General features: G+C 40.7%; 3 protein-coding genes across 8 annotated transcripts; 1 reads left to right on the forward strand and 2 right to left on the reverse strand.

Annotated features, from left to right (window-relative positions):
* Nucleotides 1-459: 459 nt before the first annotated feature.
* LOC104925023 (alpha-(1,3)-fucosyltransferase 7) lies at nucleotides 460-2,888 on the reverse strand. Its single transcript, XM_010738543.3, has 2 exons — nucleotides 2,717-2,888; nucleotides 460-2,004 (listed from the first exon to the last, which is right to left on the reverse strand). Exon 2 carries the CDS (start codon nucleotides 1,949-1,951, stop codon nucleotides 905-907), a length of 1,047 nt encoding a protein of 348 aa, XP_010736845.1. The 5' UTR covers nucleotides 1,952-2,004; nucleotides 2,717-2,888; the 3' UTR covers nucleotides 460-904.
* Nucleotides 2,889-10,911: 8,023 nt separating this feature from the next.
* On the forward strand, nucleotides 10,912-96,156 carry abca2 (ATP-binding cassette, sub-family A (ABC1), member 2). Of its 5 annotated transcripts, XM_019273102.2 has the most exons (50): nucleotides 10,912-11,370; nucleotides 41,624-41,717; nucleotides 43,466-43,468; nucleotides 48,877-48,988; nucleotides 50,879-51,042; nucleotides 54,912-55,033; nucleotides 57,097-57,210; nucleotides 58,713-58,889; nucleotides 59,221-59,442; nucleotides 59,559-59,935; nucleotides 60,249-60,408; nucleotides 61,582-61,710; nucleotides 61,789-61,956; nucleotides 63,344-63,440; nucleotides 64,431-64,604; nucleotides 66,570-66,672; nucleotides 66,912-67,026; nucleotides 67,563-67,753; nucleotides 68,685-68,835; nucleotides 68,925-69,129; nucleotides 69,418-69,582; nucleotides 69,955-70,135; nucleotides 70,799-71,011; nucleotides 71,202-71,398; nucleotides 71,852-72,025; nucleotides 72,320-72,516; nucleotides 74,723-74,843; nucleotides 75,060-75,350; nucleotides 77,506-77,727; nucleotides 79,143-79,245; nucleotides 80,010-80,335; nucleotides 81,799-82,012; nucleotides 84,750-84,855; nucleotides 84,929-85,040; nucleotides 85,126-85,186; nucleotides 85,369-85,543; nucleotides 85,656-85,771; nucleotides 87,491-87,638; nucleotides 88,486-88,609; nucleotides 88,899-89,031; nucleotides 89,259-89,379; nucleotides 89,985-90,163; nucleotides 90,510-90,651; nucleotides 91,095-91,229; nucleotides 92,008-92,111; nucleotides 92,231-92,323; nucleotides 92,417-92,519; nucleotides 93,721-93,858; nucleotides 93,944-94,153; nucleotides 94,268-96,156. In XM_019273102.2, exons 1-50 carry the CDS (start codon nucleotides 11,305-11,307, stop codon nucleotides 94,301-94,303), a joined length of 7,584 nt encoding a protein of 2,527 aa, XP_019128647.1. In that variant the 5' UTR covers nucleotides 10,912-11,304; the 3' UTR covers nucleotides 94,304-96,156. The 5 variants fall into 5 exon arrangements, with proteins under 5 accessions (XP_019128647.1, XP_019128648.1, XP_019128645.1 ...); XM_019273103.2 differs by lacking the exon at nucleotides 43,466-43,468; XM_019273100.2 differs by lacking the exons at nucleotides 10,912-11,370; nucleotides 41,624-41,717; nucleotides 43,466-43,468 and having other exon boundaries at nucleotides 48,319-48,988; nucleotides 94,274-96,156.
* A 1,294-nt stretch (nucleotides 96,157-97,450) lies between these two features.
* Nucleotides 97,451-100,625, reverse strand: paxx (PAXX non-homologous end joining factor). 2 transcript variants are annotated; one of them, XM_027273764.1, is made up of 7 exons: nucleotides 100,435-100,625; nucleotides 99,659-99,719; nucleotides 99,533-99,582; nucleotides 99,322-99,398; nucleotides 99,059-99,109; nucleotides 97,775-97,877; nucleotides 97,451-97,694 (listed from the first exon to the last, which is right to left on the reverse strand). In XM_027273764.1, exons 1-7 carry the CDS (start codon nucleotides 100,620-100,622, stop codon nucleotides 97,646-97,648), a joined length of 579 nt encoding a protein of 192 aa, XP_027129565.1. In that variant the 5' UTR covers nucleotides 100,623-100,625; the 3' UTR covers nucleotides 97,451-97,645. The 2 variants fall into 2 exon arrangements, with proteins under 2 accessions (XP_027129565.1, XP_010736844.2); XM_010738542.3 differs by having other exon boundaries at nucleotides 99,214-99,398; nucleotides 100,435-100,623.
* Between the last annotated feature and the right edge of the window lie 7,932 nt (nucleotides 100,626-108,557).

Genomic DNA, 108,557 nt, shown 5'->3' on the forward strand with positions numbered 1-108,557 from the left:
TCACTTAAAACACGCTTGATAAGCACTTTGGTATCTTTAATAGATTTTAGTCTGTTTTTTTAATTATAAATTATAATATTAAAAAAAATTATAATTATTAATTAATATTAAAATAACAATAATTATTAATTAATATTAAAATAACAATAATTATTATATTAATTATTATAATTAAAAATAACATTTTGTTGAAGTTATCTGAAAATGAGTCTTTTGTATCTACAGATACTGCAGGTCTCAAGTCTGCCACGCTGAACCAACAGACACTGTTTCTACAGACACTGGCTCTACGTTGGGCGTTTCACATTTTTGTTTCATGTTTCACAGCAACTGTGTGAATGTGTATGAATGTCAGCTTCTTGTCAATGAAATATGTAGTGTAAAAGTGCTAGAACAGCGAAGTACAGTCCATTTACCATTACTGTAGTTTCTCCTTTACACTTGGAAGGAGAGGGTAAGGCAAGGTGGTTGCAATCTGCAACTAGACCCCTCAATTCCACTAAATCCCACACACTGGTCCTTTAAATTTGATCTTGCTTAACCATTTAGTTTCAGTTTTCTGAACTTAGATGCTGAACAGGTGACGATCTAAAAAGTATTTAGTTAGTTTAGTATTTAGTTTGAAGCCCTGAGCAGATAAAACTCCAGCAGCCTGTTTGAGGACTATATTTATTTATGTTTGCATACAAACTCCTACTTCCTTTTTTATACAGCGCACAGTCAAACCAACTTCCTGAGATTTGTTTCTGTGGTATGCACTTTATCAAAACTAACAGCTGAATGAAATGAAATGACATGAAATTGTTTCAGCATGGTATTCCACATTTGCATGTGCTAATCCAGCCGTATCAACTGTCCCAGTCAAAAAACCTCACAGACCTGAAAGCAGGAAGAGATAAAAATCTTAGCTGATGACCCAACTCTCAAGATCATGATAGACTCGATGAGCTGGCAAACCGGGATACTTAACACATATCTGGCACAGCCTTTCCCTCCAGTCAGTGTAGGTTTTAATTCTGTGCGTGCGATGCCACTGGAAATACTTCTCATAGGCCTGCTTGTCTGTGGCCACATGCTTCAGATAGGCAGCCAAATCTGCTGTGGTTTTGAAATCAGCCACATGGATAAAGGAACCAGGGGGAGCCAGGGCCTCGTATGTAGCCCGGCTTGGGCCGAGAACCACAGGTACAGCTCCTGCTTGGAAAGCGTTCCTCCAGAGCTTCTCACTGATGTAGTCTTTCACCTGAGAGTTTTCAAAAGACAGGTAAAAAAGACAGTTTGCAATGGTGGGCAACAGCTTTTTGTTTGACAGAGGTCTGTTGTTCCACTTGCCATATACGTCAATGGGAATATGCTCCTTTAGACTTTGGTAAACACTAGCCCGAGCCTGTTGAGGTTGGTATTTGCTGACTACCCAGCTGACAAAGCAGGATCGATTTGGAGCAGCCTGGAAGACAAGCCCATCACCTCCCAGCAAGGTCTTTCCATAAGGGATAGATATGTCTGCGTCTCGTCTGTAGCTCATCGTCCAGTTAAAGAGGCTGTTGAGCTGTGTGAGGTTTGCATTGTTGACAGGTGGCTCCAAGGACAGCCACACCCAGTGCTGGGATGCCGGGCGAACCTGATGCAGGGGCAGTGAGGACAGTCCCCTGCCTATCTCTTGGTGGTGGAAGACAACCACGTCAGCAGCAGAGAAGGTAGATTTATTATTAGTAAGGAAACAGCGGCTGATGTTGTACAGCTCGAAGCATTTGTCTCCGTTGAGCCTGAAGGAGCGCCCAAACGGCCAGTGCCACAGCAGGATGCTGATGTTTCTCTCTGGAACAGCTAGATGACGCTTCTGCTGATAAAGCTTCTGGTCCAAGAAGCTGTAATAAAGCAGTTGTGAGAGGAAGCTGACGGGGAGGAGGAGAAGGAGGAGGAGGAAGGCTCTGGATCCAGATGTTGTCATGGCTGTCGGGTGTATTCCAGGTCAAAAGGGCACAGATCACTGGTATGGAACCCCTTAAAAGGAAGGAAGGGAGGGTAGCTCAGAGATTTTATTTCACTCTCATATCTTCTCACCAGTTTCTCACCACAGGGCAAAATGTTAAAAACAAAAACATTATCTGCAGAAGTCATTTTATTTTAACTCCCAATGTTATGCTAATGTTGTTACAGGTAATTACAACTGAGCTTGCATTAGATACGTAACAGACACATAAAACACAGATGAAATACTAAATAAATAAAGTGCTGTTGTCATTGGGTTTCTTGATAATCTTGATAAAAGATTGTCAACAAAAAGAACGTGTTCATTTTTAGAAAAGGAGTAAATAGTGATGGAATCTACAAATCTGCTATCTGTATCGTCCTCTCAGTTTTCAGCATTTTCAGTAAAAACAAAAGGAAGTTCTGCTTCTGCGGCATGTTTGTCTCTGCAAATATTTCATCATCAGTATTGCACACTTGTAATTTCCCAACGATTGAATGTCCAATGTGAAATGACACTGGTAGATTTTGTAATGATGGCACAGCTCCACCTCATTAAAAAAAAGACTCTGAAAGAAAATTCAAAATCCAAAAAATCCAAATAAAGCCTGTTTTTCTTTTCTTTTTTTACACAGTTTCCATCAGCCTGAGAACTCATACAGTAGCATGCACACTGTGAATCTACAGTAAAAACTTTAATACCAGCTTAGTTAATAATAAAATAAAATGTGATTGGTAGACTTACCTGGTTGGGATGATCTGAATGTTTGCTGTGTAAAGAGCTTTCTCCTACCACATCCAAGAATGTAAAGGAAATCCTGCCCCTCTCTTTGCTCGACACTTCACACACACACGCACACAGCTTCTATGTGGCGGGGTGTGACAGTTCATCTACACCTCAGTCAGTGGTCAGTAAAAAGAAGTGTGCTAGAAAACGGAACAAACAGACACAAAAAGTCATTTATCACAAGTTCAGTTTATTTATTTTTCAAGTTTTATTTTCCACTCAAAGTGAACTTCAGATGCTGGGTACATCAAGTTTGGGTGTGTACTTTCATGTTTAACCAGGCTCACAGTTAGAGGCGATAAAGCCGTCACCCATCACCACAGACAACTGCCTTCATTCCACTGTTTCACACTCATTTAATTACTTGGTAAATGGCTCGTACATCTGCTGTTTGTACAATCAGCGTGGCAGTGGGTGGCAGTCAGAAAAACATGATCGCTGCTGATTTTAGATTAGTTAACCACAAGCTGGTCTTCCTGTTCCTGTTCTTGCAGCTCTGCAGAGAGAATGGGCACATGGTTACACAACCCCTGTAGGCACATCACAACCGTTTCAGCGTTCCGTTTTCCCCTCCCACTCCACTGCTTTAAGTTAAATCAAGTAAGCTATTATGGCCCTGCCATGCTGTCTGCTTAATCTAAATGACAAACCACTCTCATGGACCACTCTCAGTTGTCCAAACACAACACAAGAATGTTAGGGAACACAGCTCTGCTGTACTGAGACCTATGTTCTGCAGAAATTGTGGTGACAAATAAAATTGTAAAACTATACACATTATTACACACATACTATGAAACATGATGAACACCAACATTTCCAAAAATATTAATGAAATGGTACTTGCAGGCAACATGTTCCAACAAGTTTTCTCTGATGAAATATGACCCCCAAACTGTCAGCGAGTCATGATGTAGAGAAATCTGCTCCAAATCGCTCAATACATATAGAATATGTTATTGTTATACATGAGTGATCAATCAATCAATCGACTTTATTTGTACAATAATAATAATAATAATACATTTAATTTATAATGCACTTTACATTTGAAGAAAATCTCAAAGTGCTACAATACACTTTTCATACAAAACATGTAACACAGGGTGCTTCACATGAAAACACCCAACACCCACCACCCGCCCCCAACCCTCCGCCACAAAAGCCACCACCCATCTCCTGCCCTCTATGCCAACACCCACTGCCGAACCCCATTCTCCACCCCACCCCAAAACTAAATAAAATATAATCAAATTAAATAAAAACATTTAAAAAATATAATAGTAAAATAGTCAAACTAATTATGAAAAAATGTGTAAATAGTTATATAAAAAAAGAATAAAAGTTAAAGTAGTAAAAAATATATACATATAGCCAAAAATAAAGGTTAAGATATATAAATAAATAACAGTAGAAACTGCGTAACATTAAAAAATAAACAGGAAAATATTTTTAAATGGTTCAAGTAAAAGCCAAATCAAAAAGATAAGTCTTAAGTTTGCTCTTAACAATATGAACATTCTGTGATGCCCTCAGGTCTTCAGGTCGTTCCACAGATGTGGATCACAGTGAGAAAATGACGCCTCACCGCGGGTTGTCGTTCTGACTTTCGGTATTATTAAAAGGCAATTCCCAGAAGACCTGAGGGTCCTCGAGGGTTCATAGGGTAAAAGTAAATCAGATAAATGGGCTGGACTAAGACCATTAAGAGATTCATAAACCAGTAAAAGAATCTTAAAGTAAATTCTGAAGTGATATCTTATGTATTGTGTCATTAACATCATCCAAACAACCATCACACACATTTATTGGGTACTTCATGAGTACCCAATAACTTTTTTTTACTTTTATGAGAATTGCTTATAGACCTGCTTATAGTGACTACAGACCCGTCGCCATGGTCTTTTCAGTGCCTTATGCTGTCATACCACAAAACACCACTGACCCCAAGGACAAACTGTAGCACATCATTTGGTCTGCTAAGAAGGTGATTGAAACAAGACCTGGGCTCCTCTAAGAAACTGAGGCATGCAGACACAAACTTTTAGAGACACTCCTCTCTGGCATGACAAGAACAAGGCCTGAAGACTCTACAGGTTACATTAATGTAAGATCTGATAACTATATGTGTGACCCACACCCTTTGATAACATTTTGCTTTATTGCTACATTTGGGAAAAACATCTGCATCCCGTGAACATTAGCGTAGAAAAACTGAACAAAACATATTCATCTAACCTGACTTCATTTTTATCTTCCTTATATTTTTTACTTCATGATTCTTGTTCACCAAAACACCAAGGCAAATTCTTATTATGTCATATGTTTATGTGATAATAAACCTGATTCGCACACACTTGCATGCATGCATGCACACATATTTCCAAACTGAGAGTTATACTTCTGCGTGGTCAAACATAATTTACCTATCTTCTCTAGTCAGATAACAAAATAAATATTATCTTTACATCATACCAAATATTTTACTATTTTCATCTGGTATATGACAACATGGTATTGTGTGTTGTGTATTTTTTCATTACTTTTCTATTTACTGTTTTTTGATTTGATATGGCTGATTTTCTATTTTATCCTATATATTATTTTTTTTTATATTTTACATGTAACACTGACTTGTAATGCCACAAACAATGAGGACGTGAGCGTAACACCCACCTAATACAATAGCTTTAATTCCCTAAAAGCACTAGAGGGCAGCACAGGCTCTCCTTCAGTCCCCTTCAGTAGTGTGGTGTTGAGTGTTGAGTGTTGAATACTTTTAGTATTTGGTTTAAGGTTGCTAAAGTAGTATAAGTAGAAATTTATCTACAACACTTTTATCTTATGTTTGTAGCATAAATGTCTTAAGTCAAAACGCACAGACACATTCATTGGTACAAAGGATAAAGTAGAGTGTTTGCAACTTCAGGCTATCAGAAGTAATCAATGTACAGACTTTAACTTGCATTCATCTCACCTCAGGCTCTACCCATTGACCTATGCATTACACAATAAGCAAAACTACTTAGCTCTTTTAGCATCTACAATTCTGCCAGTAATTATTTATATATAGTTTTTGTATATTTGTATAACTTTTCTTTTTTTTATGATTCATATTTTTATTGAGTTTGACATTTTACCAATGATTAAACAAGAGAACAGTGGAAATAATATAATAATAATAATAATAATGGTAATAATAATAATGGTAATAATAATAAGGCAAAGTCAAGATGGATGGACAATCTTATTTTGACAATAAAACATGAAAATAACAAATAGAAAATAAAATAAAATAAATACACACAAGTCCCAGACAGATACATCAGTCCATGCTCAATATGTTAAGCAGTCCATTTACCAGGAAACAACCACTATATTGTTGTTGTCCCATGTGAAATTTACTGACCACAAGTAGACTTCCGGAAAACAGATTCCTGCATAACATCCAGTCCACCTCCACCTTCATTTCCATTCCACTCTCTAAAAACAGCCCATTATGATCAATGTATGCAGAAATGTTTTAGCTACCCTGTAAAAAAAAAACAGTCTTAAAAACATTCCCCATTTCTCATTATATTTATTATTAGTATCATTTGTTATACTATAGGATATTCTTTCAAAAGCGACTACTTTACCTAACTCTGTGAGCCAGTATTGAAATACCGGGCCCTCTGCATCTTTTCACTTTAACTTTCATGGTTTTCAAAGTTACGTTTGTTTTCTGGTGGGGTCACTCCAAAGCTGTCCACAAAGGAGGCAGTGGTCTGTTTGACCATCTTCATTGGCTCCTTCCCTTAAAGGACAAGGCATGGTTTGCCAGGAAGGTCTTGCAATGTGGCCTAGTAAACGACAGCACGGTTACAAAATGCTTGCACAATTAAAATGATACTATTACACTTATGAATGATGAAATAAACACAGAGGGGAGAGATGGAGGAACAGAGCAGTTATCTATGTGTTTTCTACTACACGTGTGCTCATTTTGTAAATCCTGCTTAACCTTTCTTTCCCTCTGCCACCACCAGCCTCGCACCATTCTGGATCTCCTTCATTCAAGATCTTATCCAGTCACCTTGCTCCTAAATTAGAACTATTAATTTGGTTTTAATAAATCCTTTAAACTTATTTCAGTCTGCAGTTGTTGTTTGCAGTTTGGGTCTGCTACTGTTCATTTTAACAATCTATGTATGTAGTATATTACTTTAACCAAAGCAAAGTAGAAATTAGCTGCTTGGCCTCTTTATTAATGCCTTGTCTGACATACACATAAAACATCTGTGCAATGTCTGCAGTATTTATGCATCATAAATCATGGAATAATGTGTCATTTGTCTCTTAATTCTGTGAGAAGAGATCCTAAAATTGTCACTGTCTATAGACAATGTAGGTCAATTTGACTCAAAACATAATGGATGTGATTTTTTTCAACACAATAGGAGGTTTAGACAATCACAGAGATGTGAGCTGTACCACCTTAACCAGAATGAGCCAAACAGCAGAGTGAGAAGGTATTCATAGAGCTCACTCACATCCACACAGTCCTGACAAGCCTAATTAGACAACAAGTGGACGGAGCTTTGTGGGTGAACCAGACTTCACTAAATAAACCAAAGACTGAAATATCAAACATATTAACAGACCTACAAGTTTGGCTTTTTAAAGCTCATCACGCCTACATTTGAGTGACAGACACAGCTTTAACCTGATGTATTTATTCTATACATCATCTTCACTGCTTCTTTCTCTTCATTCTTCTTCAGAAACCAGTTGTGTCACCCCCTGTACAGATTGTAAAGCCCTCAGAGGCAAAATGTGTTTTGTGAATTTGGGTTATACAAATAAAATTTGATTGTTGGAGATTGATTGATGATAGAGATGGGATTACAACCTTCTCTCCGTGCAAGGTAGTAAAAGTTTCCAAGAGCCTGATTCTAACTCTAATTAATTAATCGATTCTGTCTTCCTCACCATGCGTCTTAGCGCCATGCCCAAGGCGTTAGGTTTCTCTGATAAGACCAAGGGTTATATCCCTCACTGTTTAAGTTCAGAGAAGAATTTACGGTGCGTATTAAGTGTCTACCAGAGCCTTCTGGTAGTAACTAACGGCCCAATTAAGACAATTGGATTGGCACACATCATTGTGTGGTGTTTGCTGCTCTCTGTTGGGTTTAACATGCAACAACCACACACTCTGGACAACTGCAAATCACATTTAAAACATCTTCTGCCCAGTAAAGTGAATTCTGTGCAGTGTCTTATACTGTATGAATCGTAGTTTGGCCCTTTTAGTCATGAAGTTTTTACAGATCTGATGTCGACATCAGGAGTGGTGGATAGAGTGATCGTATCAATAGTGTTTTTTCAGATTGTAATATTATCCTGTATGTTTTAGAGAGCAGTGTTTTTGAGGGAAGAAATACGGTTACTCCTAATGCTCGGGAAATTGATAATGGAAGTATAAAAAGATTTGGATAAATATAAATACATAAATAATAAATATAACACTTCTTTGCCCGAAAGAGAAAGGGTCACTTCCAGAGTCACTTCCATTTTTGAGTGAAGTGACACTAAAGAGACTAAAGTTGGGCAATGACTGGATTAGGGTAACAATGAAAATATGGTCAGTGGTACGAAAGAAATGATAACTGTCACACTCCATTTGTAGAGCCACCAAAACTGCAACAAATCCAGATTTTTTTTACCATCTATGATAGACACAGGGTATAATAGTCGGACACACCAGGGTACAGATAGATAGATACAGTTACATGATACATATTCACGACACAGACAAGAGTACAGTAGACTAGAGTTATGACTTCCTAAAGGTGCTCATTTTTATTAACATATGAAGGAAGCAATAAAACCATCCAAGCTGTGACCGACGTCTTGTGCTTGAAATGTCGTTTTAAAAATATTTTCTCCAACCAAGTTCATTCTTTAACATTTAGATATTCTGTTATTCTCATTCACACCAATACCCTTAAAATGAATGTTGTCTTTTAAAAAACCTGGTTTACTGTATATGCAGCGTGACACTGACTGCTCCTCTCTTCCAGGTGGAGGTGCTCTAGGACAACCCTTAACCTAACACAACTGGTTTATGATGCTTTTTTTTCTTAGTTTGGATTTCCATCTCAGTATATTTTCTGTGTCATGAGTGTTGAAGCTTTTAAGCAGTGTCAGGAGCCGCTTTCAACTCTGAGCTTCAACTCTTGGATTGGATGACTTTACTTTGTGGCATTTGTGTTCTGTTAAAGGCACAACATCAACAAACATGATGAGGGCCTCCACATGGGTCTTGTTTGTCCTGCTCCTGAGAACATGTCTCATCAGGGTTCTTATGTGAAAAGTCTAGTTTTAAACTGATATTTACAGTGTGCTCAGATGATGTATGTTAAAGAATAATTATTGTGTTTAATCACATTATCATGCAGAAAATCTAAGGATGTATTCTAGCACAGGAATACTGCAAACACTACCCAGAGAGGATGAAGGACAAGGCAGCTGGAAAGACCCCCAACAGTACTATGTGGTACTGGGCATGTGACCCAAGGCTTTCTATGTCATGACCTGTTCTTGCTGGTGGCAACAACGATGAGTAGGACCCAATTCCAAACTGCACCTTTGGCTACACCAAGGACTCACATTCAACTCTGGCCCATCTCCTTTTGCACCCCCTAGTGCAGCGAACGTCAACTAGCGGCCCGTGGGCCAGAGCTTTCAATCCGGCCCCCAGAATATTACGGAATTCAGGAATAGCCTAGTGAAGAGGATAAAGTATGTTTCTACATTTTTCTTTAAGTTAAATGAAACGTGCCATAATATGCCATAACTCGCCTCCAATCGAAAATGACGATAAATGTGTTGCTCTTTTATTGTTTTACATGCTCATTCTGTCTGTCAAAATTGTATTTTCTTGGGCTTCATTTCCCCACACAATAGTGCACAACTGTGGAGTCTCAATAACAACTATCAACTTTAAAGAGAAGAGCATGGTAAGTGCAAGCTTTGCACATCAGCAAATAGGTACAAACCACAAATAAAAGCGTCAGGCCTCAGTTATGAGAAATGTTCCTATTTACATGCGATCCAACAAATCCAACAACTGCGTTTTTACAGCAGTCATTTTGAAAAATACAGATGTCACCAATGATAGTAATTCACGAACAGCATGTTTCAATATATCATACCTCTATCAAGTCTAAGAAGTGGTAGTGACCCATCTCTGCATGGTCTCTCTACAGTGCAACAGTACACTCGTAAATAGCTTCCTGTCCTCTCAGTGTTCATAATATCATGTAGGCCAAAGTCACACTAGAATGTCATAGAGCATTCTAGTGGCAATATTGGAGACTACCAGTGACAGAACACATTTGTTAATAACTGGAACAGAATATATAAGAATTTTTATGAGTGCATAAGAGAAATATGTTAATTTGGTTTATAAATGGTAGATACAACACTTTATCCCACTGGCCACAACTGTGGCCGACATAAAACATCATGGCTTGTACTGTACTTTTATCATATTTATAGTTGGTAATATTGTCTGTGTGTTTTGTATCTATTTTATCCAAATACATACTTCTGAACACTGCAAAAACAGAACCGTGTATGTGTGTAGTGTTTTGTACAGAATCCCTAGGTGGCCATGCGTTCATGCATTTTACTTCCTCCGTTTCTTCGTGATAATGAGTTTTTTATTTCATTATCCTGAAATATCACGTGTAGTCTAGTCTAATAATTATTGCAACTGCCATATTCTCCTCGTGCTCCTCTGATATTGCTACATGATGATTGCTGCAATGATGTGTGTGTGTGTGTGTATATATATATATATATATATATATATATATTGAGAAAATGATCCCGTTATCTATAACAACATTTGGTATTTCAAAATATATAAATATATTGAGATAAATAACTCAAGATCGTTATCACAAGAAAAATGAGAAAGTAAAACATATGAATGCAAGACTGCTTGTGTACTTTTCTTTAGTATTATATTTGTTTGCTCTGTTGTCTTCTCTTCCTTTTTTTCAAACTCTTCCCACAGCAGTGTGGACTGCACAGCTTCCTTTGTGCGCACTGTAAAGTGCGCCAATCACGTCAGGAGGGCTTTTATTTTGGAGTCCATGCCGGAAGTGGCCAGCTTCCATTACCGTGGCTGGCTTCACACCGGGTTGTCTCCTCCGGTTTCCTGCTCCTGCCCTGTACATTGCACTATAAAGCTGAACGGAGTCCGCGGCGCTCCACCGACACACGGAGGATGACACACGGAACACAAACTGTCCCGTTACGACTTTTACCGCCACTCACCGGCGAATAAAACATTTATTCGGTGCAACAAACTGAGCAAATAAGGTGGATATTAGTGATTACCAGCCGAGGCCGACACATTTCAGCACCGGGACAAGCTGGGACGGGATGCCTGGGGACGGGATAGAAATTCCCCGGTTAATGAAATCCGGTTCCAGGCCACCGCCGGTATGCTAATTTGTTACATTTAGGACACAGAGAAGCAGTGGAAGGCAAACATGGGATTCCTGCACCAGCTCCATCTCCTGCTGTGGAAGAACATCTCTCTGAAGAGGAGGGGACCGGTAAGACGAGCCATTTGTTCCCATGACAGCCTGTGAAATCATGCATATGTGCACAGAACGCTCGTGTTTGGTCGGTCGTGTCTATGGGAGGCAGACGGGCGTCGGTTCCGCCTGCTCCTGCTCCACTGCCCCGAAAATCATCCTCCTTCTCGTGCTAATACTAGCGGAACCTGTCTGTCTGCAAATGTTCCACAGACAGTAGAATAACAGCCGCATTGAGCTCCGTGAGATGCTGATGGAGACTGATGGAGAGCAGGAGGCGCTCCTCCATACTGTGGCCGTGCTGTCGAACAGGTTGTTGTTCGTGGGTGAACAACAGTTGTGTAATCCCAGTTTCAGTTGATTCTAAAGGCCCGTGTGCCGCACGGGAGCTCAGGATGTGCTGTCATTGGCTAATCAAGTTTTTATTCTGACATATTCATCAGCTGCAAAAGATGTGATGGGCCCGACTGGTGTTGATTGGTGATGACAGGATTAAGATAATATCAAATGTAACATGTGACAAGATATCACATATGAATACTCTCATGTATGCCAGTAATAATCTCACACAGATTTTGTCTAAAAAAATAGAAAAAAGTAGAATTCAGATGATTATCAGAAAGAACAACATATTGTTTATAGAAGTGACTGATCTTGTGTGTGCTAATTCAATATTTCATTGCCGTAAAGTTGTCAAAGACAATATGTTTTGATTAAATGGTCAAACCCGAAGCCGCGGAGGCCTGACTTTAAAACCCTAATATGTATAAAGCTCCAAAAACACTGCTTCCTACATATCCCATAATGCAATTTGATAGTGTCTTTCCACCATCAGAATCAGAATGGCTTTATTGGCCAGGTGTGTGTAAACACACAAGCAATTTGACTCTGGTTCACTTTGCTCTCAGTTGTACATACAGCTATAGACATAAGTACAGTTAAAAGACAACGGACATGACAGGTAGGCACAGACATAAACATAAAAACATAAACCTAAAAAATAAGTATATACATATGTGTATCTATCTATAAACATTTGACAGTAACATTTGTACACTGGATAAAGGACTGGTGATGCAATGGTGCAGATGATGGAATAAATATGGTTTCTAGAACCAGTTGTGTTATGTGCATGAGGTGGGTGGATATGACTGCACAGCAGACTAAATGAAAACAGCGAGGATAAATACTGTAAGTTATAATGTACAGGTATTTCACAGATTTACAGGTCATTACGCAGATATAACAGATAATATTACAGATATAACAAAATAATGCCATCTAGTATATGTCTATATACAATATTTTTAAAGCTGCAGTGGTCTGTTGATTAGAATACAATTATCTTTAGTTTTGTCCTCTGTGACAATAATGGAATAAATATTCACAGTAAACAGAATATGTGTGGCTTGCTGACAAAGACATTACGTCACCTGATCAACATTTGATCATTTGAAATGACGAACATTTGATAGACTACGCCAATAATGGAGAAAACAATCAACAAATGAATCAATTATGAAAACAATTGTTGTTGCAGTGCTTCACATAGTCAGTATAGGTTTATAACACAGGCCTCTGGGATACTAAGATACTTGTGTGATGTTAGCTGAGTAATTCAGTCATTGATTCATCTCCCTCTGGCTAGCAGAAGATATTATGTAACTGTAACACTCCCAGTGATAAGTAAATTGACTTGGACTTTCTAGTTTTGCCGCTCCGGTTGGTTTTTGGGCTGAAACTGGTCTGATTTTGTGCAAACTGACTTAAGCGGGATTTGTCATTATGATCCAGTCTGTCAGACTGAAAGAGAAGAAGCAGCTCTCAGCGATGTCGACCATTTAGTGAGCGGTCGCTACAATCCTCTCAGCACATGTAACCGTGTCCTCACATTAAGTTGCTAACTACTATTTAAAATGCTTCCTGTAATAACAGCCAAGATGTTGGGATTAACGGACTACAAAAGACTACTGTAACTTGCAAAATTTACAAGAAGGCCCAAAGAATTAGCTGTAAACAGAGCTACAGATAGCAGCTGTTCCAGAAAACCTCTCAGGAAATCAGGTGGACGTTTGGCTGCAACTGAAGTTGTTTTAGTTTCCTAATTGTATCCAAAGGTCAAAGCCTGTTGAATTGATCATTTGGCCGTTTGTGGTCAGCAAACCGAGCTGTCAGTGACATGTTAGCAAACAGTTTCCATAGACACAGAGCATCATAAGCATTCATTAAATGATGAAAATGTTCATTCAACAGGCGGCTCGCTTCAGGCTCATCTCAATGCAGTTTTGTATTTCCCTGTAATGTAGCACAAATGTTAATTTTAGCATTCTTTCTAAAACTCAAACCACTTTCTTCTGCCCCTAATGTTTAAATAATTCAATGAATATCAGAAATGTGCGATGACCAGTCGATTAATGGCTTCAACTAATGACTAGAATCATCTTTAAGGGCACTGTGGTGTTTTTGGACATGTGCAACAGAACCTGGTTTGACTTCAGATCATTGTGCTGACATCTTTTTTGTGTAGATCTGTCTAGTTTCCTGATGGACAGTGGAGTCCAGGAGAACAGGCACCAACTGCAGCTGCTGTTAGCTAATGTTAGCTCAGTATGTTAGCTGGGCTTCCCGGACTGTGAGCTCAGAGCACTGGAGGAAGTGTTAGTGTACCACAGGCATTCTAGACCACCGGGAAGAGGAGGAGGTTTACAGGATGGGGCATGGGGGAACACTGACATGGTAAAGAGCTGGTGTCATGCCAGAACTGGAGCTGGGCAAAAGCAGGTAATGTGCTCAACGGACTCTATAGACATAATGACAGAGGAGAAGAAAGTGAGGAAGCTAAGAAGGAGACGAGTAAATCTGGGACTCTCTTGCTGTTGGACTAGTAAGTAATATTAGCATGCTGCTATGTCTTCTGTTGTTGACTTTGATGTTTGGTTGTTAGCAAAGTCGCCAACTTGCTAGTTTTTGATCATAAGTAATGTATTCATAACAAATACATGTGTAAATATCCATACATATACATATATACCGCAGTGGGATTACACTGTGTAACAAATCATAACAAATACATTTCTATGTGATATTGCTTTAATAAAAAAAAAATCCTGAAACATAGGAAAAGCTGGAGAGATACATGAAAGGACAGACAGAGAGAGAGAGAAAGAGAGAGAGAGAGAGACAGGGGTGGGGTGACATGCAGCAGAGGGCCTGTGGGCTGGAATCAAACCCTCTGGTTGCTGCAGTAAGGACTCGGCCTCAGTTCATGGTGTGCATGCTCCACCAGGTGACTTACCAGGGTGCCTCAGGTATCTGGTATTATCTGACGTGGTGACCTCCACAAACCGTGCTGTCTGACTATGCATATTGAAGTGAAGCCTTTAATCCTTGCAGGGTCTATTATTAGCCATCAGAAGTCCTGATGCCTGTCAGCTGTTTTATTGTAGTTCTGTTTTTGCTGTTTTTAAAGCAGAGGCTGGATGTGTCCTTTTTTAACTCCACCTGATGCCTTTGCTGCTGTCTTGATAGAGGAGTTGGTGTGTGTGTGTGTCTGTGTGTAGGGTTTGTGATTATGTGTGGGGTGGAGGAAGCTATTTTTAGCCCAACTACCTTCAAACTCAGAGGAGTCAAGAGAGGCGCATTGGAGAGCCTCTGTAATAATAATAGTAACAGCTGCGTCATTTCTGTATATAGATTTGTGATAACATCGCCATGGTTTGGCCTCACCGAAGTTACCCATAGGATTGATGATCAGGCCAAAACGGCCTAGTCAGCACTCAACTGAGATAGCATCAGTCACATATGTGGCTCCCCACTGAAACATAGACAAGCTCATGCACAAATTAAAGGAGCATTGTGGCCCAGTTGTATAAAGAGTATAAGTTACTCTACTGTATGTACATATTTCCATTCTATGCTACGCAAATATTGTACTTTTTACTCAGATTTACAGATGACATGACATAATTAGAGGATAAAATATGGTGCATGGTTATAGATTCAACTACCTAACTGTATATGAAGTAGTTAAAATGAACTGCACTAGCTGGGGGGTGCATAAAGACTGGAAGCAGGGTGAAACCTTGCTTGCCTGGCTCTGTACTAAGGTCTGCTAACACCCTTTAAAGGGACAGTTGGGTTTTTTTGATGTGGGGTTGTTGAGGTGTAGTCAGTGTGTTACCTACAGTCGACAGCGGTCAGCATGACCTCATTGTGACCTCATTGTGGAGAAGCAGACAGAAGTCCTGTCAGGTAAGTAGAGCAAAGAACTGCTCTGGACAGGGTCAGCAGAAAAACGTGTTTTAGCCACATAAAAAATGGCCATATATATTCAAAAAATCAATATCTGTTTGAGTGTGCGCTATAGTGAGCATATTCTCACTGCTTTAACTCACCATTAGACAGCTCTTTCCTTTGGTGCTCATTGTCTCGACTCTATAATTTACATGGTCCTATGCTCAACCCTAACTGTGCTGCACATGACGTGTTATCTCACAGTGGACTGGAGTTTTAGTGGTTTGTAGAAGAGAAAACAAATACAATTAAAGTTGCAAGCAGCGATGGTCAGGCCCTCACACATGTGCGCACGTCAAAATGTGCGCATGTCGAAATGTGTGCATATCGAAATGTGCATAATATCGGTCTTGATAACCGCAAGAAGTTTCAGACAGCTCTGAGAAGGTGCTTCCTGACGATTTTTTCTTTGAATGATTTTTATGGATCGCCACACCCACACAGTTTCCCCAAAATTCATAATTTTGATAACTTTTACTCAGTACGTCTATATGAACACTCCTACTAAGTTTGAAGTAAATTGGATAGAATCCCTAGGTGTTCGTTCAAACATGACCCCTTCTTAACCAGCTTGACACCGAAAATGGTGATTTTCATCCTTAAATATCTCGCTTCGTGTTCATTGTAGCCCATTGTTGCAAGAGACTTTTTTGTAGGTCTTGTCATGTTCTACAATCCGGCTGAGGTTTCATAACTCTGTGCCCGAAACTGTGGCGGGGCTGCCTCAAAGAAAAGTTCAAGGGGGCGCTATGGAGCGTTTTTGCCCTGCCCCCTAAATGATATTATGTGGTCTTAACAACCACGTGAAGTTTCAGACAGCTCTGAGGAAGTATATGATAGCCCAAAAGTCAAAGGAGTCTCATTTTTTTCCGGAAAAATCGGCACCGTTGACTTTGACACGCCGTCCTCTGATGAAAAGTTGTGATTTTGATAACTTTTCATTGTCGAGGCCTTAAGAACACACATGCCAAGTTTCAAACACATCGGATGAAATCCCTAGGAGGAGGAGTTCAAATGCGACCCCTGAAAATGACCCAAAAACACGAAAAGTCCAAATTTGACAAAAATTGGACGCCGTACACCTCACTGTAGCCCGGGTCACCAAGAGACTTTTTGTGCGTCTCGGCATGTTACATACTCCCTCCAAATTTCGTACACGTGGATGAAACCTTGGTAAGGGGCACCGCCGAAAACACACATCTAGGTGGCGCTGTCGAGCCATATGCATACGTCCATGTGCGAGACCCCCAAACTGCAAAATTTTACACCCGACTTCGGGGGGTAGGCAAATTTTCGAGTACATATAGGCCGTCGAAAATGTGATTTACTTTTAAACGTTGTTAAACGTTAGAAATCCAATAGGGCCTCTCCCCAGTGTGCCGTGCTCGGGCCCTAATAAAACAAAGAGTGATTATGACAGGTGGAATACTGTGAAGGCAGGTGGATACCTTTTATGAATTTCAATATACAGAAGAAGAAGAAGTTGCAAATGGTTACTTAGAAATGGAACACCTAGAAAGAGCCCAAGCTACCTGCTGGTGCAGATGTGTAAACTGTAACGCTGAGTGAGACTTAGCTACAACATAACGACTCAGCCAGCAAGTCACATACAGTCTGCATCACCAGACATTGCAGACTTTCTTCAGTTTTCTGACGATAAATTAGAAATAAATGTCCCAGACCAGAAAGGCCTGATAACAGTTTGTCTGTGCATAATGACAACCAGTTTCTTCAGCTATGTTCACCTAGAGGTAGAGCAGGTTGTCCACTAATCAGATGATCAGCTGTTTGACTGCTGGATCGAAGTGTCCTTGGGCAAGATACTGAACTGGTCAGCCTACAAACTCTAATCTACAGTGTTTGATGGTATAAAAAGCAATAAAACAAATACACTGCACGTTTTTTGTCAAATAGTTGAGAAAGCAAACAATGCTGTGTTCTGCACCGGGTTTACATCTCATCATTTCTTTACACTAAATACACCTTTTCTGACGTTAGCTTCAAAACATTTTTCTATCACGTTACACTTTGATTGAGATCAGCTGACCTCCGTAAAATCACGGCATAATTGCTGTCCAAATAACAAAAGCTAAAAGCAACACATGGACACAGAGAGATATTAATCTTGGTGATTATGCTCTGGATAAAGCTTTCAAACAGTTTTCATTGTCACTTTTGCCTTTTTCTTTGCTTGGCAAAGTAGCGGCGAATCACTACTGTGCGACGCAAGATGGCGGCCTCCGTGTAGGGGGACCCGCAGCATATGTACATAAAAAGGCAAAATCTGAAATAATAAAAACAGAACAACTTGTTTCATAGGGTGACTATAAAGCACTAACAACACAGTCATATATATTATATTCCATTTCTGTTAAAAAATCACCATAAATATTACACATTGGACCTTTTTGTCCACTGCAACGCTAGAAGGATTTTATTTTGAAACAGATACAGGAAGTGTTGAGTTTGTATTAACAGCATAATGCCCCAGCATTAACAAGGCTTTTACTGTTGTCACGCACAGCAGTCAGACTATAGTCAGTTTGATGATATAATTCAGACATGGGTAACATTCCATCCATCTTGTAGACAGTGCCAAAGATCTGATAAAGGTCATGGACTACCTAGCCTGCCATATGTCTCTCACACCCTCCAGCTGGCATTAAAGAGGCTCATTTAGCTTGTTGCTAATAGCACCGGCAGACAGAACTACACCCGCCTAGAAGGCTAAGGTACATGTACAGATCAACCAACCAATAAAACCATCAAGATGTGCTGGAGCAGGGGCAGTGTTTAGCTCAGTTGGTAGAACAGCCCCCTGTACGAAGGCTCAGTCCTTGCTGTGGAAGCCCAGGGTTCAAAACCGACCTGTGGCTCTTTCCTGCATGTCATTCCCCATATCTCTCTCCCCGCATTCCTGTCACTCAAAAAGATGTGCTGGAACAGAAACTGGCTTTGAGAATATTTGGGTCTAAATATAAGTTCACTGACAATCTCAACACTCACCAGCGGACAATACTGGAAAAGATGCTACCTCTTCTGGCTACATTTAACAAGTTAACATGAAAAGTGAGCACCTTTAATGTGATGGTGTCAGGTGTGATTCCTGCTGTCACTATGCACTGTGCCCTGTGTATTCACTTATACTAAATCAAGAAAGCAACCTGCTAAGTGATCTGAACATCCATCGAGTGAGTTGAGCATCAGTGACTCTCTTCTCTACCACTGGAAGCACTTTTTCTCAGTTCCTTCTTATTTCATGCAGTCTTAACACACACTGCTCTGTAAAGTGCAGCTTATCTTGCTGTCAGTGACATAATGCAGTTTTCCCCCATGGGTCCATGTAGGGCCGATGATGATGATGACATCACCAAAACTGTCCAGTATTGATTTGCCTGTCATTCCATATGACTGCATGTTTACAGCTCTGACAGTAGCAGAGCTTCCAGATCTGTGAATTGAAGCTAACGTGGCAGTACCACAGTAAATAGTTTCCTGGTGTGTATGGTCTCTAGTTTCAAGTCTCCTTCCAAACACCATGATGTTCACTTTGTAACACATTCAAAATATTGTAACACATTTCTGTTGAGCAGATGCAAAATAAGAAAAGTCAATCAGAACTCTAAACCAAACACCTTGGCCAGCTGTACAGAACAGTGGCAGCAGCTAGCAGTGTGTTTGACCTAGATCTAGTGTGTCTTTGAATGATAGTCTTACAGTGGGCTGGGCAAAATCCACTGTCTGCGTATCTATGGAGACTGCAGAGAGCCAGGGACTCAGAGATTTAAAGTGAAGAGAGAAAGAGAAGAAAGAAAGACAACAGGAAAACAAGAAACCATTTGCAAAGGAAAGAAAGGCAGGGAGGGTGTGAAAGAAAGAGAGATACAGAAAGCTTTTAGAGATGGCGGGGTTGAAGGATGAAGCTGCTGACTGATAAGAGAGTGTGCAAATCTGCAACAGAAGGTTAACTGACATCTAAATGAATTATGAATGCTATCTGTAAAGTCTAATAGACTAGCAGCTGGTTCACTGAGGCCTGGCACTGGAGACAGGAGAGGTTATGTATAAATCCTGTGAGGTAACTGTGCTGCAGCTCTTCATCTAGAGGGCACTTAGATAGTTTTAAACCGTTCACTTCTCGTGGATCCTAACAGTGTGGAATGTCTGGATTCTGTGTGGAGTGATTGAATCTCCCTCACTGCTGATAAAAGAATTTGATCACTCGGTATCACACGTGTCAGCTTTATTTTTATTTGATTGGATGTATTATCACCTTATGAACTGTATATGATGGTCTCTTTAATATGAAAACTTATGTCCCATTCACTCAGAAATTGTATGTAAAGAATGATGCACCTGTTGCTGAGCACTAAAAATGAAATACTATGATAGCGGCAAAAGTGTTAGCAAACAGTTGCCTATTTACACAGTGCAAAGAGAGCAACATGAGCTTTTATTCATCTATGCCCATGTGATGGATGTCCAAAGTCCAATACTCTCTTGTAGCTTGTGTTTGGTCTCCACCAACTCCTGAGAAAAATATGTCTCTTCAGCTGCTAAATGCTCCACTATGCTCATCATCTAGTCTCTATGCATCTGTCTGTACAGTGGGTTTATCAGAGACTTTTTTGGCTGAAAACAGCTGTTGTTGCTGCTGGAAACCAGATTGATGACGGCAGAGTTTGTGGGCCATAAAAAATGAGAAGCAAAAAGGGAAACTGCAGGGACACGCAGAGTTGGTGAAAATTCTATTTACTGACTGTGAGTTCATCACACTGCATAACCTCACGTTAAATAGTCATTTGACATATTGTCCATGTAAAGTTATTGATCAGTGCAGCTTCAAATAAATAATAAGAAAACAAAATATTGGGAACAACAGGTATTCCTGATCAAATATGATGGCTGTGGCTCAGGTTGTAAAGTGGGTCATAGTTCAAGGGTTGCTGGTTCAATTCATGGCTCCCCAAAGTCCAGCTGAAGTGTCCTGAAGACGAAGATACTGGACCCTAAAGTCCATTTCTCATCTTCAGATACAGGAGTTTCCCAGTATAGCCATAATGGCCTACTGTTGGTCGCTGCTGCTGCTGCTGCTGCTGGAAGTAAATGCCTTGCTCAAGGGTCTTGATCTCCTCTTACATGGAGGCCGCCATGTTGAAACATTGTGCTTCTACAGTAACCCAGAACAGACAAACTAAATAGTGACTCTACACAGAGCCTTTCAAGTGTTGTTTCTCCTTTACACAAGGAAGGTGAGGGTGATGTGAGGAGATTGCAATGCAGCGATCACTCTACTGGATGCAACTGAATTCTAAACACTGTATCTTTAAACAAATGATGTCCTGAAACCTTCAAAGCCATATGACAGCCCAACAGTATCATAAACCTTTGACAAAAACATTCTGAGTAAAAAAAAAGTTCATTTCTTTTAGTTTAACAGCAATTAAGGATTAATGGATTATCTGTTTCTAGAGTGTGGCAGTGAATGTGATGAATTTCTGTTCTCCCTTTGTGTGTTTGTCTTGTTTATTGTGCCACAGTAATTCTTTAAGTGTATAAGTTTGTTTTGTTTTTCTGTGTTGAGATATTGTTGGATTGCTCATTTTGCTTGAACTGTTTTATGCTTGTATATGAATAAAGATCTGTACGAGCAATAAGAAAACACCACTGTCAACAGAAACCCTAATCTCTGTCTCTCTATAAGAAATCCTCACTTAAGAAGGCATCATTAGAACATTCGGCCTGTTTGATTATTTCTGGAAGTGCACCATGCATTTAGCAGTTAGTATTCTCATTGGAGTTAAAATGATAAAGAGGCTATAAAAAACAACTCTCCATCTGTTTAGCTCAAATAACACAGTGCAACATATTCTCATGAAAGTGGAGCCAGAAATTTGATTGGACTTAAAATAGCTGCTCCAGCTGGATTAGATGTGACTTTGATTTAAAGCAGAGGGCTTTTTCTGTTGTGTCCAGCTAAGATAAATCCTGCTCACAATCACCAAGTAGGCCATCCACACAGCAAAAAACACTATTCAGTAGAATACAACTGCTGGCAGAAAGTCCTTTAGTACCCTTGGCTGCCAGTTTATGCCAGTAGGCTTTAGCTGTGGCAGCAGCAGCAGCAGTGGTTGGTGCTGGAAAAAGAGGCTCAGACAGCCTATGAATTATGGAGAGCTTCTTCCCTCCTCCTGGGAAATGCACTAGAGACAGAAGAGAGATTCTTAGATTCAATCTACAGATGAGATGGAGAAGAAAGAAAACGAGAGATGAGAGGAAAAAGAGAGAGAGGCCCTCACTCAACATGGCATTAGGGAAACATGGCATTAGTTCACCTGTCAAGCAGATGAACAACAACAACATAGCAGGCTGGAGGAAGATAAAGAGGAAGTAGATATGGATGGCTTTCAAAATATAGACTTACAGTAGATCTGTTCAAGTACAGACACATCAGCAGTCTCTTTCAGATATGTCAAATTCAGCAAATACATATCCTGTTAAAGAGATATTTTGGGTATTTTGAGGTGGGGTTGTATGAGGTACTCATGCAAAGTCAGTGTGGTACCTACATTAGTCAGCAGTCAGTGTGCCTCAGTATAAAGAGTGAGAGAGAGTGATGTCACCAGTGAAAATATACAGTGCTTCTTCCACCTCCTGGCTAATCTAAATATCTACAAAGACGTGGCTCATCGGTGGACCTGAGGCGGGCCAAATGACGCCTGGGTGCTGGAGTAAGCCATATGTAACACCACCTGTCAATCAAAGTGGCCACACTGTTACTTCTGCATAACCTTGAGCCTTAATATAATGTGAACAGGTGAGTTGTATATAAATTCACCCTCAGTACAGTTGTCATGAACGGGGAAATTAGCTATAGAGACCAAAACTGTTACACCAGTCTCACATGGACCAGCAGTGATTTTGCCCACTTGCACACAATAATGGCCACTTGAAAATTTGCTCTGATGTAGTTAATGAGTTTCTGGTTCTGCTGATCCATGGTTCCTCTCATCCCGTTAGGCACTGCAGACAACAGAGCGCTTCTGATTGGTCTGTTCATTTACTGAATTCTCGTGTCACTGAGAGCATAAGCGAAGTTTGTTCACATTGATCTCAGCAAGAAGGCCATGTGGTCAACCTTCCTGAATCTGCTCTGTCGCTGGTTTTGAATGTTGTGAAGCAGTGATCAGGAGTGTTTGTTCCTCTTGTGGTTAGGGCTGCCACAAACGATTATTTTGATAGTCGACTAATCACCCATTATTTTTTTTGATTAGTCGACTAATCGGATCATATGTAAATTGGCTGTCCCAGAGAGGGGCGAGTGGGTGGGCGTTATAAAGCTCGCGGACAAAGCCGTGAGCCACCTTCGCCCCTGAGTCTTTCCATGCCGACCCAGAGCCGCCGCGGAGGAAATGTGTGGCCGTCCCTGCCCTGCCGAGTTGAATCCCCCGGGCAGACTGCGCGGAAGTTGCGAAAAAATCGCGGTGATTGGTTAAAATTGCAACACCGCCCTGAATTCACGGGGATTCACTGAAGTTGCGTTGAAGTTGCAAATCGCAACATCGTGAATTCCTGGAGGGTCTGTGATATGGTATCATTTACGGTACAGTCAGGCCTGACGCCGATTACCACTACTGTGCATGTGCCTAGGTGTGTGTGTGTGTGTGTGTGTGTGTGTGTGATAGAAAGGCAGACGTAGCAGTGGAAGCTGTTTCGAGAGAAAAGCAAAGTAAAAAAAAAAAAAAAGATGCCTCGACTACTAAATTAGTTGTTGACGATTTTGTTTATCGACATAATTGTGACTAATTGACTAATCGTGGCAGCCCTAGTTGTGGTGCAGTCTATGCGCTGATGGAAGTCAACCTCGAGGTTAGCCTGATTGAAGTCTCCAGCAACAATGAGAGCAGCATCAGGATTACTGGTCTGTGTGCAGACTTTCTACAGAGCAGCTTCTGTACTGACCTGAGGTGGGATGTAGACTGCTGTGATGATGACTGATATGAAAATTCCTTTGGTAGAAAGTGTGGCTGACATTTAACAGAGCAATAACGTTTGACACCTACATCATTAGCTCTACCAGCATGCTGCATGCTTTTCTTCTCACTGAGGCTGAAGAGATTTACTTTATTGGAATTGGAAAAAAACAATAATCACGGTTATTTTGATTGATATTGAAAATCATGATTAATAAACACGATTATTCATTGATTTAAAAAAAAAGTGTATATTGCACTACCAAAACTCAACTTTAAATATAACTTTTGGAAAAACAACCAGTAATAAATTAGTAATGAGTAAAAAAGTAAAATAATAATATGTATAAATAATAATAAAAATAATAGCAATAAATAAAAATAAATACCCAGTCTACGTACTCTTAAGGCCAACTCACACCGGACGCGGAACGGAAGCGGAACGGCACCGCCGCGGTCACCGTATCCAGTCTAGTCCAGTCTAGTCAATGAGAGCACTCACACCGGGCGCGGATCAGAAGCGGCTCTCCGCGCCACGGCGCGAGCTTTCCGCAAGATTTCTATTTCTTCTGCGAGCCGCGGCTAAACCTCGTAAATTTCAACAGAGCACTGCGCACCAGACAGGAAATCCGACAGAGAATCAACATAATAAACTTCCGCCCCCCTTCAAAATAAAACACAATACACAGTTCATGTAGCTTTTTACAACTTCACATCAACGTTACGTCATGACCGGTGGCATCAGGTGATCAAAGATCGATCAAAGGGTCTCAACGAGAGACTAATTGTTGACGTGGAACAACACACAATAATTTATGACACAACAGATGCTTTTTATAATCTCCTCCATGTCGGAGAAGCAAAGTCAGCTGTTTGTTGTTGTTGTTTTCTTTATACACTGTTTATCGCGGGGTCTCGGGTATGTCCAGGATTCTCGCGTGATCTCGCGTGAATACGGCCGGCTCGCTCCGCTGCCGTTCTGCGGCTGATCTGCGTCCGGTGTGAGTTGACGCCGGGCAAAGTACCGTTCCGCTTCCGTTCCGCTTCCGTTCCACGTTCGGTGTGAGTCCCGTGTTAGACTGTTCCGTTGTGGTGGAAAAATACTCGGCAGTGGAGATATCTTTTTGCGACTTTTATTATACAAAGCAGGCAGTGCAACTCTGCTAAAGTGTTTGCGGGATGACAACACGTATCACTTGTCCATAGTCTTCATCAGTGTTTTGAACCCTGGGATGGGACACCTTGGCTAGCATGAATGTCACCGCCTCCATAATCTCTCACTGATGCTGGGAGCCGGTGGGATATGGAGCAGCATTGTAAAGAGTGTGCTCAATGGAGCACTGTGTTGCGGTAGCGGTGGCTGAAGTTGACGCTCTTGCACTTTTTTGGGTCTTTTGCTCCGTCAATACTTTGTCATAGACCACTTTATGGCTGAACTTTAAATGGTTAAACAAATTTGTCGCGTTGCCCTGGGGCGCAGACACGACGGCGTGACACACTTTGCAAACAATCTCTTTCTGCTCTACGTCCGACGATTTGAACCTAAAATGTCTCCAAATGAAAGCAATACCTTTCTTTTCAGCTAAAGGCTCAGGCTGCTTTTCTGCCATGTTGTCAATTGCTCGTTCCACAATTGATCCACAAACTCGCAGCTGCAGGTGCGTTCACTGTGCTTTTACAGCGCAGTAATTTGCATGCACATTAATCGTTTTTCTTCGATTACAGTGTTATCATTATTGTGAGAAGCCAAAATCGAAATCGTGATCAAAATTTGATTAATCGTCCAGCCCTACTCTTTAGCGATGAATCAATTTGGTTGGTGACATAAAAGTATCAAAGTTGGGTACCCAGCCCAGTCCCATCCCTGTCTACTTAATATGTGTCCAGATAAATGGATAGAAAGTTGGAAAGTTAGTTAGATTGTGGACAGCGCTTGTTTGGTTTGTTTGTTTCTATGTGTCAGAGGAGACGCTGTTTGCAGATGTAAATGTAACCCTGACAGTGAGAGCAGAAGGTGGACTGAAACAAGTATTTCATATCTTGAATCAGACACAGAGGAGATGACTGTTTCTTATTGTAAACAGATGGCTTATGAGCAGGATAGCACCAACTGCTGACTGACTCACATACTTCACACACTTGTGCTGAAAGATGTTTTTTAATGGTCTTGATATTGCACTCATATTATAGCTGCTATAATCAATATATTTCATAATAATGACAATTGACAATAAGAATGGGGTTGCAGAGAATTATCACCTGAATACATAGCTCACCTCGGCTAGTGAGTTTAGCCAGCCCACAACTTTAATGTTTTGGTTCATTTCACCATAGGGTAGCAAAATTCTGGGAATTTTGAAAGTTGGAAACTTTTCATGGGAATTAACAGGAATTTATAGAAATAAACTGGGAATTTACAAAATTGAAAGTTGGCCCTTAACAGGAAACTTAAATATAGTTAGGGAAAATATACTTTACCATAACCCTGACTAAAACAACCAGATTTTATGCAAGTACACTTGCAAATATATCTGCTATCACATGCACATAGCACACTGCTTACTGCAGGGCTACCTGCACAGGTGATTTCATCTTTTCTTGATCTGGGTACAAAAAGAACTGATTGCAGGTATCATTTGACAGGCCCAGTTTTGATACTACTCAGTACTGGGTTGTTTCGGTCGATACCTGAAAGGTATCGAGTACCGATACCTAGCCCTGGTGTCGCGTGATGATGATTCACTGTTGCCATCACAGCTTGTTTCTATGCTATCCTTAAGTAGCTAAAAAAAAAACATTTATTTCAGGTTAAACCAAAATAATGTTCTCATCAGTAATGGTTTGAATCTTTGGGAATAAAGGATTTGAAAGTATGGACAATGTAAGCGTGACGTCTCAGAATATGCAGTTCAGGCCGCTGCAATCTTGGAAGTCCTGCCTCTTCCATCTCCTGGCTAATCTAAAAATCGTCAAAAATGTGGATCATCGACCAACCTGAAGCGGGCCAAATGACGCTCAAACAAGTCATCTGTAACGTGCACCCACATGTCAATTAAAGTGTCCACTGCACAACTTTAACAGCAAGTTGTATATAAATTCACCCTCAGTACAGTTGTCATAGTTGTCATGAATGGGGAAATTAGCTATAGAGACCAGAACAGTTTTTTGTTCCTGGCTGTAAACATGTTTTTTTCTGCTGTGAAGTTCATTTTAATATGTGCGCTAATGGAAGTTGAAATGTTCTGTAACCAATGTCAAGCGACTGTTCGAAGAAGTGCTGTATTTATCACTTCCACATTGGTTTTATTTCACAACCATGGATGTTGACGCTTGATTCTGAATCATATCTTGGTGACAGACAGCAGCTATAGTTAGCTAAATTTACTTTACTGTCCATCAGGAAACTGTGTAAATCACAGATAATTGAAATATGATCCAGTGACATAGTGTCATAAAATGCACTGACCTGGAGCACAAAGTTACAGTGTGAGAACAGACGTACAGGGCACAGGGTGGGAATGACAAAGCCACCATTCACTTGATTATGAGTCAGTGTAACATCAGAATGATAATGAAGCTGTCATTTTAGATACAACTGTTGCATAATGTCACTTTAAACTGGATTTACATTTGGGATGATACATAGTAATTACAAAAGACTATATATATATGTGTGTGTGTGTGGGTGGTACCTGTTGTGTCAATCTTTGGTTAGTTTGTGATCACTGGAAAGCCTCATTTAACGTCCTCACTGCTCTTTGATTTTGTCCTGTGCTCCTGTTAATCCATCCAACAAACTGAGTGTCCTCTACTTCCATTACTGGAGGACAAATTAATTCACATCAGCTCTAAACTCTTAAGCCAAATGAAATTGTGCAGTGTTGGTTATAATGTGAGGATTCATGATAAATCAGCGCTTCTTTTTTTTTTCTGGTTAAAGTGTCCCTTTAAAAGACAAGTGTGATTAGAGGGAGTGGCTGCAGTGAGTGGCAGCCAGACTGAAGATGACACATCCATTTAGACAGAGGGAGTGATTCCTCCTACCAAAGACATCTTTTGTTACAATACAGACAGAAACAGGAGTGCTCTTTATTGGTTGTTTTTTCACTTTACACTGACAAAGCAGATTCCAAGACTAAACACTTGATAGTAAAAAATAAAAAGAAAACCCCCAGACAATCAGTTGAGTGATAACTGGTGTGCGTGTGTGTGTGTGTGTGTGTGTGTGTGTGCGTGCGTGGGTGTGTAGAGATGAAATTGTTTCATGCACCTTAATAGATGCAACAAGGGGAGAGGACGTGGAGGAGTGCAAAGCCTTTCATCAGGGTTCAGACTGCAGCACGGATTACAACACAGTTGTGGATGTTGTCGAACCATGATGCGACCATGATGACTGACCTGACGTGTGGAAGGATGATGCCTGTTAGAAAGTGTTCATTTTGTCGTAAAAATGTCAGTGTTGGTTTTAGTCCTTAGATCAAAAGTCCATATTAGTTTTAGTCATATTTATTTAACCTCATCCTTTTTATTTTCAGATTTAGACAGTTTATTCATTGATGGAATAAGTGATTCAGAATATTTTAATCTAATTTTAGTCACAACTGCTTTTTAAGAAATTTAAATCCAAGTGAAGATAGGCAAAAAAATAAATAAATAAATACCACGCTAAAAGCTCCTGAAAATTTGCCACAAATTGTCCAGGTTTGATGATGAATGCAGCTTTGCAGAGATGGTGCCTGGTGTCTGGTCTGATGTTTTGGAATGTAAAATATAAAAAAAAAAGCACTGCTATTCCTGATCCGTGCACTTGTGGTTGTGCTGTCTTAATAAGAGTAGCAGACCCTATATTGAATACACAGATCTCATGTATTCACGTACTCTACAGGCAGGTGACACAACACTGTGAGTGTTCATGTGGGAGCAGCCATTGGGAACTGTCTTTGCCAAAAAGCAGAAAAGTGGACGCAGAGTGTCCAATGTGGAATACAGTAACTCACAGCTGAGAACAGAGGAGCTAAATGAACCCTCTGCATGCAGCTGTGAAAGCTAGCTACGTTATTGTTAACGAAATAGCTAAGTAGGTTCCTTCTTTTACTAACAGTGCCTAAAAAATAAATAAATACTGTACAAATGTTTTCTCATTTCATCAATTTTTCATGACAGTTGCTACAGCTAGCTCTCAGGCTAAAGCCAGCTTGACCTATGAGCTCTCTTTTGTGTGCTGTTTCTACACTGTGACAATGTGCAGATCTGCTTCTTTTCCACATCCAAAATTGATCAGGATAAATTAATATTATTATAATATTCTCTACATTTGAAGTAGTTATGAATAGAATCACTGGGTCACCCCAGCAGGAAAGTTCTGGCAGTGCCTCTGCTTACCTGACCTAAATCAGTTAGATTTTTTAAGAAGGCCCTTCAGTGAGTTTGAGTGTATGTGCCTGTATATGCCCATAACAGTGTGTGGGACAGTGAACTTGTGCCTCATAATCAGGCATACACATTGTCCAGTTTTTGTGTCACTTTGTGTCAAACAGACGGAAAATATATTCAGGACAAACAACTGATAGAACAGAGGATACAACTACAATATTATCAAATCTGTCAATAATTAATATTATTATTGTTTTACTAACTGAGTGAGTGTTCAGTCTATAGAAAGTATGAAATGTTTTTAAAGAAAGAAGTTTGTCAGTCCATCAGTCGTGATGTTCTTTCTACTCTTTCTCAGTGTGAAGCTCTCTCTGTCTTTCTATATGATACAAATATCTGTGATTTGAGTAAATGTTGTCATTATAGAATAAAAAATGATTAGCAAAATGTTCTACAGATAGACTAATCAATGAATTAAATGGTGTGACTGATAATAGTCCCCAACAGACAAATGCACCACTTCCTCCTGTTTGCTACAAACTACAGTACAGTGACCTCCTGTGTCATCGCTCACTTTAAAAAATTAATTCACAAGACACGGAACCAGGCTACTGCAGCTAACGCGGAACCTCTTACTCTTTGTAACTGTCCTGTTTCCTGTATAGACTCTGTCATTTTATGACTTTATTATCAGTCCACAGACTAAAACAAATGTTTATCCAGGTATATCAACAGAAGTGATCCTGGAGGGGCAGTGGAGGTTCAGAGTCCATGATCACAGTCAAGGTGTTTTCTACCCATCAGTGACACCTTTATGATACCTTGGAGTGCCTTTCATGAGGTTCAACCAAAGAATGGACAGTGTAGCGCTGGACACCGCCATGTTCGCAGTCCTGCCTCTTCCACCTGGATGCCAAACAAGCCATCTGTAATGGCGGGGTGGAAAATTTCCAGTAGATTTCCAGAAACTTTCCATGGGAAGTTAAGCTGGAGAATTTGGGAAATATTTCAAATTAGAAACTCCATGGGAATTAAGAAAATTTATGGGAAGTTTAATTATTTTATTGAACTATGTAGTTCACAAGCTCAAATGTGTGTCTTCAATAGTCTCTGTGTGGTCTGGGCTCTAAAGTGTGGTCCAGGTACAGAAATCACCTGCGCAGGTACGGGGCGTGGCCTCAATAGCCCTGCAGTAAGCAGTGTGCTATGTGCATGTGATTGAGGAATAGAAGATATTCATGGAAGTGTAATATATTTTCCCCAATTATATTTAGGTTTCCTGTTAATAGCCAGTCCAGTCTTCAAATTTGTATATTTCCGGTTTATTCCCTTTAATTCCCATAAATTCCCATGGAAAGTTTCTATCTTTGAAACTTCCCAGAATTTTGCAACCCTACTCACCTGTCAATCAAAGCATCTTTAATTCTGCAGAACTTTAAGCCTTAATATAATTTGAACAGGTGAGTTGTATATAAATTCACCCTCAGTACAGTTGTCATGAAAATTGTCAAGGAAATTAGCTACAGAGACCAAAACTGTTTTTTGTACCAGGCTGGAAACAAGTTGGACATTTGAACATGGGGACTTATGGAGACTGACTCACTCTGGAACCAGCCTCAAGTGGATGTTTGAGGAACTGCAGTTAGTATCTAGAGCTAGTATTGCAACACAGACAAAGGGTCATTATTCAGGTAATTTGTATCTTTAAAGATTCTTCTAGTGTTATTTTTGTAGTGTCTGCTGTTGATGTCTATTAGGCCAGTGATTCTCAACTGGTGGGTCGCGACCCAAAAGTGGGTCGCGGACCCGTTCTCAGTGGGTCGCGGGCCTTTGCCTGGGAAAAAAAATGTTAAGAACAAAATCCTGTGCTTTTATTTTGAAGTGGATTTTTTATGCCGCGGAGTGCCGTCTATTCACAGGCCTTGTAATGTTAATAGACACCCACCAAACTGCACCATCTTTTCATTAAATAAATTTGAGAAGTTGAAAATTTTCCTCAATTTGGGTCACGGCCAGGGACGGACTGGCATACCGTGCATTTGCCCGGTGGGCCGACGTGCTATTTGGGCCGATAAGTCCCGATATATATATTTAACGAGTAGATCACACACCCCAAACACACTCTGGGGCTTAGCGATGGGGGTTGTTGTGGGCTGCTCTGGTCCAAAATGCCAGGGCCGATTTTTTGTCCCAGTCCGCCCATGGTCACGGCTTGTCCTTTAGGGATGATGGTGGGTCCCGGAGCCAGACCAGTTGAGAACCACTGTATTAGGCAACTGCTCTGACACACTCCACAACTCACTGACTATGTTCTCATCACTTAACTGAAAAACTGACCAATAGAATGATTCACCAAAAACTTGCTGTGCTCCTTTAGATGACAAGAAAAATCTGTGTCCTGTCTCTGTAGTAGTAACAAGGACACGAGGACACCAACACCTGTACCGACACAGCCAATCTCCCTGTGGCCTGTACCTGTCTGCTGAGTGCTCAGTCTCTGGCACGGTGTGGGTGTGGGTGTGTGCACGTGCTCTTGTCACCCTGGGGAGATGACTTTGTCCTCACACAGCGGAAGTTTTAGACAGCGTGGTGACACAGCGGGAATGCAGATGGCGCTGTCTAAAAGAACTCCGCACACATACACATTCATTTGTGTTGAATCAAACCTGAATGTACGCCTGCTCCTGAATTCAAAGGTATTTGGAAAGCTGGTATTTTTTGCTCACTCACACACACACACACACACACACACACACCTACACACATGCGCAGTAGTGGTAATCGGCGTCAGGCCTGACTGTACCGTAAATGATACCATATCACAGACCCTCCAGGAATTCACGATGTTGTGATTTGCAACTTCAACGCAACTTCAGTGAATCCCCGTGAATTCAGGGCGGTGTTGCAATTTTAACCAATCACCACGATTTTTCCGCAACTTCCGCGCTGTCTGCTCGGGGGATTCAACTCGGCAGGGCAGGGACGGCCACACGGTGCGGGAGGATCCCCTCGTGGGACCTCTCCCCGGCGCTGGCTGGCCTCCGCCGGGGGCAAAGGTGGCTCACGGCTCCGTCCGCGAGCTTTATAACGCCCACCCACTTGCCCCTCTCCGGGACAGTCAATTTACATATGATCCGATTAGACGACTAATCGAAAAAATAATGGGTGATTAGTCGACTATCAAAATAATCGTTTGTGGCAGCCCTAATAGCAGGCCTTCCATCCATTGATGCCACATGTGGAATTAAAGATGAAACATGTATACTGAAAAAATTAATCCATTAAACAATGAGTCTATTGACATAAACATAATTGGCAACAACTTTAATAATTGATAAATTGTTTCATATATTTTCCAAGCCAAATATTCTCTGGGTCCAACCTCTGAAATGTGTGTTCTCTGTTTCATTTCATTTCAAATCTCTTCTGGTTTCAGTCTGTCAGCTGTGCTGAAACATTTCTACTGTTTTATTTAAAAAAACAATGACGGTAGAATGGATTTATACTGTTCCAGAAAAATAAGTAACATAAATGAGATATTACTGGGAGAGCTTTAGTACTATGACTCTCCTCTTTGTGCTCCTCCTCCAAATTTGCAAACATTCTGATAATGCAAATGTCTTTATTTGCATTGTTCTGTGTCTGTGGATGACAGCATGTCCAATGAACATGATCGAAAACCGTCCAACAGACTTTATCTACAGATCCTCATTGTACCTCTATAGACACCTACATTAAAGGTGCAGTGTTTTACTTTACTTTCAGAATAAAGCATACATGGAATATAATATTCATAACTATGTTTTCATGCATGCATAATCACCTGAATATATGTATTACTTTTGTTACTTTAAAATTATCCTTTTATATCTACAGTAGGAGCAGGTCCTCTTACATGGAGGCCACCATGTTGAACCACGCTGTGTTTCTACAGAACAAACTAAACAGTGATTCCAGACAGGGCCAAGTGTTGTTTCTCCTTTACACAAGAAAGGTGAGGGTGATGTGAGGAGAGTGTCTGGCTGACTGGTTCACTACAAGGGGCTGGGGTGTGTCCTTGCAGTGTGTGTTTGGATCTAGAACTATTTCACTCCAACAGAATTCTTCTCCAGGCGAGGAGAGTTGAAAAAGCAAGTACGTTTTTAATTTTATTTGTCATTGCTGAGCCCTCCCCTGGGACTCCAAATATAGCCATTTCAGCACTGGGTTGGATATCCCTGCTAAAAGCTTCAGATAAGGTTCGAAATATCGTAGACCAGAAATTATGCAGTTTACTATTTCATATCAATAATCTGATCTAACCTGGTCCTGATATAACATACGCTGCCAGAATGAACACTCCTGTCATGAACAGATAGACTTCATGTATTTTGGTATAGTGAGCACCACTCGGTACTTTACCTGCCATCAAAGTTGTGGTGTAATACTCCATGTCCAGCACAGTTGTGCTTAGGCATTAACTTAGGCTTAACTTAAACTGATGATTTTTTTTTGTTGTTGGACTAAAACATGTTTTTCTGCTGACCCCGTCCACAGCGCACTGACTGTTGTCTACTGTGGTATCACACTGACTATGCATAAGTACCTCATACAACCACACCCTCATACAATCTCCCTTTAAGAGTTTGGTACAGATAAACAGAAAGAGGTTCAGGTGAAGAGCCGTCCCCATTCTAAATTTTTAGCTCTGTGAGCTTTGTGACTTTGGAAATGGCGGACTGCAACATGTCAATTCACTGTTAAATGGACTGACACATTGGTACAGATAAACGGTGACCAAAGGGTGACTCCTCTTTTCCTCTAGCACTACAGACAGGTAAGACTTTTCACGTATCCAGTGGCATCCAGAGGATAAATGACTGTGGCAACCTCTTGACTTTTTCTTAGCAAGTGCACATCACAGCAGTGGGACAGACAGCCTGGTTACTTTGCAGAGTCTTTGCTGGTTTATTCTCAGAACCCATTGATTTAACCTATTGGGGCAACAGGCAGTGTTTCAGGGTTTCTGGTGCAGGAAGCGATATCCAGAAAATGGACAAGGACATCAGGGCCAGGACTTCCTATGCAGGCAACTCCATACACAAGACACAACAATCCCTATAAACCGATGTCTGCATATGAATACAGGTACTGTTACGCGGGACTAATGAACCCAGACACAAAAAACTGTTAGCAGGAGTAACAAAGCTTCATTCAGGATCTCACAAATTCACGCATAATCGCGCGATATTGCCGGCTGTAGTCTCTTTGGCTCCTTCCATCTTTTTTCTGGTGTCTTTATAAAAAGGATATGAGGTGTCATAAATGATAGGTTGATTTTGGACCTCCAGAATCAACTTCTCCTCATCCATGTAGAGTTGTCACGATACCAAAATGAGTAACCACGATACTATACCAGACAAAGTATCGCGGTTCCGGGTATTATCGCGATACTGCGGCCTTTTTTTATTATTATTATTTTTATAAACTGCAATGTATTTGTACAAGTTAGTTTGAAACAACGACGTTTGTTTTTTAAGCAAAATTAGTGTTGCCACTGACGAAGACGCCACGGCAGACTCGCTGCTCGGGCCCGGTGCTTCTGCCATGGTGAGTGTGTTGTCTCGTGTCTGGTCGAGACAGAACTTTAGCTTGTTGTTTGTTTTGAAGCGAGTTTCTATCGAAGCGGAGCTGTCTTCATGGAGTTCGTTCTTGCCGGCAGAAACACACGAACAGCCAATCAGCCAACAGACGGGCAGACCCAGCGTGTGGAAACAGCCTATCATATCCCTGGACGTCACCAGTAACAGGCAAACAGCCAATCATTCAGCAGCTGTGTAGTTCGGTTGCGGTTCCACGTTGGTTTGTTTACAAAGGAGTAGCATGCAGTGAGAAGCCGGGAGGAGAGTAGAGCCGGCCGCTATGTAGCGGAGACTGGCACCGGTAGTATAGTAATCCACGGTAGTACCGTCGTGTAAAATTTGTAGTATAGTAGCGACGGTTATGATTTGGCACCGCGGGGTACCGGGTATACCGTGGATATCGTGCAACTCTACATCCATGGTGTCGACAGGGTGAAAAGACACCTAAAAACCCCTCACCTGTTGACTTCAGGTCGGCCCCGCCCATTATGATGTGTTCTTGTAATGAAACTTGAACGGTGAACACGGAGTATTTTATTTTGAATATCAATCGGGTTTATTTTGTATTTTATAGCCGATTTCCTTCCCTGCACAATCTCCGCTGTGCGTCCGTGAAAAATAGAAGCTCTGCATATGTGTTGTGGAAGGCTGCTGGTCGCCGCAGTCGTTCTGGAGCCAAGACTGTGTGAGCTGACACATTGACTAAAATTGAAACGTGCAACGGTGCCGTTCTGGAGCCGTTCTGTATTTTAGGCGTCAGTGATCCAGGGAGAATAAGTTCAGGTTCCAAGAAAGTCTTTAGGTGGAACAGTTCTATAGAGGCAGGTCAAGACGGCTACACGCATGAGAGACAAAAGGCCAGTGGCAAAGCTGGACAAACAGTCGACACTCAAAAAAAAGGCTGAAAGAGACTGAGGAGAGTCTGCGATGTGGCAGCATGCTGGAGTCGAACCTAAGTATATGATGCCGAGTTAATTAACCATGATCACAGCTTGCCACCTGACACCCACACACCTGACTCCAGTCCTGTAATCAAGACACACACACACAGACAGAACCAAGGGGTGTGACAGATAGATTTTTTAAGAAGCTAATAAAAGCTGAATCCTAACCAGACATAGCTGATTGCATTGCGTGTTTCCTGTCTGTTACGCCTCTTTAGCTCTCCACATGGACTGTTTACCTGAATGCAATCAAAGCCTACTCAAACATCAATACTACTCGAGACGCATTCATATGCAGATTTGAGATTACACACACGACCCACTGTGATCACCTACACCATATTTCAGCACAACCGAATTCACAATTTATTTGCTCAGTTACGTGTTTTTTCTGTTTGAAACAGAGATTTCATTGTGGGTTCCATCCATCCATTTATGGATGGAGCCTATCCCAGATGACTTTGGGCGGGAGGTGGGGTAGATCCTGGACAAGTCGCCGGTTCATCACAGGGCACATACAACCATTCACACTCACATTCACACCTACAGGCACCTTAGAGTCACCAATTAACATGTTAAGGTTCATGTCTTTGGACTGACATGGGGAGAACATGCATACTCCACCCAGGAACCTTGTTGCTGTGAGGCGACAGTGCTAACCACTGCACCACCTTGCCAGTGAGAAGGTTAGAGGAGACAGAAGGTTGTCTTTCAGTTGTTGTGTAGTTGTACACTAATGCAAACCTGCTTCACTCATACGTCAGATATGAAGTCATGATCAGGCCTTGGTTTTGAATTTAAAGGATAAAAGAATCTTTTGCACTGAAAGGTAGCTGTCAGTTACTGTCGATAAAGCACAACTACCTTATGCCAAAATATTTGAAAGCAGTTTGCATTCTCCATAGTTTGGACATTTGTTCCCACAGAGATAGTTTGAAAACATCCTTTTCCCCTCTGGCTCTTTTCCAGCCTGACATCTCCCCTTATTTTCTCTTCCGTTCTCTCAGTGAAAAGATAATTTGTTTGTCGTTTCCCAATCTATTGGAAAGAGCCGTGAAAGGCCGAGTGTGCAGTCAGACTGAGTATGGCAGTGAACTGTAGGAGGTGTGTGTGTGAGAGAGAGAGTGTGTGTGGGGGTGGGTGGATAACTCCACAAAACATTTCTTCATACATGAATTTCCTCTGAGATGTAAGTCTTTGTGTAAATCAATATCTACAAATGGAGCTTTGTCTGTCTTTCTGTGTCTGTGTGTGCTGTCCACCCTCCCACCCACCTCTGACTGTGTACGTCTCAAACATTGGCTTCATTGTGATTCCAAATGTTTTGAATGGCACTGGTGTGCAGCACAGACGTCTGCAGAGGATGAATAATAATGATTCTACAATCAGCAGGCTTTTGTGTGTGTATGTGCCAGGGTGTGGCGTGTGAATATGTTTATTATTTTTAATATGCCCTTATCTGTATAGTGTTACTTGTGGATAGACAGGAAACTGGGAGCAGGCAGCAGCAGAGGGTATTGGGTTAGAATGGACAAAGGTCAGAACATTTGTTGTCTTGCCAATCGGAATCAAGAATTCTTAGTGGCCATTGGTTATCCAAACACAGATGACAATTAAAACTACATGCAAATGATCTGAAATGCTCTGTCAGAGCTGAAGAGGGGAACAACCATAGCAACAGAGTTGCTACAGCAGCAGAGAGTATGGCAGAGCCTACGGCCTCTACATGTAGACATACGTTGTTGTACATGATGACAATGCTTGTATAATTAACATGTGTCTAGTTAATGTGCTTTCTGCAGGCCATGATACACACACACCAACACTCACTAAACAAGCGTGGACTGCGTGATTTTTTAGTTCAAGAGGATCAACAGAGTGGTGACTCTTTTCTCAACCTCAGGAGAATCTCCCAGTTACATCAACATTATTATTTATTTATTCATTTATTAATTAGTTACTTACTTAAGTTACTTGCAGATGTTGAAAGCTGAACTTGATTATATGGACTGAGCGATACGGGGAGATTTTAATTTGATAGTCTGCTCTAGGGACGTATCAATTGCAACATTTTACCACTTCTTTTTCTACTTCACTGGATTTCAACCAGGCACAGCCTTAACAACAACATTTGACTGCCAAAACATAAATATCAAACATATGTACAGCTTACATTTGTATCGTGGTATGTACAGTGTGCTGAAAAGACTAAAGCACTAAATGAAACCCTGTCTGAGGATGTCCTCTTTGCCACAGAGCTGTATCACACTGTTCTGATGACTCATAAAGAGTGTGTAGGCACAGTGTGAAAATGCATGAGCAAATCTTTATGGCATATTCTCTTTTAGAAACACCACTTTGTGTGTGATGTAGTTCTTTGTGTGAATGCATTATTTGTAGGTTGGGTGTCCTTTGTTATTGAGATTGTTCATCACAAAGGAACCAGGTTATCACAATGTTGTGGTCTTATTTTTGTAGTTTTGTCCAACAACAACAGTTCCTTTGTGAGATCTGGGAATGCTCCTGAGTAAGAATGCTCTGCTGTTTGATGCTGTGCGGGTAGTTTACAGTGTGTTCATCAGTAACACCAGTAAGTAATATTCCAATCTGACTTTGTATATATGCTGACGATACCAGAGTTTAATTAATAAACTGACTGTGCCTCATTAGTTTATGTGTGAGGCAACATCAGGACTTTAAAGAAATATGATGAAGGATTTGCTAGTTTCAGAGTGTGATCCCACTGTGGTAAATATGTATACGCTGATACACTGATTACATTACTTATGTTCAAAAACTAGCGAGTCGACAACTTTGCTAACAGCCAAACATCAGCATTTTTTATTTTTATTTAACAAACAGCAACAATACAACAAAGCATTACATAAAACAAAAAGGCACTAAGGATCAAAAGAAGTAGCTGCAGACATGAATCTTAGTAGATCACAGTACAACATTCACACACTGATGGCACAGCCTTTAATTCAGGGGTTCAGTATCTTGTCCAAGGACACTTCGACATGTAGACTGAAGGAGACGGGGATCGAACCACCAATCATCTGATTAGTCGACGACCCGCTCTACCGCTCTACTCTACAGAATGAGAGTATCTGCGGACTTTCCCGCATACAATGAAACAACTTTTGATCTTTACTAGCTAATATTACTTACTGGTCCAACAGCAGTCAGCCCAGCCGGCTTGCAGAAAATGTGACCTCTGACAGGGAAAGTGACACTCTCACAGAGCACTCTGCTGCTTCAAATCTAATGTTTGCTTTTGTTCTTCCAAGGCTTGAAAATGAATACAAAAATTTTAACAAGAGGCCAACCTTCCCTTCAGTCGCTGTTTTCTGCTGAGTATGAATATTCAGTTCTATAACTTTGTTGTAACTTTTAGTCAAGTAACAGTAGTTGTTAATGTGTAATTTGTTTTTGTGTTTACATGTACAGTATGTAACTTTTTATTCTTTTGCAGTACAGTGTGTGTGTGTGTGTCTGTGTGTGTGTGTGTGTGTGCGCGCGTGCATATGTGCAGTTAAGTCAGAGGTTATCTCATGACACTTTCTATATAAAGCAGCTGTGAACAGTTCTCTTTGTAATATTTGAATTTGTATTTGATAATGTGAGAAGGCAGGTTTTGTTTTGTGTGTGTGTGCGTGCGTCAGTGGTTTCTCTCTCTAAAAGGCCTGTTTGTCTGTCATGACCTTCAGAGACAGGAACACACACACACACACACACACACACACACACACACACACCAGCTGCGTATGTGTCTGTGGATGTCCAAGACAGACACACAAAGACATCATGGTTCCAATGGTTCTGTGTGCACAGTGTAACAAGATAGTGCTATGCTGTCATATCCTACACACACACACACACACACACACACACACACAGTGACAAGCTTTGTCATCATGATCCCTGACAAAAGATTCAGTGCCCTCATGTGGCCTCATCATCACACAACATGTTTTTACAATGTGTGCAGGATGAGGTGAAATAAGAACCGTTCAGCTGCTGGAGGTGCACTTCCAGGACACTGAGTGATGAGGAAGTTGAGCTGCAGTGGTGTCTGTAAATATTCTCTCTAAATATTGATGAACTATTTGGAAGGGGGTCAGCTGGGCCAATTATTTTCCAAGAATGTACTCCAAGAAGATGGAAACAATTGTGTAAAGACAGTGCTGAGGACTACAAAGTAATATTAAAATGCTATAAATGTACACATTGTTTATATGGAACAAAGCTGGTTCTCCATCAAGACCTTGTGCTGCATCAGATGGCACAACATTCATTTTTCTCTGCAGAGTGTCAGATTGGGCGATCGGAGTCATAAATTCTTGCTATCTCGACACAGACTGACAGTACTGTTCCACCTGACAGAACCAATAACAAATGTTTCCAAATGTATCAGGGTGCGTGAATAAAAGTGAAGCTGAAAGCTCTCATGGTCACTGGTGGTGAAGGTGGACAGCATAAAGAGTGAGTGTGTCGGTGAGTCAGCCCATACTTATTCCCAAGCTGTCAAAAATGGCAGCTCGGTCAGCGGCCCCATGCTTCCAACAGTAAAGCTGTAGGTAGACCGCTGTTCATTAGATTAGATTAGATTAGATTCAACATTATTATTGAACAAAGTAACAGGTACTTAGACAACAAAATGCAGTTTAGCATCTAACCAGAAGTGCAGAGTAGTAAAGTGCGGAGTATGTACATATGAACAGGATGTATAAATATAATGCAGGTATAAATCTGAATATGCTATACGATATATGCACTATGTGAATATGTACAATATGAGCAGCATGGATAGGCAGAGTAAGTAATTGTGATGGCAAAGAATACACTATGTATACATGAGATATACAGTCAGACAGTATAGATATTTGTTGGGCATAAATCATAAATTTGAGGGTGAAGGGGGGTCACTGACCTAGCTGCCATGTTTGATGGCTTGGGAGTGAGGTCATGTTGCAGTTTGTTCTGCCGCTGCACAGCTAGTACTGCTAGTACTTAAACCCAGTTTGCTTGACCAGCCTTCCACTGTTGTTCTCTGGTTGTGACACTTCCATTGACCACGTGGTCGAGGGCCAACCCTCTCCGGTCTGCTACTTGAGTCAGCAATGTGAACAGAGCTTGGTCGATTTATTTTTATTTATAGGTTAAGAAATCAATGCTGAATCAAATACTTCACAGATAAGGATTATCATTCATTGTCCATCGCGGTCATCTTGAGATCACTGTGTCAGCTACTAACACAGTATCTTTTCTGGATTTTTCCCTTCAAACTCAAACAAAGTCTTTTTATTTATGACTAGAAAATCTAAACAATTTAGAGCAGCTCCACAGAATACCTAATAATTACTAGATCATTATACTCAAAAATAATAATTACATTCAATAACTCACCATTATCATTCATTCATATCATCCAATATGAAAAAAAAAAAATAAATATAAAAAATATATTTGTAATTTTAATTAATGTACAGACAGACCCATCACTGCTGATGTTTTAACTGCAAAAAAGACTCTCTACACTTGTCAGATTAATAATTCCTCTCACCTCCTCCTCTCCTACAGCCTAAATGGGATTTATGAGTTGCCAGTTTTGGCAGTCTGCTGTGTGTCCAGTTGAGAGGCTGGCTAATTGAATTCTTAGCTACTGGTAGTATTTTTCCTACAACAGGAATAAAGAAGGTCAGAAAGTAAGAATGGGATTACAGGCTGAGGACGGAGGAGGAACTCATTTATCTGGTTGAATTCACTTAGTACTCTGAGGTATCGATCAGATATAAAATGTGAATGCATGATCAGGCCCAGTGAGGGTGTGTGTGTGTGTGGACAGAAGGTACTGTAGTCAGGAAACAGGCTCCAAATAGTGAGATTATGTGAGTGTCTTTATTTAATACGTCCAATGGATCAATATGTGACACTAGGCAAACGTAATTTATTACACAGCATGATCCACAAGCAGGCAGATGATCAGTGCACTAAAACTGACAAGGTTTCTTTGGTAATGCAGTGTAAGTAATGTAATCAATTCTCTTGTCTTTTCTCTGTCCAGTGGGTGCTGGCTTTTGAGATCTTCATCCCGCTGGTCCTCTTCTTCATCCTTCTGGGCCTGAGGCAGAAGAAGCCAGCAATTCCTGTCAAGGAAGGTAGGCAGACATAAGATGTGGATGAAGATATCAGGGGGATGGGTTTTTTCCTATGAGCCTCATTCAGTATTGATAACATTTAATAGCTCACAGAGCTGTGTTTCCTTTCTTGCACCACACAGTGTTTAAAGTGTTAATGGTGGCAGTAACACACACTGCAGTTTATTTTGACCTGATCCCACACACACCGTCCTGTTGCTGTAAATAATACTCTAGAGAATCACATGTGGATTAATCTGCTGCTAATTATAGTCCCCAACAAAGGCACTTTTTGACACATTGAATTCTTCAGTTGGAACTGATGAGCTGATGAGCATGGATAAGAATCACCAATGTTTGCACACACCTTCTGATTCAATGTTTTTTTCTGTATTTTTATTGTTTTCTACATTGTAGATTGGACTTTGGTCTGAGAGGAAAATTTGAGATTTTTAGGTTTAACTGTCAGTGTCTTCAACTGTGTCTTTGTGATACAGAGAAGATGAATGGATAGTATCTGCATGTGTGGTTCCCACCACGTAGCATGGAGGAGGTGATGTAAAGGTGTGGGGTGCTTTGCTGGTCACACTGTTGGAAATGTATTTAAAATTCAAGGCACATTTAACCAGCCACAAACCACATGGGGTGCCATCCATGTGGTCTGCACATAGTAGTTATTTCATTGCTTTGATCTTCAGTGTAGAAAATAATACAAATAGAGGACAAACAAATTAAAAGGTACTATATACACAGACTGATTTTGCAATGTCACCTGCTTTGACCACATGAGACATAATTGAAATTAAAATTGAAATTAAGTTAAAAAGTGTTTAATGAAAATAGTTTATTTACATTTGAAGCATTGTTTCATTATCCCTGTGCATTTTTATTTAATTTGACTTTGTACCTTGTATCATCTGTGTAACGGCGAAATTCAAAGTAAAGAAGACATCAATTGGGTGAAGCACTGCCTGACCTGGTGGTTATGTTTTGTTTGGGAGAGGGTGAGAGAAGGGTGAGTTGACGGATGATGGAGGACTTCACTGGTGTTAGATGTCTTCTGTCCTTCCCTTCACATTAACACAAATTACATTGTTGTTTTAAACATAGAAAGTGAACACCTCTGCTGCGTCCTGTTGCCTAGATGTCCCTACAGTCATGAAGATATTACATAGCTCTGTGCAGCGTTGCAACTACATATCTGCTTCTGTTACAAATATCAAATAAAATCAGATTTTATTTGTATATCCCAAAGTCACAAAGTACATTTGCCTCTGAGGGCTTTACAATCTGTACAGGGAGTGACACCCTCTGTCCTTAGACCCTCGGTTCGAGGGAGGAAAAACTTGCCCACAAAAAACCTTTGACAGGGAAAAAAGGTGGAAGAAACCTCAGGAAGAGCCACAGAGGAGGGATCCCTCTCCCAGGACAGACATGCAATGGATGTCACGTGTATAGAACAAATCAACACAAACATATTGTACATGTAATTGTGATTTGCCTTCTACCATGTGCTGTATTTTTCTGTGCTCAGTTCAATCTTTTAGTCTTGTGTTGCACTGTCCTTAGTTGATTTTTCTCATATTTTAGTTCCTTCTCAGTGCATTTATTGTTGCCTTGTAGCTGTTGTACCTAGGTTACTTTGATTTTTGTCTTTTACTTCACCTTTGTCTTGTTTCTGCTGTCCTTTTTTTGTTTTATTTCTTTTCCGCCTTTGTTTCTTTCTTTCCTGTGCGTGATGCATGTTCTCAACGTGTTGGATGGACCAGTGTGTAAGTCTCATCATCATTCATTTTATCCTGACTGATCCTGGCTGACATATATGAATTAAAACATCTCCTGATTAATTAAGGAGGGTGTGTCTCTTTTGGGGTGTGTTTCTCTGTCTGTGTGTATGGACTATATGTTTATGTCCCCTAACCTTGATGCATACTACTTGTCATGGAAGAACCCACGCATTCAGTCCCTCAGTGGCTCATAAGGTTTTTTTTCCATAAAGTATGTTGAAAATACAAACCCACTCAGTGAAACCACCATGAACTTCTTTCAGACATCCTGCAGGAAAAAACATAGTTAGATGTTTGAAATGGTAACACATACAAACAGCCAACACAAGTGAAGCTTGATGAAATCAAAAGTTAAGTTAGTAAAGTTAGGTGGCTTAGATGGTTATTTGATCTAGGCTACCTATTTGTAATAAATCTGTAGATAATATTTTAGACTCCTTGTTTATGGCATGAGAGAGCTGCTGCAGATTTTATTTCATTGCATATCTAGAGAAATATGAGTATGTGACGAACCAATTTTGGAAAAATGGTGACATATTATTACATGAAAGTTGCTTACTGTGCACCACAAAGGCTTTCTCCAGACTTCATTTCAGCTTTCTGTCCACATGAACTTTACTGGACCTAACAGCTCAAATTCAAATGAAACACGATCATTGCAGGGAGTTTAAGACTGATCAAGACCACAACTGCAAGGATATTGCTAAATTGCCTATGCATGGTCTGATTTATTTGTTACGGTCATTATTGTGATTGGATGTAAGACTTTCCTTCGAATGCAACCAATAACACGACTCATTTCTAATAACAAGTATTTGTTCATTTTAATGGCTGCCCCCCCTCCATGCCCCCCTCCACACCAAGAAAATGGATGGGGGAGACGAGAAGCAGATGCACGAAGCAGGCTGTTAGCCAGGCTGTTAGCCTGCTTCGTGTATCCTTGCACAAAATATGTTGCTCAGTCCTCTCTAGAACAACGCACACAATGGACGACTGTGCAAATAACTGTTGAATGGTTTCAGTTTTGGTTAATATAAATTAAGATAGTTGCGACCTTGGTCATGATGATGACAGTAATACCCACTTGATTAAGATGAGTCTTGACTTTTTGCTCTTGACCTCCTCCCTACAAGGACTTTGTTGCATTGTGAACTGGAATGAGTGATGCACCATCAGTGCACTTTAAAACTAGAAATATAGTGTTGGTCTCCTTTGTGTGTTGCTTTTTATGTTCTTTGCATCGACTTGAAGGATAGAATCATTCATTTTTACTTTCTGTTGATGTCATTGGAGCCACTGAATGACTGAACTCATGGTTTCAACTGTATCTGTGTGTAATATAATTCCACCTCCTCCTGTGAGTGTGTTCCTCTTAGTCCTGACACATCCAGTCTTGATGCATCCTGTTTGCTGTGTGCTAACTGAGCCAGTTACTGAGCTCCATCATCACCACAGAGCAACATCCTGTTTAACGTTGTTAAGGACTGATGCCTAAACACTTTCATTCTGTCCACATTAGCACTGCCATCCCAAAACACTGGCTGCTGGACAGAGGAACACACTTGTATGAATACTGATGAGAATACATAATGTTTGTTGAATAATCTAATCTATAATTCTCAGCTTCACCTTTCTAAACAAATGGACTGCAGAATAGAGCCAGCACATTATTTTATGATTGTGTTGCTGAATATTGTTGCGCTTTTGATTGCATTATTTCTTTTAGCATTTTACAAAAGCCTCTGACAGGCCTTCACTGCATCCTGTTTCTCTGCCGTGTCAACACATTCTCACTCCAAACTTGTCAAATCTGCTGCTTGGTCAGTTATCCATATGATGCCACCCCTCTAGCATTATTTTTAGATTATGTTAAGCTAAGCAGGAATAAATATGCAACCTCTGGTAAGACTTTCAAAATAAAAGTGTTGCCGTGGACTGTGGAATTGCACTTTGATTAGGTTAGGTTTTGCAAAAGATGGTAAGTTACATGATGTATCTGATGTGACTTAAGTACGTTACATAGCCTATGTAAAGTGGCAACCTCCGTGGCTGTGAAGTGAAGCCAGCACAGAAGTATCAAAAACTGTGTTTTTTTTAACCTATCCATCTAGCCCACCACCTCCATGCAGACTTTTTCACACTTTACTACATCTTCACTACCTAACTTTTACGGCACATCAAACTACCTACTACAGAGGCACATCCAGACATGATGGGTACCTCAGCATTATTTTGAAGTGTAGGACTACTGACCAAGCAGCAGCATATGACGAGTTGGGACTTTGAATAACTCTTACCTGTGTGTGTTGGTGTGTGATTTGTGTGTGTTTGGATTATTTGAAGGCAAAGAGGGCACCTTGTGTACACCTTGAGTATATAAAAACAACTTATGTGAATGAGTTGCTGTTCATTCCATGTAATTCTTCTTCCATTCAGCAGGCTGTGTACTTAACACTGTCCCTGTATTGTTCGTGTTCAACTGAATGATGGATTCTGAACTGTACTTAACTTTTGTTCTTATCCTCAGCTAGCTGGCCAGAGAGGATAGATGTTAATGAACTGAATCAATTGACCTACTTCAAGTACAATACCTTTTCCTCACCCAACCACTTCCGTTGTTCAAACACACTGTGACTTTAAATACCATTGAACACACACTGCAAAACTAATAATAGAAAGTTTACACCCAGATCAAGAAAATCTGGGTTTAGATAAAGCGAGTGTAACATAAATGATGTATTTAGTACTCCTGGGATTTCACTGCAGAGCGTACATGCTGGCATTTCAGCTTCAGTTTCTATTCTATGACCAAACGCAGGAGGCATTCTTTTGCTTAAATTAAGTGCTGAACTTTTAATAACTTTAGTGTGTTAAAAAAGAGACAGGATATCCAGAGAACATAAATAAAGGTCTTAAAAATATCTGGTACACATTTTAACAACAAACTACCAACACTCATTAGGGCATAAACAAAGATATAGTGCATATAATTAGAATAATGCAGATGGAAGAGTTTAATTTCTCCTGAGAATGAATCAAGCTCTAAAACTATCACGCTAGCTCTGTTTTCTCACTTCTCCTCGGCACAATCTCCTGAATTTTAGAGGTTGAAGATGGAGAGTTTCGGTTCCTTCTAATGAATTTATTAGAAGAATTGTTTTGCATGCTTTAATTAATAACCATCATAAATGTGAGGGACGCGTTTCTGTCCCTGCATTAGGCAGAATGAATGAGTGGATGAATACTCCAACAAATCAATTTTATCATTTAATGTTCAGGAATTGGACTGGCATGTCCAAACCACACTTTGTGTCTTTGAGGTGTAACAAACAGACTGAGTGATTTCATATACAAAGAAGCATTTAAATGGATTGTGACCTACAAGATATTAAATTGGCAAAGCCATGATCAGACCATCAGTCTGTTCTTTTTCAGTTTGGCATGGCTGGTGCATCTCTGTCTGGAAAGAAGTGAAGCCCCCCTGCACCTCCTCAGAAAAACTGCTTTGTGTTTGGTGTTGGCAGGTCTATGCTGCCTTCTGCTGGACAACAGTGACATATAACACACTTTGTTTGTGGTGATTTGAATTAGACATGGACAATTCATGTGACAAAGAAACTCAATTTAGTTAAGTTGAGAAAAATACTGTAAATATTTAATTATGACAGTGAATGCCTACGTAAAAAGGAAACGTATAGGACATTGTGTATTGTATTTCATCCATTCATCCATTATCTGTAACTGCTTATCCTCATCAGGGTCACGGTGGGGCTGGAATCTATCCCAGCTGACTTTGGGCAAGAGGGGGGTACACCCTGGACAAGTCTCCAGTTCATCACAGGGCACATAGAGACAAACAACCACTCACACTCACATTCACACCTACAGACAATTTAGAGTTACTAATTAACCTGTCATGGTTCATGTGTTTGGACTGTGAGATTCATTTGTTTTGTGTTTTCATGTTTTGTCCATGATGTCTCTATGAAGAACTCCTAGTCAAAAGAAAAATCAAAGCCAAACTTTAATCAATAATAAACACAAAATAATTAACAACAACAACAAACAAAGTGTAACACAAAGTGTTTCACAGTAATACTTCACACCATTATGAACAAAGCACAGCTCAAACCTTTTAAATAAAAAAAATAATAACTAAAAAAAACTCAATAAAATCAAAACCAAAACAGATAGACAAAAATAGAATGTAATTAAAAAGTGAAAATGATATAAATATATAAACAGAGAGATTTATGCATATAGTTCAAGGAAAAGCCAAATTAAAAAGATCTTGTGTTTGCTCTTAAAAATATGAACATTGAATATGAACAAAAGGACATTTGTAAGTGTTTATTAATGTCTTTGTCGACAATTCTAATAATTCTAATAATAATCCCAATGAATGATTGGATAACAACATGTAGTTACAGTATTTAATGCCATACAGTACACACAGATAAATCCTTACAGTGATCAAATCATTCACAGGCCCGCTTAGTACTGTATATATATATACACATCATCAGAACTTCTGAGGATATGTCGAGGTTCATATTTGAACTCAGTGACACAGACAACTCATTCCTAAAGTCCACTTTTCTACATTTCTGCAGCTTTGTTTGTTGCAGTCAAAAGATCCAAACATTTGTCTATGAGTTTGAAGAGGGAGAAAGACACAATGATAAAGAAATAACCTCCTGAAAATATTAGCTCTACATGGAAAAAATAATTATACCTGATAAATATCATAAACACATTCTTCATATTCTGTATTTATATAAAACATGAAAACATACTTTACATCATTTACAGTATATATAGCTCTTTTGAATAATATAATTAAATCATTACTTAACTCTCCATACACAAATGCTGCACATACGTGTTCTGCATATTGATGTTAGGAAGTGGATGAGGGTGAATGTACAACATCATTTGATTAGATTAGATTTGATTTGAACATCCACACTCGCAGACAAGCTGCAGCTGTAGTAACCATGGAAACATTAGACTATTACCATGAGATGTTTCCTTTTTTCATGGTTGAGAGCTTGTCCAGCCAGTCTTTAAGAAATATGAAAACTGAAAGGTCTGTGTATTCAACATTGGCATGTGGAATCCTCTCTGGCCATCAGCTGCTTTGGCTTGTCTGACGTCGTTCTTCCTTCTGGACTCTAACGCAGAATCTTTCCTTCTGCTTTTTCATGTTTGGTCCTGTGATTTTCTTTTCATGACAAACCCTCCATCTGTTGGTCCTCATCCTCCTCTTTTTCCACATCTGTATCCTCCCCCTCCTTGGATTGCCTCGCCACCCTCCATCCTACTTTGCCACATCTTCTTCCTTTGTTTGTCTTTTTTTCTGTCTCCCCCTCTCTTTCCTCCCTCATGTCCAGCCTTCTACAGTGCAGCCCCACTCACCTCGGCTGGCATCATTCCCATCATGCAGTCGCTGTGCCCAGATGGACAGAGGGATGAATTTGGTTTCCTGCAGTACAAGAACTCCACGTGAGTAGTTTACGTCAAGAATTATTATAGCAGTTATTTGTTATATTTCTTTCTGTGAGATCAGACTAAGGCTGTGTTCAGACCAGTGGTTTCTCTGCAGCGCTCTCATTCATTTTAAATAGAGCCGGTCTGTCTGCGCCTTGGGGGGTCCAAAAAAAAAAAGCAACATCATCAGCAAAATTGTTGCACTAGATTCAACTTTTAAAGGTCCAACGTGGCACCCAGCAGTGAGGCTGCAGCTTACAACCAAATGAATACCATTCCCCTTCTAAGCACATAGGAAAAACTACAATGACCACAACACCAGTGATCCTATCCAGAGCCAGTGTTTGTTTGAGAGGACTCAATGTATGGTAATCAAAACACAACGATTCAGGTCATTATAAACTAATGAAAGCATACAGAGTGTATGATTATTATATTTCATTTCTGCCAATAGTAAGCTTATATAATAAGTATAAATCTTCTCTTCTAACTTCCTTTCCAACTCTAACTAAAACAGGGATGATGTGCAGACCACATCCAAAGGCCAACCTTCCCTTTCAGAGCAAAGCGGCTCTAGAAAAGGAGGTCAGATCCTTAGAATGCAAAATTCTTGTCTCCTTCATGGAGTTCAGATAGCTAATAAGAAATCCGTGCACTACTTAGACTGCACACTCAGCAGAGTTAGATCTCACACAAGGAAGAGTGATTTAATTGACAATATGTAACTTAAAATAATAGAACCAGAGCTGTAACTGGGCTTTAAAGATGACGGAGAACATTTTTATTATTATTAAGTTTTATTTATTTGGAGTATTTTGCTATAATAATGACTTACTGAAGTGGTATTTCTTTAACAAAATAAAAACATTTATTTTCTAATCTTTTGAATAATATTGCTTGAAGTTGGGCTGGAAATTACTTCTTCATAAAACCCAAGGACAGGCAGCTGGCAGTGAAACAACTGTATCAGCAAAGCTTAGCAAGCCTACGGCCTTCGAATATGTGTGCGCTGCGCTACTCGCGGAGTACGCTTAGCCAGGAGAAAGGCTGGACTAGGCTGAAGCTCCAGCATGCAGGTGATGAACATAGGCCAGATGTTACAGACCTTTATATCAACTAGTGGTGTGTGAATAAAAAAGAAGCAGTTGAATATATGAGGGAGAGCTTTAGGAGGGTGACACTACAGATTGTGTAGAAGTCCATACTGTCCATCAAGCATGACCAGACAATGGACTGTTCAGACGACTACTCTTTGGTAGTCAGTTAGATCACTATTGCAAAACACTATCCTTGAACACCCCATCATGACCTCATCATTAAGGTGCCTACACCTACATTTGCTACATCTCAACTGAACAAATTTAACATTATTGTTCTCGCCTCTCTTCTCTTGGTCTGGTAACATATTCTAGACATCATAGTATTCCGAACACTTGACTTTTATATTTAAACAAAAACTTCCAAGTCTATCTGTAGACCAGCAAAATGACAGAAAGCACTCGTGGTCTCATAGAATATTCAGGAGTTACTTCTTACTTACTTCTTACTTTTTGAAGGGATACACACATTCTTAGAGGCACTTTGTCTGACGTATATGTACATGTGAGATTTGTTCTTTGTTCTTGGGTTTATTGTTGTGATTGTGCAGTTGGTTCCGCTACACCGCTAAGTTGATTTTAGTGATTTAGTTCACACAGACATAGTGTCTTACCTTAGCTATCCTCTTTTCTGATGTTATCCGACACAGATCACCTTGACTTGGTCTTAAACGTAACCGTACACCCATGGAGAAAACTCAGAGCTAACATAATCGTCTCGTGCACTCGGGGACACATTCCTCCTGTCACACACCTCACACATACAGTGTTTAACACATGTTTTAATATCTGAATGTCCGTCTGTTAGTGTGACCCAGCTGCTGGAGCGGATCAGTGAAGTGGTTGAACAGAATCGACTCTTCACCTCAGACTGGCCTGGTTTGGGTCAAGAGCTGGAGACCCTGCAGCAGCACCTGGAGAGTCTCAGTTCCACCCCTTTACCACCAGACTGCAACTTCAACGACAGCCAAGGTCTGACACATAGCCATGCTTTAACTAATGTGTTGGTGTGATGACAGGTTTCTGTCATCTATTGATGAAATCATGAGCAGACACATTCCTAAAGAACTCATTAGAAATAATTGGATTAGGGGTTTGAAATATCATACTTTTGGACTTGGACTTGATGAAGTTGGTGTTCTCTTTATGAAGCTCTTGGCGAGGAAGAACAGTAGACATTCTAAAATATATGACCCATCAACTTAAAGAACTCATTACAAGTTACAGAAAACTCAAATTATTATTCAAATGTTTGAACTCTTATCACAAACCCCAAGCAGGAGGGGGATTCTTTATTATATTCAATACCTCTTTTTTTAATTGAATTTATTTTATATATTTGGTTTTCTTTCCAACACAGACATGCAGAAAGTATTTCTAAGTTCGGGAAACGGGAAAGTAGAGAAGTTCAGCTGTATTGTAGCTTAGGAGGGACCTCTATTGGGGATGTAACGGTTACCGGTATTACGCAATAAAAATGACCGTTTATATTTAAATTAATCTCATTATCTTGGTGGATTATAGGGATATATAATAATAGGTGTTGCGTGAATGCGTAGCTTGTAATGCAGGCATCAAGAATGAAAGCATGGCGGTAAGTGCATGAAATGTAACCGAAGGCACCCAGTCTACTGTCAGTGTCAGGCGACGTAAAATAATGTAAACATGTTCATTAATGCTAGGAAGAAAATACAGTGATATTTATGATAGCGAGTTAAAAACGTGAGTCGATATTGACAGCGAGTTATGCTGTCTGTAACTTTAGCTCCAGGAAATAAAATAAAACGTGGTTGTGTTAATTCAATTCGCTGCTCACAGTGTTGGCCCAACACACACACACACACACACACACACACACACACACACACACACACGAGAATATAGACTAATTTTCTCACACTTTGGCTTCTAATGTTTTAGTATGATAAGAAAATCACAAGATTTTGTGAAATTATTTCAGTGTATGTGTTTGTTTGTTTTTTTGCATTTGTACAGCAATTAAGAACCATGATAATTTTATCACTATAATCAAGAATATAATCAAGTCAAATTTTCCATATCGTTACATCCCTACTCTATATATATTGCTATATAGACAGGCTATAACATCAACCATCCTAAAAGAGGGCAAGAAAAAATTATTTATAGATCTCTCTTTATTGCCAGGTCATATTTCATGACCAGACCGTGACCATAGGAGACACATCCAGTTGTTTTTTTGCCGTTGGATTCCAAAAAAAGGTTTTGATTGGCTGAACTGGTTAAATGTACAAGGTGTTAAATTTGATCATGATGGTTTTGATATTATCAAGAATTTATTGAAGAAGCCATCTTGTAGAATTCAGATAGAGTAGTTTCATTCTTGAGACTGGATGCCATCACATTGTTTATTGTTTCTCATATTTAGACCTTTGTCAGGGTATAAAATAACTGTCCATCCAGATAACACAATGTCTGATTATAACCATAGACGGAATCAATGAAATGTTTCAGGCTGTATTTGGATAAACTTCGACCCATCAATTGAGCTCATGAATTTAAAAAATGAAAGCTGACATTGCTAGATTGAATCCTCTTTTTATTCATTCATGAGGCTCTAGAGTGGAACTGTGGTATCTACATCCAAACCTTGTCTGTTGATGTTCCAGATTTAGCTGTTTGTGGAGTTAGATAGACTTATCTCAAAAATACCTGTGGCAGGGCACAAAGCCAAGGAGGAGCTATAGCACACTCCACACTCCAACTGCCAAGAAATAATGGTATAACACTGCCATGCCTGAAGGACTTTCACAGCACTTATTTGCTGATGTAATCCTAATACACAACAGGACGGTATTAATACAACTGTTAATGGACAATACCCCAATTCAAATTAAATAAAGAGCTAAATATACAGCTCACAGCCATTCATTAGTTTTCCTCTGCAAATCTGGACTGCTGTGACACAGAGGTCTAATGAACGTGTTTTTACTCAGCATATGTATCATGAAGACTGTCAGAAAGACATTAGGAAGACACACTGTATGTATTCAAAATCATTTTGGCTGGAAGTGTGTACAGCCTGAGCCGCCTATATTACAAAAGCACCCTAAAGCTGCTAATAATAACTAACACCACAAGAAATAAAAGCCCCCAGAATTGTGTAAGATGTAGTTAATAAGCTATCATTTGTTAATCACATTGACATGAATTATGATGTAATGAGATGTAAGGAGATAGATATGTCCTTCCATCTTTATGTAATATCAATATCCACCTCTACTACGACTAACATGTACTTCATCTACACCAAAATATTGTCTCTGTGTTGTTATGCATTACACAGCACAAAGCACAGCACCTGCACGCTGTGTGGACTTATATAAAATAAATAAAAATGCAGAAAATAGATCACACGTGGTTTGAAAGACAAATCTTCATGTGCTGTTTTTCAGTGTAATGTAAATGACACAGCTGAGAAGATTGTAAACAGAATTTAGAAAAGGTAGATACACACATCAACATAGTGCAAACGTGTGACAACAGGGCTCTGTGCTCCTCTCTAATCCTGTGCTTAACCTTTCAGCGCCCCAGCAGAAAATAATGATGATCTAACGTTTGTGCAAAAAAAGTGCTACAAAAACATTTTCACTGCATTAAATCTTTTGACCAGCTTCAGTCCTGATCATAACTATTAAATTCACATCTGTTTCTTAAACAAGTTTAACTCTTTAATGCCATTTTGGGAATATTAACCCACATGTTTTACAAATACAAAATATGAAATATTCTCCATATACTAAACGTACAAACTGGAATTTATTTGGGGGGATTATTACACTCTTGGATATGTCAATAATTGACAGCAACATTGATCTTAATGCATTATTATTTTTTGAGCCATGTGAATTTATTAAAAAAATATACCACTTATTACCCTTCATGCAAAAAAAATGCAAGTGCATTCATATTTACATTTTATATATGAAATTTCTTTTTTTTTTCACTTTGACTGCATTAAATCTTTTGACCAACTTCGGTCCTGATCATAACAATTAAATGTACATGTGTTTCTTAAATAATTTTAACCCTTTAATGCCATATTGGGATACTTTTATTGTCAAAAACACAAACTATTAAATATGAGGCAGGCTGAATAAAGCCTGATTGCTTAAATAAGCCACCTGTAATGGCATCCACCTGTTAATCAGAGCAGGCATGCTGTTAATTCTGCATAACTTTAGCCTTAATATCATTTGAACAGGTGAGTTGTATATAAATTCACCCTCAGTACAGTTGTCATGAATGCAGAAATTAGCTACAGAGACCAAAACTGTTTTTTGTACCAGGCTGTAAACATGTTTATTTCTTTTGCAGCCAGGCTCAAGTGGTCGTGCAAGGAAATGCAGTTTTTGGTGTTTCTTGGTGTTAGCTTCATTTCACAGCCACAAAGGTTGCTGCTTGATTAAAAACACTTGCTTAACTTCTGCCAAAGCATGAAAACACTGTCCAGAGACAGAAAAGAGTGAATGTTGTACAATACAAAACTAAAACAACAACTTTGGAAGACCTAACTCAGCTAAACCTCCGTCTCTTCTATTTGCATTATTTAAGGGAGGATCTCCTCATGGCCAGTATGAACAGGAAACATGAATAATGGCACTGGCACACAGTCAGCGGATTTGTGTATATCAGAAGATGTTTTACTGTTTAGACTGACCACTGTAATAGGCTGACTCTAATTGTCACATAGAATCATAGTGGTGTGTGTTCTTACAGCAAAATCAATTTACTAACAGAAAAATGCATTTTAAACCATTGTGTGTGTTTTTGTGGTGTGTGTGTGTGTCCGTTGGATGCAGGCTTTACTCTTGCCAGTGTGTTGAAGAACCAGTTGGTTTTCCAGCAGTTCCTGGTCAAGAACCTTTCCCTGTCCAACTCCACAACCAGCCTGCTGCTCAACACTCCAGTCAGCCTCAGAGAGGTGATGAACTGTTACTTTACAAACACACACAGATCACTTTTTTCTCTTGCCTTGGGATAATCTGCAGCAATGATTGACTTCCATACTCATTTAATGAAGCAGTGGCGTCCATCACACTGTGATCCAAAAATACTTTTTCCTATGAGCTTACATTGTGAAAGAAGCAGCCTATGACGATTCACTATCTGAATATAATTACTATATATAATATAATATAATATAATAGAATAGAATAGAATAGAATAGAATAGAATAGAAAGGGTTTATTGTCATTGTACAACAGACATACTGTAAGGACAACAAAATTACAGGGGGCTTCAATGAGCTGTTGGTCCTAATATAGGTAATAGTACAGTATAGACAAAGATAAAGCCACAATATAAATACAAATGCAAAAATAAAATATAGATGCTATACAAAGAAAACAGGTGGTATTCATAAAAAGTGAATCTGGATTGAATCCATTGAGTCTGAAAACATTTGGAAAGTCTAGAATCATTTTATCCCTTTTTAAGTTTGTGGAGAACTAAAGGAGAAATTGCGTAAGTCTCTAATGTGCTTGCTCCAAGGGCCACACAATATGGACGCATGTGCAGATGATCTAGTAATTTTATGGCCCAAAAGTTCAACATTTTTGGTGTTGTGTACCACTGAGCAGCTTCACTGCCTCCCCCACCCCCTCCTGTTCTCCATATACATCCATGGTTTACAGCAACAAGTTGTCAGATGTGTTTCATTCTGTATTGAATGTGTTCATTTTGTTGAACTGACCGTGAGAACACAGTGAAGCATTTAGCAGCTAAAGAGCCAGATATGGTGGAGACCAAATACAGAGCTAAAAGGAGAGTGAATGTTGGACTTACATTCATTTATTCATGACACAAACACAACAAACACAAACACAAACATGACTCCAAATGTTGCTTTTTGTCGTTTTGGATGTTTAAACAGACAACTGTTTGCTAACATGTTCATTATCAGGTGATGATGTTCTAATATGAATGTGTTTACAGCTTGTTAGTGCTGCACCAAGATGACAAAATTACATAAATCCAATCTAGTAAGATTGCCAGAAGGGGCTTAACACGCCTAACATCCATTCAGACATGTCTGCAGAGAGTCTGTAACACTGAGTGTGAACCACAAACAGTGTACAGAATGACAACACAAAGGTATTCACACATTATTATCATATGTGCATTATCAGCATGATATAAAGACTTCATTTTTGAATATATGTATAAATTCTCTTTATCTCTTTATCTTCATTAAGTTTGGGTTAACGTCTAATTTCAAATCAACCAATGCATTTTCACTGGCTGAAAGAACTAATGACTGATGTCTGTCTTAGTGAATGCAGGGTTTGAACAAGTTGATTAGCAGCTCAGCTGGAGCTGTGCGAATTAATGTTGTTAAATTTAAACTGGAAACATTCTCTGACACTGAATTTTGCAGTAATGAGGGCAGTTACAGTAGGTTTAGTGAATCAACCACAAGGATTCTCACATCTTTGGTAAAATAATGATGATCAGTGCAGTCCCAGGAAGAGACACACAGCTATATCCACTACGAACTCAAGAGAAATGGAAACATGAAATATGAAAATGTTCATTACAATCCAAATGTTTGCCAGGAGGCTGCTGACAGTGAATATTTTCAAAGACTTGAAATACATCTTCATCTTTTTTTTATTTCCGCTCCACTCTGGGTATTAAGGCTCTATTTTGGTGCTGGCTTGAGGTGTAGTGCAGCTCTTCACTGGCACGCATTCAGGTTATTTCCTCACCGGTGTCAGGTGGAATCTGCAGTTGAAGGACAGGGTAAATAGGAGGGTGTGTATGCATGCACGTATGTGTATGTGTGAAGATGTTAGTGTATATATTTTTTTTGTTCTTTCAGTTCTATTTTTTTTTTTTTTTTAGTTCTAAGTTTTATTCTGACGATGACATTAATGCCAGTGAGATCTAATATGAAGATTGTCTATTATATATATATATATATATACACACACATATACATATATACATATTGTGTGTGTGTGTGTGTGTGCGTGTGTCCTGTAGGTGCACAGTCTTATCTTTGGTACATCCCTCAGAGATGGTGGAGGGGCCCAAAGTTGGATTCAGGGGACAAAAGACAGCAGTAAAAAACCTGCTCACAAAGTTCTTCATCTGGAGGTGAGTTTATACAACCAGACACACATACATGCACACACAGTTACTTGGTGACATCACTTTATGAGTCAAGTCTAATTAGTTTTGTAATTCAAACTCTGTTCTAAACCCTCTTATACATTTCAACACATTCGATAATAACAATAGATCCGAGCAGCAGATCTCTGCTGCGTTGTGTGGGGGAGTCAGTGCTCAGTGAGCTCACTGTATCTGCTCCTTTGAAACCACTACACACACACACAGTCACTACACACTGACTCTGGAAACTTGGTGGAATCTTCATCAGTCTGCTCTAAATATAGGAACCATATGCTTGTGCAATATATCTGTCTAAGGCCTCTTAAGATTACTTGGAAGTGCACTGCTAATGGTGCTCAGAACTGAACAGAGAGAAGCAGCGTTAAGTAAATGGTAAATGGACTGTACTTATATATCTCCTTTCTAGTCTTCCGACCACTCAAAGCTCTTCACAGTACATATCTCATTCACCCATTCACACACATTCATACACTGATGGCATTAGCTGCCATGCAAGGTGCCAACTGCTCATCAGTCTGAGGAGCTAACCATTCATATACATTCACACACTGATGGCGCAGCCTTCAGGAGCAATTTGGGGTTTAGTATCTTGCCCAAGGACACTTCGACATGCAGACTGGAGGAGATCATCTGATTAGTGGACGACCCACTCTACCTCTGAGCCACAGCACTTCAACTGCCTGATGATCTTAGGAATGTTTGATTATTGCAGTTTTTAAATTCAGACTGAAACGTATTATTTTCATGTGCTTTTAACTAAATGTGACTAATTCTCCAGTCCTTCCTCATAATTGTGTTGTTATTCTTATTGTTAATTATATGTTAATAATATCTTCTCATTTTTCATTTACTCTTTTATTTGATCTTACTTGAATAATATAGATCTGTCTCTTTTATTCTGCTAGCACCTTGAATCTACCTCTGTATATGAGATTTATAAATGCCTCCGTCACATCTAGCTGTGTCAGTAAGTCAAGCCAGTTAGCCAGTATGCTTCATTTATTTATTATATAACAGTTACACATGAGTTTGACTGATCAGAGCGCCCTCAGGAACAGAACTGAAAGGTTTGTTTCTCTTCAGTATAGTTCAAACAGACTCACAGTTGTTGAATTAATTTAATAATCAGTAAGTCTGATTTGCTGTAGATATGCTAATTAACATGCATTGACTCACCCATGATTCATTTATTTAATGCAGCAGTATTTCAGCCTATTGGGACACAAACAGTCGTCCTTAAACAGCGCAGATGTGGTCAATGATTACAGAGTTAATGTTCTTGGTTTCACCTCTACCATTGTGTCCATAGAGGCTACTGAGCCTGATTACATTTACTGCTTGCATAGCTCTGGTATTGGCCCAACCTGGGTCCCAGGCCTGAAAACCCCCTCTTCTTCTCTGTGGTCCAAAACTCAAAAAATCTGATTCCTTGTTTCCTCTTCCTTCCCCCCTACCGCCACATCTAGGAGAAGCTTCTAGGAGGTGTTTACAGTCTGGATGGAGGTCTGATACACAAAGCCTTAAGCGACCCATCGAAAGCAGCCCACAGGCAGGCTCTGCTCAAACTGATGTCCCAGGCCTTAGGCCTCACTGAAGTCTCAGGAAACCAGAGAAATGACCAACAGGCCCTGAAGGAGGTGGAGGTATACATGCTGATTCAGGCCACTAGTTTACAAGTTCTTCTATTTCTTTTGAAAGAAAAATCCAGAACAAAAAGAGACAAACCACAGAACACAAGGGACACACACTGTGTGTTAATTTAACCCTCTGTTAGGGAGTACAGGTGGATAGCATCTGTGTTGGGTACAATAAGCACGGCTCTTATTATTTACCAAATAAATATTGATATCTTTCTTGTTATTTATTAAATTAGCCGTGATTTATTAACGTGTCTGCCATCCAAGTATAATGTGAATTCCTTCTTTTGATTTGAGATGTTGACATCATCAAATGAACTGGCTGTGTCTTCCACAGGGGGTCCTCCTGACTGGAGCCATGCTGGAGGTCCTCACTTGTGGGGAGGGTGGGGCCATGGAGTTTAGTAAGATCCTGTTGGTGCCTGAGAAACAGCGACCGGTGCTGCAGACCTATCGCAGTGCAGTTTGCAGCGGAGGGGAGCGTCAAAGGTCAGAGCGCTTCAGGCAGATGAGCCTTGAGCTGAGAGAGCAGATCAACACACAGAGTGTCATTGAGAAGGTACAGCAGAAACATTTGCTATAGATCTACTGCTGTCATAGATAAAAGAGACCTCTTTGTATTTGCTCACTAGCTGTCTCCTTCCATCCTCTTCTCCTCCACCCTCATCCCACTAGCTTCACCTGGAGCAACCCAACTCTTTTGTGCCTCTCTCTCAGTCTCACCTCGGGGCCTTATTGAAGGACCTGGCCGATGTAGAGAGGCTCCTCAAGGATGTAGACCTGCTCTCTGGCCTGGCCCGCCTGCTGCCCAAAGGTGCCTGTATTGGTCGAACTCCGGCATCACCCACAAATATGAGCTGGCCCCTTAACGCCACCACGTGGGGCCCCAACATGACTGACATCCCCGGAGAGGAAGGGGAGGAAGGAGCAGATGGAGGGGGAGGAGCAGGAGGAGGGAAAGGGAAGGAAGAATCAGAGAACCCTCATTCTCAGTTTTCAGCATTTGTGCAACTGTGGGCCGGACTGCAGCCAATTCTGTGTGGAAACAACAGGTTGGTGAGATGATAGCTGTGTTCATGTTCAAGTCAAACTTCTTTGAAAGAACAAAGACAACAAAAATAATAATTCATTAATCGAGAAAATTATAAAAATGATTTCTTATGAGGTGAAACCATCATTGCAGCTGCACTTGTTACACATAAAACACAAATATACAGTATAAATAGTATATATACTGTATATACAAGCTTGTGGGCTGATTTGTGGTGAGAATTAATTTCTGGTTTTATTTTTATTCATGTGAAAAATCGGTGAGACAACATAAACTGCAGATCTTGGCAGTAAAGTTTGTGGCTCTTGTTGCAGGATCATCGAGCCAGAGGCTTTGAAGCAGGGCAATATGAGTTCTCTGGGGTTCACCAGCAAAGAACAGAGGAATCTGGGCCTACTTGTTCACCTGATGACTACAAATCCCAAGATCCTGTACTCCCCCATTGGCTCTGAGGTGGATAAAGTAATTCAGAAGGCAAGTAGACAGTGCTGTCTTTGGTGTGTAGATGTACAAGCTCTTTGACTGAAGAAGAATTCCAAAGCTGTGTTTAAAGCTGTCCACTGAGTTTGGAGTCAAGCTTTAAACACAGCACACAGTTGTTCTCACCTTATAACCTTTCAGTCTTTAGCTGTTGTCATTTGATGATGAAGACCATGAGGTTGAAAGTTTGGTTAAAAGAAGTAAGAGATCTTGAGATCTTGACTTGAGATCATTTTGTCCAAGGTCAAGATAGCACCCATTTCAGAATGTGTGATGTCATTCAAGCTTTTCGGTAAAACTGTGATGTACGGACAAAATGCCCACACAGAACTGTACTACTGTGTGGGCATGTTCACTGCTGGTAACATGTCATCAGTTAGCTTGCCACCTTCAATAGTTCATCAACTAGCCCAGCACGTAGCCCCTATGTCACCATGTCACTACAGCCAAACATGTCATGAAGACGAAGCTGTTGGGCTCTAGCTACTGTATATGGGATCGTCTCGTCTCAACATCAACATACATATAACTTAGCATCACCATTGCATGTCAAAAATATCAAAGAAAATAAACAATTATTCATGTAATTCATAGTTTTCTTAGTTTAGCTGGAATAAGCAGATCATTTTGTTACTCAATGCTCCTGCCGGCTTTAGCATCGCCTTTTTGAGGCCATGCACAGTACAGAGTTCTTCCTTGAACACAGGTGTATTTCTGTTTGTTCTGTTTTATATTATTCCCTGATATTAATAGTTCACTCTTAATAACACTGCATGTGCGGTTTCATTTACACTGACAGTGCTGCATCCAGAAGCAGACACTCCCAGCATGAATTATGTGAGAACAAATTATGGGAATGGTTTCATAATTTGTATTCTAAGCCAAAGAAATGAATCATACACTGTCCATCGTGAATTCATATTGAGCCACCTGATTACCATGTAATGCGGCTGGTCTCTCGATGCATCAACATAAGCACAAACATCTACTGATTATCTGTGGTTACACTGATTGGCTATGTACATGTCTTATCTGAGGAAGTGGGCTGAATATGTAGAGAGCAGTGAGTGTTGGAGGGTGGTGGAGGAAGAGAGAAGTAGAAGCTGTATGGACAAATTAATTCATGCTAACCCCAATGAAAAAACTCTGCTTACTTTTTGCATTCAGGCAAATGAGACATTTGCATTTGTCGGGAACGTGACACACTATACCCGTGTGTGGCTCAACATCTCCGCCCAGCTCAGGACTTTTCTGGAGGAGGGTCGGTTGCACAACCACCTGGTGTGGTTACAGCAGGTAGACTTATATACAAGTCATATATTCAAATGTTTAATGACGCATTACTTCATGTAATGAGTTCCATTCATCCTCCAGCTGTCCTCGGAGCTTCAGCAGCACCCTGAGTTGTTGAATGGCACAGACAGTGAGCTGATGCAGGGTCTGATGGAGGGAAACTACAGTCTTCCTAACACCTCCACCCTGCTGGAGCAGCTGGACACCATTGATAACGCTGCCTGTGGCTGGACGCGCTTCATGTCTAAGGTCACTGTAGTGCAACTGTGTACAGCTGCTGAGATTTAATAAACATTAGTAAGAGAGCAGAATTGTTGAAACATTGAGTTGTCAGACTGAGAAACAGTCCCTGAATGTGTCGCATTAGATAAGTATTCTAATAAAAGCCAATTTTATATAACTAAGTATGTTAAACACCATCCAGCTTAAAAACTATTCAGGAAGACAGTGTGTCAGGACTGTGATAGCTTCAGTGAGAGATATGTCAGTACACTTTTTCCCTGTTGCCGGATATAGATACATTTGTGAAGGGGCTTCTTTAACTCATTGTAGCCAGTCAGCCTTTTTTTTTGGCTGAGAAGTCTTGGAAAATATGAAAATGTTGTCTTCGCTAAATGAGCTCTTTCTTCTTTGAAACCAATTGTTGACTGTAGTAGAAAAGCTTTGCTTATAGATAGAGAATTTATTAAAATAGTCCTACAGATCCATATGGGGGGGATGAGGATGAGGATTCTGCTGTGAGAACAACTAATCCCTCTAAAACAAAACATCCTTCTAAAACTGGTTGCTCGCTTCTTAATGAAGATGAGAATAAAGAAGAACCCCAAAACAACAGAGTGACTGTGAACAGCCATCCTGAATCTTTGAATCTATGCATGTGGTGATTTCCCTAGCATGTCCTTCTTTATCTGAGATTTAACTCAGTATTATTGATTACTCTCAGATGAATAAAAACATACAGAATACTAATAGTATCTTGATATAAAGAAAATATTTGACTAAAACTAAACGTTGTACAGAAACTCTTTTATTCAAGCTAGGCTTTCTTCCTTCTCTCAAAGCTAATATTAACAAGATTACATTATGATACAAACAACCATAAACTAATTTAGAGTAAAATATTCATTCATAATCAGCAAAATATTATGCATCTAAAAGAAAACCCCTGAAACAACCTATAAACACACCAGAATACCCAAGACCTGTTCAGTCCATATAGGAGCACAGTGATGAGCTCAGCTGCAATATGAACTTATTGTCTGAATAATACTAATGTAAATTAATACCTAGAATTCATAAAATGCCTTCCTGCCTTGCATGAGATGTTCAGATGGATATCAGTCTCTCTGTGTAGTACAGAGATGGAGTTAAGACATGAATAGCATAGGTAATAAAAAAACGGAAGTGAGAGAAAAAGCTAGTCTTCTGTCCACATTTGATAAAATCACCCCCTAACATCACAAATGAACATGTTCTCTCTAATCTGTTGAACACAAATATGAATGGATGAGATGGTTTCACTGGGACAGCAGCAGAGTGCAGTGACTTCCTAGAGTTAGCTACTAGATTTCAGAAAGCCATAGATTCTTTCATGAATGCCTTTCAGCTTATTTAAATCTTTCCCCTCTGCTTCCAGGTCAGTGTGGATGTCTTCAAGGGCTTTCCTGACGAGGACAGCATTGTTAACTACACCCTGAACCAGGCCTACCAGGACAACGTGTCTGTGTTTGCCAGTGAGTCATCCCTCTGTGTCAGGCTGTGATCATAGTACCTCTGCTGATAGTAAAAGCAGAGAGTACAGTCTCTTTATGTTCTCTTTATGTTCTTTATATGAAGCTACTGAAACTGTTTCTTTTTTTGTTTGTTTTTTCAAATACCAATACTATAGTCCAGGGGTCTTCAACCTTTTTCAGCCCAAGGACCCCTTGGACAAGAAACAAACAGACAGGGAACCCCGCATGTAATTCATATTTTAAAATGTGTCACATTTTAAGCCTGGTCTATGATAACTTTTCATATTTACTTTATTCAACTTTTATTTCACCTTATTAACCTATTTAAATACTGGGTTATTAGCATGTATGTGTTTATGATTTATAAAAAGTTCATGCATAATTATTATTGGTTATTAAATGCCAAGAGCCGTGTGTTTTTGGACATGTCCACTGGTTTATCCAATTGGAGTGCAAATGCCTCCACTATTTGTAGTTTCTCAATTATCTGCACCTTCACAGTCACCATTATCAATTATTAAGACAAAAATTGGTGGACCCCCTGAAGTACCTCTGCAGACCCCCTAGGGGTCGTGGACTCCTGGTTGAAGACCCCTGCTATATTTTATATAAAAATTACACTGGTTTAGAGCAGTTTGTCTTTTTAGTGTTCATTTATTGACTATACGCATTTTCAACTGGAGCAAATTTGTATTTAATTTGCTGTTAAAACAAAAATATATAAAAAAAAAAAAACAAAGTTCTTCAAGTATATTTATAAGAGAAAATGTGGCTGCTGAAGAACAAACTTCTTTAAAATTCAGTGGATATCTAAACTGCACGAGGGAACAAGTGGAAGTTGTAGTTAGAGGGTAAAAAGAGAATGTGTTGTGTTTGAGAAATTTACAGGACAAATAAACCTGAAGTTTGAGGTTTTGGAACATATAGAAACAGAAACTGACTTTGAACCTACAGCATGATGTTGGACAACGCCCCTTTTTTCCTTTTCAGGTGTGATTTTCCAGACTAAGTCAGATGGCTCCCTGCCACCTCATGTTCTGTACAAAATTAGACAAAACTCCAGCTTTACGGAGAAGACCAATGAGATCAGACGGGCATACTGGCGTCCTGGGCCCAACACCGGGGGCAAATTCTACTTTCTCTATGGTTTTGTTTGGATCCAAGGTAAATGACTGAAATACAATGCTTCCTGAGTACGGAATCTAAATCATGATACAGGCTTGAATATGGATTTTATACATCATTTACATTTACATTTACATATTTGTTGATTTGTTGCACCATGGTTGGAATCGGAATGATTCTTTCTATAGACTCATTGTTTTAGTGTGGTTGCATATAAATCGAGACCAAGGCCATAAATCAAGACCCAGACGCAGGTCCACAAGGGAGACATACTGTGGTGTCAAAAGCATTGTTTATTTTGTTTTACTAAAAAAGAGATTTATTCTGGTAAAATGCTTACCACTGTGAACTGGGAAGTGGGTGCACCTGTGAAGATGCCAGTGCAAGCTGCAGCAGAAGCACTTTCTCACTGCAAGTCATCTTTTATTCAGGAAACTGAATGCAGAGGAGCTGCTCATCTGACACAGAAAGTTGATCCATGGATGATGCATCCAAACAGACAGGACAGAGCCGGCCCAGAGACAGCCGGCCAGCGTACAGCTGATTTCAGCTCTGAAAGATTAACCGACAGGGCTTGACCAAACAAATTACACAAACACTTTGAGTAATATGTGTCAGTGCAGATGACACTGAGATCAGTGCCTCCACCACAGTACAATGGAGGCAATGATAATGTTGCACTAAGACATTAACATAAAATTCTGACTGCGCCAGATGGTTTGTTACACAGAACTATTGAGGAAGTCGTTGTTTGGCCAGGTGATTGAATGCATCATCAGCATCTACTATAGACGAACTTCAACCAATCAGATCAATGAACCACATAAAGTTGTCAGTGTCGTTCTTTGCTTTAAAATGATACTCTCTAGTTTTGATGCTAGCAGCATCTACGTCATTGTTGTTTTTCAAGCAAACAGTTGCCTCATGTCTTCACACATCCTTTATATATATTGATGGATCTGTGTTTGGACACAAGCGCCTGGCTTAAAGCCTGGCAAGATGGATTGTTGCGTGATACTGTGATGAGTCCAGCTCCCTCGCAAAGTTATTAACATCACGCAGGAACATGACGAAAATCTCTTTTTAGAAACTGTTCCTGCTACTCTGCACAATACAAAAAAAACTCTAAAAAGTTTCCGTCAGGACAATTTCTTTGTTAGAAAGTAGTTCCTATGAAAACTGTTAATAGTACGCTGTAGGCTTTCTTCTCCGCTGAGCGAATGAAAGCTTCTTTAGTTCTGGATGAGTCCACCTCTCCATTCATGTTGGGGAATGATTATATTGTCTTTGTGATCACCACATCAACACATTTGCTGATGTATGATGTCACTGAGAGCAGCATGGTGGTGCAGAGGTTAGTTTCTATATGCCCTGTGATGAACTGGTGACTTGTCCAGGGTGTACCAAAGTCAGCTGGGATAGGCTCCAGGCCTACCATAACTCTGATGTGGATAAGTGGTTACAGATAATGGATGGATGGATGGATGGATGGATGGATGGATGGATGGATGATGTCACTTATTCTCCTAGGTGGTGGCATCTCTGAACATAAGTGCACTCAAAACAGCTATAGCTTCATCTGCCAACTGTTGGTCTGACCCTTTTTATCAGCTGTGATTAAGTAGGCAGTGAAATGTGATCTGTTAGAGCACGGTTAGGGCAGCGGAGGAGCTTTGTATCTGTTTGCGTAACATAGCTCCTCTGCAGCGCTGAGTCATTACAAGCAACAGCTTTTAATTTGCAGATAGTCATTTGTTCCAGAGCAGTTTAAAAGTTATATTTCATTTGAATAAGCAATGCAGCATTATATGTCAACATATTGTTATTAAAAATAACCTACTGACTATAAACTAAATAGTACAGAGAGAAACTGAAATTCAACTCGCACAACAAATGTTGTATCTGTGGAAAGACTGACAGGAGGGGAGGTTTACAAAAACAAGACTTGGTTTGTCACATTTGGTAACTCTCTCTCTGACTTTATTTCTCTCTCTCTCACTCTAGATATGATAGAGAGAGCCATCATCAACACGTTTGTGGGCCATGATGTGGTGGAACCTGGTAACTACGTTCAGATGTTCCCCTACCCGTGTTACACCAGAGATGAGTAAGACATGGGCTTTTGGCTTTATGTCATAATGCTGAGCATGGCAGTGAGCAGTAATTATGAGCTAGACATTAGAGAAATATGTGAGCCGTAAATGATTTGATATGCAGTTTTAAAAAATATTATTACAAAATGTTTCTATAAATTGTTCATATGTGGCACACTTCTGTACAAAATCTGGTGATCCCTTTTAACAGTGTATTTGGTCTTTACTTGATGACCTGTGTTGTTTTTTTCAGCTTCCTGTTTGTGATCGAGCACATGATGCCTCTGTGCATGGTGATTTCCTGGGTTTACTCAGTAGCCATGATGATTCAGCACATTGTGGCTGAGAAGGAGCACCGGCTCAAAGAGGTTAGACCGTGTGATCTGTCACTGATACTCACGAGAGCACCAATTGTGGATTAATCCGCAACTGAAAATAGTCCCCATCAAATGCACCATCACCTTCTGTTTGTGTCACATTCAATAACAACTACACTGAGCAGCTCAGACCCTTCAGGAAGGGGCCTGTCATTGTCCTCTGGCAATGAGAGTGATGATGAATCTAAACAAGAGCCACTGTCATTATCAAGTTGCATCATGGTGTGAAGGATCCAGTGACTTTGGAACTTGATCCATGCTAAACATTAAAAGTGAGAATATTTCTGCCTCTGCTGCACAGATATTTACCGTTTTTATATAAATTTGTCATTTACAAGTGTTCCAGTTTTGCAAAACTAAATGGCTGGTGCACCCCTTTAATTTACATTATTTTATACTGTGGATTGAAATCTCAGACATAACACTGAGGTACAGTAGAGATCCTTGCCATTGAATGACCAAACAAAGATAAATGTAAGTGTAGGACAAAGTAGTCACGACATGTATTTATCACAATACTTCCTCAGGTGATGAAGATGATGGGTCTAAACAACGCTGTGCACTGGGTAGCTTGGTTCATCACCGGCTTTGTCCAGCTTTCCATCTCTGTCACTGCTCTGACAGCCATCTTGAAGTACGGCCGGGTATTACTCCACAGCAACCCCTTCATCATCTGGCTCTTCCTCACTATCTATGCCGTGGCCACCATCATGTTCTGGTGAGATCTCCTGGTTTCACTGAACCAGCAATGAATCTGTCACTTCTCAAAATGAAGCAGCTTCCACAGCTCAACTGTTGGCTCTTTGTAACATTCAGACACATTTGTATATAAACAGTGTGCTCTCAGAACAGTCTAATTCTATAACCAGGAAAATGGAAAGCAGCATCTTGTATCAGCAATATGGTTAAGATAATAACTCACCTCTCTCTAATTCATGGGTACAAGAGAAATGTGATTACTGACAAGCTGCACATGTACATGGACTTACACAGTGTCTCCACAGCCCACCTTAGTCCTCTCTTTGTGTCAATTAGGCAGAGTATTAAGTGTAACACTCACTCACGCATTTTTTCAGGGCTCAGAACCAAGCAACACAATCACTGTAGTTTAGGAAATGGAAGCTTAAAACTTGCTTACGCAAACACGTGAGACAAACAAGTGAAAGACATCATCATTTCTGAGTTACCAAAAGAAATCAGGTTGTAGGTTTATATAAAAAAGACCCTGCTTCTGCCCTTTGTTTATTGCATCACTAATCAGCTTTCTCATGGTCTCACTCTCTAGTGCCAAGTCTTCTTCCAAACAGCATGATGTTCATTTATGGTCCCATTTAGAGTAAAATAGACAAAAGAGCAGGGCATGCTTTAGGGAACGGCTATCACAGTGACACCATAGTGTCCTCAGGTTCTCAGTCAGGTCGACGCACTGCTCCTCCATGAGCTCCACCCTCTAAATATGGTCATTTCTGCCTCCAAAAAACCAAGATGCCAACCCAAATAACGCCAAACCCAAGGCTTCAAAACAGTTGTCCACAGACCAGTGGGTGATGTTATGGTACTTACATCCACCATCCATATGGTCTATGACAAGAAATCATAACTTTGATCCCTGGACTATAAGAGATGTCATGTAACCCTTTGTTTTCCAGTTTTTTGGTGTCAGTTATCTACTCGAAGGCCAAGCTGGCTTCAGCCTGTGGAGGAATCATCTACTTCCTCAGCTACGTGCCCTACATGTATGTGGCCATTAGGGAGGAGGTGGCCCATGATAAGATCACTGCCTTTGAGAAATGCATCGCTGTAAGACCTAAACTCTTTTTCCCCACTGTGAAGTATTACATAAATAATCCAGATGATACTAAGGTGAATACCTGACCTGTCTTCTCCAGTCGCTGATGTCCACCACAGCCTTTGGCCTTGGCTCCAAGTATTTTGCGTTGTATGAGGTAGCAGGTGTTGGCATCCAGTGGCGGACCATCAGCCAGTCACCAGTAGAAGGTGATGACTTTAACCTGGGCCTGTCCATGATGATGCTCATCATCGACGCTGGTGTGTATGGTGTGCTCACCTGGTACATAGAAGCTGTGCATCCAGGTATGAAATCATTGCCCTCTGAATCTCCACCATCATGTTCTTAATTTTTAACATACGTATGAATTCAGATAGATTAGAGCAGTTAGTTCATCCTCTGTACTGTCCTGGACTAGCAGGAGTCAAGTCTTTCTCAGGATATGCAGTTGCAGGTATAAATTCTGTTGTCATGATAGACTGCTCAAACCGCTGTCTCTCAGAATGCTGTGCTTGCTCAGGCAGTACATGTGATAAAGAGGTCTCTAGTCTTTCTCTGTAGATTAGAGCAGTTGTGTTTTCCTTCTTTTATAGGAATGTATGGGCTACCCCGGCCATGGTACTTCCCTCTGCAGAAGTCCTATTGGTCAGGCAGTGGGCGTGTCGAGACCTGGGATTGGCCATGGTGTGGAGGTGGGGCTGCCAGGCTCAGTGTGATGGAGGAAGATCAGGCTTGTGCGATGGATCAGCGGAGAACTGGTGTGAACAAAAGATCAAACTTAGTACAGTATTGACGTACACACTGTTTGTAAAGATGCTAGTTGTCTCTACTTCTCTATGCAGATGACAAAGTATTTTTCCATTCTTCTTGTAAACTTAGTTACCATAGTAATGGTCAAACAAATATTGTAGGAAGACAGAATATGTCTATTAAGTCCCTAGTGAGCTTACAGGCTCCAGCATTAATGAATTGGAACTGCTGATGTGGATTGATGTCACTACAGCTAAAAGAGGAAGTGTTTTTTGGTCATTTGGATGAACCTTATCAGGGACAGTGTGGTGAAATGTTTCTTCATCTTCATAATATCTTTCACACACCATTTATTTCTATGTTTCTCATTGTAACCCCAGAGGAGATGCGGGGCATAGAGGAGGAGCCGAGCCACCTACCATTGGTGGTGTGTATAGACAAGCTGACCAAGGTGTACAAGACTGGCAGCAAACTGGCCCTCAACAAACTGAGCCTCAACCTCCATGAAAATCAGGTGGTCTCCTTCCTGGGACACAACGGTGCTGGCAAGACCACAACCATGTGAGGGGGGCTAGTGTGTGTGCTTGTGCTTGTGTGTAATGATAAAAGTCAGCACTGAAGATTAGTCTTCAGCATACAATACTACACTTTTTTCATTGTTCAGAGTTTCCACTTCTGATCTATTACCAGCTGTTTTAACAAGCATTTTGTCATTTGTCACTGTACAGCAGCAATGACACATGGTACAGTTAGAGGAAATTGCAGACCTAGCCTGTTAGCTTGTCTTCTCACAACCACATACTGCTCCTTTCTCCTAAAATCCTTGTAAGATGAGGTTTTCTTGGCATGCACAGTTGTCATATTTAACCCCCCTAAAACTTGATTCTCATGTACTTCTCAATCATATTAAATAGTCATACATATGCAACAAATTAAAGTTCAGGTAAAAATGCAAAAATGTTTAAAGTTAGAATATAATCCTTAAAGATTTCAACTTCAACTCAATCAACTAGCTCAAGCATGAAAACATGGAACATCTGTCAGCTGTTATATTTTAATGAATGAGTTATCTAATGAGCTAATCATTAACTAGACCAGTTTATGCTAAAAACCTCAAATAAGTGACACAAGATCTGATATATTGAGGCATACAACATATAAATCTTGCTTGAACTGCCTGACACAAAGCTACTTCTACTGACAGCTTTCACTGATTTGTCACAGGTCCATCCTGACAGGCTTGTTCCCGCCCACCTCTGGTTCTGCTACCATATATGGACATGACATCCGCACAGAGATGGAGCGTATTCGTCAGAACCTGGGCATGTGTCCACAGCACAACGTCCTGTTTGACAAGCTGAGTGTTGAGGAGCATCTGTGGTTCTACTCCAGGCTCAAAGGCATGGCTGAAGAAGACATACGCAAAGAGATGGACAAGTCAGTACAGGTCTACTGCATTTTGCATGTCAAATAGAGGCTGGGGCCTTTATTTGGACAGTACAATGCATTAACTATACAGCTACACAGCAGCTACTGTATAATAGTTACAGACACTGATATGCATAATTGAATCAGCTCTACATCAAGTAGCAATGGCTTTCTTGTGTGTGTGTGTTTGTGTATCAAGGATGATTGTTGACCTGGAGTTATCCAACAAGCGTCATAGCTTGGTGCAGACTTTGTCCGGTGGGATGAAGAGGAAGTTGTCTGTGGCCATCGCCTTCGTTGGCGGTTCAAGGGCCGTCATTCTGGACGAACCCACAGCGGGGGTGGACCCCTACGCTCGCAGGGCCATCTGGGACCTCATCCTCAAGTATAAACAGGGTGAGTGAGGGCTCAGTACCAGAGGAGATCCTTACTGTGCCCCAAAAACTAAACAAAAGTTCTCATTGCAGTCCAAGGAAAGTCATGGCACTCCTGTTACGAACTGTACATGTTCAGGATCCTTTGGACATCAAACAATGCCTTAGCTTACTTTTCTTTATTGCAGCGGGTGAGGCTGCCTATATATATATATATATATATATATATATATATATATATATAGAGATATAAGATATAATAATAATATTATATATATAAAAGACTGCAAGATGTGTCATGGATACAGTTTTTTATGTGGGAATTGTAGTCCACACCAAGCTATTGGAATGTAATGATCTGCTTCTATATTCAGTTTTCACATTATTGTCACAGGCGCACTTCCTGTCCTTCCATTACATGTTTGTAATGCTGACTGCTGTATGTGTATAACTGCGTGGTATACCTATGCCCCAGGCCGGACAATTCTGCTGTCCACCCACCACATGGATGAAGCAGACCTCCTGGGAGATCGCATTGCCATTATCTCACATGGAAAACTCAAGTGCTGCGGCTCGCCACTCTTTCTGAAGAGCACCTATGGAGACGGATACAAACTGACGCTGGTCAAAAAGCAGTGTGAAGGTCGAGGTGTGTATGTCAGACTGTAAATCATCCACAGATTTCAAATAATTCAGTTCATTCATTCATTTTCTTTTATTAGTGTTTTTTTAGGATGATATGGACACTTGCATGTCCATACAACCTCTCCTTCCCTTCTCTCTCAAGTTGATGACCTCCCTCCAAACTCTTCTCACTTCATCTCCACTTTGGCCTCTTTTACTGGAAACATTGTTTCCCTGTCTAACTCTCTTCTCTGTTCATCCTTTCCTCCCTCCCTCGCTCAATCCGTCCTTCATGTTGTGTTTTCCTTTCGTCCTTCAGGACAGGGCAGCCAGCTACAGCCTCCCTCGTCTCTTTCTCCCTCCTCCTCTCTGTCGCCTTGCTCAGAGTCTCGTGTCACCCAGTTTATTCGCCAGTTTGTGGCATCCTGCCTGCTGGTGTCCGACTCCAACACTGAGCTGTCTTACGTCCTGCCCTCTGAGGCTGTCAAGAAGGGCTGCTTTGAGAGGCTGTTCCAGGTACAAACACACACACAAACACAGCACCTCATCTTTTTTATGGTTGTTGGTTTTTTATCAACACACTTACTTTGGCAATCCCAAAGTTTACAAAGATAATCTGTCAGGCTGAATTTTGGGGGATAAAAGAATCCACAGATGATGTAGAATATTCTCATTTTATGGAATGGTGCGTCCATAAAAAACAAAACACAAGGACAAATGCAATTAGTTTCATCACCTTAAACCACACAGATCATATTTTATTTGTTTAGCCCAAAGTCACAAAGTACATTTGCCTCTGAGGGCTTTACAATCTGTACAGGGAGTAGGGCTGCCACAAATGATTATTTTGATAGTCGACTAATCACCGATTATTTTTCGATTAGTCGATTAATCGGATCATACGTTAATTGACTGTAAAACATACAGCTTATGGCACCAGCATGCAGCTGATCAGATCATTAGCCTTCAGCTTGAAGTATGAGCTAACTGAAAATAAAAACAATTAAGATGATAACTCATTAACCCTTTAATGAGAGTCCACGGCCCCGGGAAACGTCAAGGTCCGGGTGGGCGGGCGCTGTAAAGCTCGCGGCTCCGCCCCCGAGCCTTTCCAAGCCGACCCAGAGCCGCCGCGGAGGAAATGCGTCCGGCAGGGCCCAGCCAGTGCCTGGGAGACGTCCCATGAGGGGATCCTCCCGCACCGTGTGGCCGTCCCTGCCCTGCCGAGTTGAATCCCCCGGGTAGACTGCACGGAAGTTGCGGAAAAATCGCGGTGATTGGTTAAAATTGCAACACCGCCCTGAATTCACGGGGATTCACTGAAGTTGCGTTGAAGTTGCAAATCGCAACATCGTGAATTCCTGGAGGGTCTGTGATATGGTATCATTTACGGTACAGTCAGGCCTGACGCCGATTACCACTACTGTGCATGTGCCTAGGTGTGTGTGTGTGTGTGTGTTTGTGTGTGTGTGATTGTATGCAACAGAAAGGCAGTGGAAGCTGCAGCCGCAGTTTCGAGAGAAAAGCAAAGTAAAAAAAGAAAAAAAAGATGCTCGTCGATATAATCGTGACTAATCGACTAATCGTGGCAGCCCTAACAGGGAGTGACACCCTCTGTCCTTAGACCCTCGGTTCCAGTGAGGAAAAACTTGCCCACAAAAAACCTTTAACAGGGAAAAAAGGTGGAAGAAACCTCAGGAAGAGCCACAGAGGAGGGATCCCTCTCCCAGGACGGACAGACGTGCAATGGATGTCACGTGTACAGAACAAATCAACACAAACATATTGTACAATTATAATGAATGATAAAATGACAATGAATCACAATGAATGATAAAATGACAATGAATTACAGTGAATGATAAAATGATTACAGTAGCAGTGGAACCTGTGATAGAGATAGAGAGACAGATGCACAGCAGCAGCAAATCATCAACTAACTATAAACTGTAATGGATATATGGTAGCAATAATGACAGTAATAATATATGTAGAGGACGTCATGAAGGACCACAGCAGCAGCCACGATCCATGAGAACCTGCTGGACGACAGAGCACAGAAACTCTGGGGAAGAAGTTTAGTTAGTAACATGTATTATCATACATTAATGAGATGCATGTTAATGATGATGATGCACTCTAAATCCTGACTGAAAATCCTCAAATAGACTATTGTTATGGAGAAAGTCACACAGCTGATTAGCTACAGCTTTCTCAAGTATCTTAGACAGAAAGGGAAGGTTTGATATCAGTCTGTAGTTGGCTAAGACCTCTGGGTCTAGAGTGGGCTTTTTAAGAAGAGGTTTAATTACAGCTACCTTAAAGGACTGTGGTACATATCCTGATAATAAAGACAGATTAATCGTATCCAATAAAGAATGACTAACTAGAGGTAAAACATCCTTGAGCAGCCTGGTTGGGATGGGGTCTAAGAGACAGGTTGACGGCTTAGCTGCAGAAATGATTAAAGTTATTTGATGAAGGTCGATGGGAGAAAAACAGTCTAAATACATATCAGGTTTTACAGCTGTTTCCAAACTTGCTGTATGAACAACATAACAAATGAATGGCCAAATACACTACAAAATATGGCACACTTGAACACAGGTGTCAGTCTCTTTTTGAAAATGATGCACAACAGGTCACAGTGTCACACAGCTGATTTGAGCAGATTCCTTGTTAGACTGGGCAGTAATTTGGCATTCTTTTCTGTTGGCTTCAGGCTTTAGAGCAGAGCTTAGACAGCCTGGCTTTGACCAGCTTTGGAGTGATGGATACAACCCTAGAGGAGGTCTTCCTCAAAGTGTCTGAAGAGGACCAGTCTCTGGAGAACAGTGATGCTGGTAAGACTGTCTTCTTTCCCATGTGTCTTCAGCTAGCTAAACACCTCTAGAAAGATTTTAGCTTTCATTAATTAGTCATGACTTCCTCAACAAAAATCCAAATGTGCACTGTCTCAGTAAAAGTTCTGACTCTGAACATGCAGACATTGGGTTCAGTGTTTGGCTCCAGGCTAATATGATAATCTTCTTCCTCTGTCTCTCTTTGTCAATTGACAGACATGAAGGGATCACCAGGGGGAAGCTCAGTGGGGAAATCCTCAGTGGGTTCAGCAGTCCAGGGGGGGCCACAGGGTGAGACTGGACCTTCAGTAAAGTGTGAGAAGCCAGAGGTGGAACTGAGTAATTTGGTGATGTGCTCCAGGCTGAGCGAGAGCCAGTCCTCCCTGAAATCCTCTTCGTCTATCGGCTCAGTGAGAGGGGATGAAGGGGGACTCTACGCAGACTTCTACGGAGATTACTGTCCATTGTTTGACAACGGCCAAGAGTCTGACTCTGCCAGTCTTAGAGGTAAGACAGCAAGATGGCAGGTGTGCTGTGTCACTGACTTTTAATCTAGTCACTGTACCTCGTGGTAACTGAAATATTAGGTGATGATCTCAGTATATGATATATCTGATTTTGCGTCTGCTGCTTACATTAGGTCTGCAAGAACATCTCTTATGTTGAGAACTATTTTCTTTGATTTAGTTTAGTTTCTCTAACTTTCTTTAACATAAATATTTTGACATTACATTTCCTGAAATGCCTCTCAAGTTTTTTTTTTTTAAATTTTATTTTATTGTCACATATAATCATTCTGGTACAAATTTTAGCATCACACCTTTCCTTACATATGTTCTGTCACATTTCTGCCTCTGTGATGCTGTGACACTGCATTTGACAGTTATGTGTTATTCTCTCCTTAAAGTCTTTTAAAGACTTCAAAGTTAGACATAAATGTGTTTATACGTCATGTGTATGTGAAAAAAAGTTGCATAAAGTCTTTATTGTCCACAGACAATTCAATTCAGTTTCATTTATATAGCGCCATATCATAACAAAAGTTATGTCATGACACTTTCCATACAGAGCAGGTCTAGACTGTACTCTTTATAATGTTATTTACAGAGACCAACAGTTCCACCATGAGCAAACACTTGACTTGGCTTTCTTTTCAAGTTCATTACAAGTGAAAATAGTCAGGAGTTGGTTTTTACCAGGCCTCTGTCATTTGTCACACATAATCATAGTCAAATGTATTTTTGTGAGCTCCTGCTATTTATTTAATTAAAAAATAATCAATTAATTAAAAATAGTGTAATATGGTTAGTAATGTGAGTGTGAGTGTATATAAATAAAGTCAAACTAGTGTAAGATCTAGGTGTTGTTTAGCTCAGTTAGTAGAGCAGCCACCACATGTACAAAGGATCAGTCCTTGCCGCAGTTGCCCAGGGTTTGAATCGACCTGTGGCTCTTTCCCACATGTCATTCCCCATCTCTCTCTCCCCAGATTCCTGTCACTCTTCAGCTGTCTCTATCAAAAATAAAGCTTGTAATAAATATATTTAAAAAAGTATTGGTGCTATATAAGTAATAATAATAATGAATCAGTTATGAAGAAAAGTATTCTTAAGATTCGGTCTTAGGCAGTGTCCTCCTTCAGGATTCTAGTAGTCTGAGGGTAGAAGCTCTTCCTGATCCTCAGTGCAGGATCCTTCTTCCACAGCAGGCAGAAAAGGCCTTTATCTCGGTGGTTGGGATCCTCACTGTCAGCAGTCAGGTATCATTGAGGGTAATATAGGTGCCAAGACAAGGAAGAAGATATATAGAATAAAAAAGACTATATATAATATTATTCTTTCTGCTGCATCAGTATTGATCCTTTTTGTGAGCTGTGTGACAATGTTAGAAGGAGTGCAGTGCTAAATTGGTGGAGTAACCCCACTGGTATTAAATCTACATTTATCTGCTGTCTGCTGAACAGATGAAAGCCTACCAACTACTACCAAGTGCAGACATAACTGTTAACTGTTTACAGGGGAGCTGACTATGCTGTGACCAAAACTCACAGACATGTAGGCCTACTTACTGACAATCAGGAGGTTTACAAGTTCACAGGTCATACAGTTCAGCTGTGATATTATTGATCTTCACAAGGATCCGTTCTAGGCCCCCCGTCAACTCTGCTGCACCCAGGCATTCTCTAGCTTATAATACATAGTTACCAAGCCAATACTTCTACAAAATTCAACGTGTACTCATACAGAAGATAAAAACCGGGAAACTCTTAAACCACTGGATCCCAGTTACCACAGTGCCTACTACTTGTGACAGTTATATATAAGTCATATGAAAAGTTCATTGACATATAGAAGGTATTACCTTTCCATTTGAAAGGAGTTATTATTATTACTGTTTATTATTGCTTTTACTCCTCATAATAATTCTTCTGAATATTTTCATTAATGTGGTGTCAGTCATTGAGTTGTTGTGCAGTTGCAAAGTTGTGTATGATATTTTTTCTCTGCTGTAGAAGAGATCTTGTTCTTAATCAGACTTCCTGAATAAACACCTTTGAGCCTTTTACTTATCTAGATTACATAGATAAAATCATTCATACATGTAGAAATACTGCCATTCAATTTATTATTCATCAACCTTTTTTTTCATATGATGTCTTCAGGCGATGCAGAGAACCCCTCGTCACCAGAGCCGGAGGTCCTGGAGGGGCAGGGCAGCTTCAAGTTGGAGGGCTGGTGGTTAAAGCTAAGCCAGTTTCATGGCCTCATCGTCAAGAGGTTCCACTGTGCTAAAAGGAACACCAAGGGCCTCTTCTCTCAGATCCTCCTTCCTGCCTTCTTTGTCTGTGTGGCCATGACTGTGGCTTTATCTGTGCCTGAGATTGGTGAGATTTTACACATAGAGTTAAGAGCAGATTTCTATCCTGCTTCTTGGGACAGAGAGAACTATTATTTTTCTGTCCTGCAAGGCAAATAGTACACTCAGTGAACAAGCATGTGAATGCACACTGTACGTAGTATTGGTGAAGTGCTTCGCATTTACAGTGATACTAAGCAAAGCTACCCGATACGCACACATTCACACAACCATCAGGAGCAACTTAGGATTCAGTATCTTGCTCAGGGGCACTTCAACTTGACTGGGGCAGCTGGGAGTTGAAACAGTGACCCTCCGATTACTAGCTCTACCACCTGAGCCACAGCTGCCCAATCCTGGAGCAGTCTCACTTTGGGGACCACACATTTCTACTTGAAACACAAAGTACATAAACGGGTTAATCACATAGGGCATGCACCAGCTGCAGCCGTAATAAGTGTTGATGATAATACTGATGGAAGCAGTTCATTGTCACCATATTAGTGATTACAGATTACGGCTATTTAGCTGACTGCATTAATTCTGCCCTATTTGGGTTAATTACTTCACCCAGCTGTAAATTAGTCACTTATTAAATGGCTGTAATGAAACCAAGCAGGTCTCCTGCTGCTGAAGACAAGGATTCGAAAGCACAGACAGAGAGCAATCACTGTATTCAACCTACATTTATTTCAACAACTCCTACAGTTGCTTCTCTATGAGTGCTTTTCTTACGGCGCTCTGATAACACAGTATCACTAGTGGTGGAGGAGGTATCCAGAGCATTTACTGAAGAAAATGCCAAACACATCAGAAATGTTTTATTTAATAGTGTTTTATTTTATATATTATATATATAATTCTGCAAACTGAAAAACATTCAAAATGGTAATGGTGTTAAGGGCATTTTTTTTTTTTTTTAATTTTTTGTGCACGGTGCACCAAAGATGCAAAGAATCAAACAAACTCAGTGTAGTACAGATGAATGGTGGCAGAGCAGCTTGTGTTTATGTTGCAAACAGCATTCATCAAAGCAGCTGTAGATTTCAGATGATTGATGTGGTTTGAGGATTTCACTAACATGCCAGCAAACAGTTGCCTAACGCAACAGGCACATTACTGACATCCACCTGATGATAACTGGAATTATTTTCTGTGGGTTTGTCACTCCAGTTTTACCTTTCATATGACACATTCATAGTCATTTGACCCATTGTGATATCAAAATATACTATAATATACTGTAACTATAACTACTACTACTATAACTACTAATAGACTGCAGCTTCGATAAATTAAAAATTGTAAAGAATGTAAGAAGTCTTTATGATGTATGGGGCTCTCTCTATAATGTTGGCTGTTAATTTCTTGTAGTTGGTGCCTTTGTTTAATAAAAAACAGTGTTCTGTATTTATTGAATGTTACGTTTGTCTTGTTTTACAGGAGATTTGCCGCCCCTGATTTTGTCCCCATCTCAATATCATAACTATACCCAGCCTAGAGGCAACTTCATTCCTTATGCCAATGAAAACAGACCTCAGTACAGGTAAGATGATGTTTGTTCTACAGTTACATTATGCAGGACACTGTTTTAGTGCTATTTTTAATCTACTACTAAATGTACACTGAACAAAAATATGAACAACATCAAGATGCTGCTGCTGCTGATGCTTTTAACTGATCACTATAAAAGTAAAATAAAAAATGTTCAGTTTGAGCTTAAAAAAGATATTTATGACGCACTGAACCCCCCAATAGCTTGATCTGTGATGCTGTGATGGAGCCAAGATGTGGGCACAACATCAGGAGTCGGCTGGGTAGTGGAGCCACCTTAGCTCCAAGCTAGGTTAGCATAGCTCTTATCCTGGCTCTTTATCCCCTCTTCCTGGGGCGGTTGCATGACTTGCAGCAGTGCTTTGTCCAGCTGGTCTGGCTTGGTGGTTGGAAATATGCTGTGGGCAGTAACAAATTAAAACAAAAATGTAGCTGGTCCATTACTATACACAGATTCAGGACTGTGTATGTTGACCCTTTCAGCTGCATTGAAATTGGGGTCTCTTTGTGACTAGTATGCACAAGGGGTACCATTTAAGTGATCAACAGTGGTTCCAGGGTAGGTACTTGAAGAAATGTGAGCCCCTCCTTCAAAAGTACATCTGTTTGTTCCTTACCTAGAAATAATGGATACTCAAAAGAGTTTGTGCAGACCCCTTGCAGAAATAGACAAATTCCATTTTGGAATGGATTTCTTTATGACTTCAGTAATCCGTGCAGATTTCCATTGTTGCATGTTTGGTCTCACCCTTTTAGGAGTAAGCTGTCACCAGATGCCAGCCCACAGAAGATCATCAACACGCTCCGTCTGCCTTCAGGTGTGGGTGCTACCTGCGTCCTCAAAACCCCCTTCAACAGCACCCTGGACCAGCTGGCCCAGACCCTCAACCCCAGCGCCAATAACTCCAAGACCCTGGCTGCCCGCTACTTTGACTCCATGTGTCTTGACTCCTTCACCCAAGGGGTCCCTCTCTCCAACTTTGTACCCCCACCTCCATCACCGGCACCTTCAGATGACCCAGACCCTCGCTTCGAAGATGGACTGTGGAACATTACAGTTGCCCCTCCAACCACGGTCCATGGTGAGTTCATCTCATAAGGCGACCACTTTTATATGTGCAACCCATTTAAATATGTGTAGATTCAAATATATCATAGTTCAGGGTGAAGTAATTGTGGGACCCTGGGACTTTCTTGGTAAGTCCTTTGCATCATTTGACCAGCTTGGCCCTCTAAAGATCTGGTTATCTGCTGGTTAGATATACTGTAGGCAGTTTATGCAGAGCAGACACCTTGTTTCTCAGTAAGCCCACCCTTAACTGCTATTCATACTTTACTTGCTCTTCACCCATTGTTTCCATCCTTTATGATAAAATATCAAATTCTTAGATTAGTACATTTAGCTTCAACTATTTAAAACAGTTGACAGTGTATAGATGGTACATTCAGTCACATATAGCATCTTATGCTAGTCCTGCCCCACTCCCTGTACAGTTTGTAAAGCCCCCAGAGGCAAATGTACTTTGTGACTTTGGGCTATACAAATAAAATCTGATTTGATTTATTTGATCAGTTAAATGTTTTAGGTGCGGATTAGACTCGTTTAGAAAATATTCACCATTGTCTTATTTTTGTGGTGAGATAACCACACCTTTTTCTTTGTTCAGAATTAGCTAGGAATGTTTTATGAATTTTCTTTTTTCCTCCTTCTAACAGTTTCTCACTGTCAGAATGAATATGCTAAACAGGGCCAGCTCATTAAGTCTATGTGAAAGAGGTCATTAATCCATATTATATTTTGAGCCTGCCTACGCTTCAGTTGTGTGTATTCATGGTATATACAGATGTAATATCTGAAATGTGCAGACATCTAAATGTTTCTATGTGTGCATGTATGCAGTACATGTACAACATGAGCATGAACATTCAGCCACCCTTTAGAAAAAAAATAATAATAAAATATAAAAAGAAAAAAAAGTAATTGGTCATTACTCCTATCAAGAATTCTTGATATTTCATTAGACCACATTGTAACACAGTTGCGCATTAGTTTCCTGGCTTACAAAAGAATGCAGAGATAATGAAAACATAAGTTGACAATACAATGGATAATTAATTTGAGCTGTTGAAAAGATAAGTAAGAGCATAGTGTGGCAATGAGTCTTTATTAAAAAGAACAGGACTGAAAAGTTCAACTTAATCAATTTTAATCCCAATGATTCTGGAAAACCAACTCTAGGGTAGTAGCCAGAGAACTATGTATGCACAGATGTCATTCACATAGATAAAGCAGAACATCATCAGCATAGTAGCAACAGAAACAAAACTGACATATAACGTGGTCTAAAGTGGACATATAGAGGGAAAATAAGCCAGATTGATCTTTGAGGAACTCCACAGGTCAGATGAGCACAGTCAGGTATTTTGGCAGCTAGATACAAAGAACTGCAACAAGAAAAACAGAAAAAAAGAAAACATCAGTGAATTAATAAAAACAGTGTGTTATTAATTCCATCTGTGCTCTTCCTCTTTTATGTTTGCTCAGAGCCTGTGACATCTCCTCCTACCCTGCCCCTTTCCGTCCATGAGCCGGTGCGTTGTACCTGCTCCATGCAGGGGACAGGCTTCTCCTGCCCCAGTGGGGTAGGAGGCCGGCCGCCCATCATGAAGGTGGTGACAGGTGACATCCTGGTGGACATCACAGGCCGAAACGTTTCTGAGTATCTGCTGTTCACATCAGACAGACTGCGCCTGCACAGGTAGGAATGCTGTGCATTTTATAAAGTAAGGTAACTAAGCTTTTTTACCAAGTTGATCGTTACCTTACTTTGAAGAATATGAACAATATCCTACAGCTGTTTTTGGCTTATACAAACATCAATGAGTCTGATTTTACACCACATCAAACACTAAATTCATTGAAGAATCATGATTTGCATGAATGCATTCTCTATTGCTCTTGTAGTTTTTGGCTAAGCATCATAAACCCTACTGTCCCTCCCAGCCTCATTCTTCTGTGAAGTGTCTCAGCCATGAAAAAATGTGACTGAATGAAACAGAAAAAAAGACATTTCCTCAGTCCAATTATTATTTATTTATCATTAATGCTATGATTATGATATCACACTATGAAATTTTAGTGAGAGGTGCATAGGATCAGAAACTCTTGACTGGGAAGCAAGCAAAGAATTCTGGACACTGATCATCCTTTTACTCAGTAAATCACAGACCTCTTCTGTGATCTTTGCCGATGACAATCTGAGGACCTATTAATAATGTCAGTACAAGTGATTGGCAGTGTGCAGAATTTCTTGCTGTTTGTCGTAGAAGACATTAGGTAGTTCTCCCGTAGACCAGGCAGCTGGATCTTCGTCATTGGAGCCTCCTGTGGAGGCTGTAGAGGTGTTCATCCAGTCTGCTGAGTCCTCAATTGGACAGCAACTCAGCAACAAGCAAGGTAGAGGAAGGCCAGGACGCAGACTGCCCACACATCAGTAGACTCAGTGAAGGGCAGCCTGAGAGTAACATCTGAAGTCCTTTGAGGAGAAATGTAGATATTTAGAAAAATGACTCAAGCCAGCAGATGAAGATACCTGCATCCTGCTGGCTGAATCTCCAACCCAGGCTCTGTGAAATGGCTTCATCGAAGTCCATTCATTTTACAGTGAAGGGTTGGTCCTTCTGGTTGACTAACTAATGTTGTCAGGTCTGATGTCAGTATGCCTCCGTCTGTGGCTCGGAGGCAGAGCGGGTTCGATTCCCAGTTCAATCCCCTCCAGTCTGCATGTCGAAGTTACTGAAGATACTGAATATACTGAACCCCAAATTGCTCCTGAAGGCTGCGCCATCCAAAGCGACCAATATCTGCAAGGACAAAACAAGAAAGGACAAGTTTAGGATTTAGTGTTGTTGTGTTAGGGTTAGGGTATGGTTTTTTTCATTTATGAGTATAAGAATAATGATACATACCTGCTGTGCAATTGGTCAGACCTCTCTCAACGGCAGTGGATTCCGTTTTAATTCTAGGATCAGATCATAGAGACTCCAATCCAGCATCTCAAATGTTTAGACCCATATGATCTAACCGCTCAAAGATCTTCATTCAGGACACTTACTAACATCTGACACCTGGAAGAAGAGTGGAGACATGAAACAGTTTAAAGTACATACTGTGACAGAGGTTACAGAAAGGGGATGTAACTGTATGTCATAAGAATCAAAAGGAGTCCAAAGTTATTCCTCTTTCTCTGTGTCCTGGATATAATCTGTCTTTGAGGATCTTAACAGTTACTGCCTCATTTGTATCCAGCTTTTGGCACCTGGCCACTTTAGCAAAGCAGCCTTCACAGATAAACTCCAAATCAGAGTAACTGGAAGTGCTGCTGGACAGAACTTCACCTGCCTCAACATCAGGTGCTGTCAGTGTGACTGTGAGGAGAGACGGGAAAATATGTGAAGTTCAGGTGTTCTGTCTGTGAGGGTCATTCAGTCCACACACCACCAGACCGTATGTTAAAGAATTAGATACTGCTGATTTTCTCACCTTTTCAATGAATTCTTTTAAAACAAAACAAATCTGAAAAGAGATTTAAGATGGCTGAGATCAAATGATTTACAAACTTGTAATATATTTTTAAGGAGCAGCTTGAGGCTTGTTGTTAGGAGCAAATTTGTGTTTTCAAAGCAGATACATTCAGCACCATGTTCAGTTTTGGGTGTTGAGTCTTCTTAGCTGATGCATCAGAGGAATCGGGTGTCTGGCAGCTGGGCCACAGTGACATTTTTCAGATCAGAAGTCTGATCACAGTTTAAAATTTTAAGGTTGCGAAGGACCTTCAAACTTGGACCTTTTCAAATTTAGAATGTAAGACTGTCTCCAAACAACTCTGTGTCCTGTCCATTATTTGAAACAGTAAAATGTGAGACAAGCTTTGCAAAAATAAACTATCAGTGTTGTTTCATTGATTGAAAATTGCAGTGAAAAGACAAAAAAGAAAAGGGTAGAACAGCTGTTCAAAGCATCCTCCTGTAAAACAGTTTGAGAAGTATTTAAACTTGATGGCTGCATTACAGAACATGGTTATGTGTGGAGTGGAGTCTTATGCATTGTGTGCATCTTCTTTAGCAGGTGTCAGGTAACATAACCTGTAACAGCTTCAGTTTTATATTACAAATGGGGAGTATGACTAAGCTGCAGCTAAGGTCATGAAGGATGCAGCATTTTGGTAGCTTAACCTGTATTAGAGACTAGTCATCACATCTCAGCCTCTGCTGCTTCCATTCTGACCAATCTTTTTATATTGTAACTTAAATAGTATGTGAGCATGTGCAGAATGGGCCGTGAAGGCTCACAGTTTTAGTGGTTGTTGGGTTAGCATCAGAAAACAAAGTCTGAATTCAGTTTCATTGCTCTTCATTGTAATTACATTTTGTGTTGATAACAAAGTGATATACCTGAATTCTACCTATTTGTATTTGTCATTTTGTTCTCAATAGATATGGTGGTTTAACAGTGGGGAACATCCAGAAATCAATCCCAGCATCCTTTGGGAGAAACATACCTCCGATGGTTCGCAAGATAGCAGTTCGCAGATCAGCTCAGGTGACTGTCTGAATTTCAGAAATTCACAAATCCAATATAAACAGCTATTGACAGAGCGCCCTCTTCTGTCCAGGTTCTGTACAACAATAAGGGTTACCACAGCATGCCAACATACCTGAACGTCCTCAACAACGCCATCCTGCGTGCCAACCTGCCATCATCCAGGGGCAACCCTGCAGCTTATGGTAATTACATATGACAGACTTTGTGTTGTTAAATAAAGGTGTGTACTTCTTGTTTGGTTATGAGGTTGTCATGTGTGTTTTGCAGGTATCACACTGACAAACCACCCAATGAATCGAACCAGTGCCAGCCTCTCTTTGGACTACTTGTAAGTTTCTCAGCAGCAACTATAATCATAATTCATCCATAATTTATTCTGATGGTTTACAGTAGTAGCAATTTGACCTTTGTGATTTTGACCTTGTGTAAATCATCCCATGTTTTTCCTCTCTTCTCTTCTCTTCTCTTCTCTTCTCTTCTCTTCTCTTCTCCTCTTTCCTGTACTTTCAGACTCCAGGGGACAGATGTGGTGATTGCCATCTTCATTATTGTGGCCATGTCTTTTGTGCCAGCCAGCTTTGTGGTTTTCCTGGTTGCAGAGAAATCCACAAAGGCCAAACACCTGCAGTTTGTCAGTGGCTGTGACCCTGTCATCTACTGGCTGGCTAACTACATATGGGACATGGTGAGGAGGATACAGTGTGTGTGTATGACTGAAGCTAACAGATAGAGGGCTATGTGAATACTGCAGTGTTTGTCCAGGTCTGAACATGTTCTCTCCTCTCTTCTCTCCTCAGCTGAACTACCTGGTACCTGCCACATGCTGTGTTATTATTCTGTTTGTGTTCGACCTGCCAGCATACACCTCCCCAACCAACTTCCCTGCTGTCCTCTCACTCTTTCTTCTCTACGGGTGAGATCGCTTATAGTACACACACACACTGAAACACTGTCGGAGAGCAACCCGACTGGTTGACTTTGAATGTATCAAATAATCAGATTCTTACCATTCAATCCAATCCAATCTAATCAACTTTATTTATATAGCACGATTTTAGCAAACACAGGGTTTCCTAAGTGCTGCACAATGCGATAGAACACAATAAATAACACTATAGAAACACAACAAAACATCAAGTAGATAATAGAAAGATAGAAAACAATAAAAATAAAATGAATAAAAGGCACTAGATAAAATAAAAACAGACAAGAATAAATACGTAAATAACAAAATGCATGTATACACATAAAATCAACACTCTACATGGTGTTAAAAGCCAAAGAGAAGAGGTGGGTTTTAAGAAGGGTTTTAAAATGAGACAGAGAAGAGGCCTGTCTCACGTGCAGCGGCAATTCGTTCCATAGCTTCGGGGCTGCAACAGCAAATGCTCGATCCCCTCTGAACTTAAGCCTGGCTTTAGGGACAGTCAGGAGCAGCTGGTCAGCTGACCTGAGGGAACGGCTAGGCATGTAGGGGTGCAGCAGCTCAGAGAGGTAAGGTGGGGAAAGGCCATTCAGGGCCTTAAAAGCAAATAAAAGAACTTTAAAATGAATCCTAAAATGGACAGGCAGCCAGTGGAGTGATGCTAAAATCGGTGAAATGTGCTCAAATTTGCATTCCCTGTTTAAAGCTGTCATATATTAATTATGGCGTGGTATAGTGGTTGCAGTTTATTTTGAAGGACCAGTGTGTAGCATTTGTGGCATCTAGTGGTGTAGTTGCAAATTAAATCAAATCAGATTTTATTTGTATAGCCCAAAGTCACAAAGTACATTTGCCTCTGAGGGCTTTACAATCAGTACAGGGAGTGACACCCTCTGTCCTTAGACCCTCGGTTCCAGTGAGGAAAAACTTGCCCACAAAAAACCTTTAACAGGGAAAAAAGGTGGAAGAAACCTCAGGAAGAGCCACAGAGGAGGGATCCCTCTCCCAGGACGGACAGACGTGCAATGGATGTCACGTGTACAGGACAAATCAACACAAACATATTGTACAACTACAATGACTGACAAAATGACAATGAATCACAATGACTGATAAAATGACAATGAATTACAATGACTGATAAAATGACAATGAATCACAATGAATGATAAAATTATTACAGTAGCAATAGAACCTGTGATAGAGAGACACAGATGCACAGCAGCAGCAAATCATTAACTAACTATAAACTGTAATGGAGATATAGTAGTAATAATGACAGTAATAATATATGTAGAGGACGTCATGCAGGACCACAGCAGCAGCCACGATCCATGAGAACCTGCTGGACGAGAGAAGTTTAGTTAGTAACATGCATTAACATGCATTAATGAGACATGTATGTTTACAGATGGTGGTGGTGAGAGAGAGGGAGAGACTTTCTACTCTACTCTAAGTCTTTCTCATGTTAGAAAATGGTGAAAGAAACTCGATAAATTGGATAAATAAACTCCTGGCAAATGTGAGCCAGAAAAACAGCAGCAGTGTTTACTGTGGCTTTGAATACAGTTACTACCACCAATCTGAAACTTTACTGTATCTTCATGTTTTTTGATGTAACTCAAAAAATATCAGCAAGTGCCTTCAACTTGTTTCTGTCTTGTGTCCTGAAGCTTTGAGACTACCTTCTGTGCTCTTACCTTTCAGGTGGTCCATCACCCCCATCATGTACCCAGCATCCTTCTGGTTCGAGGTTCCCAGTACAGCTTATGTGTTCCTCATAGTCATCAACCTCTTCATAGGCATCACTGCAACTGTTGCCACCTTTCTGCTCCAGCTCTTTGAACACGATAAGGTCAGTTGACTCATTGACTCATGACTAATCTTTGAAAGCTCAGATACTAGAGCTTGACAGACACACTCTGAAGGTTCAACCCCAAGTAAACAATGTTTTCTAATGTTAGTCTTAGAAGAGTAAAGGTGAATCTAAATCAGCGGTTGTGTCATTATTAAATACTCTCTCAGTTGTTTTCACTTAAATGAAGGTACATTTAGTGAATGGCTGTACATTACAGCACTGCACTCTGGCACGGCACTTCTCAGAGGCTGTGGATTCATTAACATGTCAATCCTACTGCCTTCAGATGATTTCATGAAGTGAAGGAGAAGCTTTTCAGAGAGTGTAGAACAGCTGTGGACAGCAGATACTGTAACAGTCACCCACATCCACTCAGAGATCAGTGCAGACTGATTTCCTGACTTTAATCACATGAGTGTCTGGAAACAGTACAGCATTACCATGTTGTCAGGTTCCTTTCAGGTTGCTCTATTGTCTATGTTTTCTAAATTATATAATATCATTTGTTTATGTCAACTTATGCCCCCCACAAGTAAACAGGATTTAGCTTGTGTGGCAGCAGTTTAGAAGCTTTAGAAGTTTTACTCAAAATAAAGTTTTTGTATTCACTAAATAAAAACCGATTCTTTGAATATCAAATTCTTGATTTTTTAAATTTAATTTGTATTATTACTGGGAAGAACCCCCATGGCCTGTACTCTGATTGTGCCTCCTCTGTTCTTAGACTTTTGGCTTGCATGGCACCACTTAAATGAAGAAATGGATTTGTTGTTGTATTGCAACAGATTTTGACATCTGGCTTCTGGATGTTTCTGTGTTTATTCCTTCAAATATTTTCCTACAGGATCTGAAAAAAGTCAACAGTTACCTGAAGTCCTGTTTCCTCATCTTCCCCAACTACAACCTTGGCCATGGTCTGATGGAGATGGCCTACAACGAGTACATAAACGAATATTACGCTAAAATAGGTACATTGATCACTATGCTGCCTCACACAGAACGCTGAAGTGAAGTGAACAGAATATTTCAGTATGACTCAATGTTTGAACAAAGATGTTGCTGTTCTATATAAATGAATTGAATAGAATCATCAAATTTGGAACAGAAGTTTGTTGTCACCTGTACTTTGAATACAGAAATATTGAATAAAACGATTTTATTAACATGATGTTATTTTTTTATTATACTTTTGTTGTGAAGTATTTTTCATTGTCAGTAGATCCCATGAAAAAAGTTCTTATGACTTTCTGCTTTCAGGCCAGTTTGACAAGATGAAGTCTCCGTTTGAGTGGGACATTGTGACTCGAGGACTTGTTGCCATGACAATTGAAGGTTTTGTTGGCTTCCTCATCACCATCCTCTGTCAGTACAACTTCCTCAGGAAACCTCCGTGAGTGTGTGAGGTGTCAGATTTCACTGTTAAGATACAGATTGTTGTCTGTGAGCTTCTAGAGCTGTGATAAGTATTGTTACAGTAATTAACCCCCCTCAAGTATTTTAGGAAATGTAGTATCTGTGGTAGGGGTACCGGGGATAACAGTGACAGCAAAAACTGAACTGAAATCCACTGTGTGTGTGTGTGTGTGTGTGTGTGTGTGTGTGTGTGTGTGTGTCCAGGAGGGTGCCAGTCAGCTGCCAGCCTATAGACGATGATGATGTAGATGTGGCCTGTGAGAGACGAAGAGTGCTGCGAGGAGATGCCGACAATGACATGCTGAAGATCGAGAATCTGACAAAGGTTTAAAGAGCCAGCTCATCAACATAGAACGCCATTTAAAAGCTACAGAAATGTTACCATTGCACATATACATTAGGGAATGAAAGACCGTGAACATCTCATCATCTCATTATATGTGACCGGATGCCTCCAGCTGTTTTCAGGGACTTTCTCATACACACAAGAGTATAGAATTCAAAGGACTCCTTAAGGCTGAACTTCCTACGCAAAAGCGCTTCCCCCTCACTGCAGACCTCCTCACCCGTTGCATCAGAATTGTCTGTTGAGGCTAACTGTCTTCATACACAGACACAGTCTTTGAATCTGTGTCCCTTCTAGCTGGTCCTCAGACTTCACTGCCTCGACTCCCAACCACAGTCCATCACGTCATGCATTGATGTTCGACATCTCTATTCATTTTTCTGACACGCTGGTCCTTCACCTTAAATACAGCAAGACCAATCAGTGTGGTCAACCTCAACCCACCTACCTCTTTCGACTAAGCTCTTACCTAAGTCCCTTCAAAACTTCTGAAATTGTGAAAAATACGTGTTTGTAGTTAGGAAGCTAACACTGGTATGGTCCTATATACTCTATATTCACACGTGTTCTTACATCTTCCTCAGGTGTATAAATCCAGGAAGATGGGTCGTATCCTGGCAGTGGACAGGCTGTGTCTGGGCGTCCGGCCTGGTGAGTGTTTTGGACTGCTGGGAGTGAATGGAGCTGGGAAGACCACCACGTTCAAGATGCTGACAGGCGATGAGTGCACCACCGGAGGAGAGGCCTTCATTAACGGAAACAGGTCAGTCAGAAAAGTCATGTTCTGTGTTGCAACAGTCACAAATAAGTTACTTCATGTACTTCCACATTTCTTGTGCTAACATGGAGCTGAACATGGCCATAACAATAAAACTACATATGATGAGGAACATAAATGAAGGAAAGATGACCAGACCTGATTACCCAACATCAGTGTTGGACCTCTGTCTGGGAGCAAATCCCTGCTAGAAATGTATTTTGCTGTGTTTCTTGACCTGTCTGGGCAGCATTGAGGGATTAATGGTGCCTGAAAGTCTCTGGGATACCAAGAAAGCATTGCTGTCCCTTCCTTCTTTCTTATGTGTGTGCATGTGTGTTTTTCTACACAGCATCCTGAAGGACCTGTTACGCGTGCAGCAGAGTATCGGCTACTGTCCACAGTTTGACGCTCTGTTTGATGATCTGACCGCCAGGGAACATCTGGAGCTTTACACCCGCCTTCGTGGCATTCCTTGGAAGGACCAGGAGAGGGTTGGTCTCACACATACACACACAAACACACACACACACACACACACACACACACACGTTTGTTTTTCCATACTTGTGATAACCCTAACTGATATATTGCACTCCCTTGCCCTTAGCCTAACCAACCAATCATCCTTAGTATTGAGGACTATAATGTAAAAATGTCACTACATTGGTTAAAAATTGATATTGCTCCTAACAAATAACAACTCACACACACACACACACACGCACACACACACACACACACACACACACACACACACAAACCACATAGTGATTCAAATCTTGACCAGTTAATCATCATCAGCTTGCAACAATAATGTCCTCCCAGGCCCACTAAATGAATCCCTGTGATTCAGATCTGCTGCTAGTCTTTTCCTCTCCACACCCTAACCACATGCATCTCCATCACAGACTTTTACCCTTTACCTCTCCTTTAGGTGGTGCAGTGGGCATTAGAAAAGCTGGAGTTGTCTAAGTATGCAGACAAGCCTGCTGGCACGTACAGCGGAGGAAACAAACGCAAGCTTTCCACTTCTATTGCTCTGATTGGATACCCATCACTCATCTTCCTGGTAAGATTGAGCTGTGTGCTGCAGCATTGTGGACCAGCTGCAGTTTGTCTGCTGATGATTTGCTTTGAATGTCTTACAGCCAAATAGCTCTGCTTTCTGACCTACAGTATTTGTATACTGTCCTTTAGTATTTTCTATATTATTTGTGCAGAGTTTGAATGTATTGCAGCATTTTAGAGGTTTACCTGCATGGCACTGTAATAGACCATAGTAGTAGACCACAATAGAAATTGACCACTCTACTCATACTTGCTACTGCCATATAATACCATATACATTTTGCAGTATATGAATTTGGCAGAAACTGTGCAAAGTGATTTACATTCAAACCAAGCAGGAGAAATGGGTAGATAGGAGTGTAAACCATTTCAACAAATATCTTTCCACAGTGCCACTGGCCCAGAAAAGATTAATTATGCAACTGATATTTCATCTCACACACAACAACTCCATAACTACATAACACAAATGTATTAAGGGGAGAAGTCAAATCTTCATTGTGTAAATACATCTTTAAACACAAAACCTGTAAAGGCCAAGCACAGAGTTCATTGGTGAGTAGTCTGTGTGTAAGTTTTTCACTCTGTTTGTATTTGCAAATGTTGATTCTGTTCATTTAAATTCTGTTAAGTGATTATTCTGCCAGTCACTGGGTCCAAAAGCTCCAGGAACAGAATCTTTGATGTCGTAGTGGTGTTTTTCTTCACTCCTGATTACAATCGAAGAAAATGTTAAATGATCGTGTGGATCAGCATCTTTGTTTTGTGGGCTTTTCCAGGATGAGCCCACCACTGGGATGGATCCAAAGGCCCGCAGATTTCTCTGGAATTTAATTCTCGACATAATTAAGACTGGACGCTCTGTAGTGCTGACATCACACAGGTGAGATGCCTCCGTCCTCAAGATTCAGTGAGACTCTGCTGGAATAGCTCTCACTCCTGTGGACTGTTCATACTTCTTTTTCATCAGTGTCTATTTTCATGTCATGCTATTGTCTGCAGCATGGAAGAGTGTGAGGCTCTGTGCACCCGACTGGGCATCATGGTAAACGGCAGGTTTAAATGCCTGGGCAGCATCCAACACCTCAAGAACAGGTCAGGAGATGCACATTTATAGATGTGATCTAATCTTTTTTGGAGAACATTTGTGAAAAGATCTTTGGCACTGTTTGTGTGATTATGTTCCAGGTTTGGGGACGGCTACATGATCACAGTGAGAACCAAGAGCAGCTCCAACGTGAAGGAGGTGGTTCGATTCTTCAACAGAAACTTCCCTGAGGCTGTGCTGAAGGTACATCACTGTAGCTGTCTGTGTCAGTGCAGCAGCTAACGCTGTGCCGGAAATGCAGATCTCCTCTTCTGTTCATTTCGAGGAGAGTGACGCCACCAAAAAAAGGAGAGGGGTGCTTAATGTCTTCCCTCAGGTTCATCACTCGTGCCCATTTTCTTCTTTTTTGATGACTACACATTTCTTGCACTTGAGAACGTGTTATGGTTTGTAAGATCTGGACCCAAAAACAGAACTCAGACCAACTTGGAAGATTTAGAACAAAGTCACAGTTTATTGAACTGAATGTGTAGATGAAGTGATTAGATCCAGAGACAGTGTGGAGCTGGGCAGACAGACTGGATAGGGCTGGTGGCAGTGATGAAGCTGAAGCTCAGGAGAGCAAAAACAAGACTCAGCTTGAGATGGATCAAACAAGAAATACTGACGTAGCGTGTGTAGGACATAAAGCTCAGAACCATGTGGTCAGTGAAGAACTGGGTAGAATAACAGCAGAGTCTTGATTGGTGAAGGAGATCCAAGTGTGCTGCAGGATAATTAGATGGCCACACCCCGACACACACACACACACACACAGACACACACACACACACACACACACACACACACACAACCAGAGAGACAAACTGTGTGCTGACAGGAAACACAATGGGAGAAAAAAAGACATGGCCACATCATGACAGTCTTATAGACAGACAGACAGAGCAGCAGCAGCAGCTGTCTCACAGTTAAAGCTTGCTGGTGTACATAGTGGAGTATTTAGCAGCTAAACATAGATCATCATTCAGGACAAATATTTTCAGAGCTAAAGGAGAATGGTGGACTTCATCAGACAGATCTGCTTGATGTATAAATAGGAAACGGAGATCTAAGTAGACAAAAAAATCAGTTAATATAGGTTCAAGATGTTAATGTCAATATCTTAACATGCTCAATACAGAGAGTACAACACCTTTTTCAGGGTTTTCTCTTTTTTCTGTTCATACCTCATAACACTGTACGAGTGCTCTCCATACCATGTGATGCAGGAGAAGAATAGATGGTATAAAGGGTATATACTCAAGTTTATCAGCTCACAGTGAACTGTCCATAGCAAGACAGAACAGCTATGTAACAGTCATGCAGAGGCCGTGACCACATATGACAAGAGTGTAAACACAGGCCTGATAAGAAGTAACTTATGTATGTGTTGTCATATCTGCAGGAGCGTCACCACACCAAGGTGCAGTACCAGCTGAAGTCAGAGCGGATCTCCCTGGCTCAGGTCTTCAGTAAGATGGAGCAGGTGGTGGAAGTGCTTGGCATCGAGGACTACTCAGTCAGTCAGACCACTCTGGACAATGTGAGGGGATGTGTGGCACACTGCATGCAGGACATCGACACGGAAAGAATGAATAAATGTAATGAATCCCCCTTTTTCTGCTCAGGTGTTTGTCAACTTTGCCAAGAAGCAGAGTGACAACCTGGAGCAGCAGGAGGCGTCGCCCCCTGGTGGTGGACAGTCTCCCCTGCAGTGCATCCTCAACCTGCTGAAGTCGCAGCCGGCCAACACAGAGCTCAACACTCTGACCAGCGAGGCGCCGGAGGAGCTGGAGAGCGACGATGATGAAGGACTCATCAGTTTTGAAGAGGAAAGGGTGAGTTCATCAACCTCATGTTTGCTTGATTCGTCTTTCTATCTGATCCCATGAGAAGCATCTTACAGAGAACCCGTGCGTGTGTGTGTGTGTGCATGTGTGTGTGTTTGGCAGGTGCAGCTCTCCTTCAACACAGACACTCTCTGTTGAAATGAGCCACTTAAAGAGTACAGAAATGATGAGAGTGACAGAGGGGGGAAACCCAAACTCGTCTGTCTGCTGTCAGCTCAGAGGCCTGGAGGGAGAACAGAGCTGCTGATTTAACCCTGAAGAGGACCAAAACTCTCTGCACCATGGAACATAGGACCAGTAGTTCAGTATTTCAGCCTCAAATTCTTCATCCCAGGAGGGACAGATTGGAGGTGAGGACCTGCAGAGCCCAGCCTGCAGGTAGAGACACAGCAGCAGGAATGCTTGCATTTGGATTGAAGACTTTGTCCTGGAATGTTTCCATACTTCTTTATTTATTTTTTGAGAATGTATCTCACTAGATGGCTGATGGATACAGTAGGTTAGCTACCTTTGTTAGTGAATGAACATATCATCTGTGATATGTTTGACACCACAGGTTACTTTGATTTGGTTTATGCGCTCCCTGCCAAAGGGCCTCATGTAACTAGAGCGGGCCCTTGTTACTGTACCAAACTAGACCTGCCTTGAGAGCATGTTGTGATGAAGTTGATTCCCAGTGGCAATGTAATACAGTCTATTTTTCTGTGGCAAGAAGAATGATTTATTTTGGATATTGAAGCAGCTAAAGACGTGTGTGATTTATTTTGCGACAACAGAGCATTTAGTGACGTGCACGACGTGAGAAGTGCCCGGCACGGACAGACGGATGCGCGGGCGAGCTGTTGGCCTTTTCTTTGAACTCGATGTCAGAAACACAAAGAAATGTACATGGCATGGTTATTGTCCTGATGGTGCCTCCCTTCTATCAACCTGTTTTGAACTGTACATTTGGTCTCTTTCTACTGAATGCTCTTTTGTGCTTTTAACATATCATTATGTTGTGGACTCTGCCAAGAAGATCCTCTACAAACCGGACACAGTGTACAACAATAAACACAACAGTAATAATAATAATAATAATAATAATAATAATAATAATAATAATAATAAATAACTCCATCTCCAATGAAGGTAATCAGCATTCTAACAGTCTGAACTCTGCTCATATTCCCTGACAATAACTGCACTACCATCACTGTGATACTAAAGGGAACTCTCAGATCAGAATAATGTGTTGTTTCACTTGGTTACAGTACATGTTTTATGATTTGCAGATGATTGTGTAGTTTTAATGGAATTTGGAGAACTCAGAACATTTCCACCTTTACAAAAACCTGGCTGTTTCTCTGACCGTACGTTGGCATGTGGTTTTAACTGGTATCTATCAGAGTTTTGTGGTAATTGAGTTCTAACGTGTCCTGTCAAAAGAATTACTGTTTCACTACTTCTTTCACAGCTAATCGCAGTCATATTTTTGGTGATTATTATGGCACTGGTGGGCTGTTTTCCTACTTGAAGGGTTATCATTAAACAAGAAAAACTGACTGTTGTAATTTTTTCTTCTTCTTCTCTGAGAATGTAAACCAGGAGGGAAGTTGGTTGCTGAAACATTTGAATTCATTCTATTATTAAGTACAGTCAAAACAGAAAAACATTCAAACTATAGTAATGACTCCCAGGTTTCATTTGGATCTCTGTGATTACAAAAATTAATTCATCCTTTAAAAGAAGAATTGAGGATCAGGCTACTTGATATTATTACGGAGTCAAACACTGAAGAGGTAACTCGTGTCACCAGCAACCATTGGAGTAAAGTGCAATCATATGAATTAAGTTATGTCAAATATTATTTGAACTTTGCTCTGTGTTGAATATGGATTTCTGACTGTATTTTGAGGGGCTGTAAAGCTTAATCAGATTCTCATTTGGACAAAATATCTGACATTAGCGTTGAAGCTCATGTATGATTAAACAGTTGTTTCTGAACTCTGCCCCGTGTCAGATGCTCATGCTTTTATTTTGCTGTGTGAAAAAAACAGACATCCACTCAGAACATCGGTTTTGCTTATTGTTGCTTCACTTTGATGTTTCACTGGAAAATCGCTGTGCTTACCTCACAGCTGTCTTCAAAACAATGCATGCCAAGCAGTCAAAGCTAATATGAGTTTGGCATCTTCCAAAGTTAAAGTCTTTATAGAACAAACAATATTTTCTTTATGTGTCACTATCCCTCTGTTTTGGTTCAGCAAATACTCTAGAACAAGAACAGGACTAGAAACACTTGATTTTTCAGACTAGACCTGCTGAAACTGTGTTAGTTTTAGCTGAACTTGAGAATATACAGTTTATGGACAAGGACTACAGAACAAGGACTGTAGATTTGGAGAAGGGTCTCTGTGGGGCCAGAATGAATAAGAGAAAACCTCTTTCTCTGTGAGCATTGTGTTCAGCCATGTGAACCTATGGACATCACTGACGTTATCAAAAAAGGAACACTTACTCCATACCACAAAGGTTTAATGACAATGTTTCATGGGGCTTATCAGTTCAGGATGTTTTGAAAACACACATCCATATTTATACATTATGCACATCATTAGGCTGACAAGCTTTATGCTTTATGCAGGTGTGGTTAATCATCCCAAGTTGATAGACATCCAGAAAGATTTACCAAGGCACAGAGATGCATGAAAAGTGTAGCCTTCTTCAAAATATCAATATGCACATTTTCATTTTTCTTTCCACACAGCTGAGTGCCAGAACACATCATTTTCAAAACAGGCAAAATAAGGGCAGCAAAGCACTGAATTGTTGTGAAGAAATAGCTGAAGTCAAAGGTCAATGGTGAGGTCAGGAGTGAAGGATGAGTGATGTCTTATGGTAAATGGTAAATGGACTGTACTTATATAGCACCTTCCTAGTCTTCCGACCACTCAAAGCGCTTTTACGCTACATATTGTGTTATTTATTGACACTTGGCCAAGGAGAATTAGAGACACTCTCAAAGTTCATCAGAAGTGCCTGAGTTGGTCTCACATTCTGCCAAACTCATCCTGGTGGTCAGACTTTAAACCCCAAGATATCACTCAAGGCCCACACGTGACCATGTGTAGCCTAAGGACAGAAAATTCCATAACACTGAAGCTGCTTTGGTGGTTCGTTATCATTAAGTGTGTAGCACTTTTTAGCAAAAGTGATACATTAACACTGCATGAGTCTCAGAATTGTATCGGTAGAGATGCAAGTGTTCCTTTACCTTCTGCACACGAGCACTGAAAACGCCTCGACAAGACAACATCTTTATTTCATGTCCAGGTGTCTCAATTCAAATTAAAGTTACTGATAAAAGAAGACATTCATGATAATGACACATGTTAAAATAGCATTAAAACCGTTGAATCAACGTTGTGTTAGTGGGTAAAAAGCATTCAATAGTGGTTGTGCAGCAGCGGTGTGAGAACACAGTAAAAATACAGTGGATCAGTCTTCATCTGCATCATCAAAGGCCACGCCGGTCGCTCGCTGCTTCCTACACAAACACAAACACAAACACATAGTTGGTTTGCAACAGGTCAGAGTGATGAGTGTTACCAGGTTTACACGCTCTACCTTTTACTGCCTGGGTTGATGAGTGAACTTCCTGGAGGTCGTTTCTTCACCGTCGCTGATGGTGCACTATTCTGCTGCAGCAGGGGCTCCATCAGCTGCTCACCTGAAGCACAGTTCATTTATTTCACAGCTCAGTCTATACATGAGCAAACATGTTTCCTACCTATTTACACACACACATGATGCTGCATATCCACATTTCTGTCAATCACTCATTATGACATCATACTGATGAATGAATTATAATGATCATGATTCAACAAAAGAATTAGAAAAAGGAAATGTGTATGACTTGAATTCAGTTCAAGGTCTGTTTTTCTATCATTAGATCCAAGTTCAACATTCAGCTTACAAATGCAGGTTCCACAACAGCTGATTCAAAAAACTTAATCTTAACATGACATTTCCTCAATTCATTTCAATTCATATAGCGCCATATCATAACAAAAGTTATGTCATGACACTTTCCATACAGAGCAGGACTAGACTGTACTCTTTATAATATTATTTACAGAGACCAACAGTTCCACCATGAGCAAACACTTGGTGACTGTGGCAAGGAAAAAAATAGAGTTAAAGATAGAGAGGGGCAGATAGAGAGAGAAACTATAAACTGAAATGGAGATATGGTAGCAATAATGATAATAATATACTGTATGTAGTGGAGGTCATGCAGGACCACAGCAGCAGCCATAAATGAATATACAGCTTCATTATTTCAATCTAACTTAGATCTGAGTCTAATCCTTGGACAGTATTTTATTTAGGATTTTAAATATAGAAACATAACTATTTTGTTTCCAGGAGATTCTTCATGACTGAAAACATGAATATTAGATTACATTTCTGCCAATAGGTCAACTTTCACAAGCCTATAGATGATGTCACAATACTGCACCATGTTGCATGGTGTCTATGATTTAAATGCATGTGCGTGACATGAAAGAGTCCAAGTTTAGTTACAACTCTGGATTAATCCAAGACGGAGAGTAACTGATTAACACTGACTACTGATTAAATATTGATCAGCTGACACACTGGACAATGTGGATGCACATCTATAATATATGTAGTGAGGATTCTGCTCTCTGAATGCTGCTGATGAGGATCTCTTTTTTTGTTATCACAGTGTTAACGGACAGTCAAACAATAGACAGTTACCTACCCTTGCAGTTACCTACAGGTAACTTGAAACACACGTCACACTCAGAAAAACCTTCAAATCAACTTTTGATCATCCCCGGGGACAATGACACCGTTTGAAATACAGCTTGAAAAATGTACCTGCAGGCCACCACTGGTGATTTTTCACTGGACTGACAGAGGACACGCCACCTGTGGGGAATGACCAAACACAGCCAGCTTAGATTCTAAAGGGATAGTGAGTACATCAGATGACCATACAACGTGAAGAGCAATGAGTCACAAGAAGAACGTACACGTGCCGTCAGGCTGGGTGAGGCTGTCTGCCATCCTGAACAGCAGCTCCTTCAGTTCCTCTGTGGCCTGTAGGCCTTCCAGCATGGATAAGGTCATGCGTGGCTCACCTGGACTGCAGCCCACACGGAGCTCCACACTGGTTTCATGCACCACAACAGACACATCCCCATTACCACAGGCGGACCTGAGGTAAAGACAGAGAAACACTGAGCTTCACTGGATTGTCACTCTAAGAATGCTCTGCTGCTGACTGTGCCGCTTCACCAGCACCACGAGAGAGAGAGGAAACAATTCCTGTTCCACAAAGTGTGATCTCACCTGAGTTTCAGGATATAATCCTCTGTAGATTTCAAGGCAAACCTCTGTCTCTAAACAAACAGGTATGATTACAACCAATGCCACAGCGGGAACAGACGGTCAGCTGACACACTCGGTGGAACTTACAAACTGGTTCAGTGTGTCCTCGGTGTACTCTGTGCTCCAAACATCAGCAGCATCTGTCAGACTACAGCAGAGAAACAACACGGTAAATCACAAGTGGTCCTGATGATTCTCTCTCTCTCTCTCTCTCTCTCTCTCTCTCTCTCTCTCTCACACACACACACACACACACACACACACACACACACACACATTTCAGGATGAACAGTTTGTTTGTTTGATAGTGTTTTGTGTGACCCTCAGTTCAAATAGCAAGTACTTTTATTGGAAATTTGCAGTTAATGTCTCCTCTGAAGTTTTTACACTTCAAAATCATCCTGCGGGCCAGATTGGACCCTCTGGTGGGCCCCTTTTGGCCCAGGGGCCGTATGTTTGACGCCCCCCTGTACATACTACTCTGTCCTCTCTCTGAAGGAGACACCTGTGATCCAAAGTACCTTTAACAGTGTAATATTATGACGCAGGTCACTGTGACAGAGCAGCTGAAGGCTGTGTTGCTGACTTTCAGTCTGCAGATGAACAAACCTCTCAGCTTCGCCTTCTGTTTTCCCGCCTTCAGTCAGTGTTGTGTCGCAGTTACATATTCGGTATTTCAGGTATATGAATCAGCCATTGTGATGGAGGTTACTAATATTTTGCTGTGTTTTTATGTTCCTGACAAACACTGTCATCATATACTGTGGCTGCTCATGGAGACTGTCTTCGTGTTGTCCTTTGTTCAGTAGGAAACCCTGCTGCTGTCTTTATCTATATTTAATGTTTCGCTCAGCTTCACTCACCAGATATGAAAGAGTCCGTTTTTTCTGCGTGTGTAGCAAATAAATTTAGACTGGCTCTTTTTATCCAACACAACGCAGTATGACGCCTGCTTCACATCCATGATTCTTCCTACAGTCCACTGACTACAACAACCACAACAACTTCTTCTGCTTCTTCTTCTTCTTTGTTGTTTAACGGCAGTCGGCATCCTTAATGTTGCATATACTGCCCTCTTCTGGACTTTACTACTTTGCTACTTCCTCTTTGGTATATTCTTATTAACCCAGTTAAACCAGATATCCCAGTATGATTTTCCTCCCTACATTTCACACATTCTATTACACTCTTGAACTCTTCTTCACTCTTCCTGTCTTCCACAGCCTGCCATCATCTCTTCCCTCTCCCTTTCATATCCATGACAATCAACCATCACATGCTCCACTGTCTCTCTCTCCACACAGCTACACCGACCAGTTGGATGTTTTCCTAATATACTGTGTGTTATTCAGTTTACTGTGCCCTAATCTTAGTCTGCTCATGGTCACCTGCTCCGCTCTGCTACCTCCACTACACCCCACCTCTCCTACTTCACCTTGTAGTTTATATAAATGTCTCAATTTTTCCTGGTTCTTCCAATGTTGTTTCCATTGATTTATTATTTCTTTCCATATTAAACTTTTTCTTTCTGCTTTTGATCATTTTACTTTTACTTCCACCTCCTCTTTCTTTACTGCCTCTTTTGCAATTTTATCTGCTTTTTCATCCCCTTGTATCTCTAAATGAGCTGGTACCCACATGAATTTCCCTCCCCTGCTGTGCTAATCTGAATGTTTTTAACAGTATTTCATATAATATTTCCTGGTGTGTTTTCGCTGTTTTGTTTTTAATTCTTAAGAGTGATGAAACTGAATCACTACATATGACTGTCTTCCTGTCCGTCCTGTCCTCCACCCATTCTATTGGCAGTGATATTGCGCATAGGTCCACCGCATATATGCTTAAATGATCTGATGTTCTCTTTGACATTGTGATATGATGACTGAACCACCACTGCTGAGCCTGTTGCTCCTGTTTTCGTCTCTTTTGATCCACCTGTAAACATTGTCCCCATACTTTACATCTGCGTAGTTATAAAATTCCTGTACTAGGTCCGCCAGCTAATATTGTTATGGTTGTTGCTATGGTCATGGGGATGTGGGCCACGTGGTGGTGCATCAGCCACGTGGTAAAGTCAGCTGTTCACCTGGTGAATGAGAGGGTGAGGGGGGAAGTCATACTTTTGCTGACCGCATGATGTTTGGAGGTAAACTGACTGATGATTTTAAGGATTGTTGGACTATTCACTGCTTGTGTTTTAACATTAATAAACATGCAAATCAGAACTCCGGCAATGAGGCAGGTAAAGTTTTTCCCCTACTTAGCCTCTCGGTGACTATATTTTTTTGTTTAATAGTCAGCAAAAATTTGTCAAACTAAGTTGGATTGGAGCCGCAAAGAAGCCAGCAAGTCATGTATGCTTTGGACGCGGAGCAAATGTATGAATTTAATGATAACGCCTGATTTTGTCTCTCAAAGAGCTCATGAGAGATAAGAAAAATGTTTGACTGGTGAAATCTCAGCTGGATGTTTTGATGCAACTATGTGATGATGTTACTGCTTTGCATGAATCTCTGATGCCATTAATTTCCACTGATGAACAACAAAAACAAAAGCTATGGTTTTCAAAGGTTAATAAACGTACAGGAGGATGTATTGAGGATGTTGAGGAAGTTTACATCCATATTGAGAGAAAGAGACAGAGAGATAGAGAGATATATATAGAGAGAGAGATAGAGAGACAGAGAGAGAGAGATTTGAAGTATTTAACTGACTATGACAACAGTAACAAACATTAATGGTAAGGATCACTATTAAAGCTTTAAAGGAATTAAAAGTTGTATTTTAATGTTTGTTTCACTCTGCACTCAACATCAAATTGTATGTAAATAAGAAATAGACAAATTCATCATGAATAGGAGATTTAAAAAGGTGGTCTGAGCAAGCAGAAACGCATGTGAACAAAATCCAACAATATGGGGCGTGATTTTACCTCTGCAGTCTACACAGTTTGATGTATTTGTATCAATTTGTCTATTTATTCATTTACCCCTGCCCATTAGCCCCTGCAGTACCCAGCACCTCTGGCATTTTTCTCGGAGACTACGTCCACGGAGACAAAAACGGGGGGGTATACGTTCTGAACATCGTTCTTTGACGTCCCTGCAGTCTCGTGAACGTTTCCCTGCCAGTCGTTCCAAAAACCTGGACGTAGTCTCTGTGGCGTCGTCGACAAACTGTCTCTAAAACCTGGATTAAGTCATCTGTTGACGTCCCCCAGACTGTTATAAACCTGGACAAGTCCATCTGTGTGTCCCCACAGACTGTCTAAAACCTGACAATCGAGTCTCTGGTGACGTCCTGCAGTCTGTCCTAAAACCTGTCTTCGTGTCCTGTGACTCTTGACAAGACTGTCTAAAACCTGGATGCAGTCTCTGCTGACGTCACCCACAGGACTGTCTAAAACAACTGAAGATAGTCTCTGTGGATGGTCCACACTGTCTCAAAACCCTGGACGTAGTCTCTGTGACATCCTGCAAAAACTGTCTAAAAACTTGACGTAGTCTCTGGAACCGCCAAGACTGTCCTAAACCTGGATGTATGAGTCCTTGTGACTTTCCCACAGACTGTCTAAAATCCCTGGTATTAGTCTCCATGAAGTCCCCACAGAGTGTCTAAAACCTGTTCGTCGTCTTGTGCCGTTCCCCGCGGACGTCTAAACCCTGCATTTAGTCTCTGTGAGGTCCCCAACAGACTGTTCTAAAACCGGAGTTAGTCCTCTGTGGACGTCCCCATGGTACTTGTCTAAAACCTGGGACGTAGTCTCTGTGCCCGCCGGACTGTCTAAAACCTGTACGTAGTCTTGTGACATCCCCAACACAGTCTACAACCTGCGACGGTAGTCTCCATGGACGTCCCCACAACCTGTCTAAAACCTTGACGTAGTTCTCCGTTTGACGTCCACACAGGACTGTTCTAAACCTGGACTTAGTCTCTGTGATGTCCCCAGGACTGTCTAAAAACCTTTCGACCCGTTAGTCTTGTGACCGCAGACTGTCTAAACCTGGACGTAGTCTCCATGACGTCCCCACAGACTGTCTAAAACCTGGACATAGTCTCTGTGACGCCCCACTGACTGTCTCAAATCTGGATGTAGTCTTTGGACGTCCCCACAGACTGTCTAAAAACTTCTACATTCGTCTCAGTGACGCCCCTACAGAAGTGTCTTAAATTTTTGACATAGTCTTCTGTGATGAGCCTCTGTCTAACACCTGAACTGTTAATTACCTTCAAATCCGGTCCATATCCCTTATTTCCGCACTATAAGGATTATAAGGTCGCACCTTTGAATTAATGCCTATTTTTAAAACCATCATTTTCATATATAGGGGCGACATTATACGTCGAGGCGCATAAGAAATAGAAGCTACAGTAGTGGCTGGGGTTGCGGCTTATGCATCCCTAGAGTGGAGCTGCACTAAAGGGAATTGTCAAACAAAACCCAATCAGTAAAGTCAGTCACTTAGTGTGTGGAAAACAGAATGTCCAAGGCAGACGATTCAGAGCCAAGACCAGGAAAATGCTAATGCGATATCCATTTCATACGATATGCATAGGATTTCATTGAATTAAAAAATGGAAATAAAAAGTATTGTCTAGTGACATAGACTATACTCCAAAATGATTAAAGTATGCAAATCAACCACACGAAATGATGCAATAACAGTAGCTAAAGCATCACAGAGACTATGTTCAGACGTAGTCTCCGTGGACGTAGTCCGTACGTCCCCACAGACGGTCAAAAACACACAATACATAGTCCTTCACAGACAGTGAGCTTGAACAGGTGCGACGCACCTACTTTGAGCAGAAATGGCTAGGGACCGAGCACAGCGTGGCCTACCAAGGAGCGCTTTCTGCCGACTCATAAGAAACACTATGAACATAGGATCTATCGCAAGAGCCACAGAGGACTGCAGAACCCCACCAAACATGAGGTGATGCCATGGCAAAACGATTGGTGGTTACTATCCAATGATAAAAGGCCAGTCATCAACATTGAGTGGGTGAGTAGATTTTGTCACTATTGCTTGTGGATGGTAATGTGGGGACTGTAACTGTCATTTTTAATGTCATATGTAGGCCGCGAAGGAGCATGTTTGCAAAAGCTCATGAAGAGACTCTCAAATCAGAAGTCCAAGGACGGCCAAAGTTCTTCCTTCGACAAAAACACGACAAACACGGAAGTCAGTTCAGACACTCAACCACTGATGATGCTAGGATGGGAGATTCTAGTGCATCCACAATTATTCTGGAACATTCACCATTAGTCCATGGGCACCCAGTGCTAGATCTGTCAACTAGAGCTAGTACCCCACTGCAGAGCAGGACAGCAGTGATGAAACTGTATTTAACAGTGCAACACGCAAGAGGGTTTACAGAGAAAAAGGGCTCCTTTGTGGAGCTCTGCAGGTAGTTTTTTTATCAATGCATTCAAAAGGCTGTTCCTCGAACATTTCCCACTAACGATTTCCTTTTGGTTTTCCCCTTAGAATGAACATTATGTTTGTTCTTGCCAAAATGACACTTTTCCTTTAGTCGTTTTCTCATGTCCTTGAACATTTTTAAAAATTTCCTTTCCCAGGCCAGCTGTAACAAAATACATGCTAGATAAGGGAATACAAAAAGACAAAACACACAACACCCCCTCTAAGAGTTATAAACACTGCAGCCCAGTACAATCCTAATTTTTAAACAACTTCCTCCCCTTTGGACCTTTGAAATGATAAAAGTGTATCTCAAAGTAACCAAACCTTACATAAAATGTATGTGTGAATAACTGGAAATATAGTGTAAAATATTGCAGTAAGTCGTAATCTCAACCGTAAGACAGGAAAAGAGCCTCGCTGCTTAAGCCCAGTTTTTAGGTGGCATGGGCTGGACGGGAAGAGCAGTGGCAGGGCTCGGAACAGCTGTGACGGCGCCACTGGCTTAATGAAAAAGGCACGAAGGACCACCTCCATTGCAAAGTTTTAGGAAGGCTTCAGTGGCTTTCTCATCACCCCATAAAACGGACCTTGAAGAGGCTTCGACTGTCTCATTCAGAGATGTAGCTGGGAGTTGGTGGGGATTACTCCGCTGCAGGCTCATCCAGCACGTGAAAAATAGATTCAGATACAGAAGAAAAAAATAAATAATAAAAATAATATAATAATAATAATAAGAAGATATATATATATATATATATATATAGTATATAATATATATATAGAGTATATTATATATATATAATCATTATATCTACTAGGTATACATAAACACCTACGAAAAATAATAAAACTGCAGTCCTTGTTTAACATTCGTGATGACTAAGATTCTTCAAAAAGATCAGAAAAGATTAGGCCAATTAGTCATGCTAAAAAATAAGTCCTTGGAAGAGCTGAAAATGTGTGACTGAATAGGACCACGTACGTGATCCAGTCGCAGAAACATGGGTAAGCTCTCAGAATCTTTGTTGGTCTGTCTTGCTCCTTTAAGAGACATCAAGGTGATGAAGCACTTCGAGACTCAAATCCAGGTTCAAAGCAAATGAGTTATTGCAGCTTTGTTTGCCTGTTTTGGGACTTTGACATTTCTTGGAGGGTTCTTGTAGTGTCTTGCTTGGGTTTTCAGGTTGTCCATGAAGTCACTGAACCAGCTGAAGCCATTAGAGGGAAGTTATGGTGGAAAGAAGATATGAGATTTCCAAACTAACAAGTTGTCAGTATAATGAAACTCAGGAAGTGGAAAGAATTAATTCATGTTCATGTGACTTGTAATAAAAGCAAAACATGGGACAACAGAATAACATATGCCTTGGACAGACACGGAAAGATTGTAAAGCTGCTGAATGTCCAGTGTAGGTCATGTGAAGAATTACTCAGCCAAAATGGATGTTTAATACGAATTGTCTGCCAGCACATCTGACAGTCTAAAACTTCTACATAGTCCTGTGACTGGCAGACTGTCTAAAACCTGATCCAATCACAAAATGGATGAGAAGATATGTTTGGGGAGATGGGGAAACATCCTACTGATAATTTCTGTAGGAATGCTATTACTGTCCTGGTCAACCTGTGGATGCGGTTGCATTCCATGTATGAGAGAACTGAAAGAGATGAATTACTACTGCACTAACGAAAACACATGTTCTATCAGCCTGCTCCACAGTTATGAGTTTGGGAGGCATGAATGAAGGACCAGGTGTCGGTAGTAGCGAGAATGAGGACGAGTACGAAGAATGGGTCCAGTTCAGCGAGTTAGAAGGAAGTCAAATCTACGTCGCCCATGAGAGGAGAAACACCTATGGCCGACACACTGTTTTAGTCTTTAATTACACAGAGCACAATGAAGAACCTATAGAAATCTGAAAAGAGTTATAGTGTTCCGTTAATGTATGCTTAAGAGAGAAAGACTGATGCAAATTGTATACATTTAAAGGTTTGTTTTTTCTCTGTTTCAAGCCGGGACAACACGTAGGCGGAAAGAGGTCGCGTGAGACGATTCAGCCCGCTTTATTTTCTTTATTAGATCATAATTGTACTCTACACTTTGGGTTAAAAAACAATCTATATTTTAACATTTAGAGTGATAATGGACCACATTTTCAGAAATGATGTAATTACGAAAACTGAGTGACTGGTTTCCATTAAAATGAAAGGCTTGTATGTGAAGACTCAGCATTATGCTGGCCCACCCGTCTCCAAGTCGCGCACGTTTGTACATAATCCTCTATTCTGCACACTTCAGGGCCAAATCTTGGGCTCCCCGAGAGGACCGGGTGTGGCCGTCTCATGTCACTTTTTTTATGTGGGCGAAGATATGTGTGTTTCATCAAAAGAAATCTCATAACGGCTGAAACAATAGCATCTGTTTTCAGTCTGTGGCATTGTAGTTTAAATATAACATTGAATATATCACAATAATTATCATTTTGTGATAATCAATCAAACAAGTCACCATTAAAGACTCCTAGACTGTTCAATGTGTGACCTTTATAAAATACTTTGCTTGAAATAATAGGCTAATATGAAATAATGAAAACTGATATCGTTTTCACACCCAAAAAGTTATTAGCTTGTTAAACTCCTTTTCTCCCTCATTAAAAAGTCGCAGAATTAAAAATAGGCAAAATACTGACATCCAAAAGTTTGAAACTCAAACATTCGAGTGTAGGAACAATATGAAAAAAACAGCATTTTTTTTTGAGTGGAGGGGGGAATCGATAGACTTGGCAGGTTAAGTGAATGCGTGGGTCAAAGGCATCTTTGTTCAGCACCATGGACAGCGGTGAGAGGCGGAGGAGCATTAAGTGTCGGCATAACGGCACAAAACCAAGCTGGAGGCAGGTGAAACCATGGCTTGCCTTCAATATATTCTATTCTGCAGCCCTGAAGCCAGAACGGCAGTGGATCAGTGGCTCTGGGGAGCTGGGACGAAGCGATCTGTTTGGGCCGGCCACGAGGGGCGCCAATCCCGGGCTAGGAACAGAGCGAAGGTCCCGCCCTAGAGGAATGGAGCCGCCGTGTCGGCAGCCTGGATGTAGTCTCCTGGATGTCCGCCACAAACTGTCTAAAGCCTGGACGAGTCTCCTCTGACGTCCGCGCGGGACTGTCTAAAACTTCGAGCGTCTCTCACTGTGACCGGCAGACTGTCTAAAACCTGGACTGGCTCCATGACGCTCCCCACAGACTGCTCAAACCTGGACAATAGTCTCGGTGACGTCCTGACAAACTGTCTAAAACATGGATGTAGTCTCCGTGACGTCCTCACAGACTGTCTAAACATGGACATAGTCTCTGTTACGTCCCCACAGACTTAAAAAATAATAATAATATTAATAAAAATAATAGAGTCAAAGGTCAAGGTTCTATGTGTTTAGGGGTATCGCACTGTTCTTATTAGGATTGGGGTCCTAGACTTTAACGCAGAATTGTTGTGATCCGTGGTCCGTACTTCCATCTTGTGGACTGAAACAAACCATTGCAGCACCGTATTTATGAAGTAG

The sequence above is a fragment of the Larimichthys crocea genome, chromosome III, assembly GCF_000972845.2.
Source record: "Larimichthys crocea isolate SSNF chromosome III, L_crocea_2.0, whole genome shotgun sequence".
Lineage (NCBI taxonomy): Eukaryota > Metazoa > Chordata > Actinopteri > Sciaenidae > Larimichthys > Larimichthys crocea.

Excerpts from the sequence above, each read along its gene's own strand:
- LOC104925023 (XM_010738543.3), bottom strand. The coding sequence starts at position 1,951 with ATGACAACATCTGGATCCAGAGCCTTCCTCCTCCTCCTTCTCCTCCTC.
- abca2 (XM_019273099.2), top strand. The coding sequence starts at position 48,594 with ATGTGGAATCCTCTCTGGCCATCAGCTGCTTTGGCTTGTCTGACGTCG. Across the intron at positions 85,187-85,368 it reads AGCCTCTCTTTGGACTACTT|ACTCCAGGGGACAGATGTGG; the intron begins GTAAGTTTCTCA and ends CTGTACTTTCAG. Across the intron at positions 90,164-90,509 it reads GCCTTCATTAACGGAAACAG|CATCCTGAAGGACCTGTTAC; the intron begins GTCAGTCAGAAA and ends TTTTCTACACAG.
- paxx (XM_010738542.3), bottom strand. The coding sequence starts at position 100,622 with ATGCCGACTGCCGTTAAACAACAAAGAAGAAGAAGAAGCAGAAGAAGT. Across the intron at positions 99,720-100,434 it reads AACGGACTCTTTCATATCTG|TCTGACAGATGCTGCTGATG; the intron begins GTGAGTGAAGCT and ends TCTCTGCTGTAG. Across the intron at positions 99,399-99,532 it reads GATTATATCCTGAAACTCAG|GTCCGCCTGTGGTAATGGGG; the intron begins GTGAGATCACAC and ends TCTTTACCTCAG.